The sequence below is a fragment of the Populus alba genome, chromosome 14 (assembly GCF_005239225.2).
Source record: "Populus alba chromosome 14, ASM523922v2, whole genome shotgun sequence".
Classification (NCBI taxonomy): domain Eukaryota; kingdom Viridiplantae; phylum Streptophyta; class Magnoliopsida; order Malpighiales; family Salicaceae; genus Populus; species Populus alba.
Genome location: NC_133297.1, coordinates 3,721,856 through 3,863,869, shown reverse-complemented (window position 1 = coordinate 3,863,869; position 142,014 = coordinate 3,721,856). Strand labels below are relative to the sequence as shown.

The window sequence follows — 142,014 nt, the reverse complement described above, 5'->3', positions numbered from 1 at the left end:
GTTGATTATCTGTGCTACAGTGTTGATTCGTTACTTGTAGAAAATACATTTTTGGAATATGGAATGTTAGGTCGGATGCGTTGATTGGATTTCCAGGATCTATATATGATTATTCATTATCCAAGTAATATTTATTGTTTAACATAAAATAAAATAATATATAAAATTTACATTTCAGCTGCAAGACCCTACTTTACTAGTAATATATCATTCGCTTTGACCTACAGGTCTCATAGATTTATTTTTAGTAGCCACGCATGACCCTAAAACATGTCTTATTAGTTAAGATAAGCATCCTCGTATTAGACTTTTTTTCAAGTCCTCACCTGCCGATGTAGATATTATATTAACTCTCTAATTATCAAAGTCTTAATTTAGCCCCTTGCATGTGTGACATCCAATAAGAAATTAGAAACTTCATTTCACTGTACAAAACCTAAACTAGGAATACCACAATTATTTATTATATAATAAAAAAAGAGTTAAGCATGGTCATTGATAGTGAAGTTCATATATTATGGTGTAAGATGTTTTTATTAAAAAAAAATTAATTTTTTTTTTTTTTAATATTATCACATTAAAAATGATGATCCAAGATTTATTGATATAATTTTTTAATATTTAATAGAAAGATGTTCATTTTTAACACAAGTTCATAATAGTCATAGACCCAATTATTGAACTTATATCCAGCACCTTGTGGGCTCAAGTTGTGTACTCGAGCTCAACCCTAAAGGGCATGCCTGGTACTCTTAGGCCCTATCCTCTTTTTAAAGTCTAATTTTTTATTATTATTAATGCATGTGAAAAAGATATTTTTTTTTCTCGTTAATTAATGTATGTGTAGTGGATATCTTTCCCTCATTAATGCATGTGTAAAAGAGTTTTATCACTTAAGAAAATGACTTCTAAACACCTTTATTTGAGAAAAAAAAATAAGATTCATGCGTTTTAAATATCCTTTGAACTACTCAGGTAAAAAGTTTAAAAATTTTACATTACAAAGCATTTTTATATTCAATATAAGAATAACCTTGTTCTTATAATTTAATGTTTTTAATATATATTTTTTTTTTATAAAATTACCGACTTTATAATTTAGAGATCTTCATATCCTCCAAAAATAATATTTTTTATGGGTAGCTAGAGGTATTAATCAAAAATTATTTTTATTTATTTTAGAAAAGAGAGTTATTTAAATGAATATTTAATTAACTCTCAATTCAATCATCAATTTTTTTTATTTCTGAATATATCAAATTTTGAAACACACAACTATAAAAAAGAATTTAAAAAACAATCAATTTAATACTTGCATCCTAAAATAAAAGTTGCACTCAGCAGCCGTAAAAACAGTACTCTTTTCACAGCACAAATCCAAGGCAAGCAAAAGCAGGACTGGTACTGTGAAGTTTGAGTGTTGAACGGAGCGGTTACGCGGCCTGTGAAAAGCACGTGCCTGCACGCCTCCTTTTGTTGGTCGGAAAGACAGAACCCATTGTCTTTTTCTTCGTTGGGTCCAAATCAAGATCTCCAATTCTTCAATTCAACCCCTTTTTCAATATCCAATCATCATCAATAAATTAAAATTAGAGGTTGACCTCATGCTCGTGACTAAATTCAGTATCATGCTAGGAAAGAATAAATCTTCTTGAATCTCTTAATGATTTAATATAAACAATCTATTTTTATCCATTATTAAAAGGACTGTACAGCTTCAGTGTATTGAAGTTGATATACTCGATTTATTCTCTTTCTTCTAGTTTTATTTTTATTAACCTTTTTAACTCTTCAAAAGTCAATATAATTGGTTTTTTCACTATCTTTCTCCTTGGTGAGAATATATATATATATATATATATATATATATAAACTTTAAATTCTTTAAGATGTGAATATTATATTTAATTTATGAATACAGAGACATTAATATAGTAATATTTAACAAAACTTGAATAATCTACGTGCAACCACTCATATCTAAAAACTAGTTCAATAAAAGTATTTAAAAAATTGATAAAGATTAATTTCTATTTTGTTTTTGAAAAGGTTTGAAGCCACTATATGAGACCGCATGAGCATTAGTTAAAAATCTAAAATTACTGGCAGGACCCACAGCCGTTTTTCAGGTTATGATCCAATTAATCGTCCCCACAACTATATAGTACTACTCTACTACATCTTTCTCAAATCTGTATCATCAAAGCTAAGCTACCACCACCTCCCCTCCCCCTCCTCTTCTTTTTTTTCACTAATACATGCACCGCCGTCCACCCTCTCTCTCTCTCTCCATGGTTTCCTATAAATGTCCACTTTTGTAGTCTTCCCAAACCAACAGAAGCTAAGCACGACCGTCCTTCTTCCATCTAGAACAACAACAACCTTCCAAAACTAACCAGTACTAACAATGAGGCTTGCTGTTGTATCAACAAGGCCATCATCCAACACTTTAGCTTCTGCTTCAAAACACCTCAACCTCACCCACCTCAACATTACTCACTCATATAACTCCCAAGCATCATTACCTTCTCTTAAGCACAAATTATCAGTGCATTGCAGGGATTTCATTTCCAGATCAAGAGCAAAGCTTGGCAAGAAATGGATGGAGTATCAGGGGGTCAATAATTGGGATGGATTGCTCGACCCTCTTGATGATCGTTTAAGAAGTGAGATTTTACGATATGGGTTATTTGTTGAAGCTGCATATCGCTCTTTTAACTTTGATCCTTCTTCATCAACTTACGCCACCTCCAAATTCTCAAGAAACTCACTCCTGGCTCGGTCTGGAATTGCAGAGACCGGTTATCGAACGACAAAGCATTTGCGGGCCACTTGCGGGCTCCAGTTGCCACTTTGGATCAACAGGGCTCCGAGTTGGGTGTCCACCCAGTCCAGCTGGATTGGTTATGTGGCGGTTTGTCAAGATAAAGAGGAGATTGCCCGGTTAGGCCGCCGGGACGTGGTGATTGCTTACAGAGGCACTGCTACTTGCTTGGAGTGGGTTGAAAATCTACGCGCCACCTTAACTTGCTTACCTGGGAAACATTGCGATTATGTGGATCCTGATGGTGGTGGGCCCATGGTGGAGAGTGGATTTTTGAGCCTGTATACTTCTCAGACTGCCACGTGTCCGAGTTTGCAGGACATGGTGAGGGAGGAAATTGCCCGGGTCATGGGAATGTACGGTGATGAGCCACTCAGCTTCACAATTACGGGTCACAGCCTCGGTGCCGCTCTCGCTACCTTGACTGCATACGATATAAACTCTACCTTTAAAAATGCACCAATTGTGACAGTAATGTCCTTTGGTGGGCCACGTGTAGGGAATAGAAGCTTTAGGTGCCAGCTGGAGAAAAGTGGGACCAGGATATTACGTATAGTGAACTCTGATGATCTCATCACAAAAGTGCCTGGATTTGTGATTGACAACAATGACATGGCAAGGAACCGGGCAGTCCACGTGGCAGGACTTCCGTGCTGGTTGCGGCAGCGCGTGGAGGACACACAATGGGTATATGCCGAGGTGGGGCGGGAGCTAAGACTGAGCAGCAAGGAATCACCATACCTCAGTAAAAGGGATGTTGCCACGTGTCATGATCTGAGCACTTATTTACACTTGATCAACCGGTTTGTGAGCTCGGCATGTCCTTTTAGAGCAACGGCAAAGAAGGTTCTAAATCGGCATCATATGGAGAACTTTGAATGCAGACGAGATCAGAAACTTGGTAGCTAAGAAAATGTAAATGGAGAAATTGTAAATTGTAAATAGCGTTCTCCGAAATCAAAGTGTGGGTTGCTATTTTTGTAGAGATATAGATTTGAAACCATTTTTTGTATCCCAAGGTAATTAAAAGAAAATCAACACCCAATTGCACATGAGTGGCAACATAGAGTATATATATACCATTACAATCTTTTTATACATGTAGAATGATTTCTTAATTAAACGAAGAAATGCAATTATTGATCTGCTTCCATCCATTCAAGTTGATCAAACATAAATGATCACCATGTTTTTTCCCGATATTGCTCATCAACCAAACACTCGGTGCATGATTCGGGTATTTTGATTCTTCGATCTGTACGCATGGTCGATGTTGTAACATTAGAGACAAGCCACCCCTCTGACCATCAAGGATCGATGCTTGGTATTTGACAAAAACTATAACGTGGAAAACACTATCTGGTACAGCAACAAAAGGCCCAACGGGGTCTCTCGTGTCATGAACATGATACATATTCCGAGCTTTGATGGGACAGTGGAAGTCGCACTATTCCACACGTACCTCTGTGGCCAGCTCTCTCCATCATTGCAACGGCAAGAAAAGCACTTTCCGCCCTCTCTTGCCGAATCTACTGCTCGATTTTGATCCGAGTGATAGGGGTACCATGCAGCTCTCGAGCTCTCGGCGGCTTATAGTCCAAACAGAACAGAGACCATGCAAAATTAGCAGTCAGTCGGTGGTCTTCCTCGAAAACGACTGGCACTCGCTGTATCGAATCGGATCACCCTTAATTGTCTACATTTAGCTCACTAATATCGTTTCGGATTCGCCAGTCATGCTCTGGGGCCCAGGCCTTGTAATTGTTTCGTTTTATTGCCATCTATACATAAATTTTAATAATACTGAATATCCTGATAAATATTTTCTCTGTTTAAATAAAACAAATAAATCCTAAAAAAATCTTCTTAATTAAACAAATATTATAATAAAATAATCTAGCTTACAATAATAAGATTTGTATCCCAGGTCATCACCAAATTAAGAAAATATTGCAAAGGACGTCGCTCGCGCTTGCGGAATTTCAAGGATTCGATCCACCGCTCTACAGATTTCGAGCTCGAAGATCCTCTGCTTTAAAGAAGAAAAAGACTGGAATAACCTTTCAGGTTTATAGTTACGGCTAATTTGGTTTCTATCGTAGTTATACGACTTTTCAATCCGCTAACTATCAAATATTAATAAATATTTTTCCATAAGCTACCTAACTGCTGGCGTAAGCCTCCGAAGAAATTGTTTAAATTCCTAATGGGTTTTGACTTTTCTCAACTCTAAAATGGACTAAGGTATTCGGCTTTCGTGGTTGAGAAAAATAAGGATTAATTTCTCAAGCAAATATTTTTAAGGAGACTCTCTGATATTTAAATTAATATAATTAAATTAAATAATAAATCAAGAAGAAATAGATTTAGAATAAAAGTAATGTACGTATGCGTGTTTTTAAATGTTGATTGTATGAGTTGTTCTAGGACATTTATGTGATAGTAAAACCACGATCTCGTAAAAAAAATCACGATAGGAAGTTTGTTCATTGTTGGAAACTATTTTCTTGGTCATTGAAAATAATAATTAACTACGTGGATGAACCAATAACAAGATTTGCTTGCTTAGAGTATAATAGAAATCTAGTAGAATATTTCTCTAAATGTTATGAAAACCAATAAAGGGAGATAAAACTTTATAAACTGTGATATTTTCTAAAATGAGCAATGGGGTGGCATACACTAACATGGTTGTACAACGACATCGTTCTGTACACCAGCATGAGCTCCCTGAAAATTTGCGTGGGATTGGGATGTGGTCCCAAATACGATTTGTTGGGGGGGTCTAAAGGATAGATGAGGCCCAAAACGACAGGCTGTAGTGACCAACAACAATCTATCCGATGATTTTTTTTTTTTGGGCCACTGTCAATATATATATCAAAAAAATTATGAAATATAACAAAAGTAACCATTTACTCCATGTGATGACGAATAAAGGTACATCATGCATCATTTTCACACGAAAAATCTGACACGACGATATTCTTCATTGAAAAACAAGATACAAAGTGTGTTAATGTTACCTATCCATTTTCCTAAGACAAGTGTAAGTATTTAAACTGGGTCACATTCATCCCTAGCTTCCGATTAAAGGAACTTTCAGAGCCCTAAATCGAATTGCATCATAATAAATGAGCAAATCAGATGAAGTGACTACAATCACCTTTGATTTGGAGAGATTTGAGCCAAGTACAAAAATCGCAGGGAACGTGTTTGACTTTTAGCCTGTCCACAGCAGTACCGGCCAGCGGTTTGGCCGGTAAGTGGTAGAGCGCACGGACCTCAAGAAACGGCCCGCGTCCTGTCGAAAAGAGCAAAGCAAAAATGAGAAAATGGTCATCACTTCTGACCTTGCATTTTTCTTGTACCATTTTATTTTTCAGGCGTTTGAAACTCAATTGCTAGCAGCAACAAAAAATAATATAATCCATGTGGAACATGCCTCGACGAGGGTTTAGTTCATGGCCATAAGGATCGAGAGAGGGAGCGTACAGACTTTTCTTTTACCCATTGTCCCACTATTTTTTTTCCCTCTTCACAATCATTGTCAAGAATCTTCAGAGTATAATGCAGATAATGGAGTAAATCTAAGGAAAAAAAGGTCATATAGCACTCACTGATATACCTAGTTTTCTCGAGGATCGAGTGGTTCGACGAAGGAAAGTAGTCGGTGGTTCATTTTAGTATTTTTGGTGCTAATTAAAATTGTAAGAACTATAATACATTTTAGGCTTTAAAACGTTTATATACACACACTAGTTGTTGACTGTTTACTGGGAAAAAAACAGAAGAAGATAAAGTCAACTCTAGCTGTAGAACAGATTGTCTTCTTATGCGTTGACCTCCACATGATAGCAACAACTCATAGAAATGACTAGCTAGCTTCCAACTGAATTAAGCCGCAATGTGTACACCAAACTAAAATAGCAATTTCAAACTGATCATGGTAGGCACTTAATCACACCATGACCACAAGCCGCTAAAGCACATATTACGTACCGGCCTAGCTCTCTACCGTATTTATTAACCTCACGTGACTCAATATTTGGGATATCAATCAAGTTGGTTTATCTATATTTTTTTTATAAAATAAAACTAAAATAATATTGTTTTAAAAAATTATATTAAAAAAGTCAACATTTTTTTTTATTAAATCAATCAGGTTACACGTCACATCAAATTAACTTTTCTGATTTTTTTTTTTTTGTGTAACCTTGTCTAGGTAAAGTTAACAACTTGGACAAAATAGCTAAAAACTATGGATCCAATCAATTCAAGACTTGATATGTTGATCAAGTTTAATAAGAACGTTTTCATTCTTAAACTTGGATGCAAGAGCTGCTCCAAGATTGTGTAATTAGATTGAGATTATTAATTCGGGGTTAGGATGAAACTCGTACTTGCAATCTTATTGGCGCAATCAAAATCTAATTTAACTTTTTAAAAAATAATAAATAAAATTACTTTAAATTGACTTAGATTAACTCACTACTTGCCAAGTCAAATTTAATAACTTTGCTTAAAGTCAAGTTTAATAACTTTGACTCGAGGGAAAGAGGAATTGAATAGTTCATTCAAGGCATGGGATTCAGGTTCTTTCTTCAAATTGTAGATCCAAGCATTTATATGAAATGAGATTCCTATCCCCTGTATTTCCTCCAACCAGACAATGGCTGTAGAATAGATAAAAAGACATAAAATCTAAGTATCATTGCTTCTCCGAGGCATCATATAAATTGCTGTTAATTAGCAGCAACACAACAGCTATCAAAAGGTCTTCGGCCCAGAAACTTAAGTCCTGGGGTCCATCAACTAGTTTTCTTGCCATATATTTAAAAGAAAAGAGCAGAGCGTGGGAAAAAAATTACTTTATTTTTCAATATAAAATTTTAGGTTATTTATGTTTTTCAAGATTATCAAGGTTTTTCAACTGTGATTTCAACCATGAGTGCTCCTGCTGCAACCTCTCTAGCTTAGCCTCAACCATAAACATCTCATCTTTAAGGTGGTGCGTCCGCCTCTCCAACCAAGCCACAGCTTCAGCTGAATTTTCACCAGCCCCAGCTCGCAGGCCACCCATGTTGTATTCTGGAGAAGCCACGTGAACAGTTTGTGGTCTGTTCAATAGCACGAGGATGCTCACCTGCAGTTAAAAGGGGTCAAAAAGGCAGTGAGAGTGTAGGAAGCTTATGTCCATGTGGTACCTACCGATCCGGATGACAATGGTACTGCATAAATGAAAGGCTAATGTTATGCTCTAGCCACTACAAAAACCCATGAGACCGGGGATATAGGACAAAGTGGATAAAAAAAAAAAAAAAAAACAAGCAGCGATACAAGGAGCCTAGGCACATAAGCATATGTAGTAAAAAAAGTGTTACAGAAGGATGCTGCCGAGCAATGCTAAATTTTGTGGGGCACCTTGCAACTAACCCTAATGTTTTGAGGTGGCAACACAGTTAACCCAAAATCATTAAAAAAAAACTTATTTTTCAGCCATTTTGTGAATACTAAACTTCAACTGAGATATGTTTTCAGTTCCTTAGGTTTTATTTTTACTTATTTTTGGGTTCTTTCCAACAAACCAAGGTCATTTATTCTTAACCCAATGCAAGGATCCCAATGACTTAGGAAAATGGAGACTGAAAAAAGGAATAGAAAACACAAATAGATTTAAATTACTTATCAGTAGTTATTCCATGGCATCATTTACCACCAAAAACAGCAACGGTGGTTACAAAAACACGGTGATAACAATCTAGCATGCACAAGATGCATGAAAAATTGAAGACTAAATATTAAAGCCACAAAATTAAAACATCATGCCAATGTTGGAGTTAATTGAGCAAAATAACTAGATTGAATTATGCATGTCACCAGAAGAAATTCGGGGAATTTGCATACCTGCATCAGGATGATCACAATAAATGCAATAACTAAGACTAGGGAAATTTGACTCTGGCTTTTAGAAAACGAAAAGAGTTTTGTCGCATATTCTCCTAGCGAAGATGTAATGGATGTAGCATTTGTAAAATTTCCCTGCACAAGATCATCGGCCTGTTGACTAACAGCCACAGAACTAGATGTCTGCTGCATCCTCACATGCCCTCTTGGCTTGTAAGAGTTTTCTGAAGCTTCTCCAGGCTCCACTTCTCTTTCAGAATGAATTTCTTCCTCATGAATCATGCTGAGAGTCGGCCCTGCCTCTGCTTTAAGAAAATAGGAAATGATAGAATGAAGTTAGTAATTCAATTTCCTGGCAATATCATGCAGAGGAGGAGCTGGCGTGAAGTCTTATGATATGATATGATGATTAACCTTGTTTTTCAAGGTTCTTCTGCTTCAACAATTCATGTGCCTGAAAAATTAGTGAACATGCAGTCAATTAACCCTCCATCCAATACACACCATTGATTTGATAACTCATGTCTAAAAAGAATGAATATATTACCATGTTTATCCATATGGCGTAAGCTTCTCGACATTCTTCCACAGTAGACTGCACTATCTTACCTGTAATATTGCAAGTCATTAGGCATGAAAAATCTAGTACACATTATTATGAAAACATGTATTGCAAAGCTGTTTTCGCAATAATAAAAGCATCCATGAAATGTAAATTACAGAAATGAATAAAAATACAAGTCATAAAAGCTTGTGGGGCACATCCTGACTCCTGAGTCTTGATTTCAAGCAATTATTGAACCATAACCCCTGTTCTAAGGAGTATTTATAGCGATAGCATGAGGGAAAGCATATCAGGACTTGTAGCTCATTTTATTCCTATATCACATATAAAAGAAGAAAGATCATTTTATATTCTTTAACAAAATCCCTGTTCATTCAGTTTAGTCTTTCTTGATTACCAGGGAACCTTCCCAGTTCATACTCCAATATCCATAAGTATTATTTTATGCAAAGTAATTGCATATAAAATAATCTCAAAGGTAGTGCATCAAGAGAATCCCGTTCGATAAAGATCATTATTAGTGAATCCTGTTCGAGAAGAGTTGGGTAGTCAGGATTTTCCACAGGTTCAGAGATGCAATCCATCTGCAAATTGATCCGAGGGTATTTCACACAGCCAAAGGAAAGTGCATTTCAATGATCCTCCCTCTGGTTTATGCCATGTCTGCAAGCTGTTTCTTATGGTATTATGCTAGCAGAGTTGGTAGAAGCTAGTTAGTTTTTCTTTCAGGTTTTGGTGCCAAAGGTTACAAAAAATTAAAAACATGATGATGAAATCAAGATAGATTATGGAAAAAAAATAATGCAACATGAAGCATGTAATAAACGTACACAATGGCAAACACAAACCTTTAAAAATAACTTTCTTGCTGAATACAACATCCACATATATCCGCAAAATGCAGCCTTCATTTGATCCATCGCCATCTCTAGTCACATCCCATAGTCCCTGACATTGTGTACCCATGAAGAGAAGAGGGGCATCAGGTAGGTTTAAATAGTAGGGATGGGCTTAAGCCAGATTGAAGCTCATGCCATGAACTATTTTGAATACTTGCTACCACTGGTATTTAAAAGTATCCATTCTGTTATCGACTTGTTTTTTCTTTACACATGTTGACAAATCATTAACATAACCATTACACTGATCTCTATGCACACATTTCATTTTTTATTTCATGAATTACCCTTTTTTGTTTATTATCTCTTCTACATTAATCTGTCGTGTGAAATTGTTAATTGAATCCTGAGGATCATTACCATTTAATTAGTTTTTTTTTCTCCCTTTCCACTCTCTCCCCAAATTTCTTCCTTTTTACTCCTGCAATGTCCCCCCAATAACTTTTCTTACTTAGTAGGTACTTTCCTAGACATTCTAGTTGACTTACTGGTAAAAGTGCCGTACAAGGGTACCCATGAAGTCAAAGAACTGAAGAATTCCCAATAGGAGAGGAAGGAATAAATTTAATAAGAGAGGACAACCTTGTAGGAGGCTGGAGATTGAAAAAACTCTCATATCTCTGTTTTAATTCACCATGATGTGCCCCAAAATACATAGAGTTTATGCTTCAGAAGACAGTAAGAAAATCCTCGTAACTTAATCCAAAGAAGACAATCAAAACGAAATATTGTTAAACCCAGAAATTTCTTAGATGATAGTTAATTTCTAACAGATTATTTAAATTATAAACAAATAAATAAAATTCCATTTTCCTGTTCAGTGTCAAAAGGTTTTTAATGGGCAAAAGATCATCCAACTTATTATCTCTCCTTCAATTAATAAGAATTCCCTACATCATTCCATCTTCTTTTCTAAAGTCAATTCCAAACCTAGGGGTAGAATGGCTGTATCCTCTCTTATTGTTAGTTTCCAACATCTTAATGATGTATTAGGAGTAAGCTGCTGACCCAAGCCTGACAATCACAGTTGCTTATGGGATACATGCCCTCTATGTCTAACACACCCTATACAATTCACTCCTAGTCTGGAGGAAAAGGAAACATGTGACAGAGAATGGTGAGAGAGAATGTTAAAGTCCAGGAGGGTGAAAACATAAGGAGGATCACCTAATATCAGATGAATCTATCCAAGAGCAACCATAACCACTTGATTCATGCATTTTAAAGATGCAGCCATGATAGCATATGCTTGAAAGGAAATAACGTGACAATTCCTAAGCTCCTGAAATGGTTTAATAACTTCATGTAATCCAAGAAAAGAATCAGACCACAAAAGTTGCACCTGCTATATAAGGGCACCAGTTTCTGACTTCATGGTAGTTGATTAACATTCAATATAAAATGCCATTATACAATCTATTTCTTAAAAACTGAGTGCACACCCTACTAAATATATGAAAAGGAATAAATTTAAAACATTTTATCCATCATATCAGTAATGGCTCAGAAACAGCATGTACCTCAACACAAAAACAATCTCCAAAAGGGACGTCACTGATCTGTTGTGATGTCTCGATAACCAGATTGCTGGTAAAAGCAAAAGTAAAATCACGAGGAAGAACAAATAATTGGTCAAATCAATTACACACTCCACAACCAAAAAAGGAGAGGAATTATATGGCAAATAAACAGCTAAATAAATTTAATCTGTGCATAGTCTCCATTAAGAACATTATTGATCAAGAGCTTTATATGTAATTTCCACAATGATTTTGCAACAAATTTATTTTACATCCCAAGAAAAACTAAAATGATTTGAGCAAAGACAGGATAAGAAATGAGTCCACTTGCAAGAAAGTTTTACCATTTGAGTGTCAATAGAAAGCTAAAATCAAGCAGGCTGTAAATATTAGATAGGAAATCTTTCTTACCATAGATAGCTCCCTAGATCTAGCTTAATATATATAGCTTCTTAGAATTACTCTTTGCAATTACTGTGTACAAGACAATTTTCCCTATATAAATAAAAGACTAATCTCAATGAGAGGCAATTCAAACCAATCTGTTATGGAATCAGAGCCTCTCATAGAATTCTTAAATCTTAGTTTTTCTTAGTCATAGCTTCATGGAAAAGTCAGATAATGTTTGTGTCAGATTTACTGGCAAAAATTATGTTGCTTGGGCATTTCAGTTGGAGATCTTTCTCAAGGAAAAGGAGTTATGGGGCCATATAGATGACAGCGATAAAAGAGACTTGGTTGTTGAGGGATCTGTTGTTGCTAAGGCAACATGGGCAAGCAAAGATGCACAAATCATGTCCTGGATTCTCAGTTCTATGGAGCCACATCTGATACTATCTTTGTGTCCTTATAGATCAGCAAAGGCTATATGTGACTACCTCACACAAGTCTATAACCAAGATAACAATGCTAGGCGTTTTCAGCTTGAGTTGGCCATTGCCAACTATACCTAAGGAGATCTCTCTATTCAAGATTACTATTCTGGATTTTTAACTATGTGAAATGACTATTCTGATCTTGTTACAGCTAAGATTTCTATCGAAGGAGTGTTGGCAGTGCAGCAAGTCCATAAGATCAGCCAACGAGACCAATTTCTGATGAAATTGCGACCTGAATATGAACCAGTCCGTGCCTCTCTAGTCAATCGTGATCCTGTTCCGTCCTTGGATGCTTGTTTTGGAGAACTCTTGCGTGAAGAACGACGTCTCCATAATCGGACCATTATAGAACAGACAAGAGTTGCCCCAGTTGCTTATGTTGCTTACAGCAAAGGGAAGGGCCATGATATGAGCAAGACACAATGTTATAGTTGTAAGAAGTATGGTCATATTGCACCTTAGTGTCCAAATAAGTTTTGCAACTACTGCAAACAGCCAGGACACATTATTAAGGAATGTTCTATTCGTCCTCCACACCCCAACAAAGCTTATCACAATGTTGTTACCACTGCTGGTCCTTCTGCTCCACAGACTTTTGTTGGCTCACCTATCTCACAGCCTCCAACAAATTTATTAACCACAGAGATGGTGCAAGATATGATTGTGAGTGCTTTCTCCACACTTGGTCTTCAAGGTACTGGTTCTTCAACTCTTTCTTGGATCTTAGATTCAGGTGCTTCCAATCACATGACAAACTCCTTTGGTGGCTTAAGTAATATCCGAAAATAGTGTGGATCTTCACATATTCAAACAGCTAATGGCAAGGCTTTTCCCATTGTAGCTATTGGTGATACACCTCCTTTAAAAGATATTTTTGTCTCACCTAAGCTTGCTGTAAATCTAGCTTCTGTAGGTTAGTTTTTGGACAATAATTGTGATGTATACTTTTCTAAACATGGTTGTATTGTACAGGACCAGATGTTAGGACAGCTGATAGCAAAGGGGCTTAAGCACGGACGTCTATTTTTCATCCAATTTCATGTTCCACACACCTTAGTTCCTTCCTCAGTTTTATCTCTCTTTTGTACTACATCTAAAGTGTCTAATGAAGTATGGCATAAGCATCTTGGTCATCCAAATCCTAGAATTCTCTCCCATCTGTTGAAATCTAGATTAATAAACAATAAATTGCATTCCTCTTCCAGTATGTTCCTTGATTGTGTCACATGTAAGCTTGGCAAAAGTAAAGCGTTACCCTTTCCTCTAAAGGCAGCAGAACCACAAATCTGTTTGAGATAGTTCATAGTGATGTCTGGGGAATTAGTCCTATCCTTTCTCATGCAGGATACAAATATTTTGTAACCTTTATTGATGACTACAGCCGTTATACATGGGTCTATTTCTTGCGGAACAAATCAGAAGTTTTCTCCATGTTCAAACTATTCCTAGGACTTGTATACACTTAATTTTCTGCCACTGTTAAAATTCTTAGATCAGATTCGGGTGGGGAGTATATGTCTAATGATTTCCAATCTTTCTTGCAAACTAAAGGCATTATTTCTCAACGATCATGTTCCTATACTCCTCAACAAAATAGAGTAGCGGAACGTAAGAATTGAAATCTTTTGGATGTAGTTCGGACCTTGCTCATTGAAACCTCAATTCCTCCTAAGTTTTGGGTAGAAGCTCTCACTACCACAACTTATCTAATCAATCGTCTTCACAAATCTTAGGTCTAGAATCTCCATACTTTCAGCTTCATCACTGCCATCCTACATATACAAATCTTCACACATTTGGGTGTGTATGCTTTATGCATCTTCCTCCACCTGATAGAAATAAACTTTCTGCTCAGTCCATTCATTGTGCCTTTCTTGGGTATAGTGTCAATCAAAAAGGTTATCTTTGTTTTGATCTACACACCAATCGAGTTCACATTTCCAAAAATGTTATCTTCTTTGAAAATCAATGTTTCTTTCCTTTGTCTTCATCCTCGGCCACATCTCTTGCCTCTTTGCCTTCCTTTAATGACACTTCTCATATACCCAGTGTTCAAGTTGATAGAATCAAGCCACATTTGGTGCACAGGCGTAGACTACCAGTGCTGCCCCCTTCAACTAATGTCCTGCCATCTGCTCCTTTGCCTCCTTCGGTGGATTCTAAGGTAACTAATTTGCCTCCCTTACTGCCTCCTTTAAGGCGCTCCTCTAGAGTATCTATACCCCCTGATAGGTTTGGGTTTAACCCATCCATGGCACATACCTCTAATACTACTCTCTCTACCACTTTAAACTCTATTGATATTCCTACTAGTTATTCACATGCAACTAAAGAGTCATGCTAGCAGAAGGCCATACAGGAAGAATTAAGTGCCCTTAATGCTAATCATACTTGGGATATTGTTGATTGTCCTTCTGGTGTTATTCCTCTTGGATGTAGATGGGTCTATTCAATTAAAATCAAGGCTGATGGCAACTTGGACAGACATAAAGCCCGCTTGGTGGCTCTTGGAAACCATCAGCAATATGGAGTCAATTATGAGGAGACCTTTGCTCTAGTAGCCAAAATGACTACGATTCGGGCAATTTTGGCCATTGCAGCTTCACAACATTGGTGCTTACACCAACTGAACGTGAAGAATGCCTTCCTTCACGGTGATCTCAATGAAGATATCTATATGCGTCCACCAGCTGGCTTATTTTCCACTCCTACTTCTACTGCGTGTAGGTTGCGTCGCTCCTTGTATGGTCTCAAACAAGCTCCTCGGGCATGGTATGATAATTTTGCCTCTACCCTTCTTGACTTTGATTTTCTCAAGAGCAAATATGATGCCTCTTTGTTTCCGCATACAACTGCAAATGGAGTTGTGTTTTTATTGGTATATGTTGATGATATAGTCATCACGGGTACTGATTTAATTCTGATTGATCAACTAAAACAGCATTTGCAGAACTCCTTCCACATGAAAGATCTCGGTAATCTAACATATTTTCTTGGTCTAGAGATTCATGCTAGTTCACATGGCATTTTTCTATCACAGCACAAGTATGCTATGGACTTGGTGGCTGATGCTGGTCTCCAGGATTTGCCACCTCTTGATACTCCAATGGAAATTAATATCAAGCTACGCAGAGATGAGAAAGATTTATTACCAAACCCAACAACATATCATACACTTGTGGGCAACTTGATCTATCTTACTAACACTAGACCTAACATCTCTTATGTTGTACATCATGTTAGTCAGTTCATGGCCTCTCCCAGGCACCTTCATATGGCTGATGTTAGAAGAATCATCCGCTATGTTCATGGCACTATTCGGAAAGGGCTTTGCTATCCTACTAGTACTTCTCTTAATTTAATTGCCTATAGTGATGTTGATTATGCTGGGTGTTCTGATACTAGACGTTCAACTACTGGTTGGTGTATGTTTCTTGGCCCTGCACTTATTTCATGGAAGAGCAAGAAACAAGATCGTGTCTCCAAGTCTTCTACCGAGTCTGAGTACAGGGCAATGTCCCAAGCTTGTTCAGAAATATTTTGGCTACATGGGCTCCTTACTAAGCTTGGTTTTCAACAATGTACACCCTACTCCTCTTTATGTTGATAATACAAGTGCTATTCCCATTACCGCTAATCCTATCTTCCATGAGCGCACCAAGCATATTGAGGCGGATTGCCACTTCATTCGTGATGCGTTTGAGGCTTGGATTATATCTCTTCCTCATGTGTCCAGCAATCTTCAGATGGCTAACATCTTCACCAAAACTCTCACACGCCAGCATCATCATTTTCTTGCGAACAAATTGATGCTTATGGATAAGCCCGCATCAATTTGAGGGGGGATGTCAATAGAAAGCTAAAATCAAGCAGGCCGTAAATACTAGATAGGAAATCTCTCTTACCATAGATAGCTCCCTAGATCTAGCTTAACATATATAGCTTCCTAGAATTACTCTTTGCAATTACTGTGTACAAGACAATTTTCCCTATATAAATAAAAGGTTAATCTCAATGAGAGGCAATTCAAACCAATCTGTTATTGAGGATATGTGAGTGTGACTTGTCTGAAATAGTCTAGCCTTGTAGAAAACAAACATATGGACATCATATAGAAGATAAAATGGATTGAAGTGGTAGGAACAAAGAAGAGAGGGAGTGAGAGACCAAAAAGATTATGGATTCAGATAATGAAAGGTGGTTTAGCATCAAAACAGCGTGCAAAGTTTTCACTCTAAACATAGCAGGACAGTAATGGACCCAAACTAGTGAAGTAGAAAGTTTAAATGAGTTGTATATGGTCCCAATTTAAGCATATACTTGAATGTGTGCACCAATGCCTCTAATCACTTTATTAATAAAGAAAAGATGAACAAAAAGGATAGGTTCAAAGATCAAACTCCTTGAACATAGTCGGGCAGAGTGTGAAATTGTGCTGATCCATCAAAACCTAAGTCTTACTTACCTTTAAAACAAACCTAATCATAACAAAAATGTCCAGATATAGTGCTCCAGCATACCACCAGCAGCACTATGCTACAAAAATGTCCACCGTGTACTGCTTTAAAAATCCTCAAAAACCTTCCTTTCATTTCCAAAAAGGCTTTACTTACTTTTTTATTTATTTTTTGATGCTATAAAATAGAGGATGATGGATAGTGAATTATTATTCCATCTTACTGAACTCATCACCAAGTCATCTTCAAAACAGTAACAGTGCATCTAAAGTGTCTCACAAATTACAGACTACAAGAACCTGTTTCTGTAGACTCGAAATTTCTGGACCTCCTGGCAGCTGCCAAATTTGGCACCTGTATAAAAGCATAAAAATTTAAAACTAATATTAATGGGTAGAAAGAGTGACAAATTTGCTGAAATCACCACACAAACCAAACATAGATCCATAGTAAAGAAATAGATAAACAAATAATGCACCTCCATACCAAAATATATTTTTATAGGATGCTGAAAAGACACGTCACGGGCATGCCCAAATTCCTCATTTGGGTACCATAAAGAGCACCTGAATTCTGAAAAGCACAAGAGTTAACCAACCAACGACAAAGGTAAGAATTATATCATCCAACATATTCATCAAACTTAATCACATCGAAAAACTAGGGATGTTTTACTTGAGTATGGTTCCATGGGAATTCAAAGCAAATTACCTTTATCTCCACATCTACTATGGAAAGATTCAACAAAGCTAGCAGCATCATCTGAAAAGAACAAATGAAAGAACTCCTCTACCTTTATCTGCATTCCTTAAAATAAAAGAAGATCAGCGAAAAACTCTTTAATGTGGCAATATTTATTGAATTATACATGTAGCATGACAATGAAGGAGCAAATTCAAAAGAAAATACAAATCAATAAAAGATAGAACACTACCAGAAACTTCGTCTCTCCAACTTCTTTAAAAGATTCACGTCCTGCATATCAGAAATACTGTTCAATTAATAGAGAGCAACAAATAAAATAGTAAATCCACACCAAACATCATCCCAAAATTTTGCCGATGGAAAATAACCACAATCACAACATTATTTTTTGAGTAGAAAAAAGCTCCATGACCCACATCCAAAGGATTCAATCCTCTTCATGCCAAATCTTTGCCGAGAATTACCAAATAATTACTCTGATAGATTTAATATCAAATTCCCAATTGCTTGATTTAGAGATGACCAAATCTTTTCAGTCTCTAAATAAAAGACTCTAGATTTAACTAGAAGGTGGAGAAGAACCACATGCCTTACAATCTTAATTATTAGGAAGATATTGTAGCTAACTGGAAAATGAGCTCATTCATTGCATGTTATATACAAAACAAAACCACAATTAAAATAAATTCACAAGATATAACTAACTCTGAGGTGCTTCAAAATTTTCCACATTCCATGCCAAAGTTGTTGAAGAGAAGGAGTCGGTATTTATAACTAGGTCAACATCCTGTTCCACTTCATCAGCTACTAGTATCTGTGTTATTGAGACGGTGCCATTTTCAATGGATGCTGAAATCTTAGAATCAGGTGAGGGGGCAGCAGCCATTTGCCTGTATTAACATACATACAGGCAATTTCTGATCAATCCTCCAAAACATGAACCAGAGACAAACTCATATAAACTCTATATGGCTTGTGAAAATACCTGTCAGGGGGATCTAATTCACTGACTTGCTTGAAGTTATTCACCTTTTCAGTTACAACAAGTCCATTATCTGGGTTACTGGTTACAGAAATCGAATCCTGAGGTCAAATCAGCACATAAGAAGGCGACAACGAAACAAACAGGCCAACGGAGTTTTTTACCATTTTATAATTCACAATGAAGTAATAAAAATTCATTCAACGAGTTTCCAATGCTTTAAAATACCTGTTGTTCTGTGATCAAATTGGAACCATTACCGTGTTGTAACCATCCATCAATGATGAGCTTCAAAGCTTCATCGCGAGAAAGGAATGATGCAAAGAAGTACTGCCACACTAATAATTGGATTTAGATGTCGCAGTTGTTACTAAAAATTGGAGGTAAAAGAGCACTGTCAGAGCAACAATTTCAAGAAATGCCAAGCACTACCTTCTTTCCTCCGGCACAAATTTCTATAGCATTAGGGAAGATCCCAGCTGTCTTTGCTCTTTTTACATCCGTAATTTCATTGAAAGGGATTATTTTCTGGATAAAAACACATCAAACATGTCAGGAAACAGTCAAGAATGAGAAAAGGAACCATGAAAGACAGAGACCACAGTAACAAAAATAAAGCTGATGTTCAAACATTACCTTTGTCTCAAATCCAAATATGTTGGAATAAAAGCAAATGTGATGTACAAAAAGGTACATATGCCCCTGCAACATGTAAACAGTAAACAATGCGTGAATAATTTAGGAAAACATAATCTTACCCCCAGATAAGTTTAAAAAAAAAGAACTTGTATAAACAAAAATTATCACGTAACTCATCTGTGATATCATTTACCTAATGAAATTCCAAGTCAAAAAGATGAGATGCAGCATGCTATAGCAATTAATGTTTAATGCATGCATCTCCAAGAAAATAATAAAAGTCAGCATCAAGATTACCTGAAGAAGAATACTCTCCTGGTATGCACAATTAAAGTCTTGTATGAGCACCTATTGGGAGGGGACAAAAGATGAAAATTTTAGATGAATCTTCGAATAAAACAGAGGTCCTTTAGAACTGTTAAGATATCCTCTGCTGTGTGTGAGCGAGGGGGACAATATCATAAGTTTTAACAATAAGAACCATTCCAGAAAATCTCAAACCATATACGATAAGTTCAAGGTACAAACATGCGTGCGCGCATGCTTAACTGGCAGACAATTACAAGTGCAAGAAAAACTAAGCATTTTGAACTGTCCCATACCTACAATATGTTTGACAGTTTGAAAATGACACTCAACAGATTACTTTTCGTCAGCTTCTTGGCACATTCCACAGCACTTACATCAATTTTCACCTCATTAGATTTGAAATTTGTGTTCTAACTTCCATTTGATATATTGGTAAGCTTTAGAATCCTATTAACTTAAAGCTACGATTAATCACCCTAGACTGGGTCCAGCTGTCACCACAAAAGAATAAAAATACAATGACATGTTGTGAACCTCCAAACCTTCTTAGATCCCCACTCGAAGAGAATTTCTGAAATGTTACAAGTTATAGGATCCCAACTCCCATAGAATTAACAGGTTTTCGTCTTGTTAAAAATTCTCGATGATATTAAACCTCAAATTTAGCAGTGATATAATTTAACGAAACCAAAACAACTACGAATAACGAAGAGCAAATGAAGATTTAGCATAAAAAACTCCTAAGAGATAGCAAATGAGTACTTAATTCTCTTTTTTTTCAGCTTAGGAATCCTTCGAACGAAAGAAAAAGAAATTTAAAAGACATGATCATCCATAGTATAGAGGGACTTACTTCCTCCGTTGGAAGACGAAACAGTTGCCTATACTCTTCACTCCTCGCTGAAGCCTGTGACTGTAAAAAAGAAAAATACAGTAAACAGTAAAATCCAAAAAAAAAAAGAGCCGCTTGATCAAGTACAGGTGTGAAATTGAAGGAGAAATACGTGAGGATCGACTTCACGGCTAGGGCTAGGAGAAATATTTGAGTGATCATTGAGATCAGGCGTCTCGGTAGCGAAAGAAGAGGAAGAAGAGTCAGACGCGGCGTCTGTTGCTGATTTTGAAGAGAGAACATCCATCGCTGGCGACGTGTCAGGCCTCTCTCCTCCGCTTGCGGATGCAACTGCTGCCATTGCAGAGAACGAGAGGGAAGCAGGGAGAGATCGATCTAGGGTTTTTGTATTCGAAAGGAAATGGTGAAATTGGACTGGAAAGCGATCGTTGATTGACTACTGGCGAGGTGGTTAAGTGTTTTTTAGGATAACGGACAGAAATTGGTAGACGTTGCCGTCCGTTTAAGTCGGTACTCTGTGTCTGTTGCTAATCGATGTCGGTCCTAGTTTGGGAAGTTTACGCGTTAAGACGTGGTGGTTGGTTTTGTGAACGACACGTCATTATGTGATCCGGTACCGTTTCGGTGGATTGAGGGAGACGGGTCACGTGGTAGGAGAAAAATCTAATAGATTTTTTTGAGTTTTTTCAGTATAGTAGTAATGGTTGTTTTTAAAATATATTTTACTTAAAAATATATATTAAAATTATATTTTTTTTATATTTTTTAAAATTTATTTTTGATATCAATATATTAAAATAATTTTAAAATATAATAAAAAATAAATTTATAAAATAGATTTAAATTTTTGTAAAAATATTTTCTAAAAGTAATAGAAGCTTTGTGTGTTGATATCAAAATTTCTGATTTGTAGATTTTTTGACAAAAACATTTATAGGGAATTAAAAAAATACTTGTTTGGTATTTTTTTATATAATTTTTTATTATTTTAATGTGTTAATTTTAAAAATATATAAAAAAATATTATTTTAATATATTTTACATTAAAAATATTTAAAAAAAATCATTTATTAAATATATACTTTATGTGAAGAATGATTTTTTAATTGAACAATAATAAGAGCTATCAATGATCATAGTTAATAGAACCAGCTCGGTCTAGTGGTTTAACCTATGAATCAAGTTACCAGGGGCTGGCCAGGTCCAAAGAAGTTCAAAGTCGGCCTTGCAATTGATCTAGTGAATTTCCTTTGATTTTTTAGGTCAATCCATGACTTAAATGCCCTACAAAACATGATAAAAACTTTTTTTCTGTCAGTATTTTTGCAACAGGCTAAAAAATTTAATATTTGATTCATCTGACATTTTTTTAGGTTTTTTATAGCATATTTATTGAACTGCTAGTACTAGAAGAAGAAATGAAGCTGGAGTGGTTGGTAGAGGGTGATGAAGTGGTTGGAGATATTAGAATCATACCCATTATCTTCATTTAGCATCGCTAGAAAAAAAAAAAAAAAAAAAAAGGCTTTGGAACCTCGTCGGTTGTTTTCTTCCTTTTCTTTGTGTCAGAATTTTTGTTGACCAGAACAACAGATACACTTTGCAACAAATATGAAATTAGGTGAAGCAGGAGCGTCTCTCTCTCACACAAGGAAAGCAGATGGATTTCCATGGCAAAGGAGATGTTGGGACTTCTAAAACGCTGGCGTTTTGAAGAATAAGAAACATCAAATTTACAGCCAGTACAATCAAGTCCAGATTTGCTTTCGATTTTTAAATTGCATCCCTTTACAATATTTTTTAAAAATGTTTCTGAGTTAATCTGGATAACCATGTGAAGGATGGTATTTAATGTTCCTTTAGAAACACGGACTAGTTTATATTTCTAAAATATTTTAAATTTTTTTTGCTAAAAAGTTAATTTTTTTTATGCTTTAAATTGTTTTGATATACTGATCTCAAATAATTTTTAAAAAGTAAAAAAATATATTATTTTAATATATTTTAAAATAAAAAATACTTTAAAAAACAATCATAATATACTTCCCAATAAATTTTAAAAATACATGTCAGCACATGAATGGTATATTAGTGGTTAATTTAGCACGTGAATGCTAACTATCACTGCTAACTTTTGATCGACTGATTATTGATTGTGAGTAATGAGATATATAGGTTTAATCTAAAATGGTATACAAGACAAAAGAAATATGAAACGAGATTGTTTGAAATAAGATTGATATGTATTTGGTACATGGACAAAGAACAAATCTTGTTCCTGTATTATTTGCATGGTGTGAGGAATGAAACAAAACTGAATGTGAAAGTATATATTTTTGTATTTCTTGGTTGTATTAAATATTTTCAAGGGAGTGTTTGTTTTATAAAATATATTTTTATATGAATTATTTTTCAAAATTTCTTATATTTATTTAATTTTAAGAAAATTGATCAATGAAAGGTGATTATAGTCAAAGGAAAAAATCAACCCTAATTTTTGGATCTACAATAAAAAGGAAAATAATTAAATTAATTTTAAAATTAATATTTGCTAAACTGGGTTCAGGGGCCTTTTCATTTTTTTTATATTGGTTTTTTGGTAAAAAAAAATGTTTTTTTATCTAGTAAAAAGAAAAAAATACAGTTTGAAGTAATACAAGTATACCGTCGTTCTTGCATTCTCTTATCTTCATTAAATTTAAAATCACAGGGAAAATAATTTATTTGTAAATCATGCATATTTTATTATTTCAGTAGAAATATTTCATTCTCTTCAAACTAATATAAATTTTTAAACTAAAAACAGCATAATAAGTTTCATGCAAGTGAAGTCATATAAAAATAAATTGGCTGGAAATACAAATATTCATAGTCCAGTTTATAAGGCATATAAGAGTAATAAAATTATAAATGAGGGATTCAATGGAGGAATTTCTGTAAAGCAATTTTTTTTTAAGAAATAACAGGTAGATAAAGATGTCATTAAAAAGGGAAAAATAATATGGGCCTGGAGTTGAGCCCATGCACGTTTGGGCTTTCTCTAGGCCTGATCGTTTTTTTTCCCCTCCACGTCCCTCTCAGGAATAAGATACAAAAATTTAACCCATTCATGTCTCGGAGAGAAACAATAATAATTTTTGTCTTTAATTTCGTGAGTCAAACACGATGTTTTTTCCGAACATGTTTCTTCCATGCTTATGTCATCATGTCATTCCAAACCCAATCACGAGGATGAATTGGATAACAAAATAAACTTAGGGTTACTTTACATCTTAGGCTCGCTAGCTAGCATGTCCAGTCAAGAACCCAAACGTTCTGTTGCTCTAGTTTCCGAACTCAAATACAGGACTCGGCTTCTGGAAATGGGCCTGGACAGTTGAGAAGGAAACTTGGAATTAACAGAGTGTCACAGTATTTTTTTTAAAATGTATTAAAATAATATATTTTTTTAAAAATTATTTTTTACATAGTAATAATTTTTTTTTAATATTATTAATTTAAAATAAATAAATAAATTTAAAGTTTTTTAAAAGCAAAACTGAGAAGTCTTGTGTGGGGTAGTTGAGGCTCACTTTTTTATAACGGGCCACGGTGTTGTCGACTGCATTTGTCTGGGCTGTCAAGGATTGAAAATAGTCCATTCATGTCTACCGACTTTCTGTCAATTAACTTCACGTAAAAAAATATGAAAATGAAATTAATATAAAATAATTTTTTGACCTAATTTCTCATTTAAATAAAATTGAAAATTAAGTGATATATGAGCTACATCAATGTAATTCAATTAATTTGACCAGTTAAAAAATAATCTGCGTAATTATTAAAAAAATAAAAAGATTAACTTTTAAAAAAAATCAGAGAAACTAAAATAAAAGAATAGAAGCTTAGTTGAAAAAAATAAAGAATTTAACTACCAATATAAACAAACTTCTTGATTCCCATTGTTTTGTAAAAGAAGTAATAAGTTATCTTCATGATCCTAAAACAAATCTCTTTAAAGTTCATGTGAATCATCTATCTAAATTGAAAATCTTATGATACTATACATTGTACATGAAACTAAAATATATAGCGTTTTTACTGTTCTCAGATAACACCATTCACTTCCACATATTTTAATGTGAATTGCAATAGTATAGTTTTTGAAAATATTGTATTGGTTGATTTTTTTTTTCAAATAAATATTGAGTTTATATTTTAATTAATTTGTAATGTTTTTTTTATGACATCGAGTGTGTTTAGTTCTTTAGGTATGATTCATCTATGATTATTTTTTTTAATTTCATATAGATTTTTTTTTTTAATATTGTTTTCTTGTAAGATTTTTTATATGTGCAGTCTTGTATTTTTTTTTATTCAGTAAATTTTATGTGTGTGTTAGTTTCTATTATAAATTTATTTTGATAGGTGAATTCATTAAAAACAACAGAGTAAATCACACAAGTTGCAATGTTAAATATTTTGATCTTCATTTGTTGCTTAATTTCTTACAACATCCAATATTGGAATAGTGCTTGTTTTTTTTTTTTTTGCAATTTTATATATATATATATATATATATTGTCATGTAGTTAAATAAAAAATAGTCATGGAAAGAAAAAAAAAATTACAGTTTCACTAGAGTCCATAACTCGGTTCACAGGTTTAGCATGCTAGCCCGAGTTACCCGATTTATAAGTTTGATAAGTTCACCAACTAGCTCGACATGCTATTGTGGTTTTTGGTTTGTTAATTATTTTTCTTGATTTTATCTTTTAATATAGAATTGGCTTGGGAATAAATCACATGATTTTTCTTCTTCTTATTTTTAGGTTGGTGTTCAATTTTGTGACTATATATTTTTATCATATAGTTAAAGAAATATTTTATAAAAACCAAACTATTAAAATCAATTTGAAAATATTGTATTGGTTGATTTTTTTTTTCAAATAAATATTGAGTTTATATTTTAATTAATTTGTAATTTTTTTTTATGACATCGAGTGTGTTTAGTTCTTTAGGTATGATTCATCTATGATTATTTTTTTTAATTTCATATAGATTTTTTTTTTAATATTGTTTTCTTGTAAGATTTTTTATATGTACAGTCTTGTATTTTTTTTATTCAGTAAATTTTATGTGTGTGTTAGTTTCTATTATAAATTTATTTTGATAGGTGAATTCATTAAAAACAACAGAGTAAATCACACAAGTTGCAATGTTAAATATTTTGATCTTCATTTGTTGCTTAATTTCTTACAACATCCAATATTGGAATAGTGCTTTTTTTTTTTTTTGCAATTATATATATATATATATATATATATATATATTATAGTCATGTAGTTAAATAAAAAATAGTCATGGAAAGAAAAATAAAATTACAGTTTCACTAGAATCCATAACTCGATTCACAGGTTTAGCATGCTAGCCCGAGTTACCCGATTTATAAGTTTGATAAGTTCACCAACTAGCTCGACATGCTATTGTGGTTTTTGGTTTGTTAATTATTTTTAATTGTTTTTTCTTGATTTTATCTTTTAATATAGAATTGGCTTGGGAATAAATCACATGATTTTTCTTCTTCTTATTTTTAGGTTGGTGTTCAATTTTTTGACTATATATTTTTATCATATAGTTAAAGAAATATTTTATAAAAACCAAACTATTAAAATCAATTTGAAAATATTGTATTGGTTGATTTTTTTTTTTCAAATAAATATTGAGTTTATATTTTAATTAATTTGTAATTTTTTTTTATGACATCAAGTGTGTTTAGTTCTTTAGGTATGATTCATCTATGATTATTTTTTTTAATTTCATATAGATTTTTTTTTTAATATTGTTTTCTTGTAAGATTTTTTATATGTGCAGTCTTGTATTTTTTTTTTTATTCAGTAAATTTTATGTGTGTGTTAGTTTCTATTATAAATTTATTTTGATAGGTGAATTCATTAAAAACAACAGAGTAAATCACACAAGTTGCAATGTTAAATATTTTGATCTTCATTTGTTGCTTAATTTCTTACAACATCCAATATTGGAATAGTGCTTGTTTTTTTTTTTTTTGCAATTTTATATATATATATATATAATATATATATATATATATATTGTCATGTAGTTAAATAAAAAATAGTCATGGAAAGAAAAAAAAAATTACAGTTTCACTAGAGTCCATAACTCGGTTCACAGGTTTAGCATGCTAGCCCGAGTTACCCGATTTATAAGTTTGATAAGTTCACCAACTAGCTCGACATGCTATTGTGGTTTTTGGTTTGTTAATTATTTTTCTTGATTTTATCTTTTAATAAATCACATGATTTTTCTTCTTCTTATTTTTAGGTTGGTGTTCAATTTTGTGACTATATATTTTTATCATATAGTTAAAGAAATATTTTATAAAAACCAAACTATTAAAATCAATGGAGTCCACGATATTATTTATTTGGGGATCAAGATCGGTCTAATATGTCATTGTATTAATAGTTTTTGTGAAAAAAAAGTTATTATTTTAAAGTTTTGTTGGAAGTGAAGCCATGTTTTTACCTATAATTAAGATTGTATTTTGATTTTTAAAATTAATCAATTTAATTCAAGCCAATTCTTATATAATTTGTTTAAAACTTGAGATAGATAAAGAAATATGTTGCAAGATTGTTAATAAAATAATTAAAATAATTATATTTTTAATAATTTTTTATAATTTAAAAAAGTTTTCTAACCTTCGGTGGAGCACAGTGAAACTAACTAGTAAAACCGAAAACTTGTAAACAGTTATGCACACATCGTTAACAGCAAGTATTGAGTTTTTTTTGTGGGAAATTGAATTGATACGAATTGCAAACCTTTGGTCGCAATTCTAGAAAAAAAGCAAAATCAAAACTGTCATTTCCAAGAAATTGAAATCGAGACCTCAACGCTCGACAGGTATAGTAGATTTAACTCACCACCTACTACCTTGGGTGGCTCAAGGCTTGGAATCGGCTAATCTTTTAGAGATGTTAGTGTACTTGAAAATTATTAGAACAAGTCATCTCTCCCCCTCCAAGAAACACAAAAAAAAGTACACTCAGGCTCCTTATTTAGTGCATGATTCAAAGGTAAATCCCACCAACTAAGAACACACACCCACTGAAAAAAGTCATTTGTGGACCAAGAAATTCTCAAGTGAGAGATAAATCATGAAAGAGCCCACTTTCAATGCTTCTTTTTCCAATTCCAATACTCTAATCTCCTACTTTCATAAAGCAAGGGCTGCAACATGCAAGACCCACAAGATAAAGATGGCTACAAAATGCTTGTTTCTTGGTTTCTGGATACTTGGTTTTACAGTAGAATTCACGTTTCATGATTCTTTAATTTTAAGTTAATTTTTTAACATTTTTAAAATATATTTTACAACACTGAATTAGCAAATGAGCAGCAGCATTGGCAGGAGGTATACATTGAGCTAATCATTTTACTCGCTAAGCAGAGCTTTCACGGGACTGGAGACGCACTCACCCACATGACAACTTGTCCAGTATTGATCGTGACCATCAAAGAAATAAAGTTTTCCAATCATGATCCTCATCATCCACTTTTTCTTTTTTCTTTTTTCTTTTTTTAATTTAATTTCCCCACTTAACCAGTTTTATGGTTCTCCTTAGCTTTATCTACATACTGTGTTGGGATAATGTCAGGCAAGTGAGCCAGATTTAGTCACATTCAATATTCTTCCTTTCTTGACTAGGTGAACGTGAAGGGAGTTGAATTTGGTCTATGAAATCAGGCTTTGTTGGATTCCAATTTGAAACAGTTGCTTTGACCAGTTTTCTCCAGTCGCAAGCATTCGAATATATTTTAGAAAATCTTGGTCAAAAAGCTGTAAACTGATGCGAGAAAAAAGAAAATTACTCGTTACCAGAACCGTAGGCTCCAAATGAAAACCTCCTGGAGAGAAGAACAAGAGTACGTGAGGGAATTTTTTTTATATATATTTTAAGAAATTTAATCCAAATAATATATGTTGGATTGAAACTCGATATTCATATTATGATTTTAAATTTGAGAAATAATTTTTCCATCGATGCACAAGTTTGAGCATGTGTACCTTATCTAGGGTGTCTCCATTTTACTCCAAATAATCTCTGTGTCGTTTTTATCCCTTAAGTTTTTTTTTGAGAATTTCATTTAAATTTTTTCACAGGTATTTGGTTATCGATTCCATCCAAACTGTATCTCTTTGGTTTTGGAAACGACATGGTTTTATGGGAACCTAATATTTCTTATCAAGAAATTCTAACAAAATCCCTTGATTGGGAAATCAAGAATGTTTGAAAATAAAATCAACACAGAATTGTTTGGTTATCTGTCATTGATAAAATAACCTTGAAAATCCATGATTTTAAATTTATATTAAAAAAAATATAATTAGAATAAATAAAATATTAATCCGATAAAACTCAATTAAATTTTTAATAATTCAGCTCTCAATTAATCCTAACTAGTTTAATATCAAATATTGTTTTTTAAAAATAAACATTACTATTTTAATGAGTATGCGTTGTGTATTGAAGTCCTTTTTTAAAAATATTTTTTTTTTGTTTTAAAAATAATAAAATATTATTTTTAATTTTCAACATTAATATATTAAAATAATAATAAAAATAATAATTTAATATATTTTTTTAAAACAAACTTATTTTTTAAAAAACAAAATCCATCCCACTCCAAAACCGGGGCTGTAATAATTCAAGCTCTTTACCGTTCTGGATCGGAATTTCCAGAGGCAGAAAATAATTGTCTGAAGAGACAACATTCTGGACCAGCAAGGCACAGTGTAAGAAGCTGACGACTCCCACCCTTTTTATTTCTTCTGATTATAATATTTGCCCCTATCTGATCGCGGTCCAGACATCTACCGTTCTTTGCTTACACTTTTTGTTAATTATTGACTGCCACGTTAGGGATTGACCATGCACGCGTGACCAGTGCCTTTACAAGTGTCTTGATATTGATATTGGATAAATAGTTGTTTTTTTAAATAGTTTTTTTTTTTAAAATTATACTAAAATAATATTTTTTTTTTTTATAAATTTATTTTTAACGAACATGTATATAAACAGTATAAAAATATATAAAAAATTTTGTTTAACCTGTACTCTCTGAAACAGGGCATAATATCCAAATTGACCTATGTTTTATCCTTATCTTGGCCGTCATCATGTCTCTTGTACACAGATCCTTTGGACAATGTCAGTAAAGTATTTTTAAATAGTAATTTTTTTTTAAAAATAATTTTTGTTTACAAATATATTAAAATAATATATTTTTTATTTTTTAAATTTTATTTAATATCAAAATAATATATATATATATAAAATTAATCCTAAAACAAAAAAAAATAAAAAAATTTAAAAGCAATTTTCGAAAAAAAAAAAAAATATACTTCAATAATTCTCATTGTCAAATACAAACTTGCTCTTGTAGCTCTTTCCCATGCATTCCAATAATGTACTGAATTGTTATAGTCAGACTCGTAGTTTCATTGTTGAGAATTTTTTTTTTTTTACATTGCGTAAAATAAATATATATATCATATTAAACATATTGAAAAAGATTTGATGAAAAGATCTTAGTAAAAATGTGAGAAACATTTAAGACTTAACTATTAAATTTTACAAGTTTGCAATGTAATTGAGAATGAGTACACTAGTTAGGATCTAAATTGATTTTCCCTTTTCTTCCTTTTATTTTGGCCTTAACTAAATTTACGTGTTGAAACCAATTTCCGTTTCGATTAATTATTAGATTGTTGACATCAAAACCAACACATTTAAGAAAATTATTTTCTAATAATCTCTCATTTGATCCAAGATGAGGTTATATGTATATATGATAATGTGATTCATGATATTTTTTGTGTTTTTCAATAAAAATATATTAAAAAATTTGTTTATTTAATTTTTATATTAATATATTAAAATTATCAAATAATATTAAAAAGTTTCAATTTAATATATTTTTAAAAATAGATTAAATCACATTACCAAATAAATACAATATAAAAAGTATACTTCACCATCGGATCCAACACCCCAGAGATTGCTGGAATAGTTTTTGGTGCAAAAAAAAATAAAAAAGAGAGGTTATTTTATTATATCTCGGTCCATGAACTCCTCGAACCAGGAACATTAACAGAAGGTAAATAGGAAAAATGTCTTGAAACCTTTTGATAGTCTAATTTCAACGTTTGAAAGGGACGAGTAGTTGTCGATGAATTCTTGCTGAGCGATTACCAGGCAAGGTTTTGGTAAAGGGTGATGCTTTGAGTTGCAAATACGCCACTTACCTTACGCACCCAGTCGCCTAGCTTTCTCAGTATCAATGCGTACATATTTGACATTTTGTCTGTGATTTGATCGAGCAACCCTTGCTGCTTTCTCTCTCTCTCTCTCTTTGTTTCTCTTTCATTTTTTTTTAATTGTGAAAATTCAAGCGAGTTTATATCTATCTTAAATAATTCTTTAAAATTTTAAAATTAAAAATCAAATAAATCTTTATTAATTTTAAAATTTATGATATGTAAACTAGTAACATTTAAAAAGCAAATAATAGATAATCAATAAATGATTTTTTAATTTCACGAATGGATATTTTTCATAGAAACAAAAATTATATATTTATTGATTGATACAATTTCAGAATCATATACTTGGAATTCTTTCAACCATCCTTCAAAAAACCGATATCAGTAAATATGTAGATAAAAGGTGAATCGAACGACTCCTAGCTTTTCAGAGTAGAAGATTTGAAATTTAACTATAATGGTTTTTAAAAAGTGAAAAAAATATTTAAAAAAAAAAAATTAGATAACATCTTTTTTTCCAAAGGTTAAAATTATCCATAAATAAAGAGTGTATCATGGTTGAATCAACACTAAAATTATGATAACTATACATACGGAGTGAAATATCAAAAACAAAAAGATATCTAACACGCGCTAAAAACGGGAGTGAGAAATAAAACGAAAATGGAGAATCCAAACCCGATCCTGCAAAACCAAGAGAGGGAGATTTGTGTAGCTTAAAGCACAAACACAGTGGATCCCACACCCAATACACACTGGTCCCCCCCATCCTCCCATCTTCTCTCCATCAGCAGCAACTGAAAAGAAAAAAAAAAAGGGAGGAAAAGCCAGCACTTCAACAACACTAGCACCACAGTACTTCCCCGCTGCCCATCCATACAAAGTAGCGAGAGAAAAGCAAAAGCAAACACTACTCCCTGCAACCATCAACCAAAGCTTTTCTTGCAGCCGAGCTACCCTGTCGGAGCATTCCAGGGAGAGAGCTAGCAAAATTTTGAGAGATTTAGAGAGAGAAAGTGTGTGTTTTAGAGATAGGGTGCGAGAATAAGCAGGACTCTTATTAATTTAGTTTCATTTCTAAGCTTTTAGAAAGAGAGAAACAAGAAGAGGAAAAAAATTCCAGCTGTCTTCTGTCTCTCAGCATAATTCTGCCGTACAAGATTCTTTTTCATTTTCGTTTATTTGTTTAACAGGTGCCTTTTTATATAATTTTTAATTATTTATTTTGTTATGTTCTCTTTGTTTCTGGTTAAATGCTGTTCGGTTGTTCCTTCCTCATGCTTTGTTTAATTTCTATCTAGGGTTTCGAGATCTCTCTCTGCTTCAGAATTTTGGATTTTTGTTTTGACTTTTTATGTTATTGCGTGGAATTAAAGGGTTTTTTAAGGTAAGGAATGGTGGTAAGGGGAATAATCGCAAAGCAAGTTCATCGAATTCCACATTTCTTGCCTTTGTTACTTTATTGCAGTTGATTGTGAATGAAGTTAAGAATTTTTTTTTCGTTTATTGAATTTTTAGATGCTTGATGCAGTCAGATTTGGAGGTTAGGTTTTTTTTTGCTCAACTGCCTTGTGCAAAACGGTTGGTGATTATATCTAATTTGTTTAATGACATTTCCAAGTATTTTTTTTAGTTTTAGCATAAATGTGTTGTTCAAAAATCTAAACATCTAGGAAATCAATGGAATAAAAGAGATTTAGTGACCCCCGAATCGAAAATTAGGTAGTAGATTGGGTAGTGGGTGAATTGCTTTGAGATTCTTTTGTGTTTTTCTTTGAAGAAAATGTTGATTGATGATATCTATATTTCTGCCTGTCTTGATTGTGATTGAACAAGAGGTAATCATATTATGTTTTTCCTAAGACTAACATGACACTGCGGATGTTGTTTGGATAAATAAATACGGGCTGTTCAAAGTGCCTAATGATTAGTGGACTCTTTGATCTCCATTTGCAGGTTTATCAGCAGAAGGATCAATCCATGTAATATTGTTAATTTCATAATATGGAAAGGGTTGCAGAATCGAAGGCTCTTCCTGTGAAACTGCCTGTTGTGAGTCAGGTATCGTTAAATGCTTATGTAGTGTCTGGGAGAGAAGCGAGCCAGGCAACCAAGCTGCAGACAGGTCTGGTAAGAGATGTGGTGGGGCGATTTAACGGAAAACAATCTCAAATTACAGACTTTCCTGTGCCTGTTAGACCGTGGAAAGGAAAAGTCTCTGCAATTATTGAAGAAGAGTTGATGCCTGATGTTGTTGTTAGTTCTAAGGGCAGTGGTGATTACTTTGATGAGGGTTGCCCTGGTTCTTTCTCCGGGGCAAGTCATCCACCTGAACCTATTGATACAGATCTAATAATGAAAACAGTGTATGTACCAGTTGGTCAAAAGAAAGCTGAGCCTCGATGCCTTGTGAAGAGTATGTCTGTGAAGGGGCCCTTTCTAGAAGATCTTTCAATCAGGGTTCCACCGAAAAAACCAAGCCTGGTGGTTCTTTCTCCAGCAGAAAGTTTGGTTGAAGAACCTAATGACTTAGTTGCATTGCCTATTCCATTTTCAGTTCCTCGTGCATCACAAAATACAGAAAACTCTCTCCTTCCACCTGATTCAGAAGAGAACGAATGTGTGTGGGACACCTCTTTGCCTCCTAGTGGTGATGTGAGTCCACATAGTAGCATTGACAGTATTGGTGTTGTCACAGCTATGAGCATTGTCAATAGCTGCGCCAGTACATATCGGAGCGATGCTATTACAAGTGATGGCATGCTTAGTATAGATAGAAACTGTGAGAGCACAAAAGGGAGTGTAAGAGGGGATTCACTTGAAAGTGCAAAGACTAGTGTTAGTCGAGCAAGTGACAGCAGTGGCCTTAGTGATGACAGTAATTGGAGCAATATTACTGGGAGTGCAAATAAGCCTCACAAAGGAAATGATCCTAGGTGGAAGGCTATTCTTGCCATCCGAACACGGGATGGATTTTTGGGTATGAATCACTTTAGATTATTCAAACGGCTTGGGTGTGGTGACATTGGCAGTGTTTATCTCTCAGAGCTGAGCGGGACTCGGTGTTTTTTTGCAATGAAAGTAATGGACAAGGCTTCCCTTGCAAGCAGGAAAAAGTTGACAAGGGCTCAGACAGAAAGGGAGATTTTGCAGTTGTTGGATCATCCATTTCTGCCGACTTTGTATACTCATTTTGAGACAGACAGATTCTCATGTTTGGTAATGGAATACTGTCCAGGAGGTGATCTGCACACTCTGAGGCAACGACAACCTGGGAAACATTTTTCTGAGTATGCTGCAAGGTATGTTTTTTAGTCTAGCAGCATTCTCTCCATTACCTGCAGCATTTATTTATTTGATCATTTTGAACAAAGAGTGGTGTCTTTAGTTCTTTTCCTTTATGCCATTTCCTACGATGCCTTGTTTTGCAGCATGTGATTAAACATCAGGTTAGAAGTTGTGTGCTGCTAAGTTTTTCTGTTTTGTTGGAGGTGCATAGTTTTCAAATTTTTTCATAGTTTAAAGTTAATGGGACCATCATGTTATTGTTATGAGAATAAACTAATTGATTGTTCAGAACCCTTTTCCTTTTTAACAAAGCGAGATCACTTCAACACCTAAAACAATAATTTTCGTAGCTGTGTCTAGTCAACATCACAAGAAAATTTTCCACTCCATGCTATCATCTCAGACTGCTTAGGAAAACCATCTCCATGATTTATTTTTTTCACTCATCATTGATGCTTAAACTGTGTGCAAAATGAAAGGCAGAAAGGCACATGTAAATGGGTTTTTACCACAGTTCAAACTTGATTGCTTGTAAACAGCGCCTGTTACTGTAGTGAATTGCAAAGATGGAAACATAGCATCATAATTTCTTTTAGTGGACAATTCCATGATTTTTTATTCACTCATTGTTAATGCTTAAACTGTGTACAAAATGAAAGGCAGAAAGGCACATGTAGATGGGTTTTTACCACAGTTCAAATTTGATTGCTTGTATATAGTGCCTGTTACTGTAGTGAATTGCAAAGATGGAAACATAGCATCATAGTTTCTTTTAGTGGATAGTTCATTATATTTCCTCATGGAAGTATAAAATTAAAATCTCCATGTATGAGTTTCTGTGTCCTTCAAGTTATCAGGGATGAAAACCAGTGAAATATTAAACGAACGTGGAAAAAGGTAAGCATAGAAGAGATGATTAAGCTTATAGAAAATTGGATCAAATTCTAAAATGTTAAACGCAGTGGACTTATGTAGCTTCCGTATTATTTGTTTTCAATATATTAAATGCAGATGTCTTCCATTGATTAACGCTGTCATATTTTAGTCCACATACCAATGCAGGGATGGGAAATGAACGAGTTTTGTTGTCACTAGCTGTTGTTTCCTTTCATATTTCTTTCTCACTTTGGGATGACAATAGCATTCAGATCTAGTCTAGCAAGGGCATGCACTTAAAGGAGATCAGTGGAACAGAAATGTACTGTGTCATATTGGGCTGCCTTAATTGAAACCAATTTCAGAGTTCAGACTTTGACTCTCCCTGATATTGTCTAATTTCAATTCCCAATTCTTGGCCCTGCTGAAATTTTACATTCAAGTTTCCTTCCTATAGAATGGCAGCATCACCAATCTCCTCTTTCACAAACTAAAGTACTCTCAGGACTGAGAGTGTTGTGTTTGTCTTCTATCTAACATATTCTTGAGAATGCTGCCTCATTTATATGGTAAAATGCTCCAGTCACTGTTGTAAGATCTCACGTGCAACAAGTGATGCTAGTTCACTAGAGTGCCTATTCTGAATGCTTTGGAAACAAAAATATGGCTCAGTTCAATATTCCAACCCCTATGAAACGATTGAAATCTATCTCTACCTCTTTGTAGCCCCCAATGTGTAGTAAACATTCCTGTACTGGCATTTGGAAACTTGATGGAGCACATGAAGCTTCATACTTTTGGACTGCACAAGTTACTTATCAACTACGTTCAAATAATGTCCCAAACTAGATCTTGATGTTAGGTTTTTGCTGATAACTATGAAATGGGGGGGTCCCTCTGGAGTCAGATGGATTTCCTTCCATGATATTTTAGGAACAAAATAGATTGTCCCTCGTCAAGGATACATACTATTTCTGCTGCAAAATGTTCTCTCCTACCCTCCAGCTCTCCCTTTTTTGATTTGATCACCGTCTAATTTTTGCCAACATTAGTAATTTTTAGCCAAGAAACTATTTAATAATTGCTTTCTTAATGTGTGCAGATTTTATGCGGCAGAGGTTTTATTGGCACTTGAATATCTTCACATGCTTGGAGTTGTCTACAGAGACTTGAAACCTGAAAATGTCCTTGTCCGTGATGATGGCCACATAATGCTTTCAGACTTTGACCTTTCCCTTAGATGTGCAGTTTCACCAACCCTGATAAGAACCTCATTTGATTCTGACCCTTCAAAACGAGCTGTTGGTGGTGCATTCTGTGTTCAGCCTGCCTGTATTGAGCCTTCGTCGGCTTGCATCCTACCTTCATGTTTTGTGCCTCGTATCTTCCCTCAGAAAAGTAAGAAAAAAAACAGAAAACCTGGAAAAGATCTCGGGCTGCAAACTAGTTCACTTCCAGAACTCGTGGCAGAACCGACAGCTGCTCGGTCCATGTCCTTTGTTGGTACCCATGAATACCTGGCCCCTGAAATCATCAAGGGAGAAGGGCATGGCAGTGCAGTTGATTGGTGGACATTTGGCATTTTCTTGCATGAGCTATTGTATGGTAAAACCCCATTCAAGGGTTCAGGAAACCGAGCTACCCTGTTCAATGTGGTCGGGCAGCAGCTTAGATTCCCAGACTCACCAGCAACTAGTTATGCTAGTCGAGATTTGATCCGAGGCTTACTGGTGAAGGAACCTCAACACAGGTTAGGGGTGAAGAGGGGTGCAACTGAGATCAAGCAGCACCCTTTCTTTGAAGGTGTGAATTGGGCTCTCATTAGGTGTAGCACGCCACCTGAAGTGCCAAGACCAGTGGAAACTGAGCCGCCTCCTCCTGTCAAGTCTGGGGCGGTCGACAAAATTGGGGTCGGCATTGTTGGCAGCAGCAGCAAAAGGAGGATGGCTGGGACAGAAGTGAAGCCTGGGGGTAATTATCTGGACTTTGAGTTCTTTTAGTACAGGCTTGTTTAGCTGTATTGAGCCTGTATAGTAAATGTGTCATTTGTTAATCTTACAAGAACATGTCTGCATTACCCTGTTCTGATAATCACCTTCCTCATAAGAGGATAAAGCATCAGTTGGAAATCAGTAGCTTTAATTTACAGAGTAGTTTAGGTTTCGCCCATTGGGTTTTAGTGGTTGGGCATCACAATCCATTTGAACCATTACAAACTTAGTGTTCTTAGTCGAGTGGCATTTTTAAGAACTAAATGATATCAATGGCCAGCTTTTCCCAGTTTCATTACTGAGTAATGCTAAAAGAATTATTCATTGAATGAGGGGAATTTCCGTTGGCGGATCTCAAAAAACCATTGGTTAAAATATTCCGGTTGGTGATAGTGATGACAATCATGAAAACCTGGTTTCACGGAGTTATGTTCCGTTTACCCAGATGAAGCTGGGTGTGGAGGAACTTTAGTTTCCATGGAGACGGGCATGGAGGTGGTAGAAATACTCGGAAATATTTCAATATGGAGACGGGGGAGGATATCTTGCGATCCAATGGACTTTTTTATATATTTCACTGAATTTATATATTTAAGTAGTTTTAATATGTCTTATACTTTTTCAATATATTTTTAAAATAATCTATGTAGCTCTTTCTCCGAATTACTACCGAATACATCTAAAAAGGCTGAGATATTCTATCGTTTACATGAACAGTGGATTATATCCTTTTCTTTTTATTTTTTTTAAATTTTATTTTTCAATATTTACTGGATTTTAAATTTGTTTTCATAAATTATTTTAATTTGCTTGCAATAAACAAACATTTTAATATTTGATTTGTTTTTAATTTTACAAATATTAATTTTTTTTATTGTATAATAAAATAAAAATAGTTCTAAATAAAAAAAAATAAAGTTATTAAATCTACTTAAAATTAAATTTCATCACTAAATTATGAATTTGATAGACAAAGTCATTAAATATATCAATTCAATATGTTGATGTTTCAACATTAAAAAAAAAAATCATCTTGATTTTTTTAAAAGTTAAATTATGTTTTCTTAACCATTATTTATATTATTTTTAGAGTAACGAAATCCAATTAAATTATATTGAGGTAAAATTAACTCAAGTTTAATAATAATACTAAATAATCTTTTTTTTTTTTTTTTTCTCTCGAGCCGCAACACAGCGCTGCGCTGTATGAATATATAGATGATTGAAAGTTGCCTTTGACAGAAATGGAAGCACGTATGGGGGTTAGGAAACTTCCGTGAAAACTACATCGGCTTTGCTATTCCTGATTAGTGGTTTAGGGAAGAATCCGTCCGTTTTCCTCTGCACAAGCCTGCAGGGTTCCGTTTACCATTAACCAAGAGGAAATATCAGATTCCCCTGTAGTAGCTGTCGTGGCATGCATGAGATGAAATTGACAAAAACCTGTGTGTTACTCTTTCAAGGCAAAAAGATATCGTATTAGAAATTTAAGGCCCACCCATTTAAACCTTTCTTCTGCCTTTTCTTTTCGTCAATTAGTTTGGTCCCCTGCCTGCTCCACTATCCCACCATTGTTACATGCATTTGAACGCTACAGCTTCACTTCTTGCGGAGTCCTTTTTACCTCTTCTGGTGTCTAAATATCAGCAATTCTGTCATGGTGGTTTTTGAAAGTGACCGCCCGTTTGGTGCTTATCTGACACGCCCTGTATCATACCTGAACTCGGGAAAGTTGACTGGATTGCTTTGAAAACGCTAGTAGTAGGAACAGCAATTATGCGAGGATGAAGAAATCATACACACTAGCTAGTAACTGGTTTATGTAACATTTGCTAGTTATTGGCTTGTTGCCTTTATTTATCAAACAAAAAAGCATAGTTATAGATGCCTGCCCTACTACTTTTGCTTTTAAACTGTTTGAGAAGTCGACATGGTAAAATACAGATCATTAAACGACTCAACTCGTGATCCAAGTAAAACTCGGCTGGATAATTCCGAGAATTTTTGAAGATTTTGTCCAGAATAATATCATTTTTAAATAAATTTGGGTTGATTTACTAGCGCGCAAGTTAACTCGGCTAATTTTCAACCCAGGCCTTGAACCAACCCTCGTAATTATTATATAAAGTAAAGAAAAAGAAAAGAAAAACCTTGAGCCTTGAGGTATATTGGCTTTTAAGATCACCCGAAGATCTTAATCATCTCCTCAGCTGTTTCCGGCTAATATGTTCTTGTCACTGCTGCCAGGCATCGGATAACGAGTCAGAATTGGTAAAGTAACATGACTTGGATTAAAGACGGCCATTTTCTCCAATCTTTCCATATTTTTAACCCACCCCATCATCTTCTAGTTCAGTAACAGGATTATTTAACTCAAGCAAGTTGGCAAGCATTCAGACATCAAGTGCTTGTTCGGATCTGATTCTTGCTGTTATACAAAGAAGACATGCAGAGGGCTTCAGATCCAAGGTAAGAAAATACATAAAGTAACTGGATTTTTTTTCCCAGAAGGGAAATAATCTAATAATTGTAGTTTGAGAAGATGACTGAGGTTTGCTTTTCAACAAGCAACATCGTCAGTGCAGAATGCTATTTATAAAATATTTGTTGCGGACTGAACTGTTCAGTGATTGAGTGAGGACCTGACCACTAAACTGGCTGTTCAATTATATTATTATTCGTTAGGTTTATTGCTTGCCGGTGAAATGTAAGATCATTGGCTTTAAAAAGATAAAATTATAAGTTAATTTAATTAGATTTCTGCAATGAAGCTGTATAACGTGCATGGGATTCTCAAATCTAAACCACTTTGTTTTCCTTTTTTTTTTTTACACTTTATTTTTTAATTGCCTTGCATCGCTGGATTTGAATGGAAAAGGGATTCTTTCGAGAAGCAATTTCAAATTACTGTATATTTTTATTTCTCAGTTCAATGATTAGATGACAAAGCTATTTGATTGTTTCATCGTGTTTAGTTTTGCCAGACTTAATTTTATAAGAGGGTGGTTTGCTGTAACCAGCTAGGTCCGAAAGATCTTCAAATTAGATCTAGAAAATATTGTTTTTTTTAATTATTTGTCCTATTTAATTTTGAATTTTAATTACTCTTTTTATTTGACATTATATTTTTTTCGTTAGGTCGGGTGTGTTATTTTTTTTGCTAGATTATTGAATCATAAACTTTTCAGAAAATAAAGAGTTTTCTCTTTATTTACTTACAATTCCAGGTTTGAGAATTCTAATACTTTAAATATTTTAACCAATTTTTATACATTATTATCATAAAGTCTATTTTCAACTGATTTTAAGCATGTCCTCCATTAAAAAGTGTGCTCATGAGCTGGTAGAGGTCAGTATTGGATAAAAAGTAACTATTTCAGATAGTTTTTTGAATTATCCGAATTTTATTTTTTTTATGTAAATTCTCTGACTTAAAATAATTTTTAATTTTTTGAATTACATTTTATCTTATCTATATTTTGGATAATTTGGATAACCTGAATTACCCGAATTTTGAACCCACTAATTGTTTAGCCAAAATTCCTCTAAAATTCTTAATTAACTGGACATATAAAATTAGATCCTAGAAAAGTTGACTCTCCAAAATTAGATTTAAGGAAGATCACAAGCACATTAATTTCAAAAATTTATAAATAAATTAAAATATAATTCAAGTAATTTGAGATACCCGATTTTTTTTCTCCTGTTTACATGTAATTCTCCAAATTACTCCTCTAAAATTTTTAAAAATTCACTATCCAAATTGTTAAGATAATTGGTAATTCAGGTTGTTTTCGTAGAAGGTTAGTGGTCAAGCTATAATAGATGAAAGTAACGAAAGCAAGGAGCTAAAACAGTGAAAGCAAAAATCATGAGGAAAAAGAAGTATTAATTTATTAATCATGCTGAGATTGTGAAACCCTGATACTACAATCCAAGCAAATTCCTGTACAGAGAGACATTTCACTCTCTTTAAACTTAGAAGGATGATCAAACCGCAAAAAAGTTCCATATATTTACATGTCAAAAATCCCCCCAAGAAAATAATGACAATAATCATAAGAGCTCACAGCCAAAAAATTCCCAGCCCTTGTGAAATTCCAGCTTAACGCGAAGATCCAAGTAGAAAAATTATGTATGCTATTTGATGGCGTAGGAACGGTCGCATACCAATTGAAGTGCCTCCATAAACAAGGAAGAAAAACTGGTCAATGCCTGAAAAACTCCAGGGAGGCCTGTCTGAAGATTATTTAGTGTCATTGCTCTTGTCACCTCTACTGCCTTAGCATGCCTCAGCATTTCATCTTCCACACGCCTCTGGCAGGCTACAAGCTCTGATTTCTTTTCAGCCAGTGGATCACGAGCATCCAAAAACTGTCCATTATCAGATCCACCAGTATCAGGAAGTCCAATGCCAACCATGGAGTATGAGTGGTAGAACTTTCTTTCTAGGCTGCGAAGAGAGGAAGCCTTCTTTTCCAGCTCCTTTGATGCAGTATCGGTTCGCTTTTTAATCTTGAGCTCTTCAGTTTGTTTTGTAGATATCACATGAACAACATTGATAAAGCTCTTGATGGCTTCAGAAGCTACTGTGTCAGGGACACGGTCAAGGGCAAGCTTCCACTCATCACAGAAGGCATATACATCAGAGGGTTCCATGTTGGCATTCATGTTGTCATTGCTTACAGGAATAAGGGTGAGCTTGAACCAGCCATGGATGGATTGAATAAAGTCCCGTTGGAACTTTATCAGGTGGCAGAAACTGGAGTGCCAAGCAGAAACAGCTGATTCAAGGTCACGTGTAGCCTGCTTGTGCAATTCAGAAGTTGAATCACCCTTGGCTGATTGGTTCACAAGGCCACGGACTTGCTGCACAATGTGGTTCTGAACTTCATGGTATTGATGCATTGACCTCCACATGTACATGAACCTGCATTCAAATCAGATCCATAAATATACCAGTCTAGATGGATGTCATTTTAGCAGCCCAAAATTTCATCATTCAAATCACAAAGACACCAGGGTGCCACAGAGGCATGGTGCAGATGATGTTTCTCAAATATTTCTGATCAGATTATGATTGTCAAGTCACATCTGGGTTCTAAAGTGCCTACATACATGGCATAAGCACGTTCAGTCTTTTAATGGACAATATTGGTGCCTGCTAGTTCATTAATCCGATTTCACTTCCCGATTTTTCTCTACATACCACAGCAGCCCCCAAGCTTGCATCGCCGAGTTACCATCAATCATAAGGCCTTGTAAGGTAGCTGGAAGCTACAAACGTGTAAAATGAACCCTCAGATGTTGTAAAATGGATGTCATAATCTACAGTAGCCTAATCTAGGACTGTTAATCAAATGGTCAAATATTCCAAAACATAATAAACAATTAAACATGATCGAGCAACCAAAGCACTGATAATGCCGTGACATGTGTACACCCAACACTAGAGTAGCGCTCTTACTTAATAAAGTTGATGGATAAATGATGACATAAGAATTACAAGCCGAGCAATAAAATGGTTGTTGAGTTTACCACATCAAGAAACGAGGCTAACAATCCAGCAGGGTGGGTCATATCATACTTAAGTCCCTTCCACCAAACTTTCCACCCATACTTTAACCTCAAAAGGCCCCACCAATCAGATGAAACAAAATCACTGGGAGGTCTAGGGTTGGGGCCCCTGCCTGATTTTGAGAGGTAGTTTAGCAATGGGCAGTCAAGGACGGCAATGCACATGTGGATACAGACTGGATGAAGCAACAGGCATAGCAGTGCTATCCCATATAATGCTTCACCTACCAAGGCAAGCTGCAAAGGTCTTATCTCATGCGAGGATATAAGATCATGAAAGTCAGGATTTAATTCAGTAGTATGAAACCAGATCAACTAGTGAGAGGCACATTCTTCAAATCGAACTATACAGGTAGAAAATGCCTCTTTTGAGAATGCACTAGCGGCTTTGCTTAGAAATGGTTCTTGATTATAGCCATAGTTTAAAGATTTTGACCTGGGCAGGAAACTGGACAGTATTACGATTAAAGCTATGTGGCCTCACAACCACCACAAATTGTTGATGCAGATTGATCTCATATTTGTGCATAAACATAATTTACTCATAAAAGCTGAAAAATGAAATGGCATACCCATGACAGAGTTCAACTAGCTGAGGAACAAGATCACTGTCTCTAAGTCCAATAATGGCCGTTGAGGTGGTAGAAACAGCCTGAGATGTAACTATAATCAGAGATTGCAGTTTTGTTATTGCAGCTTTGGTCTTGTCTAGCTTCGCTTCATCCCCCTTGTATTCCTGACTTTGTAGAGTCGACAGCTTCTTCTCATGCTCAATTTTAACACCTTCTCTAGTCTACAAAAGCACGTTAACAAATTGTTCTATGCATTATCACTCATCAACACATAATCCTAACACAACTGGACACTAAAATTCAGATGCAATAATGCACAATAAATGCATCAACTTGATGGGAAAAAAGCGCCTTCTTAGGTGGACCGACCACTAACATGTTCCTAGAGAAAACAACACTAGTCCTTGTCCTTCTGACAGGTTGTCAAGGGCATTCTAGCCATTAACAAAACAATGAAAGCAATAGACAGGTAATTCAAGGAAAATGACAAACCATCCAAAAACTGTTAACAGCTGGGATAATCCTGATATGACACCTTTTTAGACGGTTCATGCCCTCTTTCCTACATTTAAACTTCAACATGCAGGCTCTGGCCCGTGTGTTTTCACAGGTATAATCCGGATACATCAATCGCATCAACCGTCGCTAGTGCTAGAAATTTTCTAGCTATTTTTGGTTTTTGGCAATTTTTTTTAAAAAATTGATAAAACAGTACAATTAAAAAAATTAATGAAATAACACAATTTATACATATACATAAAAAATAACACAATGTATACATAATTGTAAAACATGATTTTTTAACTATGCTATTTTGTTATTATTTTTAATTAATTGTGCTAATTTAAAAAAAAATATCAATTTTCTAACTACCATGAATGATGCTATCCATCACATAATTAAGATTGGTTAAGGATATTTTTGCAGAAAAAACCACTTGCATGTATTCTGCACTGTAATAGTTTTTAACCAATATTTTTTTGTTAATTATGTAAAAACTGTAATATATATTAATTATCAGGATATTTTCAAATCTTTAATTAAAACAAAACACTCAACACTTTCAAATATATAATTAAAACAAAACACGGACAGCAATCAAGAAAATCAAACAGAGACTGACGAGAAAGGTCCAAGTTGGGTCATCGTAGTCAAAAACTGCGGTGGACTAACGCTGACCTCACAAGCGCATTTCCTACTCAATCCAACGCTCTTTTTAACCCCAAAAACATCAATCTGGTAAGGTAATTAAGAGATAGAGAGATGAAAAAATGATAAAAAAAAAAATTGTAAAAGAGTAATTCTAATTTTTCAGACAAAAACCACAACCATTCGATTTGTGGTGCAAAACTTACCTTAACTTCTTCGTAGAGTTTCTTCTCCCAGGCCAACAACCGTTCTACGGTTGAACAAAGACTTCTTGGACCACCAGGTTCAATCAGTGAACCGGTATCGAGTCGATACTTCACGGCCAACGGTGGCTTTGAAGTCCAACTCGAGCTCAAGTTGCTCAAAACACTACTCGAATGATACACAGTCTCTGCAGCAATTAAACAAAAACCCAATAATATATTATAATCAAGATCAACTCTAAAATACTAAACAATTCAACAAAATGTAAAGAAGAAAAGAAGCCCTTGAGAAAAATTTGAAATTTACTCTTCAACTGCCGGAAACTTCTATCAAGCTGAGCTCTACCGATCTCAAGCATCTCCGAAACCTGAGCTCCAGCAGCAGCCGCCTTGTCAAAATTCTCCTTGATAGCCCCAACAATCTCATTCAAATCCTTATGTCTGACAACCATTTTCATATTAGAAACCTCTCCAGTCCTGTAACTGGTCGTCGAGGATCCCGCCTCAGACTTGTTATCCAGCTTACCAAAAGAATGATCAGATTGTTGTGGATGTGGTTGCTGCTGCGAAGGGTGCTTGACTGGCCCGAAATTGGACCGGGTTCCGATCTCGGATCTGGACTCGGTATCATTATCCTCATCCGATGATGTTGTTGAGTTGCTGAGACGATCATGATCTCCCCATTCACTGCATTGAACTTCCTCTTGCTCCGTCTCGCTATAATTTTGTTGTTGCTGCTGCTGCTTCTTATGCTGTGTGTATTGCTTTTCGTTAAAGAAGTCATACTCTGAGAGTCTCTCTGTTGCAACATCGTCATCTGCATCTGATGACGACCCATCATCAGTATCTAAATGGGGATGCTGTTGCTGTTGGTTGTGGTTGTGGTTGGCTTTTCGAGCGAAGAATTCTGAGTCTGGAGGGGATGGAGGGTAAAAATTTTCCCAGTTCCATACAGAAGAAGCTTGAGAAGGCGTTGTAGAATAAGTTGAATGATTTTGAAAAGCAGTTGGATAATCATAATTCGATTTCGGAGAGACTGAAGGGCTTGATTCTGAAAGAATATGAGGAAGCTTCTGAGGCTTGACGCGGCGGTGGCGGTTAGACTTAGAGTGAATATTTGAAGAAGAAAGAATATGTGGAGGTTTCGAGCTAGCTATAGAAGGAGAAAATGGAGGAGGAGGTGGTGGAGGGTGGAGGGAGGGGGAAGGGGAAGGTGGTACACGTGGAGGGATAGGATTGCTAGGAGGAGTTGGGCTGGTTGCTGGAGGAGGGTGGATGATAACAACAGGGGTTTGGTCAGAAACAGAGAGGGATTCACCAGCTGCGAAATTGGATAGAGCTGAGCCAGTGACTCGGAGTGAACGGCAGTAGTCTGCGTGTGCAGCAGCTAAGTGGTGGCGGGCGTAGACTGCTTCTTTCATTAGGCGGCGGCGCTCCTTGCACCGCCGTACTGTGTCCTCGTTGTCTAGCTTCGACGCCGTGCAGCCCATGTTCAGAAACAAGAGGAAGTGTTATATAAAGAATACTAATGGTGAAGTTTGTATAGCTAAGTAGAGAATACTAGCGGTGACGCGTATGTAGGTGGGTGGCGCGTATCAGGTGGTGGCGCCTGAATTCTTTGTAAGGGAGTGAGAGCGGAGAGCGGAGAGCAGGAGAGTGAGGTGTTATAGTAGGTGTTCATTTGACTGTTTGCTGTTTCTGTCCTCATCTCCTATATTTTCCTTGTTTTTTTATTTGTTTATTCATCGTAATTAACTTATTATAATATATATAAAAATATTGTTGAATTAGTTTTTGTAAAGTAAAAATAAATTTTATTCAAAATATTTAAAAATTAATATTTTTTTATTTGATATCAAAGATTTTTCTTATTTTTTTCTTTGATAATAAAAAATATATTTATATCTATTTCAAACGAAATTATTTTTTTATCAGCATAATGTATTTAAGATTTGTTGTTGGGAACTTGACATGATAATTTGAATAACAAATTCATTAATCATTAAATCCAATGCTAGAAAGGAGAAGTAATTAGTGATATAATAAATTAATAATGCTAGATTAGTGGTAAGTGATTGTTTATTAATCTTGGTAATATAATAAGGAATAGTGTAGGAAAAGCCGAAAAGGGGAGGGGTGTTTTTTGTTTTGTTTTTTTGTTTTTTGTTTTTTGCTAGCTAAGGCAGAGGGCATGGGGGTTTGGGGGTGGGGATCTTTTGTCAAATTGTAAGGCCTTTTTAATTTATTATTAAGCAATTATTATAGTTATTGATTTTTTTTCTTTTTTATTTATATTTAGATGGTTAATTTATGTGATGAAAAGAAAATTATAACAAGTAATAATACAAGTCAAGATTATAAAAATTAAATGAGTTTGTTACAAATTAAAATTTTTAAAAATCAACAAGGTTTATTATGGATTAAAATCTTTAAAAAAAATAAGATCATCATAATTAAAAAGACACTTGAAATATTAGATTTTTATTTATCTCCATTCTGTATAAAAAAAAACTAAAAAATTATTATAATATTGAATAAGAAAATAAAATAAAATAAAAAATATTACCTATTCATCTTGGAAATCATATCCTTTTTTTTATTTCTTGGATCTTTCTTGGATTATTAATTTGATTTTTTTTCTAACGTGTCATTGTTTTACATAATATTTTGATAAATTTCCATGATTGGTCAATTAAGTATGAACTCTATCAAAGGGGAGGGAATTATTAGGTATTTAGTAGAATGGGCCAGCCATTAATGAGAAAGTTTCTCACAAAATCATGATTATGTTCTTTCTTTTATTGGTAATTTTGATTATTACAACCATCTCCAACGGAGAAAAAGATTTTGAAAAGCTTGAAATATAATCCAAACAATACAAAATTTCTTACAAGCAACGTCTCAAGCACACTCTCATTTTCTTCACAAGCAATCGATATAGCCAGAATATTAATTGTTACGGCAAGAAAAATGAATATAGTATCAACTAGATAGCCTACCTGGGGGTCGGCTTGATTTTTTTTAAGTATAAAAAACAATGATAAAGCGCTATATCTGTAATTTAAAAAGTAAAAAAACGAAAAAAAAAAACCGATTATCAATCCATAAGAATCCAAATATAGATTTATTAAATTACCCCCGATTAATTGACAAATAATATTTTGATCCCTTGAAAAAGACAACTCTAACACTGGAACCAAGTTAATTTTTCAATGCATTGAAGGACAAAATTATCAATACACTACTTGAATTCACAATGTTTCTCCTCTCATGCTGTAAGAAAAGGTTGACTTTTTAGTTTTTTTTTTTTTTTTTTTTGTAATTTCCTTTTCATTATGAATTTATTGTTACTTTGAATGAATACATACGGTGTTAGTTACTATTTAAATAATGTACACAAGTTTTTTCGACCTTACCATTTTAATTTTGGATTCAAAACAATATGCTAAAAAAGTAATTTCTCCCTAAAACAAATCCTTTATAATGTCCAACTAAAAAAATCTTTTTTGTAATGGACATCTCGATGAAATATTTAGATGATATTTGGTTATTGTCCCAAAATAAAAAAGATAAAAATAATAGAGACAAGATAAAAAAGAGGATATTAACATAATTGTGTTTAGTAATGAATTATAAAATAAGATGATTGTTTTTGTATTTTGTTTGGTTATGGTAGGGAAAAGATAAAATAAAATAAAATAAAAGTCTATTTTACATTTAATATACATTGATATCAAACTTAAATATTTAAGAAAGTAATTAGAAATTATTGTTTTTTTACTTTAGTTTATATTGAGTATTTGAGATTAATAATATTATTGTAACCTTAGTTATAAAAATCAGAAGTGACTTAATGGGTTGACCCATAGCCTGGACTGATCCGGGTTTAAAAAAAAATAGAGGAATAATTGACTTGACTTGACCCAATAAAAAATCCAAGTCAACCTGGGATAAAATACATGTCAAAAACTCATTAATTTTTTTGAAAAAGAAATGGTCAGGAAAAGGTTGCTTTGATTTTTTTTTAAAAAAATTGGATTTACTGGGTCGGCCCTCCTAACTCGTGACCCGAACCTTGTCTCAAATGGACTCCCGAGTTGGATTTTAAAATTATGATAAAAATCATTTTTATCCACTTGCTAACCCTCCCGACCCTTGACCTGGGTCTTGCCTTGATCAAACCCAAAACCATGTCTTAAAACTGTGATAATAACAACTTTTATTCTTACATTAACCCAAATCAACTCTCCTAGTTCGTGACCCAGCCCTTGCTTTTGATTGACCTCCAAATCAAGTTTTAAAAATATAATAATAATTACTTTTATTTTATATCAACCCAAGTTGATCCTCTTGATACTTGACCCAAGCCTTATCCTAGTCGATCACCGAGTCAGCTTTTAAAACTATGATAATAATTATTTTTGTTATTATATTGGTCGAGATCAACGGTCAACCCACTCGTGACCCACACCTTGTCTCGGTTTGACCCTCAAATTGGGTTTTAAAACTATAATAAATAATCACTTGTATTATTATGCTGACTTAAGTCAGCCCGATCCATGACTCGAACCTCGACCGGTAATAAAGGCTTTGCCATGAATTGATTATTGAGTTTGATTTTAAAATTTTGATGATAATTATTTTTATTCTTGTATGGTATAGTTGGATAATTAATAATGAAATATAAAAACTCAAAACTGGCTCAAAGCAATAAAATCACTACTTACGGTGTTATACAATGTAGTTAAATGACTGCTTTGAATAGAGAACTAACTAGGGTTGATTGTTATAAAATGATTGTTTAAAAGCAAATGCAAAGCATGGAAAGGTAGAGAGAGTCGGGGTGAAAAGGATACCTGTTGTGTGAGGGAAAGGCAGAGATTGAAAACGGTGAAAGGATTGTGTTTTTTCTATCGCCATGGTCTTAGCAGCCTTGCTGGACCCAACCATCTTTTCCCTTCTTTTTATTATTTATCTTCTTTCGAAGGAAAGTTTTTGCTTTCGATTTGTCATCCTTGGACCTCATCTTTACACAGTGTCCTGCGCACTTGCCTAGGGTTTGCATAGAAGAATTGACGGTTTGAAAGGTGCTCTCTTAGGGTTTGTATTCTGGGCTTTTCCCAATCCTTTTCAGACCCCAATTCTATTTAGGTCAGCATCTGATTCTTCATGAGCTTAAATGTTTCTTTCAAGATATTCCCTTTTTATTCTTTTCCTCAGGCAGCTTCTCACCCAAGGTTTTTCCACTTTTTCGCTCTGCTGATTTGGTGTGGGCTGCGATAATCAAGGCTAGAGACCGAATTGCCCAAACCCTTTCTCTGTCTCCTAGATTTGTTATTGAATCCAAACCAAGATGCCATGACTGAGCTTTGTCGAGGTAGGAAGTTCGCAGTGCACGTATTTCAAAGCAGAAGATGAGCACAGTTCTTCCCTTGAAAGTAATACCCTGTAGGACGGCTACTTTTCTTATTTTTTTTTTAACGGTAAAAACAGCCCACATTTGCTGCTCCAAATTGCAAACAGAGAAGTGTAAAAGCTGCAGCAAGTAAATAATTTTCCCGGCGGTGTAATTAACAGCGTCCAGGACGACTACAAAAAGTCGAAAACAAACAGATTTAGGGTTGGCAGCAATCCAAAGAAAATGATAGTACTGTTTTCATTCAAAAAGCAAACCAACGTGGAACATTTTCTCAGACCCAGCTCGAGAAGGTTATATAGTATTTTACTAGAGGCCTTTACATCCATCTATCTATACAGTCTGTGCATTGGGCAACCCTTTTATTTCAGTATGTGCATTTAAATACAAGTACTAGGTAGTTTACGAGTTTCAAACAACGTTTTTTTTAAAAATAAATTTATTTTTTATATATTTTTATATCTCTTTAATATGCTAATATAAAAAATAACTTTTAAAAAATTAAAAAATTATTATTTTAATATACTTTAAATAAAAAATATTTTTAAAAATATCAGCTAACACACTGTTAAATACACTCTCTATTCCATTTCCTATTCCTATTCCGTAAAAGTTGAGAATATAAATTTGATTTTACAGAAGTGCAGAAAGGCTTTACCTTCGTGCTCCTTACGCCAAAAAGGATACTCGTGATTAAAAAAATACAAGGACTAGATCTGCAAAAAAAGAGAAAAACAGGGGGCTTTAATAAGTAATCAGGAAATAAAATTTTAAGATACAAACTTCCCACCTAAGTTTCCCGTCCTTGGGAGGGATAAGGGTGAGCTTGGATTTGTCTATTAGTCAAAAGGCAATCTATATAATAAATCCTACAGTCTTTTTTAGTTAATCTTCTTTTCCATCAACTAGCAAAATCGAGTTTGTTAACCAAATAAATGAGAGAGGCTATATAGAGTTTTTGAAGTGTTTCTCATGGGGAGGCTCAAATAAGTATTAAGCTATGTCTCCAGGGCAGCTAGCCCTCCCCATTTCTACAAATGCTTGATCCCCATAACTCGTGAAAATTCCAAGTTTTGGAACCCCTAATCTTTCATAAATTCACGGTTAAAAAACCTAAGTTAACCTGTAAAGCTAAATAAATTCTTATAACCAGGTGTTCAATGTGTTTAGATGCAACATTTTGTATAAAATCAGATTTGATATAATATATCCTTCTATCACCATGTTTGATTTTATCACGAGGCATCTTTTGTTCCCTAGTACAAGAAAACTAACGTCACCATTCATTCGAAGTGATGGAACTCCAAACCAAGAAGGGAAGCAAATTCCCATAAATAAAAGTGCTATAACTTTAATTATTATCTCCACCTCAAACCTACTCAGCCCTATGCTTCTCGCTACCAATCTATAAGTCGTCCATTCTTTTTCTCAAAAGATGATGCACCCACTAGTATCTTGATCATCCACCAAAGAAACATAAAACACATAAAGGCAAGTGGATAAGGAGAAGGGAAAAGAAAAGGGGAAGTCGAGGAAAAATACATTAAAAAGCAACCATCCATACACAACTGGGCATAAATTTTTCCACATGATACAGGCCCCACAAGAGATTGATATGACACATTTTAGTGCTGTAAGGTGAGGTCCCACCACAATTTCTTTTTGCCAAACAGCTAGCACAAAAAAAACAAAAGGATCTGTCTTGTGGAATCCAAACAAATAATATGCAAAGGCATATTCTCAATGGGTCATCAAATACCTTATGAGACTTTTTATCCAGATTCCAGACACTAATTACCGGCTTGTGGCCTCGTGTGTTCATGGCAATGCTACTGTTGAGGGAGAGTTGATCACGTGCGGCTGGGTCTTAGTAAAACCAAAGTCCCCAAACAACCCCTGCATCATCAAATGCAAGCCATCATGTGAATATCAAGACTTATCCTTCCCAGGGCATCAAATACTAAGCATATGCATCACCAGAAAAAGCGAATTGAGTTTTAATATCCTAATCCAGGCATATTCAAATGAGAAAAGGAAGAGATTACTGTGTGAATATACTTTTCCACTTAATTGTTTGTTCTTATACTGAACCTTTTCATGTCCAAAATCACTTAAGTTTTGAGCAGCAGCGCGTGTTCCAAATTCAAAAAAAGAAAAGAAAAGAAAAGCCTTAACTACACATGAAAAAGAAACATGGTTCAAATTTACTCGGATTTACCAATACCACGCATTTGGAATGCCAGGGAATAGTGAATGTATTGTTAAATTTTACTACTAAAATACACTAGCATTTCACGTTCAAATTTTAAAACATGAAAAAACGAAATCTGGAGTTATGAGGGAAAATGACATTGCAAGGGATAGAAGAACAGATTGGGGAAAAGAGGGTTTGGGAATAGTTTCATGTATAGACATACCATGGCATCGTTGATTGCATAAGCCACACAGTAGTGCTCCTGAGAAAAAGGAGTTAGGGAGAAAAATTAGGACAGAGAAAATCAACAATGATGACAGAGAACCAGACCAGAATTTATGACTAACAGAACATAAATCACAACTCCCCAGATACTCTCAAGCAGGCACAGCTTAGTTCTAATTAGGTTGAACTCCATGCACATAGAGTACCACGTATTGTCATTAATTAACAATCTGTGGCACTTTCCACTTTCTTTTTCAACAGGAATGATTTGACTTGCCTGCATCATGTACCACTCTTCAAACTCATCGAACAATTCCAATCGTTCAATCCTGATCACCAGAATATAGTGGATTAGAAACTTCTCAGGAGCATGCCAGGGTAAAAAAGGGAAAGAAAACAAAGGTTGTACAGTTAAGCAAATCAGAAAACAAACTAGTTAAAAAAAAAAAGGAGACGTGAAGGATGAAAAGCCAAACAGGAAAAGAGATTCCCTTTGTATCATCCTAAAAGCATCATTTACAAGACAATGAAAGAATTTAATCGGCTAGTTTTTTTCACAACTGCAACCAAACCAAAATCTTCACAAAAAAGACAACAGTATTCATTCTTTTGCAAAGGAAAAAATCTGAAAGACTCACGTACAACCAGGTACCCGTGGTCTCTTTAACCACTCCTGATATATTTCCTTTTCTCTATTTTTATTTTTTGTTGGCTAATATGCGAACAACATTTTGAGGTTTCTACTCCCAGACATGCTCTCAAACAGCCAGAAAGATATCATTTTGCCACCGTTCAAAATTGCATATTCCAAGGAGAGTTACAAGAATGACGCTGCCCTTTTTCCAAATTTCTTAAATTGCAAAAGCAGGCAACTAACCACAAATAGTTTCACAACCAATGGGTCTGCTGACCTCTCCCAAAATGCATTCTGCAAATGTGCCCTCGTGTCCTTATATGTTTGCATGTTTTTAATCATGGTAATCAGATGATGACTGATCCTGTTTCCAAAACCATGAGCTCTAGAAAAGCATAATTACCCACTAACTTACTATGTCATCCCAAAGTATGTACACATATTACACTCAGCCAAAAAATACACAGAAGTAGAGCATAGCACATTTACAGAACCCATTACTCCTATATAATTAGAAATTGATTAGAAAGTTCTGATAAAGTATAAGAAATAATTCCCAGCACCTATCTAGTATATCAATAATAGGCCACTGGGCACATCGGCAATATAACAGACAAGATGAAAGCAATGAAGTATTTGTGAAATGTCCAAGGATTATAAAGCAAATACCTGCGCCTTTCTTTAGCTTCAATAAAATCAGTATAAACTTTCAGCATGTCCCAGGCAACAGCTATCTGATACCTCACATATTTTGTAACAAGAAAATATTTTAAAATATGAGAAAAGAAACAACAGAAAATGAAGGTGATAAAGGCTTGTCAGACACATTCTAAACCAACTTCAAGAGAAAACCCCCAACTATCAACTTCAATGCCAATGCCTAAAACCATACAAATTTGAAGTTTTTGGTTCCAGCACTAAATAGAACTGATATTTAATTGACCACGTAAGATGCTCTTCCAGAAAAAAATCCATGCACCAAAAGTCAATTAATTGGAGCGCCTGAGAAAATAATTGGTAACTGCACTGCCTATGCTTCAAAATGTACTATGATTAGTTATTGAACTATTCTCATAAATTGGATCCACTTATCAAGTGACTGCCACGTCTAGGAAATCCATTGCCCTCAGATAACACATTGTTGAACAAGATTGATTGAATCAACACTGTATTTTCTTTATTTGTAAGAATCTCAAGTTTGATTCTAAAGAGTAACTCATCAGAAGACATACCTGCCATCCTTGATCAAGAAAAAGTTTTTCCTTTGCAAGTAAAGTTGGTGTGTCATAGATACCCAATAGTGCACAACCTCGACTCTGAAAGCAAACATAACAAAAGGACACTTTAGTTTAACAAATACATTTACAACACAAACAGATAGGTCTGGTATTGTTCATTGTGTAGCCAAGACATTTAGGGAATTATTTATGTAACTGGTGCCCTGTGCACAACCTGGTTTAGCCAGTATTAGAGCAATAGATTTTTAATTGCTTAAGGGACCAGAGAATTCTGTGGTTCATGTATTGCTCATTCAGCATTAAGAACTCTAAATTGCCTGGTGCCTGGAAAGGAGGACACATTACCTAGCATATAACAAAGTGTTCTCGGACTTAAAATCCGAACTTCTTTAGGGATTCAATAAGTTAACTCATGAAACTCCTACCTTTCCCTTGCACCTAGGTTAGGGATGGTCAATAAGAAATAAAAGATGTGTATTTCAGTTGGTAGTGATGGAAGTCAATTTCCTGGAATTGAAGGTAGGACTTTTGACTAAAGGACAATTTACTTGGTTCTATTTGTGCACTTCAACCATTAAAAGATGTCAAGGATAAAATGAATTAAGCCAATTCATCAATATATACATTAAAAAGGAAAACTCAACCTCCAAGTTTCTGATCATTTGCTGTCCAAAAGCATCATCCGGGTGTATCTATTGAACAACCACCATAAAATGTAAATATAACAAATTGTAAGCAAACAGACCAGACAAGCCAGGACATGAATATGAATAAAGAAAAAGAGACTAACATGTAGGGGAAAAAATAAGTCAATTAGCCTTGAGAAAGTTTAAAACCTGCTCATATAAGAAAAATGCTGCTGTTGAAAACGTTTTTGAAGCCCAACCGACTATACCACGAGTTGACTCAGGATCCAAGTATATTAAAACGCATTCTGCAATTATAAACGTTGGCAAGCTGATGCCAGTATAAGAATGAAGACAAAGAACAAAAATCCATAAGAAAAATGATAGGAAAAAACTGAATATGAGGAGAAATTTTTTTTCTCAAGAAGCTATTTGATGATGTAAAATTGCCAAGTTTCCAGAACATCATGCGTGCAACAAAATACATAATTGGAAAAAATCCAAAGCAAAATGCTTTGAGAAAAGCAGAAGGAACCTCAAAAGCCACATGCCTAGAGATATGAACATAATGCCCTTAAAAAGTTCAGGTGCATAAAATAGCTAAAACCATCGTAATGACTACTTAGAATAATAGGGTTCTAAACAAACTTTGAAGCAGACAAGACCCAATTACAAGTTCCAAACCAGGTAAGTTAATGAAATTTGATTTGGTTAAAGAAAAAGAGGATCAGGACTGCACGTATACCTGGGATTCATACCGGCCAATGCTATGATATCATCTAGTTTTTGTATATCACGCAAATCAACCGAGAGCAGCTTGTAATGATCACTGAGCACTTCTCCCTTCTCTGCAAGGTCAAGGTAGCCAAATAGTGCAAACCAGAAATGAAGCCAAGCTTTTGAAATCATATCAATATTGCAATTTAATGCACACCCATAAAAGAATCTGTCAGGAATGGAAACGGGATGCTACTCGTTTTTTTTTTTTTTTTTGTAAGAAAACCTCTGGATTTATGGCTTGCAACCAAAGTCACTTACCTGGTGAGATTGAAGCCGTAGCACCAAGCTTTTCCCTCAACTGACTGCTGGTTTCAATAATTGCTGCCTTTTTTCTAGTTACCTAAAATTTAAAAGCATTAATTTCATCTAAGTTGGAAATCAATAGTCGATCATTGGTCCAGCAAGCATGTATAGATGAATAATTAACCTAGCTCGGCGTAAAGAAAGCCGAAATCTAAGTGAAACAGAAAATAATTTAGTACATTGGTAACTTCTATCATCATTACTTTTTTATCATAAGCGCATTGATAACTAAACTAAACTTCTATAGCAACACTCAACTTCAAACTCTCACCTCCTTAAAATCCAGCTCTACATATAAAAATGGCGCTTTTCCTTCATCCTGCCATCAAAAACACAAATATTGCAATCAAACCTATAGTGGTATCAGGTTCTTATTAACACAATTAATGAATGAACTGCCGCGGCAAAAAGTTCATAAATTGATAGTAAAAAACACAAAAATTGCTTCATTTTAAGCATATATTAAAAAACCTATTGAAACAAAGGATGTGCCTCTACGCAAATTATGTCAGATCATAAGGTTAAATGGTTATATGGTTACATTGAAACAGAACATGCCAAAAAAATTTAATCATAACACCCAAACAAACTATCAGGCACCTGTAGTTGAAAATACATGGTATCAAATCCTGCTCCGAATGATAATATCTGCTTTTTTGTATCGCATTTTCCATCAATATTCGATTCACAGTCAAGAAACTGGAAGAGAAGCTTTCGAAGAGCAGCCCAGCGCGCAAAATAGCCTTAACAGAAACAACACACAGAAATTAATTAAATACAATTACTATTAAAAGAAAAAATAAATTTAGAAAAGTTTTAGCAATTACCGCGCGGTTGATTATGGAGATCGCCTCACAGGTCTTCTAGCAAATAAATGGATATAATCGTCTTTCCATGTATCCCTTCTTAAACACAAAGACCGTGATGGAAAAAAGTGGATGATAAAGTGATGACGAGTAATGTTTTGCCGTGATTTTGAAGTTTTTTTCGTTTTTCTCTGGCAACCAAAACAGCGAGAAATATAACTAAGATAGAAGAGTAAGATTGATGCGTACAGTTTACTGGCGGAAGCGTCATCGTTTGTGGCTTGAACTGCTGCTCTGTTGCTATGCGAATCGGCTACTGGCCTTGTTGCCAATCGTTTGTTTTTAGGCGAGAGGACGGAGGAGGAGCTTCAAAAATCGCTGTGTGTAATTTTTATAAGTAGGATGAGGCGGCTTGGGAAAATCGATTTTAAATCCGGGTTGGAAAATGAACGTATTTCTCCGTTACGAAGAGGGGGCTTTTTCCGCAGTGACGCTCCGTCTCTGGATGGACCATAAAAAATATGTACGCCAGCCGCGGGGCCCTTGGGACTCTTGAAGTAAATTAGACCTTCCCTTTTTCAGAAAATATAATTAATTCTTGAGTTTAAAAAATTCATGTTTAGTGATCAAACACATTTAACATTGAGTAAACTGTTTTTTATTAAAATTTAATTTTTTATTTTTAAATTAATTATTTTTAAAAAATTATTTTTTAATATGCTGGTACAAATATTTTTTTTAAAAAATATATATATTTAATACATATCCAAGTAAAAAATACTTTAAAAAACACTATCTATACACTTTTCAAATATCCTCTAAAATTAATACTTTTAATCAAAGGTGCTTTATATTTAAGTAATGTTTAACTTTATAGTAACATTATTTTTTATAAAATGTTATTAAAATAATATTTTTTTTATTTTTAATAATTATTTATGATATTAGTTATATCAAAACAAATAAACATTAAAAAAATAGTTTAAAATAAAGAATATATATATAATATATATATTATAATATTTTGAAATACAAAAATAAATGTTTGAAGTATAGAAAAAAATTTAAATATAAATATTGAAAAAATATATAACAGATGAAAAGACTCAAGCTTGTTAGTTTTTTAAAATAGTAGATACTAAATTTAATTCACTCGAAGCTTTGTTTTGTTTGGAATAGATGATTAGAACACCAATGACATGAAAACAAATTTCTGTGCATTTAATTTCACTAAAATACATAGCATAAGCTTTTTAGTTTATCTCTAAGTAGCAAAGAGCGAAGGCATTTGGGATGATTCTAGTTTTTTTTTTTTGTAAAAAAAAAAAGCAGTTCAGGCAGCTAAAAAAAACTTGAAATATGTAGGTTAAACTTATATGAAAAATTCCAAAAACTTCTGAAACTTATTTAAGATGAATATTTAATATGTTTTGTCAATGTTTTTTTAACAGGCCACAAGTCATGGTTACATTAATTACATGTTTTGATATTGTTAATGTATAATATTTTTAATAAATTATTAGAAATATATATAACATATTTTTTTATTTTTTACCTTTAACAAAAAATTATTAAAAAATATTTAAAAAATTATCATTTATATTTTCTAAAAGTTAAAAATACTTATAAAACTAACCTTAAATTGGTAAAGCATACACATGTGCCCACAAGCTTACTAGGTTAACGAAGTTTGATTTGGTTCACTCCCCAGCAGTATGAATTGTTGTTTTGTATTAAATTTCGTGCTAAAATACATGATAATAATTTTTTTTTTTATTATTTTTAAAATTATTTTGACATCAGCACATTAAATTATATGAAAAACAAAAAAACTATTTATTAAAGTAAAATAAAAAAATAAAAAATTTAATTATTTTTCAAAAATGCTTTTGAAACGCAAAAAACAAACAGGGTATAAATGAAAATTGAAAGAATGGCATGGAAATTTTTTCATGTTTCATATGTATCAATCACCGAAGTAGCTTTTTATAGGTTGAGTCCCGGAGTTACTAGGTTCCGGATTGATTCATTTAGTCAGATTTTAAAAAGTAATATTGTTTAAGTATTATTGGTATTGTTGTGTTTTGGCGTTTTAAAAGTGTTTTTAAAAAAAAAATAAAATTTTTTAATTTTTTCTTTACTTCAAATAAATATTTTTTTGATGTTTTTAAAATTATTTTTAATGTCTGATTTTAAAAATAATTTTTAAAACAAAAGGTGTTATTTTAAAGATATTTCTAATGAAAATTATTGTAATTAAAATTATTTTAAAAAAAAAATCATTTTAATATATTTTTAAATAAAATATTTTAAAACAGCCCGTTTTGACTGTTTTTTGTAAACACGTAACAATAAGCAAATAATGCTGGTAATAGTTAATTTTTAATTTTATTATTATTATTATTCTCTACGTGCGCTTTTTTTATCTCATCATACCCGATGCGGATTTTGCAGGTATGAAGTGATTTTGGTAGCGAGGATACAAAACCTGGATGGTGGATTCATGCCTCCGGAAGCCATATCTCAAAGCTTCGTCTCCTTTCCTTCTTTCTTCTTCTTTTTTTTTACTTTACGTGTTGTTATTTTTACTCGACAAAAAAAAAAGAAATCAATTCATCGTCCCTTTTACCAGAGTTCCAGACAAGCTTTGATCTCCCTTAGTACCTTCATTATTATTCAGTGATCTCGAAACTTTTTTTTTATTCGATTTGTAAAGTAATTCTTTACCAATGAATAAATTTAATTAAATATTAAATTTGAATTTAATTAATAAATAAATTTAATTATATATTTTAAAATAATATATTTTTTTTCCCAATTTCATTTTTTTTTTTCTTATTCATAAATTATTATTATCATTTTCGTTATTTTTCCTAGAATGATTCTAGAATTAAATAAGTACATGGATACCCCTTTAAAATTAATTTTAACATTAATTTCTCATATTTAATGTAGTAAATCAGAGTAGTTGATTATCTTATTTAATTTCTTATAGAGTTTAAATTTACAAAAATACAAGTTTTTATTTAAAACTTCTTAATTAAAATTCGATTTAAATGATTCAACTATTAGCCATTTCATGTTAGCTAAATTAACCTTTAATGACTAATTCCATCTTCCCTCGTTATAACGGTCTTGTTAAATGCAATTAGTAAATCAATCCCTTGTAAAATAAACCTTTAAATTAATTGTATTTTGATTGATCTTAAAACCTCTAATGTAGTATTGCGATCATTGTACTATGTTTATGCGAGAGCTATATTGTTTTAATATAGTATATTAAATATATATATATAATAGAGAGAGAGAGAGGAGAGAGAGAGAGAGGGTGTATTTTTAATGTGTTTTTTAGCATAAAATATATATTAATGGGAATCGACCTCATGTTACCGGTTGATTTTAAGGTTTTAAAAAATGCTCAGAATCGATTAAAAATATAATTTGATTTAAAAAATTACAACAACACATTAAAAAACATTTGAAACGATAAACATGTTATTTTACTCAAATTAACCTTAGGATTAACCCTACCAAATCGTTATTTTTTCAGGTTACAAGTCTTAATAACCAAGCAACTCTTAATTAACCTGATGTTGAAAAATAAAATTCAACTAAAAAATTAAGTTAAGTCAACTCGGGTTAAAACTGACAAACCAAGAAATGAGTATGAGATTATCCCTGTAGAAAAGCCAAACTGATACAGATCATGGAAACTCAATTTCCAATTAACCCATAATGCCTGAATAAATTTTTTTAAAAAATCAATTAAAAAAAAATAAAAAAAACATTAAATTCAACCGACAAGACTCATAACCATAAGTCAAATGAGACTATTGATAACCTTACAAAAACACAAACTAAAACAATTTACGAAGCCTAATTCTCAATCAATTTAATATCAAAAGTTAACGAGATTTAAACAAAATTAACTAAAAAAATAGTAATAAAAAGCCCTGGTAAGCAATCTAACTTGCACCCAATTCACAATACTATGATAATTTCATATTAAAGAAAAAAAAATCATGAAATGCATAACCTTCCAATCCAACTTAATGTTCAAGGATTAAATTGAAAAGAAAAAAAATGATCTAAGTGGCCTAAGTCAACCAGTTAACCTGCAAACCCGGGGTAGGAGAATGGTGGACTCCATGCTAAAGCAAATTGAGAAAAATACAAAGTCCAGTTTCAAAATGATCAACACAATGTTGGATTGAGATTTGAAAAAAAAATTAACTCAATTAAAAAAAGGAGTAAGGAAAACAAGTCAATTGACTAATCCTTTAAAACACGTGGCTGGATTGATAAAACTGTAATAATCATTATAAAAAGCAAATAAAAAATCCAATTATAAAATTTAATTTAAAATAACAAAACCAAATAAAGCAAAATGAAGTCGGAGAAAAAAAATAATTAAAAAATACTAAAAAAGTACATGACTTCAACATGGTCAACTTGCAAAAATTTGCTCTTTAAGTCACAAAATTGTAATAAACTTTCTAAAAAGCAAATTAAATAAAACACACATAGCCTAGCTGCCCCAATAAAATTAAATGTTGGAAGATAAAATAAAAAAATAAATAGATTTAGATAAAAAAGAAAGAAATCATTTGAAAGATTTTGAGTGGCAAGGTGAAAAAAAATGTTGGCATTTAACTATTTCATTTGTTACTATGAAACCAAAATCTTTTAGGTGTATTAATTTAAATTGAATTAACCTTTAATGGTTAATTTATTCTCTCCTACTAAGTAATTCCCTTGTGTTATGCTGCAACGAACCAATGTTTTTTTTACATGTTAAATAACTAATATTGAAAAAATTACTTCCTAGTGTTATTAAAACTTAATCAACCAGTTAAAATTGAAATCTCTCAATTATATTCTTTATCTAACTCAAACTTTAAATTAAAATGTATATGAGCTATCTCGATTCAATTAACGGGTTAAAAGAAACGGCATGTGACAAGTAAAAATGAGGTTTAACTTTAAAAATTTTCTAGATAACATATTTTCTTAATTTTTTTTAAATAGTAATATATTGGTAAACCATGTCCACTCAGATTAACTCGCTTCCCTCATGACTTAAGTTAATGAACTTTGTTGAAGTCAATAACTTTTTTCAATTTTTTTTAAATAAATTTAGACTATGTGATAAAAATATAAATCCCTGCCAAAACATATGACTAACTTAATACCCAAATTGTTTTTTTGTAATGATTAATTCCAATTAAAAATAAAATAAAATAAAATAAATTATAAAATTTAATAATTAATAATTAATGTTTTTCTTAGAATAATATTTTATTCTGATAAAACACAAAAAAAATAGATGCTCGATTATACGGTCGGACTAGAAATTATCTCATTTTTCTAGCCTTATCCAACATGTTCCACCTTAGGATTTAGAAGAAGAAAGATAATTGGAACACTTGAGGTCTAGCCCATGGTCAACAACAAAGCCTTGTCTTTGCGAAGATCCTGGGTTCGATCCTCAAGATACCAGCCTGTCACCCCCCGGGTGCCTTACCGCCTACGGGCTTGCGGATGTTCAGTGGGGCCCGGGGAATAGTCGGGTGCGCGTAAGTGGCCCGACACCCCGTAGTTATCAAAAAAAAAAAAAAGCGATAATTGGAATATGAACCAAATATTATTCCATGCATTCTTTCATTGCAGGACAAAAAACATAAAGATTAATAATTTCCCCCCTCTCTGCTTGTAACGGGTGCGAAATATCATATGACATATAATAAATTGTGAAGATTCTCCTAATATAAATATATTTAAAGAATACATCTCTATTTTACTATAAGAAAAGAAGAAAGTTGTTAAAGTTTTGATTTTGATTAACGAGAGAGATTTTTAAAGTATTTTTATTAAAAATATATTTTTAATAATAACCTATTAAAAAAATATTGAAAGCTAAAAAATTAATGTAAAACAAATTATTTTTTAATTTTTTTTTTTTAAAAATACAGTCACCCCACCTAATATGTGTCGTTTAAAATTGTATTTTGAAATATTTTAAAAAATTAAAATTTTTTTATTTTTTTTCTTAAATTATTGATATGTGGTATTAAAAATAATTTTTTTAAAAAAAAAATTATATTTTAAATAATAAAAATACTTTAACAACCGATCAACTCGCAAATACAAAAATGATTTAAAGTTACCAGCAATTTTTACTCTCTGCGACGACAATCGGTTCTCCTTTCGTAAAAATCCATCTCGTTAAAATCATCGAGTTCTGCTCCGTCCTCATGTTCGTTTGTACAGGGAAAAGAAGAAAAAAAGAAAATTCCTAAAAACACCTTTCATCACGTCACATACAGCAAAAAAATAAAAATAAAGGCAGAGGCCTTTTCTTCTTCGATTTTTCACATTCAGTACTCTCAAATTCCCCCACTGCCTTCTCCTTCTTCTTCTTCATCTCACAATGCCCTAACCCTTCCAATCCCCCAAAAATCATACCCAGAACTTCTCCCCCCCTTTCTCCAATGTCCTGATTCCCATCAACGTCTCATACCAACTCGTTGATTAATTTTTATTGGAGCTTTGGGAGCTAGTACTCCGTCATCGTCAATTTTTAAATTATGGACATCGAACAGAAACAAGCAGAGCTCATCGATCACTTCGTAAATCAAGCATCCACTCTAAAAAGCCTCCGCTCTCTGCCCTCTTATTACGAAGGCCAACTTCTCATCCCTCTCTCTTCGCCTTCTCCGAGATTCTCTCTTCGCCCACCGTCTCCGAGGTATTTTTAATTTTTTACTTACCCTTTTTTCTACTTTATTTTCCCATGTCGTTGGAGGGTATTATAGGTATTTAATTTGGTTTGAATTTTGTTGACAGCTTGAAGGAACTGAGAATTCCTTTTGCCTTGATGTTCTTCGGTTGTTTGCCCATGGAACCTGGAGTGATTACAAAAGTAAGCATTCAAGCCCCCTTTCCCTCTCCCCTCTTTCTTAAGTTTCGCGCTTGACTTGGTTTTAGTTTTTATTTTTTTGAATTATGTATGTGAATCATTTGGGTTTCAATCACAGCAGAAATAAATTTGGTATTTTCCCCTTATCAGAACTTGATGATTGGATGTTGAGAGTTTGAGTTTAAGTTGCTTAAGAATTGGAGTATTATTGTATGGAAAAAGCATGTTGAATGATTTGAGCCACTTAATTTTTTCTTTTCATCACTGATATATGAGCCAATGGGCTTTACTGGAAGATGGATTTTGAATTTTGCTGGCTCGGACGAACCAAAAGCAATGTGACACTGCAGTTCTGTTTCCAGACTCGTGGGTTGACTGATACCGAATGATAGTTATTTTCTTTTTTTAATAAATTTATGAGTTTTCACTATTGGAATTAGCTGGGAACTTGTTATACTAATGATAAATGGCTATTCACAGTCTTCCTTGGAGCAACTGGAAACCAAATATTTTATACTCTTCTAACTTGTTTTTGCCCTGAATTTACTGAATTAGTGTTGTACCTGGGATAATTTTATTTATTACGCTTCTCCTCCTTTTGCTAGTTCTTGCTTTTGTTATGCCTTGTGATAGGCATCCCCATGGACATTTACATGAGAAATCTGGTTCTTAACTCTAATTAGGCACCTTGAAATTTTTCTTGAAGAACCCTGACCTCACTCAGCTGCCGTGGAGTTTTTCTAATAGAGTGCATGTATGGAATATAAATTCTGTGGTCATTACTACTATATATGATGACACTGTTAGGGACTGTGCTTTTCTTGTATTCTGGCTGTATTGTGTTAATAACACAGTTGTTTGTCCTTGATTTTACTTTTTCCCCTCTTAGTTTTGAGACTATTTTGAAATGGGAAAAATTGTTTATTTACAGGTAATGCTGGTCGTCTTCCACAATTGGTTCCTGATCAAGTCCTCAAGTTAAAGCAACTTACTGTGCTGACACTGGCTGAAATGAACAAGGTATCTTTCCTTGTATTATTAAGCCTTTCTACAGAAATGAATTTACTTATCTGAGTAGCTAATTCACCTTCCTGATTGTCTCATGGATTCTCTGCAAAATTTTGATGATCACGAATCTTGCCATAAAGTCAATGACATAACTCACAAGATGTTTCAACAGTTATCATGAGGGGAAAAAAAAAGAAGAAATATGCAGTTAATTTTCACCTAAGTTAGAGAAGTTACTGATTGTAGTTGGGGCTAAAATCTAATCTCTGTTTTGATGAATCTGGTTAAGTTACGGTAATTTTGTATCAAGTAAAATTGAAACTGTTTTCAAGCTTGGAATGTGAGTGAGTGTTGGAAAGTTCATACTATGGTAGTGATTGATATAAATATATTGTATAAGCAGATTTCATATGTTGAAAATTACTATTTTTTTTATTATCATTTGCATATGCTGTACCACTAGTTTAAAAGTTGAATATTGCATGTTACATCTTTTTTCTTCTACATTTTAGATACAGAATATTTTGCTGATCTCTTGACCCTCACCATTTAGATTGTTTTGATGCCCATCCTTTTTAGGTACTTCCCTATGATCAGCTAATGCAGGAGCTAGATGTTACAAATGTCCGTGAACTTGAAGATTTTCTTATCAATGAGTGCATGTATGCGGTATGTTTTATGCCAGCTGCATTCTATTCTTTCTACAACCATTATTGGTTTTTTCTTTTCTCATCTGTAGGAAAATGGAGTTGACTGGGCAAACAAAATTTATAAATTTGATGTTGCTGTAGTTCTTTCTTTCTGTATTTCTTTCCTGACAATTGCACGTGTTATTTGCATTTTCTTTTCTTTCTTCTTTCTTCTTTCTTCTTTTTTGTTGCCTTAACTCTGGTTCTTTCAGGGAATAGTACGAGGAAAGCTTGATCAGTTGCGAAGGTGCTTTGAGGTCTGTCAGTGAATGTGTCATCAACTTGCCTTAAAGTTTGTATTCTATTGGTATCTTTTACCCTTTACAAACATTTTAAAGCTTATATGATGCTTTCTTTTTTCTATAGGTCCAATTTGCTGCTGGGAGGGACCTTAGGCCTGGACAACTTGGGAATATGTTACAAACACTATCAAACTGGTATCGTCTTTAGCTGACTAGTATTTTCATATCCTCTATGATGATGCTGTGTTGTATGCTGACTGCAAAAATGCCTGAACCCATATGAAATGGGAACTGCTGCTCTATTTCTTTTAATAAAACACAAATAATCTGCTTAAAATCCAGAAGACTCCATAGTTGCATGCTAAGTTATTTGATTTTTCTTGTCCCCTGGGTAATGATGTTTTAGATGTTCCTCCAGCAATTTGTCTGTTTCTTTTGCTGAGTTTGTCAAGTTCAAGTTAATTGGTTTTCACACGTGATCTTGTACATTCTGGTGTTACGCCATAGATCCTGATACTAGCCTTTAAATAACAATGAAACTTTCTTTCTAATCCTTTAGATGGTTTGGTTTTCTTGCTCATCATGTATTTCTGAATATGATGTTCATTGTGTTTAATCTGTTAGGTGTCAGCTCTCCATCTAACTTTATTCCTGTGGATGTCTAGGTTGGATACATCAGATGATTTGCTTGTCTCGATTCAGGAGAAGATAAAATGGGCTGATTCTACAAGTGAATTGGATAAGAAGCACCAAAAGGATGTAGAATATAGGGTGGAGGAAGTAAAGAAGTCACTCTCCCTCAAGGTCAGTTGAATCCAGTTTTATATCCAAGCATGATTCATGAGGCATGATATAATTTGAAAATTAAAAATCTGAAACAAATAATTATAGATCCTCGCACATCAAATAGTGTCATGGAGCATCATATAAGTTGAAAGAAATAACTGGATATTCCAAATGTATTGTATGTAGCTAGGAAGTAGAACATTTTTTTAATTCATGTTGGCTGCCGCTTTTATTTAGTAGATTCACATGACTTGCTTATTATATTCGATAGCAATGCTGCAGCAGGATAAATGCAAATATTCTGTGTTTTGCTGGGATACGAGGAGGGTTATTGTGATTTTGTTCAGTGGGAATCTTGCAATAGCAAATTCAATTAGTGCATGGAAAAGAGTCTTTATTCAGTTACTGTGATACATTTTTCGATGCGTCTTACTTACGTTGTGGCAGAAGCTACACACTGTAAGCAGGCAGACATTGACTTCCGAGGGCATGAGGAGATCTATTCTGAACCTGGTGGAGTGATGGACTACGAGGAAGACCGAAGCCGGCCCAAGAGGTATTTAGATCCGGCTTCCATTCTGTGATTCTACATTTATGTATGCACTGTCATCTTGTTGATATCACTTAAAGGTCCTGGGAATGCCAATTATCAAATTAGTTAGGGAATATAGAGTGTTTTTTTTTTTTTGTCCAACTGGACTGGCTTTGCTCTAGTGTTTTTCACTGGTGACTTGGAAATTGCAGGAGACGACATCCAATATATTGAAGATATAGATAGATCATGAAGCTCATTGGAAAGGTGCTCTCCATGTCTTGCCTGATTTTTGTTCATGGCATACTGACGGCAATTGATTGCAGCTTTTGGAGATAGTGATATTCCCGGACAGTGAATTTTTCTTCGCCACTTTAGATTAATATTTGAAGATTGTACCTCGTTTGGAACCAATTATCATTCTTATTGAGGTATAAAGAACAAGACCAGATTTGTTGGGGCGGCTTAAGACTTTATGAAGTCAGATTATGATTCCGATCGTTTGCCTTTTGATGTCATCCTTCAATTGATGAGGAAATCTGCTTATATATTTTTGCTGCTTCTTGAATGAAACCACAATCATGTCAAGAACTATTTATGGGTGAGTTTCTTATGAATAATTACTATTTTAGATATATCTGAAATTCTTATCTCTTGGATAATATATATATGATATGGTTATTGCTAACTCAATTCGATATATGTATATGTTTGTATATATAATATATATGTATGTATGCATGTATTTCATTCAATATCATATTTCCTAACATTTCCTCTATTCCAAAAAATTTCTCATGTTTCATTTTTGAGATATATTAAGAATTTCATTAATTAATATGCCGGGTCATCTATTTTTATTTTTATTTTGTTTTAAAATAATTGTAGATTTTTTTACACATGGGCTTTGATTATAGGTATTGTAGTAAAGTATATGGATTAAATGTTTTGACTTGACAATCATTTTGAGACAAATAAAGATAAAAAGCAAGACCATCTATTTGGGACGTGGAGAGTATTATATGCATATCCCAATATTTATGTTGTGTATAATAATTATAACTTTCCCATATCTATATATATAAATTTTTATATTAAATATTAAATAATGTTTAAATAAACGACACTAGGTTGGATATAGATATTCAAGATTTTCACGCCAAGAATAATAAATAGGAATGGATATAATTAATAGTTTTGAGTATAAAGAAATGTTTGGCACAGTGATTGAATCACTATCTTGTTATTTTAAATTTTTTTCTCGTTTATTTTTTTATATTCTAAGTTGTTTTAATAAGCTGTTAAATTTTTTTTTTTTTAAAATAAAAAAAAATATTATTTTAATATATTTTCAAATAAAAATTACTTTAAAAAATAATATTTACATCATTATTTCAAACACCTAATCAGGAATGTTTGTGTTAAATGCAATAACCTGAAAGTCTGAAATCCAGAGATGCTGTTTCCTGGTGGATTGTTGAACCCTCCCATTCTTTTCTTCTTTTTTTTTAATTCGAGGTGTCCGGCCAGCTTGCGCATACATCACAACTAATCCCCGGGCTCACTGAATATTTTGCAAGTCCAGTGAGCATGTAAGGCACCGTGGGGGTGACAGACGTATACAAGTGGAGCTTGAAGCCTGATATGGAGGAAGAGAACAAGTTTCTTCAACCACTAGGCCATAACCGCATGTGATTGAACCCTCCCATTCTTCATTTCCTTCGTGGGAGTTCTTCATTTTTTGTTCATGGATCAGTAGTTATGCACTCATCATTTACTAGTCGCCAAAAGATACATCTTTGAGCTGTTGATCAGCTGTTAGAGCCTTATATTCGACGACAGGGACTTGGAGGTTAACATGGTCATATCTGATTTTTCCAAGTCAAGATCATTGATTGACTTGGATGGCGTCTCTTCTTGGAGGCCATAGCCAATTAGAGAAAATTGTGTCTATAAATTCTTCCAAGTTCTCTCTATACTTCCCCCACTCTGCTCCTTGCTTTAAATTCAGTCCTCTCAATGAGTCGAACTAATATGTTCAACTTCTCCAAGCTTGATCAAATCAACCTAATGGGCAGCAACAATGGCTGTGCTGTCTACCGAGTGAGAAACCCTTCCAGTGCCTACTTCTACGCTCTCAAAGTGATCACCATTGACCCCCGAGGAGGAATTTTCCCGCTGCGAGATCCTCCACGAGATGGAGTTATTTCGAGACCTCAGCCACCCCAGCATTGTGAAATGCCACATCATATTGGACAGCAATGGTGAAGATATTCAGGTCCTCCTTGAGTTCATGAATGGAGGATCCCTTGCTGACAGGCACATAACTAGCGAAGGCCATTCATCGAACATTGCTAGCCAAATCCTCTCGGGCATTGCTTACATCACAACATCAAACCATCCAATCTTTTGATTGATAATGCATACAATAGCGTCAAGATTGCAGATTTTGGCTTGGGAGAAATTCTTTCACAATTTCTGGACCCAAAAGATTTTGTTGGAACCATCAGGTACACGAGTCCTGAAAGGATAGATTGCTGAAAGTGTGACGAGTATGCAGGGGACATCTGGAGTTTTGGATTAGGTATCTTGGAGATTTACCCAGGGAGGTTTCCAATTGAAGTTGAGACTCGGGATTATTTGACAAGGCTGGTGTTTGCAATATGTATGTCAGCCCCGCCGTGTGCATCAACGGAGTTTCGCGATTTCATTACACGGTGTTTGCAAAAAGAGCCAGAGAGAAGATGGGAGTGCTCTGCAGTTGTTACAATACCCTTTTATACTGCAGAACCAGGTGAATCAGTGAAAATTGCAAGCAAAAACAAGAACTCTTCCAATAATGTTCTGCTCCTTTTCCATTCTGTCACTTCCATCATAAGTAATCTCTTCCATCAAATATACTCAGCGATCACCTGGTGTTAATGTGTGTAATGGTTTACTAGAATGTCAATATACCAAACTGATTGCTTTTCTTTTTCCCTTCTAGCCAAATGCGTTGATATTCAGCGTTTGATTTGCACACTAAATTCTGCATCCATCATGATATACCACAAACAAGACTTCTATATATTTGTTCATGGTTAAATACTTGGACTAAACTAGTTTAATCTATACTATATACTTATAATCTTAGACTTGAAAATATATCTATAAAACGCTGCTTGCCTCTGACAAGTCAACTTTCACCTAGTTAATCCAAGTTAATTTAAAATTAAATTGATTAAAAAAAATATTATAATGCTTGTTTAATTTTTTTTTAAAAAAGTAAAATTATGTTGATGGAGTTGTTATTGTACATATTAGGTACGTTGACCTGATTTAATCAAATTAATAATAATATAATTTAATATAAAACCTAATCCAATCTAGATTTTTAATTAGCAAGTATTCGGGTTGACCTGTAAATAATGCTGGAATTAATAACATTATTTGAAACCATAGAAAGGCTGAATACATCTTCCACCTGGACATGATCATGGATGGTCTAACTAATACTCGGACAAGAAGGAATTTAATCTAGATAAGCTAATCTTAAAACAATCGAGGATTTAAAAAATTCTACTCCATGATATCCTAAAAACACGGTTTGAGCGAATTTTCCAAGTCAAAGAAATGGACGTGGACTGATCCATCTCCGATTTCCTATCCTGACACTATTTTCTTCTTCGAGGCAACTACTTCAGAGTTTTCAGTTTAGCCTTCTCGATGTCTCAGACTATCTGGTTCAACTTTTCTCAACATGATCGAATCAGTCTAATAGACAGCGACAATGGTCGGTCCAGCTACAAAGTTAGCCACCGTCCTACTCTCTACTCTCAGCCTAGGGTGTCCAAAAAAAAAAAAAAACTTTTTTGTTTTGCTATACCAAAAATACAATGTTAATTACTAGATGATAATAAGCTAAATGAATATTTTAGGAATAATTAAAAAGATGAATGGAATGAGGTTGATTTTAATTTACATGAGATAATAAAAGAGTATTTGTTTTCGATTGATTAATATTTAGTTGTTGAAATTTTATGGACATAATTATATTGTATTGTATTTTTAAGTTACTTAAACTATCAATAAATTTTTATTTGAATCAAGGTATTTGAACTTTTATATTGTTTATATTACTTTTGTTTTAATTGTGCTATATATTATTTACTATTTACCTGTATTGTTAATATATAATTAATTAAAAAAATTTATTTATGATTTATATTGGACCTCTAGATCAATTGTTTGGCTTACCTACAAATACAAAAGATAAAATAAAAACTATGATGTTAAATGAAAAATTTAGAAATGTATTTTGGAGGCTTCCCCTTGGTAGGGTACCCAGTTGTAGTGGAGAGGCAGGGGAACTTAAAGTTTTTTTTTTTTTTTGATTAACATAGATGTCCGAATCAGCTTCCACGTATCTTGACTAATCTCATATGCTCTGAAGTTAACGATTATATAAACCTCTAGTGGTTATCATATTAACAACCACATGGCTCAAATTTGAGACCACATGGAAGCAAATCCTTTGATTATAAACTCTTACTATTAAACCACCGACTAGATAGCTAGAGAATTGAAGTTTCTTGCTATAAGGCTATCTAGCAGCTGAAAAGTAAAACCTACTACGTGTGTGGGCACTATGAGGTTTTGTTTTTTATTATTTTAAAAGTGTCATTGGAATTTGTTTAAAGTTTTTTTTTTTTAAATTGATATTTTTTTGCATGTTTTTAAATTATTTTGATGTGCTGATATTAAAAATAATTTTTTATAAAATAATTTTTTTTTATTTTAATATATTTTCAAGTAAAATATATTTTAAAAAATAATTAATATTATATTCTCAAACATCCATGCCCATTATCGTTTTTGGTGATGAGTTTTGCATGTGCTGTTTTCCACAGCCCCTGCTACACAAACTCCAGAGGATGGGAGAAATACAAATTCTCATGGTCTATTAGCCAAACTATTTGCGCAAGTGTTGGCTTCATAGGTGATTATCAATGCCCGCAACCTAATCAATTCAGTTTAATTTTTTTTTTCTTTTTTTGTCAAAACAATACTGTTTTAACTTAATCTATCTAAACATGTTTTGAATCGGATTACAGATAGAGCGGAGTTTTATAATAACTAGATTTTGCATTTATTTTTAGCTTGTTATTAATTTATTATGATTATACATGGGGAATCTCCTGATTTGTATAAAATATTATATATTTTTGGGAATGGTTGCTTTCTATCATATAACAGAATTAATTAGATCAATTCGAGTAGTTTAAGAGTATAAATTCACAACGGAATTTTATGAAAAAAGTTCATAGAAATGAATTACTATAACATCATAAACAATTTCTACATGAGTTTATGACAACATGAATTACTTTCCAGATTTTAAGGTTGTAAGTGGCACATAATTCTCATTAGATCATCATGCTTTCTTGCCTTTCTTTGTTTCTATGTTCTACCTAAGCCATCCTATAATTGTTGTGGCCTTGTAAACCCCTTTTTTTTGGTCTAACACAATTTTTATCACATTCATTTAAAAATAATAATTAAACAATTGTGACTTAATTAACTAAAACCAATTATATCTAACTTGGACGAAGCTTACGAGGATTCATATGACATCACCTTGAACTCTTGATTTCTCGAAAGACAAGAAGACCTTTTCGATTAATTAGTTAATAAGAACATAACTAGGTTTCAAATAATCCATCGCTCAAGACCTCAACAGTACTTATTCTTAAGGAAATATAGAGAATTACAAAGGGATATCTTGGCTCGCGATGACTCGTTTTCATTTTCTCCTCTTGGGGGAGCCATCGTGCACCAATTCAGGCTCAGGAGATCTTCTCTTGGAGCTCAATCTAACAGGTTCATATTCTTTAGAACCAATTAGATGAGGAAAATTAAGCTTAGCTTTGCTTCCACGAATCTTAAAAGCAGCTTGATCATAAGCAAGAGCAGCATCCTCAGGTGTCTCATAAGTTCCAAGCCACGTCCTTGCTCCATTCTTCTTCGGGTCCCTAATCTCCGCCGCATACTTCCCCCACGGCCTCCTCCTCACTCCCCTATATTGACTCCCTTTCGGGGCCAGCGCGACGTTGCTCTTACACGCCATGTCCCCTCCAGGAATGCCCTGCCCCCGAGGCTCCGATTCAACGACCGCTAACGTTGTTGAGGTCATTGAATCATCAAAGAGGAGATCATGATCATCACTGAAGCTTGAAGCAGTACCCTCAGTACTATTTTCCATTTGTGGGCAAGTACTCATCGGAGTATCAAAATCACGATCAGTATCAGTAGGGCTAACAAGATGCTGTTGAACGGACTCCAAGAAATCTAAACCTTCAGACTCTAAGCTGTTGTTCCCTCCTTGCCACATATTCCTGATAAATCTTGGTGTTTGTTTCCACCGATTAGGGTTTTGGTGTTTGTGTGGATCTTTGCTCTTTGGGTTTTGATGTTCAGTATGTCTTATACAAGTTTAAAGATGCTTTGTGGGTAACTTGTTTCATTTCATTTGATTTCAGCAACCTTGTCCTTTCTGAGAAATTTCTGCATTGCTGAGCATTCTTTTCACGTGGTGGAATTATTTGTTTTTTTAGGGTAGTTGGATTGAGGTGTTTTTTAAGGTATCCAAGCTTCCCCATTAAATAGCATGTCACTTGTGCCACCAGGTGTGATTAATTATTTTATTTAAAATAATTTTTTTTATAATTTTAGATTATTTTGGTATCCTAATATTAAAAATAATTTTTTTTATTTTAATATATTTATAAATGAAAAACATTTTAAATTATCACTATTAACATAATCCAAACACATGTCTGACTCTCTTGTCTTAAATAAGTGGATTTGTACTTTTTTTGGCCGGTGCTATAATTCCTAGAACATGGGCACCATTAAGAGAAAGAAATGAAAAAGAAAATGAAGAGTGGGCAAGAATGAACGGAAACACGTAATTATATTCCTTCTACCATTTTGCATAAAGAAAATGACAGAGAATCTTAATAATTTGATAAAATTTATGAACATATTTAGCTGCAAGATCGATGTAATCAAAGCATGCTATATATGATTATATATCAACCCATCGAATTGGATGAGATAATTGATAATAATACAGTAACTCTATAAAGGAATATTTTTTTGAAACAGAAATTTGTCTTTTAATGCTGAACTTTTATTTTGGTTTTGTGATCTTACACTTTAGGTTAAGATTTATTATTAAACAAAACATATATACCAGAAAGATCATGAACACCAGGGTTGTGGTCCAACCTTTCCAATGAGTAGACTATGTACGTAGGTAACACTTTTGAATAATTTAGACTGCCTTTAATAAAGCTATGATTCAGTTTGGTTTATAATTTTTAGCTCAAATTAATTAAGTAAAATTATAATCTTCCAGAACTACAAAATTACAGGAATTTTCATAAACATATAAATTATTGATGAATTTCCTAGTAAAAACTTGTTATTGACAAGGTTTTTGTTTCGAATTTCATATTTATAGATAATTCAGTCAGTAAATAATTTATTGGTGGAAGCACCGACATAATACTGGCGCAAGAAAAAAATGTTTTAATATTCGAGTTAGTTATAATAATATATTTATCTTTTTTCATTGTAATATTATAGATTTACATTAAAACTGTACTTAGGTAATAAACATGAAGCATTGATTTTAAATTATACAACTTGTATTACCGATAGGAGGGGCCATGACAGCCCAAATTTTCATTTTAATGCTAAATGTTTTAAGATTTTTTTTAACATACCATTGAAATTGAGGGTTATTTCATAACAAATATGCACTTTTGCACCTCCAAAGAATTAATTGTTATTCTTTAACCATTATTTGTTTATATTTTATTTTCAGTTTTGACACCTCATACCTAAAATCATAATTAGTTCTGCCCCTATTAATTGTTATCAATTGTGTATCATCCAATTTAAAGTATTTCGGTTAAAGTAACATGAATTGATTTTGAATTAGAATAATTGTTTTTATTATGAAAAAAAATATGAAATCAAATCAATAAATCAGTTATTAATTAACCCGGACTCTTAAATTAATTATTTATATTAAAAAGAACTCAACTTGTATTGTACTATGGAGTGTCTGTAAATTTTTGAAAGTGTGGTAAAAATTATTTTTTAAAATATTTTTTAAATATATTAAAATATATTATTTTATTTTTTATATTAACACATCAAAATAATATTAATTTAAAATAAAAAAATAATTTTTTTTTAAATACTCTTAACACAAAAAAACAAAAAAAATCTACGTCAGCAAGTTAGTTCAGGTATGAAAACACTTTAGAAAGTCCATGCGTGGAACACAATTTTTCTATCCGATTCATTTTTTTCAACGACGTCGAAAACCACTAATTTAATTGTCTAGAACTATATAGATATATCTTTTTCATAGCTAGGAATCAAATCATATAGATTACACAGTGTATATATACTCGGTTTTGATCATCTTTTTGACGTTAACAACATGGGAGAACATAAAATAAACAAAATTAATATGTTGGTCGGATTAATAAGCCCATATAATTGGAATATATAGTCTCCTGCTCTTTTTTTATTTGGTTAAAGTAAAGACAAGCCCTGATTCTATAAAGCAAAGGAAAGGGCACCGTGCATAATATCTTCTTTTGATTTGTGTAGATATTCCAGACAAATAATATTTCGATTTTTTCTCGAAATATTCTCCCATGAATTTGATTAATGCATGTGGTTCAAAAGAAAAATAAAGAAAGGAATTTGATTGATCGATGTGATCGTCCTTTCTTGGAAAGATTGTTGCACGTTTCAACTCATTAATATAAAGATATTAATTTATGCTGAGAAACAAAAGGGATGCTATATAGCAGGTGCAGTCAGTCAACAGCACTGTGCTCTGATCCCTTTGTACTTCCTCCGTATGATTGACCAGATGAGTGTTTCAATAGATCCAGTTAAAACGTTCGAAAGAACAACGCGTTTCTTTATTATTTTTTGTTTTATATATAAAAATCACATATGAACACACGAGAGGGAGCTATGACCAGAGACTGGTTAATTAGTTGTGTTGATATATAGATTAATAATGTTTATTTGCTGAGTTCCATGCATACGTGTTTGGGGAACTCTACATTTAAAACGTTTATATATAGTGTCTATCAATATACATAATTAACTTATTAAATTCAATCTGATTTATAATTCAGTGTAAGATTAAGTTAAAGATTGAGATGAATTAATCATGGTTGAATCAAGTTAATTTTTTTAAAATATTATTTTTATTTTTTAAAATGAATCAAACTAAATTTTAATTGGCTTAATAGGTTAATTATCATGTCAATTTCCATCTCATTTTATTTGAAACTCAATCTTAATTAATGATTGATCGGATTTATAAGTCAATAATTGACCTATATTAAAGCAAGTAAAGTTTATTAACATCGACTAAAAAATAATTTTTTATAATCATGAAATTACATCCTAGAAGTGCAGATATTTCTAACATGCATGAGAATGAATTAGAGGAGAGGTAAATTGCATGATTTCCTTCACGTTATTAAAAATTTATTATAATTACGATATTAAATTAATTTAAATACATAAAAATTGATATAAAAAATCCTACATTTCCATTCCCTTCCTATATCTGTAGACAAATCACACATGCATCTCAATGATTGCCTGTTAAAATGGGATATATTTTCAATAAAAAAAAAATAATTAAAGAAATAAATAAATGAAAGTAATTTGTAATTGAAGGCTTCCTTTGTGTTTTACTCATTATATAGTCTTTAAAAACTTTCATTTTTTAAAGTTTTCTTGTTTGAGGTGAAAATTAAATAATTAAAATAAAATAAGTTAACTGAAAAAATAGCTTAATTAAAAGAACTTAATTGATTAAAGAATATTAATTTTCATGTGCTTGTTTTTCATTTTTTTCATTTCTTTAATTACGTAATTTTTACTCTAACAGAAATTAAATGTGTCAGGTAGACATACACTCACTACGCTATGATAGAAGGATTTTTATAGAACAAAAATAAAAAAAATAAAGAGACTTAATCAATAAAAAAAGAACATGAGACCCAAGTAAAGAAATGGAAGACTATAGGGACCAAATAAACGCAGTGAAATATTTTAGGATTTCCATAATCTCTTTGCGTAAAAGCAATGTTACATCGAAGATCAATACATTTAATTTTTTTTTTTTGGATCATGATGGAATTAATTAAAACTGCAATTGATCGTGAAATTCAATATGTGCACATGCGATAATTGGCTATCAAATTGGCAATTTGCCAAGATAACAGTACAGTCAATATTATCCATCCTGACAAGAATTAAACCTAAATCATTCTACGTTTCAGTTTCGGTGATCCATCATCCAGTTCCGATGACGAAGATGACAATGGTGACGATGAGGATAACGAGGAGGACGACAGCGGCGATGAGCGCTTATGAGTCACTCTAACGGGTCGATAGTCACTGCAGCCAATCAAATGTGGAAAATTTAACTTAGCTTTTGCTCCTCGCATCTTAAAAGCAGCATGATCATAAGCCAGAGCTGCATCCTCCGGTGTCTCATAAGTCCCTAGCCAAACTCTTGCACCATTCTTCTTAGGGTCTCTAATCTCAGCCGCGTATTTCCCCCATGGCCTTCTCCTCACTCCGGTATAATTATTCCTCCTTTCTCTTGCCGGCGTGGGCGATGCACCCGGAACATTTTTCTCAGGCTCATTCTTAATCTTAGCTGTGGCAGTGATCGTTGAATCAACAGGGTTCAGAGGAACCCAATACTGGATTTGCTTATTGAAGGGTTCTGGTTCTCGAGCGTCAAAGGCCGCGATTCGAGAGGAGTCGTCTATTTTTAAAAGAATATCACTCCAGTTCCCTGTCAAGAAGAGATTGCTAATGCTCATATTCTGGCAATATACAGATGAATTGCTAGTGTTGATCCCCAGAGACGATTCATCGTCGAGAAGGTGCTGGCGAATTGCCTCTATCTGATGGAAATCGGATCGACTGTCCATTTTTTTGTTCTTTTTTAGCTAGGCAATAGGGTTTTGGTTTGTTTGACAGTGAGGAGGGATTGCTTGGCTTTTGAAGAGGGTAAGGCTACATATACATTATAGTTTCTCGGAAGGTATTTCTTTGAAGCTTCGTTGTTGTGTGGGAGTGGGCAAATGGTCTCATCATTCACGTGTTTCTAATGTTCATTACTTTATTTCTTTGTTTTTGTCCTCATCTCTGACTCTCTGGGTATTTCCTTGGATTGTAAACTACTTATCTCCTTATTATTGGTGAATAATTTCAAAATAACTTGTATAATTTGAGCAACTTTAACACTGTTTGGGAATACAGTTTAATTTTTTTTTTAAAATTTAATGGGTTCTATATTTTGAATTGTTTTAATATACTGATGTAAAAAATAATTTTTAAAAATAAAAAAATATTATTAATATATATTTTAATAAAAAAATTATTTAAAAAAATAATTACTATCAAACTTATTAAACATAGTTTTCATAGGTAAGCTAAGCAGACAGTGGCGTGTATCTAAAAAATAGTTTAGAGCTAGACAACGTGTTCACACAGGCTCGAATTCCCAACTGATTGGATTATTAGTAAAAAAAATTATTTACATCCTTCAAAACACGTTTAATCAGCGAAATTTCACACTGGTGAGCCAGTACGCTTAAATCAGCCTTACATTTGTTTTCCCTTTTGAATTAACTAGCTTCTAGAATTTTGGTTCGTTTATCAGAAGTTATTATTGGCTTTTCAAGAGAGCAAAATAAAGTGTGTGTGTGAGTGCAAAATAAAGTGCAACTTCTTCTTCCTTTTTCTGTACTAGTTTATTTCTTAAAAAATATATTTTTTTAAGGTTATTTTTTTGAAAATTAAATTCATGTAAAATAAATTATTTTTTGATATTGGATAGTATTATAAAAAATAAATTAGAAAAAACTTTTTGATATTTAACTAGATCATGAAAAATAAGTTGAAAAATAACTTATTAATGTTTTTTTTCTTAAGTTTATTAAAAAAAATGAAGACCAAATCTTATAGATAAAAAAGTTGGATGATGAAATTAAAAAAATTAATAAATTATTTTAAATAAAATAAATAAAAATAAAAATAATAAAATATCAAATCTGATATATAAAAAAGCTGAAAGATAATGAAATTAAAAAAATATAATTTCATAAATTATTTCAGATAAAAATAAATAACATTCAAAAGAATAAAGATCAAATATGATATATATATATATAAATATTTAATTAAGAAAATAATAAGAGAAAAGAAAATAACAGTAAGTAAAAAAAATAAAAATTTATTAAAAAATGAAATTGAAAATAAAATATCTAACAATTAAAAATTGAGGATCAAATTTGATATAATCAACAAATAATAAAATATTTTTGAATTTTTCATAACTTATAAAAATATTTTCAGCTCAAAATAAAAAAAAATACTTTTCTGAAAAATAAGCCAAACTTTTCTATTACTGAAAAATATTTTCTGTTAATTAATTTTTTTAATAGTAAACAAACACAAGAAAATATAAAACAAATTGGGCATTATTCACATTTTTCTAATGTTTTAGACCTTGTATTTATTTAATTTAGTATGGTATTCGTAATTTTTTTTTTCATATGTACTTGTTATTCCTTCTTATATAATAATTCAAATTATTAAAGTACACTTGTTCCTCAAGAATAATCTCAAATAACACACGCGCACACACACTATTATATGCAGTACTGGATGGCTTCTATTTGACTCAAGTTATCCAAAAAGAAAAATAATTGTTTGTTTTTTTTTTTTCAAGAAAAAGGATGGCCTGTATCCATGGCGTGCACGCTCTGAAACACATGGAATATATAGCATGTGCTTTTCATAAGGTACGGTCGGTGATTTTTTATAATCTTCCTTCATCGAAGTTTACTCCCTAACAGGAGTCTCATGACACGATTTTTCAAAATGAAAAAAAAAAAACATGTTTTCATAATTATGTCTGAAGGATTAAAGATTTTATATCTTCTTAAGATCATTGGATTAATTCCTACGAAGATAGTTTTCAAGGATAAAAAAATAATTAAAAAAAATATGTTTGATTAAAAAAACAAAAACAAAAACAAAATAAATAAGTTTTCATGTGAATTTTTATAGAAAAACAATAAAAACAAACTCTTCATTTGCTTCGCTAATAACATGAATATTTTTAATTTCACTAGACATCACGTGTTGTATTTCTTAATAAAAAAATACTAGTGATTTATTTAAAAAAATTAAAAAGTGATTTTATTTGGAATAAATTGAACCCTATTTCTCAATTCCATTCCCTATTTTTAAATGACCCAAATTTGCCCTCAATATGATTTGAATGTTGCATCCCAATCAGAACCCAAATCCCCGACTAAAAGAACAAATAAAAACGAGCCTCTCACCTCTTCCTGATTAAAATTGGACCCCTTTTGTACAAAACCCACTCCTTCGCAACGAGACTTGCCAAGGCCAAAAAGAGTTGGCTAGGGTCTAATGAAGCACCCTTGCTGATGCATGAAATGGTCCGCATTTATTTTATTAATTTCTTCGACTGAACAAGTAATTTGTATTCATTTCCATTAAGACTATGTTGGATTGCAGGAAAGTAAATTTTTGGAATTCACTCTCTTACTTTTTCAATGTTTGGTGACAACAAGGAAAAATAGTTAAAAGAAAATGAATTCAGTCAATAAAAATACTATAACATTGCAAAAAAAAAGTGTTTTCTTTCTGTTAAAGAAAGGAAAACACTTTCCGTTTTTTTCCTTTCATAAAGAAAGTGGCCAGAGGTGGGCCCAATCCTGCATTAAAAACACAGGAAAAAGAAGCAGCCATTTCATGCTTTTTTTTAAACTGTTCATGTTAATTGAACTGTTCAATGAACAGTGCAATTAACATGAACATGTATTGCATACACTGTTCACTAAAAAAATAGTGAACAGTGCAGTTCTCTTGCACTGTTCACTTGCCTGCGGGAACCTTTTTTTTTTTTTTTTAAGTGTGCTATTTTTAAAAAAAAAAAAAAATTTTAAAAAAAAACTAGTTTAGAGTGAATTTTATACCTTAATATTTTATCCAATTTTATTACATGTTAAAAATATTATTAAAACTATAGTTTTTGTTGGATGTATTTCATACGTAATAGAATTATAAATGGTTTCATGGAATAGTAAAAAATATTTCACAAGCTTATTTTTCTATAATATGATATGCTATATATATAGTTATATTTATAAAAATAAGCTATGTATGAATATAGGATATAATAAAAAAAAAATTCATCATTATACATTTTAGATTTCATTTTTTTTTTATTGTAAGTGATTAAATATTTTATAGATATTAGATAAATTTGAAAAAAAAAATTGTGAAAACCCACTAAATTATAATATGAGTAAAATAAATAAAGTATTGAATAAATTAAATAAAAAGATTTTAAGTATTGTAATTGGATACAATATAATAAAATATAAGATGTTATGGTGTGAATTAAGTAAAAGAAGAGTTGAGTGACAAAAATAGAAATAAGAAGAAATGAGGGCTAATGTGTAAATTGGTAAAAGTTAGACTATAAATGCTTCATCTTTTCCTCTTTTAGCCGTGAGTTTGAAACAAAGAGAGGGGGAAGAATTGTGTGATTTTCTACTTAAATGCTCATTGATTTCACTAATTAAAGTGAGTAATTAGAGTGATTAACTTAATTAAACATCAAGAGGGGGTTGATTTTAAGGTGGTGAGTGTATTGAAGGAAAGATTTCAAGCTAGGGTTTGAAGAGGGAGAAGAAGAAAACTTGTTTTTTCTTGCATTCTTTCCTTAAATCCTTATCAAAGTGAGGTAAATAACATGTTCTAAATGATTAATTCCTTTGATTTTATGTTTGATGAAGGGTTATGCAAAATGATGATTATGTGAAGTTGTGGATTTATGTTATAATTTATAGGAATAATGCAAATTATGTTTGAACCATGTTAGAAAGCATGAATTATGATTGGGTAAGTGTTTAATTTTAAATAAAAGAAACAAAAATTGATTTTCCCATTTTAATTGAATATTTGGCCAAGAGAGGAATAATTTAGGGGATTTGAGGTTTAATACAATTGTTTGGAAAATATGGGAAGATGAAAGTTTATAAGTGTTGTTATATGAACGGAGTAGGAATTTTTCAAGGAGAAAAGAAAAATATTCACTTCCCTCCCTAGGTTGTTTTTGGCTAAATGGAGAAGAAAATTAGAGAATGGAGTTTAAATGATATTATTGAGGAGTTTTTGGCTAAATGGAGAAGAAAAATTAGAGAATGGAGTTTAAATAATATTATTGAGGAATCTTACTAAATTTAAGACAATTGACGTTGATAGGTTAAATTGAATAGAGACTTTTGTGGAATAATAATAATAATAATAATAATAATAATAATAATAATAAGAAAATGTTTCAAAAAGGGGGGGGTTTATCCCCCTTGAATTAAAAGTCAATTAAACTTAATTAAGGGTATTGGATTTAATCAAAGAATATGGCATTGGTATTAGAATTTTACCGGTTCAAATGAATGAACAAATGACAAAGTAATTTTGTTGGTGCAGAGGAGGCAGCAGGACCTGATCAGCAACAAGGGACCTCTTCACGCGCACATACACCAGGTAGGTGTTCAACACCTTTGAGTAATTAATCAGTTTATATTTTTTATTGTACAAGGAATTTTATAGATTATAAATATTAGTGCTGGTTACTAGAAATAATGCCCTGGTGAATGGGCAAGCCTTGAAAAATTATTTCCTGGTTTCTGGAAATAATGCCCTGTGAATGGGCAAACCTTGAAAAAAATTATTTTCCTAGTTACTAGGAAATAATGCCTTGGTGAATGGGCAGACCTTGAAAAATTATTTCCTGGTTACTGGAAATAATACCCTGGTGAATGGGTAGTTACTAGAAATAATGCCCTGGTGAATGGGCAAGCCTTGAAAAAATTATTTCCTGGTTACTGGAAATAATGCCCTGGTGAATGGGCGAGCCTTGAAAATCATTTCCTGATTATCGAAATTTATGCCTAGCAGAATGACCATGTTAAGAAAATTAAATTTTCAAATTAATGGGATAATCACTCGATGTAAAATAAATCATAAAACTTTGAAGTTAAATATGCTGGGTTATGAGAGACACTCTTGATATTTTTATTTTAGTAGATTTATCCCTGTCTAGAAGATAATTTATGAAATTAGAAATTTCAAAAAGAAAAAAAGACAATTAATTCTATGATATGAAAATCACCTTAATGTATATAAATAATTAGTCCTTAATCAGTTACTTATTGAAATGTGCAATTGTTTTAATCATGTTTAATGCAATTATGTTTTTAGGTACATCGCACCCTCGATCTGGAAAGTAGATGCTCGGATAAATAATTTTGTTATGTGATTAATGTACTTGGAAGAACTAATATTTTGTTGTAATATGCTTCCATATCTAAAATTGTAATGTTTAACTTATTATCTTGTGTATGATGTAATTTGTAAGGTTATTATTATTAAGTTGAATTATGGTTGGTTAAATATATATATATATATATATATATATATATATATATATATATATATATATAATATAAAGAGACGATGCATGTTAATAATTTATTAGTTTTATTGTAGTGTTTTATAGAAAATAGAATCAAGATATTAAAATATGCTTGAATTTTTTTGATGTCCAAATGATGGGACAAATATTGTGATTGATGTTACAGGTTGAGAAATGATTGAGTCGATAACTTGGTATCTAAAGAATACAAAGGAAACTCTGCCGAAATTTTGAGAAAAAATATATATATATATATAAAAAATTGGTAACTACGAATATATATAATATATATTTTTGAGTTTACAAGTTGAGACTGTTACAAAAATAATTCATTAATAAATTATTTTTCCAGTTCATTTTTCATAATACAACCAAACACTGGAAAGTATTTTCCAGTTCATTTTTCATAACACTATCAAATATCGAAAAATACTTTCCCGGAATTCACTTTCCTGCAAACAAATGGAGCTAAGTGTTTTCTCAGATTAAAATGAAAAAAAACGATGGTGATGATGACCAAATGTTGAAATGAACTAAAGGATAGGAAGAAAAAATTTAAAAAAATATTATACACAATTCATTGATAAGAAAATATTGGAAGCCAAAAAGGTGTTTCTTGGCAGGAGTCAGATCCAATTCATTCTTTCTGTTTTGGAGATCCATCACCTAATTCTGAAGAGAAGGATGCCAAGGACGACTACGACGGCTCCGGTGACGAGAGCTTATCAGTCACTCTAACCGGTCGATTTGCAATAATGGAGCCAATCAAATGTGGAAAATCTACCTTAGCTTTTGCTCCCCGCATCTTAAAAGCAGCTTGGTCATAAGCCAAAGCTGCATCCTCAGGTGTCTCACATGTCCCTGGCCATATTCTTGCACCATTCTTCGTAGGGTTCCTGATCTCTGCCGCATCCTTCTTCCATGGCCTTCTCCTCGCCCCCTTATAATCATTCCTCTCCTTCGGTGCTGTGGTGGATGCACCCTCAACATCTCTCTCAGCCTTATAGCTAACCGTGTTAGTGGTTACTGAATCAATATTAGCATCCGAAGGAACCCGTTGCCTTTGCATATCGAAGGATTCTTGTTCTAGAGCGTCGTTGACCACGGTTTGACCCAAGCTATCTATTTCTAATAGGATATCACTCCAGCTTGATCGCTAGACAAGAAGCTAAATCCCAAGGCCCCGCGGCAATATATTGGTGCATTAATCTCGGGCACTGGTTCGGCTTCGAGAAGGTGCTGGCCGGTTGATTATAGCAGTGAGAAATATCGGATGGTGAGGCAGTTTGACCGTATATTTTTTTCGTATTAACTCCTAGTTTTTTTTTTTTCTTTTTCTTTTTCAACTGTGCAATGAGAAGAGATAGCTGGCTTTTGAAGAAGGCAATGTATACTCGTTCACATGCATTCTAATTATTTTAATACCTCGAATAATTAAGAGGCACACAAACGGAACAGAGGCCTTTGTTTTGGAACTTGTTTCATGTGCGATTGTCGGGAATCTTCGAAGGATTTAAATTCGAAACAGTAATCTATCCTTTCTTTATTATTTTAGACTGTCCATTTTGTTTACGTTCAAAACTGTACCCAGCTTAATTATAATGGGATTTCACTTGCTTTATGATATGTAGAAAAGCTTAATTTATTAATTTCCAGTTTAAGGCTTCCTTAGGATTTCCATCTAAACCCAGCTTAACAGTGATAGTAATTTTTTTATAACATGGATTGAGCCTTACAAATTCATAATTAATAGTCAGACATCATCCGTTACGTTAGTGTTAGTAGTAAACAGAATAAAAAAGTCGTATATTTACCACTAATTAAGATTGCTTGATCAATCACCGCTATAAAATAAAATTAAAGGATTATTCTAGCCTTCTTTCGCATTCAATGGAGCATCATAACCTCCTCAACTTCAATGAGGCAACTAAGAACTCGCTGTATAATAGACTGGAGATTAGATGGTCTAAGAAAACTCGTAATTCGATTCAAAATCTCACAAGAGAATCTAAAGAAACAAAACTTGGAATTAAAATAATAACGTGTATAAATAATTCAACTATAATTTTTGGCCAGCCTAGAACATCTGTTCATCCGATGGCTCTAGTTGCACATCAAGAGTGATCAAATCTATATGTTCTCCGCTTGGACTTCGGAGATTCATCATCCACTTCCGACGACGATGAAACCGGCGATGACAAGGAAGATGGTTCAGGCGAGTAACGCTTGTTAGTCACTCTAACAGGTTCGTAATTGCTCGAGCCAATCAAATGTGGAAAGTTAAGCTTAGCTTTTGCACTGCGCAATTTAAAAGCGGCCCGGTCATAAGCCATAGCCGCATCCTCCGGTGTCTCATAAGTCCCCAGCCATTGTCGTGCACCGTTTTTCTTGGGATCCCTAATCTCGGCTGCATATTTTCCCCATGGCCTTCTCCTCACTCCCTTATAATTCCTCCCTTTTGGTGGTGGCAAGCAATTGGATGCAGCCTCCACACTTACTTCAAACTCAAAGTTAGATGTAGTGGTCATTGAATCAACTTGATTCCACAGAGACCATTGCATATCAAGGGACTCTGGTACCTGAGTGCCACAGGCCATGGTTTGACTGGAGTTATCTATTTGTAATAGGATATCACTCCAATTCTCCATTGAGAAAAGCCTATTAAAGCTCAAGCTCTCGCAATAAACCGGCCGAGCTTGGATGCCATTGTTAACCTCTGGAACTGGTTCATCTTCGAGAAGGTGATGGCGAATTGATTCTAATAGAGCAAAATCGGAACGTGAGGCAGCTTGACTGTACATTTTTTTTCTTGGAGTATTAGCTTCGATCAAGAGAATAGGTTGTATGTAAGTCCTGTAGGAGAGAGTGAGAATGACTTTTTTCAGGAGTTTAAGTTTATGTATTTATATATGACAACATTTCAACGTCGTTTGATGTTTCTATGAAGTTTCATTTTTCTATAGTATAGTGGGATGTTGGTATTCAATCACACGTTTTTAATGTTTTGGATCTTATATTATATATATTTCTATACTTGCCTATTTCTTTAAAATATGTAAATTATTCTTCTTGTTTTTTATGAATGATTGCGAAGGACATATATACTATCAACAGGTGCGTGGGTTTTTTTTTAATTAGGTTTTTATGTTAATTTGTATATAAACTAAGACTAAGTTTATCTTTGAATGATTTTAATGGTGCATTTTCTATATTAATACAAAGCATAATTTATTTAGATGTTAAAGGATTAAACCAAGATTTTTTTTAACCATCACACCAACTCCTTAAGATGGTGTAAAATCTTTATCGCAAATCATAGATGACAAAAACTTAGTGTTTTAGAACAAAACGAGGCCGGTTAAATTTTTTTTTTTTGATGTAAAAAATTTCTAAGAAAAAAAATTCTAAGACTTGAGTTATTGGTTTAATTAATAATTTAAATAATATAAATAAAAAATACATCAACAATAAATAGAATGACAAAATAAAATAATAACAAAATAAATAAATAAAAAGAACATAACCTGACGGTTAATGGAGGAAATAGGAGGACGTACACCTGACGGTTACATTAGGGCCATGTTTGTTTTTCGGAAAGTAGTTTTCGGGAAATCATTTTCCAAAATTTCTTGTGTTTGTTTGCCATTAGAAAAGTTGGTCAATGGAAAACACTTTTTGGTCAACGGAAAATACTTTCCGGTCAACAAAAAACACTTTTCAGTCAAAGAAAAATTTGGCTTGGTTTTCAGGAAAGTGTTTTCCCTTTACTGTGTTTGTTTTCCGGAAAGTGGTTTCTGGGAAATCACTTTCTAAACTTTCTTGTGTTTGTTTGCCATTAGAAAAGTTGGTCAATGGAAAACACTTTTCAGTAAAAGGAAAAATTGGCTTGGTTCTTAGAAAAGTGTTTTCCTGAAAAATTTAGGGGGAAAACACTTTCTGAAAGTTATGAAAAATTTAGAAATGTCATTATTTGCTGATTATATCAAATTTGATCCTCAAACTTTTGATTGCTATTTATATTTTGTTTTGAATATTTATTTTTCAATTTCATCTCTTAAAATTTTATTTTTATATTAACTTTGGTCCTTATTTTTATAATTGCTATTTGCTTTTTTCTTATTATTTTTTTATTGAAATTTTTTATCTATCAAATTTGGTTCTCATTCTTTTGATTGTTACTTATTTTATTTGAAATAATTTATGAAATGTTGATTATTATTATTTTAATTTTTTCATCTTTCATTTTTTTTAATTTTTTAGATTTGATCTCTATTATTTTGATTATTATTTATTTTATTTGAGATCATTTATGAAATTATATATTTTTTTAATTTCATTCTCATTCAACTTTTTAATTTGTAAGATTTGTTTCTCATTATTTTAATAAACTTGAGAAAAATAAAATATTAATAAGTTATTTTTTCAACTCATTTTCCATAACATAACCAAACACTAAAAAGTGTTTTTCAACTTATTTTTCATTACATTACCAAATATCGGAAAACACTTTCTCAAAATTCACTTTCCCCGAAATTCACTTTCTAAAAAGAAACTACTTTCCAGCAAACAAACGGAGCCAAGTTCATCATTAGTTTTGTGCTCACGACTCTAACATTATTTTTACATAAAAAAATGAGAAGTTTTATCATGTTAAAGAAATAACCACTCAACAAATTAAATATTAATTACAATTTGATTATATTTTTAAAAGTCACGTGTTTTTTAATCTTATTATATTTTTATTTGTTACTCTACTCATGTGGGTGCATATATATTAGTTAATTAGTAATTTTCCTGTACTTATCGCTAATAACACAATATCGTGATTAATGAGAGATACACTATTGTTATGGATAGTAATTGATATTTTTTTAAAGTATTTTTTATATATTAAAAATAATTTAAAGGGAAGAGAAAAATTAAAAAAATTATTATTTATTAAAATATTTCTAAAATAATAAAAAAAACAACTCTGAAAATAAAGTGATAAGAGTACAACAATGATGTATACTCTATTCTAACTACTTTCTCATTAATTAATTGACGCGCTTTAAAAATAAACAAAGCTAAAAGAGGTAAGGAAAGATAATAAAATTTAATGTAAGATTAATTAACTAATGACAGGTCATTTTGGTTTTGTATAGTATTTAATTCATGAATTGAAACATTAAAAGAGAGAGAGAGAGAGAGAGAGAGAGAGAGAGAGAGAGAGAAGAGAGAGAGAGAGAATTAAAAAGTAGTGAGAAGCATCCAATGCATTTCCTCAACGAATGAAGGAAAATTTTGCAGTTATATTAAGTACAATCATACTCATGTGGGAGAGCCATTGCATATTATATAGTATTATTTATATATTTCTTGATCATCACGTGCGCAATGACTTAGTTCTTTCTTCTTTATTATACCACCATTATTAAATTCAGCTGAATTCGTCAGTTTTTTAGAAAAAAATAAAAAAAATCAATTTAAAATTGATATAAATTAATTCGATTCATCTGAGTAAAACCTAATCTAACTTAATTATTTTTAAAATAATAATAATATAGGATTTAATAAACTTGAAGGGAGATAGCAGGTACACAAACATCAAGAGGTCTCAGCTGTCTCAATCGGACTTCACCATATATATCTGCAGATGCAAAGTGCAAAATTCCATGGATGATGCTTGAAAAGAGAAATTATTACATGAACATGGTTCATTGGACGAAATGAATCGCATTGTCTTAATTCACTCCATCAACTGGCTATAATTTATAACAGCAGAACAGGCTCAACTGATCATCTGTACAGTATTGCTCCGACCAATCTGTGTTTCGTCCAATGGATCAGGTTCTGTAAGAATTTCTCTTGCGAACAGGTGCATAAATTCGAACAATAGGCACTAGAACTGCTCATGAAACCTGGAAAAACTCATGCCATAACTAAGAAATCAAACCAAGCAATTCAACCTGCTGCACCACACTCGGACAGATGATACCGTTTTAATTCTATATCAGAACAAGACAGCAATCACGAAACACTGATTTGACACAACTTTTGGGTGCTGATAATAAACGATTGTGATCAGTCCGTTCCATTTATAGATTGCAAGAAAAGTGATAAACCGAAGATTAATTCTTATGATTAAGACTAATTAAAGATAGTTAAAAGGATAATAATTAATTTTATTGATTTTTGTCTAAATAGTTGTCATGATGGCCATTACAAATAACTCATTAAATATTTATAGCAGTAAATCTCTACGGTGGTCATATATAATTACGAGTTTTAGGACTAAAACCACTCATAAAATCAAGTATAAATTTATATCTCGATTGATGCAATGATATGATGATTTAGCCATACATAGTAGATCCAACTCCCTTGAGAAAACTCAAATTTATTGAAACTTTAACATGTCTCTTGTTTAATGAACTAAAATAACTGGCTACTAATGATGACTCGTCCGAAGTGTCAGTGGAAACAAGACCCAGAACTGATCTTGCTTTGCTTCGTCCAACGTGGTGAGTCATAATCTGAAATAGATATAGAAGATGAAGGCTCAGGTGAACTCCGCTTCTTAGAAGTCACCCTAGCTGGTTCCCAGTTATTGTTGGATCCGATCAGATGAGGGAAATTAAGCTTAGCCTTCGAGCCACGCATTTTAAAAGCAGCTCGATCGTAAGCTAGTGCAGCATCCTCAGGCGTCTCATAAGTCCCGAGCCACATCCTCGCTCCATTCTTCTTAGGATCCCTAATCTCTGCTGCATATTTTCCCCATGGCCTCCTTCTCACACCCTTATACTGCAATCCCTTTTCCCTCAGCGGTGGTGCTCCAGACTCGCACGGTGCCACTTCCAATGGAACAGCTGTTTGTGGAAACTCTTCTGTCGTCGTGGTCATATTAGATTGCAACGACATTGATGGAAGCCATCCGAAGTTAACAGCATCTCGGAGAGCATTGTAAACGATCATATCCTCTGAATCATCTTGCTTTAATGGCAAATCACCCCAGCTTTCTGTTGAATAAATATTACTAAAGCTGAGGCTCTTGTAAAATGCTGGTGCGTTAACATTACTGGTACTGGCAACAGTATTAATATTGCATTCAAGAACATCAAAACCTGATTCCAAGCTCTTCTCTCCAAACATTTTGACCTGTAGTTTTGTAGGATGTGGTTTCCCTCCTTTTCTTTTTGGGTTTTCTACATGAGCAAGTTCGAAGATTTGTTACTGCCATTTATATCGGAACTAGCCGGAGAAGTTGAGGATGGCGCCTGCCTATGATTCATCACAATTTACAATTGAAACTTTGTGGGGTTTCTATGAATTTTCGTACCATTGAGTGGAATACATTTCTTTTTATTTTTTTATTTTTTCTGTCACATGTTACAATTGATTTTCTTTGGATAAATGCATAGTTTTTGGTTTCTCCATTTTTCTAATATATTTTCAGCCCCGTCATGGAGATTTGGAGTTATTAGCAGCCTAATAGTGCCAAACGATGCAAATCCTCTATTATATCAAATTATTAACAATGCGCAAGTAATATTTGGTATTTTTAGTGGATAATCAAAATATTTATTTATTTTAACATTAACATATTAAAGCTATTTTAAAATATCTAAAGATATCAATTTAATATTTTTTGATAAAAAATAAATTTAAAAATCAAAAAATTCTAATACAAAAACAAACTCCCACTTAGTGTAATCAATGAAAGTCTAAGTGGGTTTAAAATGAAAAAAAATAATTAAATTTCATGTTATTTGTTTTGTATACTTGTTTGTTAAGGAGATCTGTATTTATAAATTTAAAATAAATTCATTAAATAAATATTGGTAATTACTTATTAAATATTTTGTTTCTATAGAAAAATCAATGCAATTAAGATGAAATCAAATAAAAAAAATATGGATTTACTATTACCATAAGAAAGAAAAACGAATACAATTAAAATGCAATTTGTTCTTAAATTAATATATAGTGTTGCAAGTACAGGATGGATTGCAATCGCATTAGGTTCTATAACAAAATTTGCAATGTTTGCCTTGTGTTCAGTCCCCACTCTCCACATTCTTTTCCTTTGTTAAAGAAAACTTTAGACAAAGGTTATACCTGGTTCAGTATTTTATGCAAGCATATGACTAATTTATAATTGTTTCTCCATGACATGTGGATATCGTGGTGCTAATTTTTTTAATCCTATATAAAACATAGGATTAAAAAAAAATTGTTTATCGACATGTGTGGATATCTCAAACATTGTCTTTTTGGTTTCAATAATTGATATAGTTTTTAACAGCTCAATAAAAGCTATGTTTGTGATTTAACTTCACTCTATTAAATTAGATTTTAATATCATATTAAAAATTCAAATTGAATAAAAAAATACAAAAATAAAAGAGAGATAAGTTAGGTTTCATTGACATTAAATGATTACTTTATTCTAAAAAAAACTTTATTAATAAAAATACAAAAAAAAATTATATATAAACTAAAATAAAAATACTATTATACATTATTTTTTGTGTTTTTTTTATTCACAACTCAAGTTGTCCTACAGATACATTATATAACTAAACGAGTTCTAAATAACTTTTTTTCTTTCTTATCATTTGAATCAAACTCTTTGAGCATCTATTAGTTATTATATTTATATGTAATTTTACATGCCTTAAATGCATAAGCTTCTATGTTTTAATCAACTTAAATTAATTATGGATTCACATTCAAATTTAATTTTCTATTTAATAGGTTAAAACACCAATAACAAATTAAAATTTGATCATTCGTCAAGGAATCTCTAATTATAAACTATTCGATATAAGGTTGTGAAACTTTGGTCATAAAAAATTCACCCAAATCATATATCATAATAAAAAAAGAGAGTTTCAACTTTCAACTGCAATACTATTTGTGGGACATAAAAATCTTAAAACTTAATTAGCCAAATCTTGACCTGCAAACTTTAATTACATGTAAAACAATTTAATGTAGACCGTTTTGATTTTGAAATGAAAATAATTGAAAAGTAATAAAATTAAAAGCAACAAAAAATTACTCAATTATTTTTCTTCTAAACACTAAAAGTCTAGATATGATCTTACGCAGAACATTCGACTAGTTGAGAGGAGACCCAGAAAATTAAAATCCTATTCCAAGAAATTAATTTAATTAAAGCCGATTTCATTATCCCTTGGGCCCAATAGGGCCTAGACCTTAATTTTAAACGCCAAATTTTGTGGTCTGGGTTTGTCCAAAATGATTGAAGTAGCTCTAATTAAAAAGTCATGTAATGTAGATACAAATTAACTCATTTAATTTAAAAAAAATTAAATGAAATAATTTATTTTAAAAAAATGAAACTTAATTTTAATCGATTCAATTTGCATCCTATTCATTTTAACATTTTAAAAACTTAGGCTATAATGAATTTAATAATAGTGAAGTGCTATATAAAAATCATCAACACTTGTTTGGAAAATTATACAAATATATATGGAGTTAATTATTCTATTTTTAAAGCTTTGTGATTTTATTTTTTAAATAATTAATTCAATTCAAAAGTTTAATTCATTAAGTGATATTATTTTATGTTTGATTTTTATTAATTAAATAAATAAGAGTGGTGAGATTCAAACTCGTGATCATTTTGTCATTAAGATTCTAATACTATGTAAAGAATCAATTTAACCCAAAAATTTAAATATTATATGAGATTTCAAGATATAATTTATATCATTCTCTAACATATTTTAATTAAAATTAATTAAAACTTACACTCTCTGTTTTGAATGATACAAATTAATCATATTTAGAATAATATATAGAAATATACATTTCACCTGTGTTTCGAAAACTTTACAGTTTCTACTCTTTATATTTCTTATGATTATGCTTTTTAGTTTTTACCTTCAGTTAAAAATCTATAACTCATTAGAAATTGAGTTCATTTTTATTAAGGATGCCATAAAATAATCAAATAATCCTTGAGAAGATAATATTTATCATGCAAGGTGCAGCTTCATCACAACTCCAACATCCTGGCCAGTAACCCACATTGAATCATTTTCACATAGAGGGTTATCTAATACTAACGGGCCTATACGAACCATATAAGCCCCTTCATCTATTTTCTCAAAGATCTTGATTTTATATCTATAATTTAACAATTTAAATTATTAAGTGTAATTTTAACATATAATTTATATTATCTATAATATAACGGGCCTCTCTCTCTCTCTCAATATATATATATATATATATATATATATATATATATATGAGTTTCGCAGTAATATAGATGTGGTGAGGATATATACACAGATGAGATGTTATGGTGTAATTATATGTTTGGAGTTTGAGATAATCTATCTTCCATCTGCCAAAAATCAATTAAAAGACTAAGAAAAGGAGATGAATTTTGGAGCCTTTGTCCATATGGATGGTTTTGAGCAAACAGCAACAAATGGCAACATATATGGTTAGACATAGAAATGAGTGCTACAATCGATCCAAAGCTTCTGCAGGATGAAAATTGTGATCCAAATGCTTACCTCTCTTGAATGCTCTTCAAAATTAGTAAGCAGTTAAAGCTGCATTCAAGCCAAAGAAAGAAGCCAAAATAGCTTAACAGAAAGTGCCATGCCACAAGGAGTTCGTGACCTGACCATCAAATTCTAACTTGTTGTAGTCACGAAGAGGTTATATAAACCCCATTTCGGTCTCCTGTTTGATTCATCAATCACGGAAGCCCACGCAGAATATATACAATCCCCCAAAAGATTCTCAGGTCACCAAGCACTTCACTCTTACAGTAGCAAGAAAATGAAGGGATCAGGAATCATTTCCATGTTGGTTGTTGTAGCCATGGTTCAATTCACGGTTAAGCCAGGAGAGGCCATCACCTGTGGGGACGTGATCTCAGACTTGGCTGCTTGCGTTTCCTATCTCACCGGAAAAGATGGTGATTTCCCTCCACCACCATGTTGTGCTGGGGTGAGCAAATTGAAGGCAAGTGCTGTCAGCATTGCAGATAAGAAAGCTGCATGTGAATGCGTCAAGGCAGCCGCTGCTCGCATCCCAGATCTCAAGGATGAGGCTGCATCTTCTCTCCCTGCCAAGTGCAAGGTTCAAGTGGACTTTCCCATCTCCAAAACCTTCAATTGTGCAGAGTAAGTTCTCTTTTCCCCCATTAAAAATCAATGTATGATAAAATATTAATTATTACAAGAACCTGATCCTTACCAATCTATGTTAACTAATGTTCATTTTCCTCCTTCTTCCATTGGTGCAGCATTCACTAAGATGAAGCTGGGAAACATGCAGGGTGCAGAAATAAAGCTTTTGGATGGTTGGGTTACTGTTGCCGATGGGCGATCTTCATATAATTTAGTGTTTACTGCTTAAATTATGCATAAATAAAAGCTGTTATGTACAAGAGTCGAAGTAAGGCACCTAGTTCTTCTGCGATTCTTGTAATGGAATTCATGAGACTTATAAGTCATATATATTGCCATGAATGTTGTTGAAACCATTGATCTATCTCTCTCTCTCTCTAGTTGCAAGCTTCCAAACACACCCAGGATCGTCCATGGTAGTACGAATTATTTTTTTATATGTATATACATCAAAGCAATTATGGTTCAAGGTCCGAACTTCAAAATGCAATATTAATTGATTTTGCCAACGAGTGCTCAAAAGCATTTGACGTCAATCATAGATTATCATTGGAATTTCATCGAATATATATCACCAATCCACTCGCATGGCCAATCTCAAGATTTTATAATGCTTATTTTAAATTTCAATAAATACTAAATTTGGTTTTTCCTACTTCGATGTACAATAAATAAATCTTAACATTATTTATGGAAGATCAACTTCTCTCCTTCAAATACACTTCCAGATAGCTATTTATGGAACTTTCAGAAATGTTTAAACATTTAAATATCTCCAAGTAAATTTAGTCGCAACTAAACTAATTTTTGTTTCTTATGGCATCTGATGAGAGTAGAAAACCTACTACGAAGAGATAAACAGGTGGAAGATGGTGGAAAACAATTATTGAGATCCACTTGTAAAATAAGTCTCTTTGATGAGTGCGAGACCGTGAATGTTGGGTATAATTTAAAATTATAAAACAAAAAAGACAGTGAATGTTGGCTGAGAAAATAATGATGCAAGTGAAAAATAAAATGAACAGAAGGAGTTTTCGACCAGTGATTGTGAATCTCCAAGCCTAAAACTCATGTTTGTTTTTATAGCGGTAAGATCTATAAAGATGCATGAAAAGAAGCCTTGAACAGAAGAACCCAGGCCCGATTAACAACTAGGCCCTGTCAAGAACAGGTAGAATAAAATCACCATCTTTTTTGTTTTCCCTAATGTAGTTGTAATCAACGGACCCATCTCGTGTTTGTTAAAATTCCCAGCTGAAGCTTTAGTGTATGTGAATTCGTGTTTTCTCTTAAACAGTTGAATTATCAATGGACTATTGGACTGGTGTTTTGAAGATCCCATTGACACCGACTAGCACAAGTGACTGCAAAGTTGCAGTACCTCTCTGCCTCTCAACCGCTTCCAAAACCCTTGCTGTAAGTCCTTTTTTGCTTCAACTTCGAAGAATATATATATATATATATATATATATATATATATATATATATATATATAAAAGTTTGAATTGTTTACATTTATTTTGACACCCAGTTGCCTGCTGCAAATGCAATTTTTTTTCAACGGAGATCTTATTATAAATTATATTTTAAGATTTATTTAAAAATTTAAAAAATTGGGATGATTATTTAACATGTTATAAAGCATCAAGTATTACGAATTCAAATCTTATTATTTTTAATTTGATAAAAATTATATCCTAAAATCCCTTTTAAAAATTTTAAATTTTTAAATTCAAATCATTCTTTTGACAGAAATGACCAAGAAACCAGTGGTCGAGAGATTGTCTGGTTTGCGAAAAAAAAATAGCTGAAATTTTGGGGTCTAATTTCCGTGGTTGTGTTCATGCTGACGTCATTGAGGCACCTGTTTTCAATGGCAGTTTTTCTGTCTATAAAGACTTTATTCCACCTGTGAATGCATACGGGGAGCCAAAATCGTATAGCCCAGCTGTATAATTTATTCCGTCTGTGCTGATATTTTGGTAAATTATAGGGTTGTTCCGGCAAATATCATTTTGTCACCTCTTTTGTTTGCTGCTCTATGAATCCATAATTGTTTGGGTCTTGCACTGTGTTCTTGCATTAGAGTAATAATAATTATTGATGTCAATCATTATCCTATTTTGTTGTTATTGCATGCCATGATGTAACTATATCACAATCTCTCTTCTCAATAGTCTTTTCAGAAACAAAATTATATAATAAAAAAAATCATTTCAATTTAAAAATTTAAATGATTAGAATTAGGTTTTGATTTATATTATTCTATAACACATTCTTTCAAGTAAAAGTTATTTGAACTTAAAATTTACACAAGCCTATATTATTTATGCTTAATTTTTATTAAATAAACAGGGATGGTGAGATTCAAACTCGTAATTATTCGGTTATCAAGGCTTTGATATCATGTCAAAGAACCATCTTAACCTCAATAACTTAAGCTATTAAATGAGGTCCTAATATATTATATATATATTATCCTTTAATACACCCCCTCAAGTGAAATTCTTTGAATTTGAAATTTTCATATGCTTATATTATCTTATATTTAATTTTTATCAAATAAATAAGGATAATAAGATTTGAACTTAAAACTACTTTGTCATCAAGACTCTAATATCATATTAAAAAATTATTTCAATTTAAAAATTTAAATTATTAAATGATATTTAATATATAATTGATATTATCTTCTGACAAAACACATGTCATCACCGGCCATGATGTGATTGAAAGAATATCCACACCTATTATGCAAGGTGCTCCGTGAATTTTATTTCCTCCACGGAACTCCTACGCAATGGTGTGATAGCAACCGAGTTTTGGTACGTAACGAAAATGACAAAATGGTTCATCTGAAGCTCGAAGAACTGGAGGGAAATTACGGGAGTGTGAGAGATATTACTTATGTGAAGGGGCAATCTGAAAATACACTTGAAATAATTGAAGACATGGATGTTTGTTGAATGTTCCATAAGCTCCATGCCGACAAAGATGACGACGTCGGCGGCGGCGGCGGAGACTTCCGTACATCTACAGTGCTTGATCCCAAGGAAAAAGGGGGTGTCTTTACGAATACAAACAAAGAAATGGCCTAAAAAATTGCCTAGGCATAGGTCATTTCAAGATTAGTATTTAACTATCTTGTTTCGGAGGATTGGCATAAGCAATTTCTGTCATTTAAAAAATGGGGCATGCCGTACTATGTCATCCTCAGGACGTTGAAAGGGATGAAAGAAGCTAAAGTATTTTTTGTTTTTATATTTTAAAAGTATAATTTTTTAAAAATTAATTTTTTCTTATTTTAAATAAATATATTTTTTATGTATTTAGATTATTTTAATTCGCTGATATTAAAAATAATTTTTAAAAAATAAAAAAAATATCATTTTAATATATTTTTAAATAATAAATACTTTAAAAATAAACTGAAATGTATTTTTAAACAAGTTTAAAAACAAGTGATGGCCAACTGGGTCTTGGAAACGAAGTTGCTTCCTCCCTTTTGTAATTGCAGCACGTAGTTTTGCTTAAAAATCAATGATGTTTATGGAGAGAATGTGAAGAGTCCTTGGTTTTCCAGATGCGGAAGAGCTGCTGTGCAACTTTGTGCGCCAGCACTAAGAAAGAAAATATATTTCATTTGAGTCATTGTTGCCATTAGGCTTACGAACAGCTGCCTGATTATAAATCTCTGATTACTATTTATTTTTCAATAATTATTGGAAAAAAAAAAACAAGCTGTGGTTCAAATAAAACAAAGTAATATTTCATTTTATAAAAGATTGGAGAAAGAGAAGAAGAAAAAACCTATTTTTTAAAAAAATAAATGTAATATATTTCTTCATCCAGGAAACTAAAAAAATAGGTTTTTTAAATTCATATAGAGTTTATAAAAGAGGTTTTAATTTCACAGTTTGTCTTTACAAGTTTTCTAATGTTTTTCAAATACATAAAATACACAAACAATACAATTTCTTTTCTTTTACATATAAGAATTCTTTAGTAATATCAAAGATTAATTATTATTTTTACATTTTCATATTTAGTTAGTATGAAAAATTTATTTTTTATTAGATTTATAAGGATATTATCTCTTAAGTTAACAATTTAACCTTTTGATGATAATTTTTAATTTGAATGAAATAAAACTAATATTTTACAATTATATTATTACAAATACAAAATATTAATTGAGATGATTATTATGGTTTTGATTTTTTATAAAAAAAAATGGTTGTAATCTTGATGTATTTTCTTATGAAAAATATCATTATTATTTTTAATAGATAAACACTTTTTTTTTAATTGAAAAAAAAATAGAAAATATTTTTTTTATTACTAAACATACCCTTAATTTGATAAATAAAGAACCCATGTATTCTCGATTTATGATCCAGTTGGCTTGAGGATTTTTATTTTTATATGCCTAAAGGCTAGAAAATATAAAAAAGGCATTTAGCCTAAATTAATGCATACACCAGTGCGAGGTAAGGAGTGGGAATATAATTCATGTTTAACCTTGTCAATATCGTATCCTTTCAGAAAAACATTAGTCAGAAATGTGGACGAAAACCGTGATTGTTGGTGCAGTTGGTCCTCGTATTATTACTTGTTGCTGCAATGGTCCCTGTCATGATCCGGGTGACCAAAAAGAAAGAGTGCATGAAGAAGAAATTAAATAAACAGCTTCTCAGATTCACAATGGGCAAAATAACTTTATGTTAATGCAACAAAAACATAACTTGGAAAATAACTAAGCATTAATTCCCAAGCAATGATCTCGTTTTCTTCCTAACAGTGCTTATGGAAAGTACAATATTTTAATTCAAAGAAATTCCCTTTTGCTGCCTTCTTATGTTCCTGTAAGAGTCGAAACTCCAAGCTGTAATCAGAAACAATACACAAAAACTATTTCCCTGACCAGAAATATGCTTCATTTTGGAAGGTGGCATCGTCTGTATATGCAAAGCAGAAATTTTGTGCACCATCTGTTCTTTTGGCGGCAAGGCTAACTGTCATTCGAAATTTCTTGGACAGAAGTTGGTGGTGGTGGCCGGCGGATCTTCACAGGCAAATGGAATCGTCTTATAGCAAACGGAGCTTTCATAATCATTCGAACCATTCCCTTATCTCCCCCCTCCATTTCTACGCCATCTGGATGTTCACATTTTATATTACTAATTCTTTATTCTTCTATCTTATTTTGTCCATTTCAAACTGATTTTGATAGGGTCAATATATTCTTGTTGGATTATAGTATATATATAATTATACCTTTAAGGTCATGCAGGCAACATATTTGCACCATTTTAGACCTGAAGAATCTTGGGTTTAAGTCAAGGTTCAAAGGGTCCTTAAAGAATATTTGATTGTTTGTATTGCAAAGGTATGAATCTGTTATTTCTCCTTTTGGCATGGGGCTTTTTGGTGTGATTATATGCTAGTAGGAATTACTTGGTAGTTAATGCACATCAATGTGTTTGAATTTTCTTGTTTAATTGCATATTAATTTTCTTGAGGCTGCAGTTTCATTTTTGTTTAATGTCTCTCCTTCTTTCCCCATATTGGCTCTGATTAAGCTGTGTTTGTTCCAAAATTATAGCCGTTTTCTTTGTTTTTCCTTTCTATTTGTTTTGATTTTTTATGGGATCATAATTTAGAAAACTGAAGGAATTTGCTCTATGAAATCATAAAGTTAAGCAAGTCAAGTGGGATTTTTAGCTTCAGTAGGGAGAGAATGCCATTGCGATCTGATGTGAAGTGTTTGGCAGTGCAGAATCTCTTTCAAGGACCATCATCTTACAGGGTGGGGAGTAAAAGCTGAAGGATATAAAAGATGGCTGAGAATTCGATTGCCCATGATGCCATTAACAAGGAAGCTGTAGATCTGGTATGTTCTTTGTTGTAAAATGATACGTGTTTAGTTATACTTCTTAAGAGAAGGAAAGGGAGAAGAGAAAATAGGAATAGGGTTGTTCTTTGATGCTTACGTTGAATGTCTTGTACCAAGCCACCTATTTCGTAAAAAAGAAAATGGCTTCATGCAGGAAAATATACCCCTTGAAGAAGTTTTCGACAATCTCAAGTGTACAAGAGAAGGTTTGACCGCTAATGATGTTCGAGAGAGGTTGGATTTGTTTGGGTACAATAAACTTGAAGAGAAAAAGGTTGGAAACGACATACTCATCATTGCATCATTTTTAATCCGTGTTTTATGTGATTTTTGATGATTTATTTGTTCCTTATTCTGCAGGAAAGCAAGATACTGAAGTTTTTGGGATTTATGTGGAATCCACTGTCATGGGTCATGGAAGCTGCAGCAATCATGGCCATTGGTCTTGCACATGGAGGGGTAATTAAATCTATTTCTTAATCCATTTATCATGCATTTGCAGTGTCATTTGATGATCGGTATAGCAACTTGAATCAAGAGATGGTTGATTTGTATCAGAGGTGGCGTAGATTTTGATAAAGCCTTCTTTTGCAGAACAAGAGTGCAGACTATCATGATTTTGTTGGCATCATCACCTTGCTTATAATCAATTCAACCATCAGTTTTATAGAGGAAAACAATGCTGGCAATGCAGCTGCTGCTCTTATGGCTCGGTTGGCCCCGAAAGCTAAGGTCTACAAACACCAGTTCCCTTTTATTTGTATTTTCCATTATCATATCGCCGCTTGGATTGACTTCTATCTCCACTTACCAGGTTCTACGTGATGGAAGATGGAGTGAAGAAGAAGCTTCGGTGCTGGTTCCTGGGGATATTGTTAGCATAAAACTTGGTGATATTATTCCTGCCGATGCACGTCTTTTGGAAGGGGATCCATTAAAGATTGACCAGGTAGTTATTGACCACAGTATGAGCATACAAGTTCATAATTTTAGCGGGTAAAAATTGAGTTGTAGGATCTCTGTTCATGCCTCTTCGAGTATGTGATGAGAGAGCAAACTGTTTTCAGTGAAACTTCAAACGTTTACCTTTGGTTTTCAAATATTGTAATTGCAGTCTGCTCTTACCGGAGAATCACTTCCAGTAACCAAGGGTCCTGGTGACGGAGTTTATTCAGGTTCAACATGCAAGCAGGGTGAAATTGAAGCAGTTGTCATTGCTACTGGAGTTCATACTTTCTTTGGCAAGGCAGCTCATCTTGTTGAGAACACTACACATGTTGGACATTTCCAAAAGGTTCGTTAAGAGCTTTATGACTCTCTGCATAATAGCAAAAAACGAGGCTAAATGAGAAGAAGTTTCTTAATCTCATGCCTGAGTTCTGAAACATTTCCAAGAACAGATATTGTCATTATCAATCTTAACCTTTTTTTAAAGTGAAAACCATGGTAGTACTGTTTCCACACAAGTAGGTAACCAGTTAAATTTGTGTGATGGCTCCAGGTTTTAACAGCAATTGGAAACTTCTGCATTTGCTCAATTGCAGCTGGGATGGTTATTGAGATCATCGTGATATATGGGATTCAAGAGAGGGGATACCGAGTTGGCATTGATAATCTACTTGTCCTGTTAATTGGTGGGATCCCAATTGCAATGCCCACTGTTCTGTCAGTTACAATGGCTATTGGTTCGCATCGCCTGTCTCAGCAGGTTTGTGGAATCATATCCAAAGAACTTTTTTATTAGCTACAAAACCATTCATTTAATTTAAAGAGTCCTGATTGATGATGAGACAGCTGAAAGAGTACTCGAATAACAGCCATCTATGTCTTCCACAGGGTGCTATAACAAGAGAATGACTGCCATTGAAGAAATGGCTGGAATGGATGTCCTTTGCAGTGATAAAACAGGCACATTGACTCTCAACAAGCTTTCAGTGGACAAAAATATGATTGAGGTTCTACTCTTGATTTCTCTATGCTCAACTTATGATAGCTTGGATTAAAAAATAGTAGACAGACTCACAGGAAAAAGAAAAGAAAAAAAAAAAGTAATCTTTCCTATTCTAAAAATCATACATGGTACAGAAATTACTTTTATCTAAAACATTATCCATTCTCTTGCAGGTTTTTGCCAAAGATGTTGACAAGGATATGGTTGTGCTTATGGCTGCAAGAGCGTCTAGATTAGAGAACCAAGATGCTATTGATTGTGCAATTGTTTCAATGTTGGCAGACCCTAAGGAGGTATTTCATTATATTTTTTTTAATGTTGGGCTTCTCATTTCATTGATTCTAGAATTTCTTCAAGAGTCAAAATGTTAATGTTACGAAGTTAGTTTGTGGATTTCAATACTTTGATGACCTATCTACTAACAATTTCTTGGGGTTTAGTGTCTGAAGATAGTTTTTGACTTGCACATGAAAACCCCATACGAGCATTTTCTGCAGGACTTACATTTACAGTTTGTGTAACTGATCCCGGCTTTCCCTATGAATTTTGACAAACCCTTGTTATGTATTCTGTAATTGTTTGTAAGGCACGAGCTGGGATTCAAGAAGTTCACTTCCTTCCATTTAATCCAACTGACAAAAGGACTGCTCTTACATACATAGATGCTGCTGGGAAAATGCAGAGAGTCAGCAAAGGTGCACCAGAACAGGTAGAACATAAAATATCAAGAACACAAGAATAACCAGTTAACCATAATATGCAACATCTGACATCTTTAGTATTTATGCTGCGTAGATTCTTCATCTGGCACACAACAAAACAGAAATCGAGCGAAGGGTACATTCAATAATTGACAAATTTGCAGAACGCGGACTTAGATCCCTTGCAGTTGCTCGCCAGGTGATTGCTGAAATCTTGATGCTCTAATACATGCATGTTATATGTTCTTCTCTGTGCACCTTTTGAAACAATGAAGTACCTTTCTTCTCTAGGGAGTGCCTGCTGGTACAAAGGACAGTCCAGGTGGACCCTGGGAATTTGTTGGGCTTCTCCCACTCTTTGACCCTCCACGCCACGACAGTGCTGAAACAATTAGACGAGCACTGGATCTTGGTGTCAGTGTTAAAATGATTACAGGTAGAGGCTCTAATATTACCAACATTTAAGTGTGATTCTTGTCCTTTATTTCACCTATCATTCCGGTTTAATGATTTTGTTTTCTTTTATCTTTTGATTATCAAAGTTTGAGGAAACAAAATAAGAAAATTGCATGTCAGGCTTTAGATGTATCTCAGTTAAACTTTGTTATTAAATTTACAGTATACACTTAAACTGTGATTTCATCTAATGAAAATCTCTCTTTAGGTGACCAACTCGCAATTGCCAAGGAAACAGGAAGGAGGCTTGGAATGGGCACAAATATGTACCCATCTTCATCCCTGCTCGGTGAAGGCAAAGATGATGCAGTTGGAGGACTTCCAATTGATGAGCTCATTGAGAAAGCTGATGGTTTTGCTGGTGTCTTCCCCGGTATGTCACTAGTCATATTTTAAAGACAATAACTGTATAACAGTGCTTGTTTTTATGATTCCTATTCCATTTTTCTCTTTTGCAGAACATAAATATGAGATTGTGAGGAGACTACAAGCTAGAAAGCATATATGTGGAATGACTGGTGATGGAGTGAACGATGCCCCTGCCTTAAAGAAAGCTGACATTGGAATTGCTGTAGCAGATTCAACAGACGCTGCCCGTAGTGCTTCTGATATAGTTCTGACTGAACCTGGGCTGAGTGTAATCATTAGTGCTGTCTTAACAAGCCGTGCAATCTTCCAGAGAATGAAAAATTATACAGTAAGCTTACGCTCTTTCAACACCAAATATATTCACGGTTTGATCAAACTAGGAGTGAAAACTTGATGTTCTGATTATGAATCCATATTTTTTTTATTTGACAGATATATGCTGTGTCTATCACTATTCGTATAGTGGTAAGCTTCCCTTGAAAACTACAATGTTACAAATGAAAATGTGTAAAATGTATTCTACCTCTGGCTTGTCTCATATGGCTTTTGCGCAACAGCTAGGGTTTATGTTGCTGACTGTCTTCTGGAAATTTGACTTCCCTCCTTTCATGGTTCTTGTCATTGCCATTCTCAATGATGGTTAGCATTATTAGCTTCTCTGCCTCTATTTATTTATCTAAAGTGTTATAAATTCCTTTTTATTTGTCATTATTATCTCTCTTGCTTGTTGTTTGATTTAAGTTTTTGCTTCCAGGTACTATCATGACCATATCCAAGGACAGAGTCAAGCCTTCTCCCCTCCCTGACAGTTGGAAGCTCAGTGAAATTTTTGCTACTGGTGTTGTTCTTGGTAGTTACCTGGCTCTAATGTCTGTCGTATTCTTCTGGTTAGCTTATGAAACTAACTTCTTCCCGGTAATTCCCCTCTTTCGTTAGCTAGCATTCATCTCTTTTACTGTAGAATTCTGCTGGTCTCTGAAGTTTTCCTCTCGGTATAAAGAGCACATACATGCCATATTGAGATTGAGAAAGGACAGTAATTACTTCGTGAGAAAGCTATGAATTATTTTACCAGTTCAACCTCTTGATCTCTTTTATTTCCTGATTATTTTTTTTCTCTTGGCAGGAACATTTTAATGTGAGGGACTTCAACCAGCACCATTTTAACATGACGGATGAAAAAATTGCCAATCCACTTAAAGAACAATTGGCATCTGCTGTGTATCTTCAAGTCAGCACCATTAGTCAGGCCTTGATATTCGTGACTCGCTCCCGGAGCTGGTCATTCCTGGAACGTCCAGGCCTTCTGCTTGTTTCTGCCTTCATTATTGCCCAACTGGTATGGGATATGTCATTTCATAGTTTTATAATCTGATATATGTTATGAATTTAACTTGAAGGAACAATGATTAGAACTTGCTGGATTCCCCATCAACTGTTCTCGGGGGAAACCATCTCTCTTACCAATGCCCACAAAAACATTTCTTGCATTAGGTTATAGCCATCAGAGTATTTAACAAAACATTTCATTTTTTATGAGTAAGAATCCTAGCATGGGGAAGGGGGCACTGAAAAAACGATAAGCATCCTTCTAAACTTCTTTAACTTCCATGTTTTTGTTAGAAAAATGGGTAGCCTCTGCTGCTATATATGCCTCATAGCATGTCCACTAGCATTTACTCTACACCTACTCTTTTACTCGAAGGAGCCTCTAGTCTCGTCATTGGTAGTTATGACTGCTTTAATCTTTGCAGGTTGCAACAGTCATCTCTGCTACTGCAACCTGGAAATTTGCTGGAATCAGAAGTATTGGTTGGGGCTGGACAGCCGTCATTTGGGTGTACAATATATTGACTTACTTTCTGCTGGATCCTATCAAATTCGCTGTCCGATACGCTCTAAGTGGAAGAGCCTGGAATAATATTATAGACCAAAGGGTGAGTAAATTCTGACACTAATGCTAAATATCCTTAATTATATCAACAATATTGTATAATATTAGCCAGTCACTTCCGAATTTGTTCACTGTTGTGAACAACTTGTGAGTGGTTACTTCTACAGGTCTTTGCAAACTTCGAAATGCATTTCTTGATTCGTTTTTCTTTTCAATTGTTGTAGACTGCTTTTACCAACAAAAAGGACTTTGGGAAGGAAGCTCGTTCGGCGGCGTGGGCGGCTGAGCAGCGAACACTACATGGCCTTCAGTCCGCCGAGACAAAAATGTTTTCCGAGAGAAATACCTTCGGAGACATCAATCTCATGGCAGAAGAAGCGAAAAGGCGAGCAGAAATTGCAAGGTTAGTTTGTCTTCTACTGGAACACACCACCATGCACATCTGTGTCAAAAGAATATCCATGTCTGTGACTTGCTTAAAGGATAGAGAACTTTTGATGGCCACCACAAGTCCTTAAGATGGCAAGAGTTTCATCACGGCTGGATAATCTATGCTGTCTGGGTCTTGATTCCGTGTTTTGATTGTGCAGGATGAGAGAGCTTCATACACTGAAAGGCAAGGTTGAGTCATTTGCCAAGCTAAGGGGCTTGGATATTGATTCCATGAATCAGCATTACACTGTGTAAAATTATGTTGATGGAGATCATATCGCTCTTCAGTGGATCTTTTCCCCTTTTCCTTTATCCACTCTTCTTTTATTATGGATACGGTGACTTATATGATATGGTTTTGTATTTTTTTTTTATTCAGGTATTTTATATATATTTTTTTTTTTAAATAAGACTAGTCTTTTAAACATTCGTGATTGTTAATTTTAATAAGTATATTTTTTTGAAGATCAAACTTATACTTCACTTTATTGATATAATATGATTTTGTATGCTTAACATGATTTGTTCATTTATGAAAATAATTTGATTAAATTATGCGTTTATTTTACCATGCCATGGCATTTCCTGGTTTCTCTTATTCGCCTTATATATATATATATTTTATATCCTTATCAATCCCTTCCGTAATACAAATAGTAGGTCTGGTCTTATCAAGACTCGTAATTATTAAACTAATATATAATAGCCTTGAAAGAGTGAGTTCTTTAGATAAATCCGTATGATATTAACTCCATTAAATTTAGATTATTCAACATCAAGAAAAACTTAAAATATTGCTATTTTAATAAAAATAATTAATTCAGTAATTTACAGGTCCAATTATTTTTCTAAACCACTTTTTAAATTAATTTAACAGCTATAATACGACTCAAATGAGATATATTTTTATAATAAGATCAACTTTCAACTTATATATGATATTTGAGTTATTTAAATATACACGATATGCACTTTAACTATATAGTTTGAAACGTTTTTCCAATTCAGATCCCTAATGTGTTGTTGCCATTTTGATATCTTCAAGAAAATTATTCTTTTATTTTTAAGATTAAAAATAGATTGATAAAATTCGTATTATATCTCGTGCTACTCGCTTCGCGAGGACAACTGGTATGCAAGTTCATTAATAAGAAAATCACTCTTCCCTACAAACAAATGAAAATGAAAAAACCAGTTTTTCTTTTTTGTTTCAGCTTGTGATTTTTTTAAGTGTTTTTTATTTTAAAATAATATTTTTTATTTTTTAAAATTTAATTTTTATATTATTATATCAAATAAAAAAAAATATGTTGAAAAAATTAATTTTAAAAAAATAAAAATAAAAATAATTGTTTTCCCAAAAACATTAAAAATAAAAAAATAAACAAGTTCTTAGTACACCTTAATTACCTGGCCGAAGCAAAGGAGGCCTCAATAGACTACGGGCTTTCTTGAAAAAGAAAAATATACTATGGACTGGGCCTGGGAGTCTATAAAGGGACAACAGGTCCAGTTTGTCTTAAAAAATCAAAATGCAGACGGCTATCATTCATTTGCACAACCTCTCGATTCAAAAGCAAAGAAGCAGAAACAATAATTTGGATGATAAGGTGGAGAGAAGAGAAAAGTTAAAGACATATTTTCTTTTTGTGCTAAAGCTAAATTGGTTATATTTATTGATTCAAATTATGCAATGCTAGACCAGAAGCAGCAACAAGGTATTCTTTGGAGTCCAATGGAAAGAGAGTGCCTGTTTCTTCTTCAACGATGCAGGACAAGAAAAACCCTCTTGCAAATCCACGCTCTCATTCTTCGGAACGCCATTGATGCTAATGTTAACATTCTTACTAAATTCATAAGCACTTGTGGGCAGCTCTCTAGTATCCGTCATGCTCGCCACTTGTTCGATAATAGGTCTCACAGAGGTGACACCTTCCTTTGCAATTCTATGATAAAATCTCATGTGGTTATGCGCCAATTAGCTGATGCTTTCACTCTTTATAAAGATCTTAGGCGAGAAACATGTTTTGTGCCTGATAATTTCACTTTTACTGTGTTGGCGAAGTGTTGTGCTTTGAGGATGGCTGTTTGGGAAGGTTCAGAGACGCATGGTCATGTTGTGAAAATTGGGTTTTGCTTTGACATGTATGTGTCAACGGCATTGGTGGATATGTACGCAAAGTTTGGGAAATTGGGTTTGGCAAGGAAGGTGTTTAATGATATGCCTGATAGAAGTTTAGTGTCGTGGACTGCGCTAATTGGTGGGTATGTGAGGCGCGGGGATATGGGCAATGCGTGGTTTCTATTTAAGCTGATGCCTGGGAGAGATTCTGCGGCATTTAATCTTCTGATTGATGGATATGTTAAAGTGGGAGATATGGAATCTGCGAGGAGTTTGTTTGATGAGATGCCGGAAAGGAATGTGATTTCTTGGACCAGTATGATTTATGGGTACTGTAATAATGGTGATGTTTTATCTGCTAGGTTTTTGTTTGATGCTATGCCGGAGAAGAACCTTATCTCTTGGAATGCGATGATTGGTGGATACTGTCAGAATAAGCAACCCCATGAAGCCTTAAAATTGTTTCGCGAGTTGCAGTCAAGCACGGTGTTTGAACCAAATGAAGTAACAGTTGTAAGCATTCTTCCAGCTATCGCCACTTTGGGTGCTCTGGAATTGGGTGAATGGGTACATCGATTTGTTCAGAGGAAGAAATTTGATGCAGCAGTCAATGTATGTACTTCACTTGTCGATATGTATGCAAAATGCGGAGAAATATCAAAAGCAAGAAAAGTTTTTAGCGAGATCCCTAAAAAGGAAACGGCTACCTGGAATGCTTTGATAAATGGATTTGCAATGAATGGGCTTGCTAGTGAAGCACTGGAGGCATTTTCAGAGATGCAACAGGAAGGAATTAAGCCAAATGACATAACCATGACTGGTGTTTTATCTGCTTGCAGCCATGGTGGTTTGGTAGAGGAAGGGAAAGGACAGTTTAAAGCCATGATCGAATCTGGGCTTAGCCCAAAAATTGAGCATTATGGATGCTTAGTTGATTTATTAGGGAGGGCAGGGTGCTTAGACGAAGCTGAGAATTTGATTAAAAGTATGCCTTTTGAGGCTAATGGAATAATTCTGAGCTCCTTTTCATTTGCCTGTGGATTCTCCAACGATGTTACTAGAGCGCAGAGAGTACTAAATCAGGCTGTCAATATGGAGCCAGGTAACAATGGAATCTATGTCATGATGAGGAACTTATATGCCATGGAGGAGCGGTGGAAAGATGTGAAAGAAATCAATGGATTGATGAGGAGAAGGGGGGCAAAGAAGGAGGTTGGCAGTAGTGCTATAGAAGTTGATAGTAGGGTTTCAGAGTTCATATCTGGGGGGATAGCTCACCCGCAATTGGATTTTATAGAGTCTGTCATAGGTCAATTGTGGATACACATGAGGGATAGTGTGGGTGCTCAAACTCCATAACTGAAATACCAGGAGTGTTAATTCACTCACGAATTTAACTTGTGAACTCCCACGAGGAGGGGCTGAGAACCTGCATATATCTACCATAGCTGAAGAACTAGACTCACTGTTGGGATTTTGAAAAATCACTGGGAGCCAAGTGTTCATGCAATTTCATCAGAGATAAGAAGTCAACATGTATTGAATGCTTAAACAGAGAATTTCTGGATGGGGGAAAATGAAATGATTTATCCTTCACAATAACTATCAGGCGACGAATCGCACCTAGGGAAGTGATTTTGCCAATGGACATGACTCTAAAGTATTTTATTCCTGAACGAGGACCACTAGCTTAAAAGCTCAGTGAACTGTTTTACTCCCTTGTTTCTGCTTTTGTTACTAACACCTACCACAAAATAAATGCAACAAGTCATCATCCTACAATAAAAGTCAGATGCAAATAGCCACGGCTCTACATCCATTTCATTCGAAAAAAATAATAAGAAGAAGAAGAGGAAACCAGACCCTTCTACTGAATTGCCAAAAAGAGAAACTAATACGACTAATTTATATCAAATTGTCAAAACTCCTTTCACATATGCTTTGAATGTGTTTTAAGTTTATTTGAGCTCATTGAAAGTAATTTTATAAGTTTGGCATGTCTAAAAAACTTGGTGAATTAATTGCTAAAAAATAAGAAATTTTGCATTTTATATTTTGGACTTCTGATAGGGTTTTCATCAAGTTGGAGTTACAAGATGGGAATGTGGATTAATCATAGTTAAACTACACGTATTCAGCTTTCTAGGAAGGTATTATAAAAAGAAATCCGATTTTATTTGGACCTCTAATTAGACCTGTAAAATAAGATCAGAATCTTACTCGTAGCAGAATTCTCTGCTTTCACATTAAATATTTAAACAAACATATTTTGAGCTTCAAATATCAAAATCAAGTGATTTAAAATCCTAAATTCATCTACATGTCGAGAGATACAATTTTTTAAAGGCTCCGGGTCAAATAAAATCATTTCCAAGATGAAAATCATGATGCATGTTGGACGATAGGTTTTGTCTCCTGATATGATGATAAACTAATAAGATCGGAGCCTTATTGTTTAAAGAAAATATAATGGTATCAGATAGATACTCTCTAGAGCTTATAACCTTATAGTCTTTAGCCTTGATATCTTATCATGAAAGCTACCTCTTAGAATTAAAAAAAATGAAGGAGATTAATGTGACAAAAAAAGAAAAAAAAAATATTTGCCACTAAAATTTTTAAAGAGTTTATTTTTGCTCCTAGAATTTTCAGAAATCATGAGTAATGAATTCTTAATTTTGGTTAAAGGAGAATATACACCATCTCTATTATTAAGTTATGAGAAGTAATGTTATTATTGTAATTCTTTTAGATTCAAATACTTTTTTTTCCAGAATTATGATATTGATTTCTATTCAAGATAACTGAATTGTTTTGAGATGGCATATATATTTTTTAGTTTTTTTTTTAATCTGGTATTGTTGTTAGGGACCGAGTTGGAAGCAAAAGAATTATTTTAATTGTTATAACTCTAAATTAAGAAAGAATAAGTTAAGTTAAATTGTATAGCTTTTGAACGACTATTTAGTATAAATTTGTCAAACTTTGCACTAGAAGCTACTACAAAATGAATGAGAATTTATTTTCAATATTAAATTCATTTGATGATAAGGAATTAATTAGAAAAGTTTGTCTAATTAATTTACTAATAGTTTTCTCGATTCCTCTTAGCTTTAGGAGATATCGAATTTATTTACTTGACTTCAAAGAACATTTATTTTTACTTTGATGATCAATACAAATTTATAGGAATGAATGTATGAACCCTGAGTTAGCAACATATCAATTTATCAATTTTATTTTTAGAATTTCATTTCTTTAATTGTTCAATTCCCTTTGTTTTATTTATTTTAGTTTCTCCTAGGAAGATTAAGCAAAATTTTTCTTGAATTCAATCCAATTTTTATGATTATATTATAATTTTTTTTTTATTTATGATAGTAAAGTTGAAATTATATTTTGGAGGTTCGAAGATTGACCAATTTGCTCTGCCTTTCCTGAAATGCTAGAACATCTTTACAATAAGACTAGGATTTCCTTTTATAATCAAAATGATTACACAAATGACAAGTAATATCATTGAAACAGATGACTTAAAGTAGGAAGGAATTCCCCGTTTGACACAAACTATAAATCCTTGGTCTTCATAATCAGTCATAACCGGTCATTCTGAACAGTCATGCCATATCAAGATACATCCTCTTGATCTTCTAATTCCAACCTCTGTACACCTTCCATGCATCCCCCAACAGTGCACTGCTACTTTCCCCCAAAACATGAAAGAAATCACTAATAAAGAAATTTGAAGCATTATGAAAAGAAAATGCGTAGTTATATTGGATTAAGAAGTAGCAAGTCATCCATTAATTCCTCTTATTTGCCTTAAATGAATCGTCATAGCAACATAAATTTGTTTCTTACAGGAGTTTCTTGCATATTTAACAGGATGTCGATTCCTCCCCAAGCTTAACAACGAGATCAACAATGCAAGAAATTCAGCATACAAGGAATGGTTAGCTGGTTTAGAGAACTTGGTTTTAATCGTGGTGAGTTACTTCTGTCAAACACATTTCTATCTGAGTCGATCGTATTTTATCTCGAATCTTTTATGGTAACTGTCTTCGTCTTTTCTATCCAAAGACACTAACCAAAGGCTACCATATTGGGTTTCCTTTACATCTTTCGATTCACGCTAATCATCTTAACTTACTGAACCCTATGATCTGTTTGAGCAAAGACAGTTTCAGTACCGAGGAAAATCTCCAGGTTTGGATGCAATTCTGATGAATCCTTCGATAATGTTCTTTCTAGTACAAGAGGTAATATTTACAATCTTACTCTAATTTAAGTTACACATCTTCGACTCTCTGAACTTTGTTGCATGTCTTAAGTTAATTTTGATCTTCTTTTAATTCTAATCAGTGTTAGCTTTTAATTCTGTAACTTGTTCTTCGCCTTATAGACTCGGCTCTACATTGAAGACTGGATCGGTTAATTTGAAAACATTGGATGAAGCTGGAAAAGTTAAACTCATCAACGTGTCCGGGGGATTTCTTGACATTTATCAAAACTGATATGAAGAAATACATATTACCTTACTTGGAGGAACATGCACCACCCTCTACTCAGTAGAAGTATATGTTCATTCTTCATAATGAATATCTATCCATTTATTTTATTTCTTGTTCATTTTTCTTTTCCTAAAACTCTCTTGGATATCATTCTATTTAACTTTTATTTTCTATATATATAAAAAAAATCTTTATTATTTCGAGTAGAAGGGATTAATTATAATGTTTCTTTCCAAATATGAGTTGATGATACAAATTGAAAGAAACAAAATGTTCTTCTTGCACATCTCGTTCACAAAACTCTTCCTAATCAAAAGAAATATTATATTAACTGTTATATTATTTTTTTTGCACAAATTTCTTGCTTACAGTTCATTAAACCACCAATCCAGTGATTATAAAGCACTTTCCTCCAAAAAAAAAAAAAAATCAAGTCCCGGACCTGAAATTCACTCTCCCAAAGCTATTGTTTTTTTTAAAAAAAAAAACTATTTTCCATAAACCAGGAAGAAAAGAATTGGTCAGAGCCTCGTCAACTCTCAAACAGTTCAAATATCATTATATGGAAAATGTCGCAATGAATACAGATTATTTAAAAAAAAATGTTTATGTACCTTGTTTCTAGATCAAACCCCAACCAAAAGTACTTACAGTATAACTACAAGGAATTGTTACATAAGAGGACAAAAATAACCCAAACTCAACTAAACCACCTCTAAATACCTTAAAAAAAAAAGGCAGGGAAAGAGGAGAAAGAATTAAGTTAAGCAGACTTGCTTCAGGAAGTTGTCTGGCTCCTTTATATAGAGATTACAAAGCAAAATACATTCTATTCCACCGGGTAAGAAGGGAAGCTTGGAACTCGATGTCTATTAGCTTCCATCAGCTAGGCTAAGATCATTTTCATATCGAAGATTCTATATGGTGGTACTCAAGATTGCGCAGTACAATTCTTGCAAAGATTTTGGCTTCAAGTGGTGCAGTTGCTGCAGCAGCTGCAGCTCGCAGGACACGTGCAGCTCCAGCACTCTGCATGAGACTCGCATGGTGCAAAGCATGCCGTCCACCAGGAACGGTAAACTGCAATTGAAGGATTAAATTCACACAGAAGAGAATTAAACTTACCCAATCAAATATTCAGTGGAAAAATAGAACTGGTAATGAACTCAACCAACTTGGAGCTTTCATTTATAAGAGTCTCTATGAGCAAAATTACCTGGAGAAGAGCGAACGCAGCACAAGCCTTTAGTATAGAAGAAGGATTCCGTAGCATGGCAACAAATCTTCCAATTTCAGCTCCACTGAGGCCATACGAAGAAGAAAGCAAGAAAAAAAAATTTTGCTCAGGTTTATCGCAAAAAATGGTGTAAAAACCACACTCGTAAATAGGAGTATTATGGTAAATCAAAGAACCATTCAGCACTATAAAATTGAAGTCATTCATGAAATGGGTGAACAATTATGGTAAACACGAGATGGGTGGCCTAGTCAATTGACACTATCTGTGCAGCCCAAACTTTAAGAAAAGAGGAGTGTGATAAAGAGTGTCGATTTATGTATGATGGCCTTTGTGCTGAAGAGAGAAGACCTCCAGGAAATTAGATGCAAGTTTGAGCATAGAAGTCAAACAAAATCAGCATCATCTACATGTATTCAACAAATTCAACCACAATCATAACTGATTTTCACTAACAAGCAAGCATAATTGCAAAGCAGCTAACTGCAAATTCAAACATCAGCATATACTGTTCTTAATTCATGTAACTTAAGCTGCAAAATAAAGCAAATAATTGTATTGGAATGGTAATAAATGTATGTAAGCCCGACATGCAAGTGTGCATGTATGTGTATAAGAGAGAGGCACCTGCATCGCAGATGTCCTGCTTCTTGAATACGAGCTCTCTCAGTTACTTGTGCTAATGCTGCTGGAGCTGATGATGCAGCAGCAGTGGCAAATGATTGTGGATCAGAAAATGTAAGGACAAAAGCTTCTATGTGCTTCAAAGCCATCCTTCTAGCTCCATCTAAATTCGCACTCTTTGAAGTGCTTTCTGTTGAAGTTCCTATTAGTGCAAATTCATCCATTCTGCATAAGAAAAAAAAATCAATATAAAATTTTAACCAAAATGCTGGAATATTTTATACATTGTCCATGCACCTGCAAGGAAGATTGGATAAGTACCTCCCATCAAACATATAGGCCAATGCTAATGCTGCCATGAAGCGAGCCATCTTCGATACAGATGAAGAACATAGATCAACAAGTGCAGGTACCCCTCCTTCCTCCACTATACGAAGAGCATTTCCTGGATTAAAAGCAAGATTCCAGAGAGCTCCTGCAGCGGTTTCATGAACATCCTAGAAGAGATAACATACATTAAGGTTGACCAGGGTTTTATTGACAGCAAGAAACATATGGGAATTTTTCAAGTTTCAAGCAGTTGCAAACTTGTTGAGGGCTCTGATTATAGATGCCAACATATGTTGAAGTTACATTAAAAAATGATGATGATTTTCCTAAAGTCAGAGAAATGTTTGATAATGACTAGAAAATTCAGACATTGGCTAGTGGAAGAATGAAAGACTGACCTCAGTCTCAGAGCGTGCCAGAGCAATCAGAGGCACAACACCTCCTTCTCGTCCAATAGCAATGCTAATATAGACCAAAAAATAAATGGTTAGCACTAATGTAAAACCTAAGATTAAGAATAGAAAACCTTCATTTCATAGAGAATACATAGGTTTATTTTCTTACATAGAACAAGTTCAAGAAAAAATAACATAAAATTGCAAGATAAAAATGATGACAACAGACATTTGTATGGTCAAAGTGCATAAAGTACAAAAATATTTTATTCAGCTATAAAAGTACATGTTCAACTTTTTGATGATTCAGAGATGCCACGCTTATGTATCTTTATAATGACTAAATACTGTTAGTATGGAGAGATACTTTTCAACGTTCTTACTTTGGCTATTTGCGCCTGACATTCTATGCTAAAAAATAATCATCATGCGTCATGTGGGAAATTACAAATGCATTTTCTCAAACAATATGCAGCATACCACCAGCTGGCTGCGGCCAATATCCCTCTACCTTTCACAACTCACAAGGGAGAGAATTCTCTGGTTTGAAGAATTCCCGATACAAGTGCGAGGAAACTACCGTGTGGCTGGGCTTCAGTTGATGGTTGCAAACAAAAACATGTACATATTTCCTTGGTACATTAAGTCATATCTTGCAATCTGTAATACAAGATAAAATGAGATCCAAAAAAATGAACCAATGGATTTACCTGTTGGCTTCTGACACTGACAATCCCCAGAGAGCTCCAGCAGCCCTCTCTTGAAGACCTGGAGAGGCATTTGCACAAGATTGTGCAAGGGCTACCTGAATACACCACATAAAATGAAACCTTCAATACATGTATGGTGGAATTTCCTACCACAGAAGACACGATTGGTCATCAAAAGAAATCAGGAAAAATCATAAAACCAAGAAACAAAAGTATAATTGTTGCTGCTAAAGTCATTGGTCATTAGCCCACAGAACAAAGCAAAAACATAAATAGTTGAAGGCTTTTCCACCTCTGAAAGTAAAACTTTAGCGATGAATAAATGTTTCCCATAAATCTTGGACCAAGCACGAGTCAGTAGAAAGGATGCCATGAATGAAAGTTAACGCATAATAAATGTAGACAATGAGCATCAAAAACATAAAATACACCTGGCTCGATCAGCTAAACCATTCATGTCTACTGACTCTCATGTATATTGGTTTAATTAAACTATAATAATTACCAAATCAGTTCAAACTAGACTGAGAGAGACAGGCAAAGGTGGTAATGTGATAATAAGAAGGGTTTTTTTTTTCCTGAACAAGTATAAAAAGTATGAAATGCAGTTCCTTGCTCAAGAAAAAATCAATAAAGTGATCATGTGTGACTCTCAGGGATTCTGGGAAAGAGAAAAAGGTAAAGGACTGAAAGAGGACCCTGAATACAAGATGCTGAATTACAATTTTTAAGCAAGCAAATTTATTATACTTATTTTTGCAATGTGAGCTTGGCTTCAAAAAGACAGTCTACCCTTTTGGAAGTGTTTTTTAGTTTAACTGGGTGTCTCACGCACCCGACTAATCCCACAGGACCTGCGACCATGTAAGCCTCCAGTGGCCATCAATATGAGACTCCAATTTGGAAGTGTTTTTGCTCTCACAGGTGGATAATTTTACTACATAGTCGTAGTTTTCAGTTTCCAAACACTTCATCTCAGAATGATGAACAACATCTTGCCTTGCAAATCAAACTTTATATTGTGCAAAGCTCCAATAGTGAATATTCAATTAATGTAAGCAAGTGAGAGAAAACAAAATAAAGAGAACCTATCTCTAAAAAGTAAATTTATTTGATCGATCAACTAGCTAGGATGCCTTATATAGGCAGCAACGATATTCCACATGGGGAAACTTAATCTTAATAAGAGCAGAAAAAACAAGCCATGGAAAGCCCTAATAAATATGAAATCGACAAAACTCGTAATCCAAATAGGAAACTAAATCAAACAAGGACAGAAGAAACTCTTTAATAAAGCTACTTAGTACTAGCTATAAAATAAATAATTTCTAAACACTACTAAAACATTGAATGGTTAAATATTAACCCTACAAGATTTGCGTCATTCTCCATCACTTCCATATTTATAATGTGTTGTCTTCAACAAAGAAAAAGCCATGGGTCATGCACAAGTCATTAATGTTGTGTCTTTAAATTGATATTTGATTGATGAGGAACCCATCATCTAGCTAGTCATTGAAATGCTAACTAAGAGGGCACCTTGTTCTCTCAAACAAGCACATTATAAAAAGTACTTTCAATGAAGAACTTTCCTCTTGTGTGCCAATACTACCATGAATCTAGCAGACTAACAACACTTGAAGGTAGCAAGTAAATATATTACCAAGGCCTCAACACCACCAGCTGCTGCAATTGCTTCTCGGTTTCTGTCATCAAATGATAAGTTCCATAATGCACCAGCAGCTTCCTGCCTGTTTAACAAGCAATTAAAATACCACATTTCAGATAAAATATTGAATGCGTGTGCATACAAAGAGTCATGGCTTATGGATTTCTAAACTACAGTTGGCCCAAAGAATACAGCTCTTTTACCACAGGCATTAGAAACAATGATTCCAAACACTAAAGTCCAATAAATTTAAGGTGATTAAGCTGCAAAAATAGAATGTTACAGGGTTGAACTAAATATAATTTTCAAATATGTTGAGCAGACACAAATTTTTTACCTAAAAAATAATTCAAACAACTAAAGTTTCAAACACAAAAAATCACACCCAATAAAAGGATGGAAACAATTACAGTCCAGGTACTTCCTTTTACCTTTCTTTCCCAATAACGAAAACAAACTAAAAGGTAAGCTACATCATCCAAAAAGAAAGGGCAACCATCTAGGTTTAAGTTAGCAAGCAGTTGGATGAAATAAGAAATTCGAACAGCATTGAAAAAAAAAAAAGTTGCCATCAAGATGAGTTTTCATTGACTCCTTAATCCTTGATGATGACTGGGAAAAAAAAAAGATCGTGGAAACTGCAGTCCAAGACAAAATATCCATAAAGGAAAAAATAATTAAGATTATGCAATAATTAAGGAAGAACTAAACTCATATCTGGAACTTTTTATTATCTTTTGTTCTTATCAGAGGTAACAGACAGGTAGAGGGAAATTGTTACCTTCTGGTGCTTAAGAAATTGCAATTAGAATGGGATAAGGTTATTATCAATAGGTTGTATCCAGATAAAAGATTTCAATAGCAGGAAGAAAACAGCAAAGAATAATTAGATAATGAAAAGTATTTGACTTGCAAAAAAAAAAAAAGAAAAAAAAAAAAAGAGCTTAGATAAGGGATACATAATACAGATTTGTAAAGGAATTACCTGACACCTTCATGGAGTGAACGTGTGAGTTGAACAAGGGCTTCAAGAGCACCTGCTTCTTGTCCAACAGCAGCATTGTTAGTATTACTATCTCCATGAGCAGCCAAGTTAGCCAAGGCACGAGCAGCCTAGCATTACGAAGATACATTAATAATTCACAACAGATCAATTTCTCACTGAAAAAATCTTTCAAAGAAATAATTAGTGGAAAATAAATAGGACAATTAAAAGTACAAATTTCAAATTAGAAACCTCCTTATTGAAGTCATTCAGTCATAGCACAGCAGACCATAAAGAAATAGCAAAGGCATTTCAATATGGAGTACATGTGAGCCTTAGTTTCAAGAAGGTTTTCAAGCACCATGATTAATGGTGGACATGTTTTTAAATATGGGGGATATACAAGTCACCAGAACCTGAACCTTATGAGGTTATTTTCAAAGCCAAAAACACCATGATCATGAACATTTTATGGCTCTTTGCCACATTCTTTTCTGAAAAGTTCAAAAATTTTGATAATTATATGTAGCTGAGATTATAACTTTGTTGAGCTGTCATGTTGAATAAAACAACAGGGCAAGAAGAAAATTAAAAAGTTTATATTAAGAGCAAACAAATTCTAATTCAAACATGTAGCCTCCAAGATACAGTAAAATGATAAGTGTCTCCTGTACAGATCTTAGTATGCACCTTCTTTTCACATAACATATCTCCTAATAATAGAAAATAGCACACCTGCTCTTGTACTCCATCAAACTTGCAATTACGAGCAAGCATCACCAAAGCATGCACACCACCTGCCAGTGCAACCTCCATGCTGCACTTGTCATCAGCTGCCAAATTTGCCAAAGCACCAGCTGCACGTTCCTGGACACAGAAAAATTGGAAACAAATTCAAAATATTGTCATACTATATTTACTTGAATCTAACACAAGTAATGCACATGCAGGGAAAAACTTTTATATGCTAAGAACATAGAACGGGGTATTAAAGACTGCACCAGAACTCCATCGCCACCAGAGAACCATTTGAATATAAGGTCAACCAGAGCTTTGACTCCACCAGCCTCAGCAATGGCACCCTGTCAATAATTTTAAAATTACCAAAATTAGAAGTTTAGGACATATGTCTTCTGATAATAAAATAAAGAAAAGAAAAATATTAAACCTTGTGCTCTTCTCCGACTGAAAGATTCCAAAGCCCTCCAGCAGCCTCTTCAGCAACCAGCCTGTTCATGGAACTTGCCAACCCAGCAAGGATTTGGATTCCTCCTTCTTCTGCAACAGCTTTTGCAACATTTGCATTTACGGACAAGTTTGCTATTGCCTGTATCATTAACAACTTAGAATATTCATCCAGATCCATGTTTTCAAGTGAAAATCAAGATCAAACTGAGACATGAAATCAATAGTCTTCACAGAAGAGAGAAAATATAAGAAGAATAAGAAAGCGGGATATAGTATATCAAATTAAACTATTTGGGAGACTAGATTATGGTAAAATATCATAAAAATCTTTTGGGTGAACAGTAATCGAGCTATAATCAGCGCTGCTGCGCATCCATTGAAGAAATTCACCTTAGCAGCCTCTGACTGAAGACCTTCCCTCCAAGATTTTGCAAGGTTTAGAAGAAGACGTATGCCGCCATCTCGCATAACGGCTTCAGCCCTTCCACAATCTATGCTAGCATTTTCATCATCAATGACCACAAAAGTCGCAAGTCCTGTGGCCGCCCTTTCTTGAACTTCCTCCTGTGAGCTCTGCATTAAACTAAGTAATATTGTTGCACCTTGCTTGAGCCAGAAAGCATCCAAACCTTGTGGATTACTCTCAGCAGTACGCAAAAGGGTATGGGATAGGATCCATTCTAGCCAAGTCATGATTTCATCTAAGTTCTTGTCCTTGGTCTTAAAATTCCTCCAATCCAAGAGGACATTTTCCCCCGTCTTTGTAGTATCGGCAAATAAAAGAAGCTAGTCCTTTAAAAATGTCAGTGAAAAGGGCTAGTAACAATTTACCTTTGTATTTATTCACACTGAAGGTATTGTCTTCTTCAAGAACCGGGCAATTCATTGCACACAAAACCTTCAAGCTAGGTGATAATGACAACAATCTAGAAACTGCACTTGGACCAATATCTGTTCTTGAAACATCCAAACCGATCAGTTTGGGCAGCTTGTGCCAAAGATGTGAGACCACACCCCATTTCATATTTGATGTCCCTGCAACTGAGAGGAAAAGAACAGATACTACATTCCCCAATGCTACTTCATCAACCTTTAGACAGTCCAATAACCCAATATCAATCAAATTCAGACAATGCTTAGCTAAAGCATTGATGACTTCAGCAGAAACATCCCTTAATCCAGACAGCCGAAGTTTCTTTAGTTTCGGACAGCAAAAGGCTGTTGCTTTAATAGCATCGCTACTTATCCTCTCACAGAAGTCTGGCCCAAGTTGGAGGGTTTCAAGTGCCTCATGCCGAGCAACAATCATAGAAAGAGTTGCATCCGTTATTTTCCTACAGTAATCACCACTTATTTCACGCAAATTCCTTGCTTGAAGATGTATTATTGCATCAGCACACTCTGCTCCACGAAACCGAAGCTTCTGAAGATTGACACACCTATAAGCGAGGGAAACTGCCATTGCAGGATCACATTTGTGGGCACGAAGATCCAATGAAGTCCACAAGCACGAAGAGAGACCTAAAACCCTCCATATCTTACACGTTGATGACAAGCTTGCACGGTCACGATAATTCAGACAAGAAAATAACTGAATCACAGTATCATCTGGCAAGCTAGTCCAATCAACGTCCTCATTACTATCCGGACACAAATCCGCATCTCCAATTTCAGGGTTACCAGGTACTCCCACCTTCTCCTTACTCTTCTTTGCCACTTTTCGCCGCACCCTACGATTCATATCCCAATCAAGCCACCAATCCCCAGTACCTTGCACGCACCTCAAAACACCTCGACCCTATAGCCAATGAAAAGACAGGCGAAAACCCATTAACATAAACCCTTTAAACTTGAAACCCAAAGCACAAACACACCAATTTCTCACCTCTAAAACCCTAGTCCACAAACAAGTACACACAGAATGCTGAATTGCTTATACAAATCTTAAAAGATTGAAAATTTGTAATCTATAACCCAACCATCAAAACCAAGAATAATAAAGCATTGTATACAATAAAATCAATGGTTTAACCGAACCTGGGTAGCTTGGACTTTTGATTTTTTAAGACTGAACCCCGAAAGATTGAAGCTTTCTTGTGGATTAAATCAGTTAGCTTCTCTTAAGGTAACTGCATTCAATAAAGGGTCTATGAAGATTCAATGATTATAAAAGAGATACAGAATTGAGGAAAAGAAGCAGAAAATTCAGGTGGAAAAATAAGGGAGAAGAGAAAGGAAGCCCTCAAGAAGGCTTGTATGTCTCTACTCTTTTCTTCTTCTTTTTTTTTATTTATTAGGCAATTTGAGAGAGAAAGAGAAGGTCTTTGTGGTTTGTGGGGGGATAAAAATGGGATTGGGATTGAATTACCTCACTGTAATGAGGTTGTGATGGGTCAGGAAACGGAGGATGGCATGGATGTTACAGCTCATATGCACCTCCATTGCATCATATAGTTTTTTCTGTTTTTCTTTTTTTTTCCCTCTGATTAAGTATTTTATTAGAAAAAATATATATAATCATCATATCAGGTTTTCAAGTTTTTTTTTTTTTTTGGTAAAATAAGATATCCACAATTGATTTGTTTCCTTTTATAGAGGAGAGCAAGTATCATAGTTAAAAGTATGTTTTTTACTCTATTAAAATAAGTAAACAAGATGAATTTTTTATAGATTATCGAAGTTAATTGATATAAAAAAACACATGAGACATGTTTACGTGTAATTTGTATTTTGAACACAAAGAATTCAATTTAAAATTATTCTAAAACATATTTATTTTATGTTTTTGATTTTTTACTAAATATGTTTATATTATTTTTATTTGGAACGCTATTAAAACACAATCAAAATAAAGATCTTATATCTCAAGTTTTAGTGTTGTTGTTCTATATGGTCTTGGATAACTTCTTTTTTTTTTTTACCATTTGTGGTAGGAATAATGAAATTCAAATTCTCTCCTACTCAAACCTTTTTCCTAGTCAAATTCTCATTTCAAATCACTGTTGCAATACCTAACCTAAAAAAACAGCAAGTTTTTAGTCATGCATGGTGGTCAACAACAACAAAAGTTCTCTCTGGGTGAACATCTAGACCAAGAAAGAGAATGGAAGTTGAAGAGTCGTGCAATCCACAAGCATGGGAACAAAATATGTGACGGGCATGCATGCAGTAACTTGGAATAAAGGAAATTCCATGGCGAAGAACAAAACGAGCACGCAAAACATTACTTCTTGTCCTTCTTGCTTAGTTTACTTGGGAGATTGGAGGACTGTTTACAATCTGGCAACGATGGAGTTATTGCAAGGGGGGAAAATGGGATGTCAGAATTCGAAGACAGGATTTCTCTTTGGTGGGGATATTAATTTTTATTAAAACGTTTTCATAATTTGCATTGAATAATTAATTTGTGAATCCTCATTAATGGCTAGAAAAGTGTATATATGTTTTAAATGGCATCGTTATCCTTCATAAGCTTAACTAGGCTTGACCCTTGTGAATTTGCTTTCTATGTTTCGAATTTGAATTCAAGAGAAAAATAACTCCATAGATGCCAAAATTCAAATATGTATGGCATGGTCAAGACTTATTCGAGAAATTATTTGATCACTAATAATATTTCTTCGACAGGAAGAGTAACTATTGATAATACCCAAAAAAAATTTTAAAAATATACATATAAATATTTTTTCAGCCGTTTAGATCAACCTCGCAAACTTTCCATAAACAAGAATCTTTTCTATGTCACACAAACTTTTTTATGCAAAAAGTTTTTCTATGCAAGGTATCTTCGTGTTTTTACACCAATTGCTCCACCTTACTCTCCATGGCCACAATCTCCAGCCAATGGTGCATGGTACAACAACCCAGAAAGAGCATGACACTTCAACCCAAACGAGCATGACGCATGATTCAATTTTCCATATGTATATTTTCTATAAATGTATTTTTCTTAACTACAAAGAAAGGTATTGGGTATATGAATACATTCAATTGCCAGGCAAGAAATAATCTCTATTTTAACATATGATTAGCTTTCCGGGAACAATTTCGTTCATCACCTCACCAGCCTGATACGTGACTGTAAAAGATCCAATTTTTATTTGAAGTTTTTTCACAACGTAGTAAACCAGGACCCCCAATGACTCTTCAAAATCACAACCTGAAAAAAATCTGTAATTTTTCAATATCATTGTTAGTCATGTGAAAGCTAATTTATAAATATTGTGATGGTTAGAATTAAAGAATGTTAATGATAATTGAGTGAGTATCGTATACGTACTCTATTCATGTCGAACCTAGGATGTTAAGGTTCTGCATCATTGCTAGGGGGATATAGGTTTTACATAGATTATTATCACATCCAGCTTTCAATGAGCTCACTGCTTTTCTTGTTTTTGGGCAGTTGGTGATTGATTATCACATCGAGGCGGCTAGTATAGCAAGAAGCTTAACAAGTATGTTGTTACGATTTTAGAGATGTTCCCAGTTCTTAAAGATAATCTTCCAAATTGGATTGGACATGGTGGCGAAGTGTTCTTTGGAGGAACTCTTTCGATAAATTTGCTTTCGAGGTTGATGTTCCAAACCAGTCACCACTGTAGTGTTCTTTGCATATGTTGGGTTTGATGCGGTTGCAAATTCAGCTGAAGAATCTAGGAGACCACAGGCATGTTTTGTTGATTTGGTGCTAAATATGCAAAATTCTAATCATGATTTTAAGCATCATGAACATAATCTGATTGTATAAATTTTGTTTTCCTGATTTGTTTGATTTTTAGTGGGACTTGCCATCAGGCATCATCCGAAGCCTTTTCAAATGCATTGCTCTTTGTATTTGGAGTCTGTTTGGTGATCAATGGGATGGTACGTTACTATCTTCTTCTTCTGGGAAGGCGCTCCTTTGGTTGAGGCTTTTATTTCCAGGGGCTTCAAATATGTTTCTGTTTTCATCAGCGTAGGTGCTGTCGCTGGACTTACGACAGCCCTTTTACGACGCTCCTTAATACTGCTACCTGCACTCACCAATCACAGCTCAGAGTGCCTGCCAGTTCCTGTAGTATGGATGGAAGCGCAAACGGCACCGCATTCTATGATGTGTTTGTGTGATAGACAGGAATTGAGTTCTTAAAGCTTCACTCTTGCTGTCACCAGCAGTCCTTCAGCATTTTGATTATCAAGGTTCCATGCTTGTTGTCATCGGTAGTGCTTGAGTGCTTTGATTTTTATTAGTGGGTTATACGCACCTGAAATTGTATTAGACTGGTTGCAGACATGTTATTCTGTTGTTTCAACATGCATCGTAACCCTTCTCTGGAAGGATAAGATGACGAGTCAAGTTTCTTCAAGATGGACTTCATCGTGGAGGGAAGGTGTTCTTTTCCTTGTCACAGTTGCCTGCTGCAGTTTTGCTGCTGGACTCTTCCTTCCACCGTTTCAGTGCTTCATTTATTTTTCTGGCTGCTCATTGTTGTGTCATATGTGGAATATTTCTCCTTACTGGTTTCATACTGCATGGTAATGATGTCAAGCATCTCTGAATAGGGTAAAATCTGACACTATTATCCTGATGTTATGGAGATTAAATTTGTGATTCCTCTGTTCTACATTGACGAAATGCCATTAAATAGAGCATGCTATCATACAGTCTAGATTGCTTTGATGAGAACTTTGTTTTTTTCTTTTCACACATGAAACACTGATTCTTAGTTGCAGTTGAAGAGCATGGGAGGTGGTTGTCGAAATGAATCAAAAAAGGCTTGAGAACACTGCTGGCTTTGGAATGCAGGTCTCTGTTTCGGGCATGACGAATCATTGCACCTTTGTTTAACCTAGACTGTGCACAAGTACATTTTGGAAGTAGAATTTCTTGGTGCCTGATAAAATTCCTGGGGCACTAGTGGCATCATCATCAAACAAATACTCGCCTTTTGATTTCCCAGTTGAATTTTCTTTTTTTGAGAGGGGTTTTCTTCTTGTATCTATTTAATTTTCAGTTGGCCATTATTCTAAACAAAGACAGGCTAATTATTAAGTTATAAAATGGCATTTTGCCTGGTATTTTTCAAAGGGCTAGCAAGGCCTCTCCTGCTTAAGGTAGACTACATAGTTACCAGTTATTTGAGGCTGGCTTTCTTCTTCTTCATGATTGTCTCCACTTCTGTTGTGACTTCCGTTTATTTTTCTCTTAGACATACAAAGACCCTCCAGGGTTTTCATGTCCGAGGGTTCCCATTGTGCCATCTGCTTGCATCTTCTTCAGCATATCCATGTTTGCTCAGGTGTACTTTTAAAGAATCATTCTTACAAACAATGCCTCCTTACAGATTGCAATCTCTGAAATCGAAATGATTCTTTTAGAAAAACTAGCGAATGATGATTGTTGACTTTCCTTCATGCAGTTGCACGATGAAGCATGGGTGGGGTTTGTTGATTGGAATATATGCATTTTATCATGCCAAACCAAGTTCAGATGAGTCGATGTTTCATCAGAGGGCTCCTACAGAAGCAACTAGATAGTACGGTCTAGTTTAACATATTTGACAAAGTTTGTTTATTAATTTTGACCCATGAAATATCATATTTCCAAACTTTATTTGACCTGAAAATTTATCAAAATATATTTTCATGTGTAATATTTCTATGTAAACATTCAACTTTATCCAATGTATAGTTTAAAAAATATGTATGATCTTGCAAAACTAATTAACAAATATTTTAAGGTTAAATTTGAACCTGACTTGGTTTATTTCATAAATTTAATAAACTTGTAAAATCAGACCACGTTTATTGATTTTGCATGAGTTAAGTCTGTTTTACTGATTTTCGAGTTTTTAATCAGATTTTGCATGTTAGACACATATTGACTCATAAAATCATATGATTTTACAAATTAACTTATGATTTTAAGAAAATGATACTAATCAAATACAACTTGGTATTTACCCATGCATAAAATAAGCTATGGCTATTAGCACGGTGACATTTATTTATCAAACCCATCATTAGAAACCAATAGTAATAGCATCCTTTTTATACATGGCAATAGAGAAGCGTAGAATTTTCACTTGCATCTTGTTGGTTTGTTTCATCAATTCAGTGAGACTACTGACCTTCAGCATGGCTCCCTTTTTCTTCTCTGAAGAGTTCAATGGCTGGTGAAATGGCGGCATCAATTCTGTTTCTCTTGTTAACTTCTATCTGCTCTCCGGATATTTTTGCAAAATTCACAGTTCCTTTTAACAGGTCTTACGAGGCCAGAACAAAGCTGCGGATAACTATGCAACTGATCATCATGTTAGACCAAAAAGAAGAAGAAAGGCTGTTTTGATCTATTATAGCTAGATAGAGTCTTCAAGGTCATGGCCATACTGAAATCACGATAATGCAGGGCTGATCAATGAACGACAACCATCCAAAAGCAAGAGAGCAAACTCTAAAAAGAAAAACCAATTATCCAATAATCACAACATCATTTTTATTGGAAGAAGGCTGAATATTAGCCGATTAGTTAGCAACAGTTATCTGATACGTAAAGGATTAATTATACCAATGCTTTTAGGAAAAAGATAAACAGTCCTTATAAGATAAATATTGACAGTTAGATTGTTAGTTTCCTTTGTAATCATAGACTTCTATTCCACTTCTACTCACGCCTCTGCTGCTGCGTTGTATATATATATGACACATTACATAATAAAGATTACACTGCAAATTCCACAGCAGCAACTCTGTTATCATATTCTCTGTTCCTTCTTTTCTACATGGTATCAGAGCAGGTTTCGATTGACCTGCATTTCACTTAAAGTTTTCTATGGAAGACTCTTCTAAATATATTGGTGCTGATGACATCAACATATATTCTAACACATCAGAAGGAGAACAAAGTAATACAAACCAACGTCTTGGTTCAGTTTTGTTGAATGAACTCAACTATCTTCCTTGGTCAAGAGCTGTAACAATTGCTCTTGGTGGAAGGTCCAAACTTGGCTATGTTAATGGCCATATCAAGACCCCTGACCCTTCCTCGCAGAACTATGAAGCATGGCAATGCAAGGATCAACTTGTCATGTCTTGGTTACTTAATTCTATGGAGAATAACATTGCTGAAATTTTTAGTTATTCAGAATCTTCAATGGACCTATGGGAGGCTGTGAAGGAGATGTATGGAAATCAAAACAATGCAGCTCGTGTTTTTCAAATCAAAAGAGATCTTGCTAATCTGCAGCAAGATGGCAAGACTTATGTGCAACTACTTGGAATTCTAAAAGGTATGTGGAGTGAACTTGCATTATATCGACCTCTTACTGTTGATATTGCAGTATTGAAAAAACGAGATGAGGAAGACAAGATATTCCAATTACTATCCAGTCTTGGTCCAGATTATGAAGACCTTCGAAGTCGAATTCTAATGAACTCTGATCTTCCATCCCTTGCAAATGTATGTGCTACAATACAGCGAGAGGAAGCTCGCAGAAAAATCATGAATCCAGAGCCAAGAATCACCTTGCCAGAAACCCGTGCATACGCAGTTACCAGACAGATGAAAAGTAATAAATCTTACAAAGGAAAACGACCAGATTTGAAGTGCACTCATTGTCATAATCTTGGACACACAATCGGGCGGTGTTGGATTCTTCATCCAGAATTAAAACCTGACTTTGAAAAGGAAAAGGGGCTTCAAAAGGGTTATGGATATAAAGCTCACATTGCTGCTCGCTCTACTGATGATTCTTCTCCAAGTAATGTAGTGAACTTTTCTACCAACCCGTCTGCTCTTCTTAATGATTTTGCCAATTATCTTAAGGAAAAGGGTGATGCTAGCTTGACAGCCTCAAGCAATTCTGATTCTACAGCTATTCTTGGTAAGTTTGCTGGTTTCCTGGCAAACTCTGATCATCTATCCCAAGAGAATTTAGAAGGTATTTTGACTGCTTTTAAAACTGCTTTAGTTGCTAGTACTGTACATAATTTTTTGGGTCATTGATTCGGGTGCCTCTGATCACATAACAAATAAAATGACTAGCTTACACCATTTCGAAAAAAATCACTACTCCAACGCATATTTCTGTTGCAAATGGAAAACATGTCCCTGTCGAAGGTAAAGGGAAAATTAAGTTGCTCTCTGAAAATATTGAGTCTTTGGTTTTATATGTTCCATCTTTTCCATTCCAATTGCTTTCCATTGGCAAGGTCACCAAAACACTAAATTGTCGTGTTATATTTGATTCTCACCGAGTTCTTTTTCAGGACCGCGCCACCGAGAGGATGATTGGTGAAGGTTTCTTTTTTTCAAGGGCTTTATTATTTTTCAAATGATTCTAAACGTCCTCAAATTTCTGCTCTTTCTTCCCTTAGTCAGGATCAAGTTTTATGGCATCAACGTTTAGCCCATCCTTCCGAGAATGTTCTTACAAATTAATGCCCAGTCTAGATGCTAGAAACATCACTTGTGATACATGTCATCTATCAAAATCCACCAGACTGCCCTTTTCACCCTCTATGTCTAGAGCAAATGAGATGTTTGAACTTGTACACTCTGATGTTTGGGGACCAACTATTGAATCCTTTGATGGCTACAAGTATTTTGTTACTTTCGTTGATGATTTTTCTCGTGTAACATGGATATATCTTTTAAAATTCAAAAGTGAGGTTATTGATGTTTTTAAGGATTTTCATATGCTAGTCATAACTCAATTTTCTAAGAAACTTAAAATTCTTAGATCTGATAATGGCACCGAATACATGTCTCAAAAAAAATGACACAGTATCTAGCTTCTCATGGCATTTTACATCAGTCTAGCTGTGTTGGTACACCCCAACAAAATGGGGTAGCTGAACGCAAAAATAGAGATCTGCTAGAAAAAACTCGAGCCTTGATGATACAAATGCATGTTCCCAAAACTTTTTTGTCTCAAGGAGTATTATCTGCTGCATATATTATTAATCGGCTACCTAGCCGAGTGTTGTTTTTTAAATCACCACTTGAAGTTTTGCAGAAACAATCACCTGATATATCACATTTAAAGGTGTTCGGTTGCACATGTTTTGTGCATATTCAGGCTTCAAATCGTGATAAACTTGACGCAAGGGCCGCTAAGTGTATTTTCCTGGGATATTCTTCAACCAAGAAGGGATATAAATGTTATCACCCTCATTCCCGGAAACTATTCATATCAAGAGATGTTCAATTTGAAGAAACTATTCCATACTATGATGAGAAAAATCAGGAGACATCTTCAAAAGATATTTTTCCTCTTCCATATCCAGCTCCTGCAGACACGGTATCTCCCTCAATCTTACTCCCGCGACTAGCAACACCCCATCATCAACCATTGATGAGCCCTCAGGTACAGAGAGCTTCGGTCAAATTATTTCAGAATCTGAAAAAGATCATGAAGACTCTGAACCCAATGCAAATCCCGATAGCAGTATCCCTGTGTCTACTACAGGACCTTCTTCTAGCACAAGGGTTGCTAATCCTATTATGGCTAATCTTGAGGGTGATTCCCTAAATAAGCAATCTGAATTGGAGACTCATGTTATTCCTTTGCCACAGACTCGTAAAAATCCAGTTCGTAATCGTGCTCCGCCAATTAAAATGCAAGATTTTGTCACATTTGCAGCAAGACATCCTATTTCAAATTCCCTTACATATGAACAACTCTCCCCTGATCATACTGCATATCTTTCTGCTATATCTAATGTTCAAGAGCCACAAAATTTTCAGGAAGCTAATACTCAAGATGAATGGAAACATGCCATGAATGATGAACTCCTAGCTCTTGCTCAGAATCAAACCTGGAGTATTGTCAAACTTCCCAAAGGAAAACATGTTGTTGGCAGCCGATGGGTGTATAAAACAAAGTTTAAATCTGATGGCACCATTGACAGACATAAGGCACGTCTTGTAGCTCAGGGATTTACTCAAACCTTTGGAGTGGATTACAAGGAAACCTTTGCTCCTGTTGCAAAGATGAACACTGTTCGTGTTTTATTATCAGTTGCCGTAAACAAAGGATGGTTAATGTGTCAGATGGACGTAAAAAATGCCTTCTTGCATGGGAACCTTGAGGAAGAAGTCTACATGAAATTGCCTCCTGGCCACCCTCAAGCTTCAGATCCTACCTTAGCGTGCCGACTTCACAAATCACTTTATGGTTTGAAGCAGTCTTCACGTGCTTGGCATGCTCAATTAAGTGTTGTTCTTGAAGAGCTTAATTTCAAAAGAAGTAATGCGGATTCATCCTTATTTGTTCATCTTGGACCTAAGGAAACATTGGTGGTTCTTATCTACGTTGATGATCTTATTATTTCAGGAAATAACAGTGAGGCTATATCACGCCTCAAAGCCACCTTACAACATCACTTTTCAATTACAGATCTTGGCAGATTGAAGTATTTTCTTGGAATAGAAATGGCAGCTTCTCATAAAGGATTATTTCTTAATCAACGCAAGTATGTTCTTGATTTACTCAAAGATGCTGAGATGATGGATGCCAAGCCTGCCCCTACTCCATTGGACAGTAAATTGCAGCTTGCCAAAATAGTGAACCCCTTCAATCCATTAATCACTACCAGCATCTTGTGGGTAAGCTCATTTACCTTACCATTACGCGACCTGATATAGCCTACGCAGTTAGCCTTGTTAGCCAATTCATGCATGCACCTACTACTTTCCATCTGAGTATTGTCAAGCGCATCCTACGCTATCTGAAGGGTTCTATTGGACGTGGAATTGTCATGGCCAAAAACGATCACACTCAGATAACCGGATACAGTGATTCAGATTGGGCTGGCAATGCTATTGATCGCAAGTCAACCACTGGCTATTGTATGTTTGTTGGTGGTAATCTTGTCTCTTGGCGTAGCAAGAAACAACATGTCATTGCACGTTCTAGTGCCGAAGCTGAATACCGTGCCATGGCATCAGCTGCTTGTGAGTTAATTTGGCTTAAAGGTCTCCTATCTGAACTGGGTTTTTCCAAGTAGCATCCCTATGACCTTGTTTTGTGACAACCAAGCTGCCATGCATATTGCAGCCAATCCTGTGTTTCACGAAAGAACAAAACACATTGAAGTTGATTGCCATTTTATTCGTCAACAAGTTCAGTCTCAGATTATCCAAAACTCATTACGTCCGCAGCCATGATCAACTTGCTGATGTGTTCACAAAATCCTTGACCTCTGCTCATTTTCACCGACTGTTGTCCAAGCTTGGATCAATTAATCCCCTTGATCCAGCTTGAGGGGGAGTATTGGAAGAAGGCTGAATATTAGCCGATTAGTTAGCAACAGTTATCTGATACGTAAAGGATTAATTATACCAATGCTTTTAGGAAAAAGATAAACAGTCCTTATAAGATAAATATTGACAGTTAGATTGTTAGTTTCCTTTGTAATCATAGACTTCTATTCCACTTCTACTCACGCCTCTGCTGCTGCGTTGTATATATATATGACACATTACATAATAAAGATTACACTGCAAATTCCACAGCAGCAACTCTGTTATCATATTCTCTGTTCCTTCTTTTCTACAATTTTCCTTCAAGTCTAGCGTGATATTACCAGAACAGAGAGTGGCCCTGACAGTCTGAGCCAAATCTTAATATTAGTAGGAAAACTAAAACATAGAAAACCTACTTGTTTTCTTTTCTTTCTTTCTTTTCCTTATTCTTCATGTAGAGGAATTCCATGCAAAAAAACATCTTGCGAGTCTCTGATTCCTAAGGATAACAATAACAGAATCCCCACGGAGGAATATCTTGCTGATGAACCTTTCTCTGTTAATTGTTCGAGCTTTCTCCTCGCCTTTCCCAGTTTTTTCCACCGTCAACGTCTCCGACATTTTCCAAAAACATGTTTCGGTGTCAAACTCAGAAGCAACCCACGATAACAATGTCGTCACCTAATAAAGCATAGGCGTGAAACCGGCAACTTGGATAAAGCCGCTCCGCTGCCAACCACACCACCATATGATGTGAATGTGCAAGAAGCTTCTTGTTATTGCAGTTAATCAGCACTTGGGTGTTCCTTTTTATACTTATCATTAGAAAAGAGAGTGACCCAGTGACGAAGTCCTCCTCCTCCTTCCTGCCTGTGGTATCTTTCTCCATTGCCCTACTCAAGCTGAAGGTGCTAGTAGAAACAGGAAAACCAACTCCAAGCTGTAGTCTGAAACCTATAATATAGAAGAATTCGAAGAATATAGGAAAACCTACCGAATAAAACTTTATTTTCAAGAGCTAGGATATTCCCGAGCCTAATTTTTTCACGTTGAAACCACATTCAAGCTGGAGTGTTAACGAGAAAATTCTCTCACATCTTCTTTTTGGTTTCAAATCAGAGATGACAGCATGAGAACCAAACCCATTTATCATCCAAGACAATATCCTTAAGGTTTACAAAACTTCAATTATTAAATAGTAAATAATGATTTTCCTGAAAATTGTTGAAACTCTACAGTCATCATATGAAAACAAATTCCTACATGCTCGAATGCTAAATTCTAATTTAGTCTTTCTTAGACAAGGTAAAAATCCACACAGCATGACATGCTTTTAGTGTGATAATGTTCCAACAAAATTGTCTTTTTAAGGCTTCACAAAGCCTGTCAGTTGCACACAACATCAGAGTAAAATCCTATAGTCCTCCTTTGACAGTCCTTAACGTTGAGAAGTTCCACATCAAAAACTTCGAACTGTTTTGAGCTGAAAAAAGTGGAAGGTCCAACCTGTACAAAGGATGAGGGAATCAACAAATTCTTTTAATAAAGAATCAGAGCATGAAGATTTAGAACTTGAGAAGGAAATGACTGTAAAATTTATATTATCCAGGGAAGCACCCATGGTCTGGATAGTTGGCAACAAGTTTGGATGTGAATAACTGAATAGCATCCAATGTCAAGAGCGAATTCAGTTTCCCCCCCAATAATCTTGAAATATCTTCATTTCTTCTTCCTTTCTTTTTTGAATGAAGGAATGATAATAATGGTACTCAATTCTTTTATTTGTTTTACTGAGAAATGTTCTAAAAAATCCAGGAAAATAATAGTTTGTGGAGTTTTCGACACAACTGTTATTGACCATACTACATAGGCAGTTCACATGCACGTGAAGCAATCATGAAAAGAGTAAAAGGGGATATGGCATTTTATGGGAGTATTTAGCCTCATCTTCAAAGGAAGGAATGAGAATAGAAGCGTCTTGAGTGTCGCATTTAGGTTTTCTTTTCTTACCTTTTCTTTTACTATTTTATCCTTAAACTGCTATTTCCACAGGACACAGACACATATGATCAATTAAAAAGGAAGAAATAATGATCAAGGAAAGGGGGGAGGGTGGGATGGTGTTGGATGAAGAGGTGCTGAATTATGCAAATAGAGAGGCAGGCAATTTAAGAAACTAACCGGTGGCCCAAGTTCTGGAGGAACGATTATCCTCCTCTTCCCCCCAGGTCTCATGTCTCGAATTCCTTCCTCAAATCCTGCATAAATTCCCATGTTAACTGCCTTTATTGTGTACAATTTTTAGTTCGAAGTGATAAGAAGACAAGCAGGTGCTGTGGGGACTATGAGGAAGCTTTATTGACAGTCGAGATAGAAGGCACAAGAGATTGTAGTAAATTCTGGATGTTGTCTTTTCACCTGGTATCAATGCATTAGTGCCCATGCGGATTTTCGCAGGAGAACCCTGTAAGTAGGTGCTGTCAATGCGACGACCTGACTCATTATAGCCAACATAGTGGAAAGTCACCTGCAAAGTTTCAAGAGTGACTTGCAGCTCAACAATGAACAAAATTTTTATAGATATATCATTCATGAAGTGTTGATATCTTGAGATTATTAATCAATTTCAGCTGTAATGGTAGGACATTCATCAGAAACTATTCTAGCTTGTCTCATAAATGGTTGACATATCTCAAATCCACATAAAAAATCAGGAAAGAGTGACTTTCAAAGTAAATGAAAGAAAACCTGTTGGCCATCCTTTGGGCAATCACCTTCACCAACTTCAAAATCCCGGTATATAAGCCCTGAGTCACGCTTTATATAATTCTCTGGTGCTACTACCTTAACCTCAAAACCTGAATAACATTCCCCAAACATTAGAAATCGATTCCACGTGTAGTACATAAACCTAATGAAAAATAAAATTGTCGCATTTTCACAAGCACGGACCTTCTCTGATAAAACTTGGGAAGTCTTCAGGTACATTGTTCTCTTTCTGGATCCGCTTGTTTTGTTCCAGCAAGCGTCTTTCGTCATATGGGTTCTTGCTCTTTGTCTTTCCATAAGAAGGAAAAGTTGAAAGCAAGCCTGATGAGAAAGAAAAGAAAAGGAGGAACCTACGCCTCAATTTCTCTTCATGACATAATACTACATGTCCATCCTGCATTCTGGCATATATATACTGTTGATTATAGGAAACAAACAAACATTAAAAATAAGAACAGTCAAGGAAATATTATTATCCACTCACCCATCATCATTCAAGTTGTGACAACACCGTACCATTCGCTTCTTCAAAGAAAAGAGATCTCCCAAAGCAGGACATGGTATAAGGTTTATGTCTGCCACAAAGCTCACATAAGCAAAAACTATATCGATACAGGAATACGGAAAAAATCAAATCAATTCCGGACTTGTATGGTTGCCAAGGGGCAAAAGGAAACTATAAATTATTAAATATTCCAACGTTGTAGCCTCAGATTATTGTAAATGAAACTTCTTGGTTTCCACATATGTTATTACTATTAGAAAAAGTAATATAAAAACATTCTTAAGAGTTCATCTAAAAATTTTAATTTTTAAATTAAAATGGTTTTTTAATATAATTTTAGATCCTTAATGATCAAAAATTACAAATTCAAACCTTATTGTTCCATTCTAATTAATTAAATCAATAAGCACAAGTAAATGGTGAGGTTTTTCAAGTTTTAAACTCAAAAAACTTTTATTTTAAAGAGTATTTTAGAGATTAATATAAAATTATATTATTGAGATCTCATTTAATAACATAAAAATAACATAAAAAGCTTTTAGATTGATATCATATCTCACATCCAATTATTTCCAAATTAAGACGTATAAATCACTTCACATTAGCACCAATTACAAGTTTCACTTCCACGTTTGAGGAATAAGCATTCCCCACCACAATAATTCACATTAGCACCCACCACAATAATTACAATAATTCACATTAGCACCCACTATAATAATTCACATTAGCACCCACCACAAGTCTCACTTCCTCCCCACCTACTTACTGCTAGTATACTAACACAAGAAGACTAGGAAGCTAAGACCAACATGGTAAAATTAGTATCGCAAGGAAATTTAATCATCAGTTTGCATGGGATTCATCAAAAAAGAAGAAAGAGCTAGCAAAGTTCATCCGTATATGTTATAAGCACAAACAAAATTATATCATTCGACTTTGTTCTACTAAGAGAAGGACAATAACCATGCTTGAGAGAGGGGGGAATTGAGAGATACCCAGAAAACATAAACACGAAGCACTTGCAGGAGCAGAGAGAGAGAGAGAGAAGCAGACTTACGAGGAGAAGATGGCTTAGACAGGAGAGGATAGAACGATGAGGTTGCTGTCAGCATGGCTTTTGTGAAGCACAGGATGGGCCTTTTTCTGTTAAAACCTCTTCGTGGTGTTATCTCATGTTTTGTTCCATCTTTCTTTCTTTTTTCCTTTTTTTTTTTTAAGGAAACTCTCACATCTTTTTTTGAAAAATGGTTTTCATAGCAAAAATATTTATTAGGCATTGTCATATCAAATTATTTATATTTTAATCTTTCTTTCCTTTTGTGGTTGCTGAATCTTTTAAAATAAATTTGCATGAGTATTAATTTTAAAATTCAATCTTAGAAAATCACAAGTAAAAGACACACTCCCCACCTATTGATAGAGTCTATTTGTGTTTATATTTTAAAAATATTATTAAAAAATTAAAAAAAAATTATTTTTTATTTTAAATTAATATTTTTTATGTTTTCATATCATTTTGATATATTAATATTAAAAATAATCATAAATATATCCAGACTTAACTCAAATAGAGTAAATAAAAAATCCAGTTTATTTTTAAAACATGGTATTTTTGAAAAAAAATAAAAAGTTCAGATTTACAAGGATTAATCCGTGACCCTAGCCTTCAACCGGATTCAACCTAGTTTATTTTAGTATCTGTCTAAGATTACTCCTTTACAATACAGACTCCAAAGATGCTTATCTTCTTATTCAACAAACACTTTCTTCAAAGCATTCCCAAATCCCAACTCTTCACCGCCAGATCTCTTAGAATGGTTTGAGTTTGGATCTGATCTTATACATAGACAAAGACTGGATCATCGGAATAATTTTATTAGAATTCACACTAATTCGATAACAAAACTTTTCACTACCCCTTTTCGTCACAGGCCCAATTCATGGATGGTGAGCGGAGCCTCAAGAAGCATCGTACAATCCATACCAGCTGTGCATTTCAAGGCTAGAAGTATCAAGTTCACAGATTTTAAAATGTGAACAAAAGTTGTGAGACAGATCAAATTTGCTCGAAGAAAAAGCATGTTTGATCATGTACGTTTACAATCTTGAACCAGCATTCAGACTCCATACAAGAAACGGTACCTGTGACCACAAAGGGATGCTGTACTCTTCTTCGTGTCCTCCGCTTTGCACAAGACTCTCAAACTAGGAAAAATCAAAACAGGGAGGAAAACAGAGGAGGAAACTCTGTCTGTCATTTATTCACTTATGTTGTGTTCTAGGATAAAAAGATACAAAAAATGAAAACTCTTAAATTAACACTCCCGCTGAAACTCTTAATTTAACACTCCCGCCGAAACTCTTAAAATTAACTCTTGGTAGGTATTGATATCTCAACAGACCCGAATGTCCACAGTAATGCTACTCAACTGACTAGCCCTGATGGAGCTTCTGAGTTTCTTTGTTGAGGATTTCTGGCCGGGTTGGTACCCAAGCCACAAGCATGAAAGCCTGGAGATAGCAGCCTGACTAGCAAACTGAACCTTGCAAGCCAGGCTTGGCTCTCTCAACATGTCATTACCCACAACACCGAAGGCACAAGTAGCATCATATCCATCAAGGTCAGATTCTGTTACCAGCACAGCAGATCCATCATCAAAAGCTGCGGTGTCCTGTTTTCCATCCTCTTTGGTTGGAAGATCTAATGCTTTTTGAATCATCATACAGCCAGGGATACTAATTTTTTTTACCTTGAGAAGATAGTAGTCTTGAACAGCCTGTATACAGGAGTTAACGTGGAATGATTTTAGCAGAAGCCCAAGCATTATAGAATGAAGATAAAAGGTATCTTCGATCCAATAAAATTATGATTGTACTTATAAATAATGAAAAGAAAATGACAGATCAACAGTTAATACAGTTAGTTCCATGATCAAAATAGGCACAAAGTGAAGGTATAAGTTAGTAACAGAGTTCAGTTCATTGATCATAAATTCTTGCCTTCCGCTCAATCCAAGTCATTTGAACTGGAGTGAAGCTTTTAAAAACATGCTCTTCTTAGTCCAGATTCATGTTCATTAATCATAAATTCTTGTCTTCCGCTCAATCCAAGTCATTTGAGCTGGAGTGAAGCTTGTAAGAGCATGCTCTTCTTAGTCCAGATTCCTCAGTGTGTGTGTGCGTGTGTAGCGTGTGTTTTTCTTTGTTTGTTGCAAATCCATAGAAGGGTTCAATTGAATTTAAATGATGGATGCACCCATGAAACTTATATCAGCAATACCTGCCATTGAGAAGAGGCCAAAAGTACCCTAGGCCTAATAGATCTCACATGCTCGTACGCAGATTTGGGCGTCATGTGCCTGTGTTCCACCTGTCAAGAAACAGAAAATCTCAAGCAGGTAAAAATAAGGCGTAATAAAATTAAGACATTCAATAAGTCAAGTTTGAATTTATACATACCAGGTAACAGAGAACAATGGTTGTACTGCGCCCCCTACCAGCCTTGCAATGAACATATGTTGTCTTCCCAAGAGAGGCATTTTCTTCATAAAGCACAACAAAAATAAAGAAATGGAACGTTAATATCAAATAAACACAGTTATTTATGACTCTCTCAGGTAAGGGGAAGCAAAACAAAAACACAACAGCAATACCATGTTGACTGCAAGAGATAAACTGCGTGAAAGGAACAATAAAAGGCAAGCAAATGAACTTTAAGAACATACTTACCATGTATGAAATCCACAGCTTGGCATATATCACTAAACAAAGGAGCAAACAGATAGTCTCTTGTCGGAATGACCAAATGATCAATATCATGAGCCTAAAAAACAAATCAACAGCGAACATAAGTGCTATTTCAACACTCAGGCATAGCCAAGAGAAAAGAACAAAGACAAACTCTTTTCCCCTCTTTTTTCAACAATTAAAACACAATAATTTGCGAAATAGGTTGGCTTTTAGCGGAAGCACTGTCCATTTAAGCAAATAATTTCTCAGAGAACGATAATAATTGCATAAACAAGAGTAGCTTCAAATAATTTGCTAAACATTCATCGACACCTGTGTATAACAACATCCAGAAACCGAACATAGAAACTCACATGATATAGTGATGTAGGAACCAAAGTCTCGTATGATTCATTCAATGTAACCACTCCAGACACACCTAATGTCTTCAATCGTGGAACATCTGTCGGAAATGGAACCGCTCCTAACAATATAAACTGGAAATAATCAAAAACAATTTAGTCCGTCAGTCAGTATTCATCAACTAAGGCTGAATAAAATAAATAAAATAATTTATTTCATACCTGATCGACTCTATCCCACCAACGAAACTCGGACTGAATCTTATTTCTCAAAACATTGTACAACAGTGTAGGGTAAAAGAGAGCACGAGCTCCAGCACCTACCAAGACTCTCTTCGCGTCCAAAACGACAACGTTTCTGCATGAATTGTCATCTTGATCTCCTCCCTTTATTTCTTCGATATACATCTTCACAAAACCCTAAAAGAAAAAAGAAAAGAAACAAGTAGAAATAACCTCCTACGGATTACAAGAAGAAGAGATTGAGAATCTAATGGTTGATTTCATGGTTGATTTGAGGAGGAAGGAGAGGATCTCCTTGAAGAAATTTCTAATTTTTTTTTTTTTTTTTTTTTTTTTGGGTTTGTGGATTGGATTGCCTTTTTTCTCAGCAAAAACTGGAAAGCGATAGGCACGCTGCCCTTGCCTTGTTTATTTTTGTCTCTTCCTCTCTCTCTCCGTTTTCTACAAGGATTTGGAATTTTCCTGTTTCAAAAGGAACGGTTGTGTAATGACGACTGCGTTTCCTTTCTTGACCCGTCATTAAAACGTCGTCGTCTCTTTAGCCTCTCTTTTATTTCAAATGATTAGTCAAAGGATTTACCATATTTTATTCTTAGAAGAGTTTTTATTTCCTATTTTATTTCCAGACACTCTTAATGTATGCGATTATTTTTATTGGCATACTAAAGTTCTTGTTGTGAAGGTGTGTTATTGGTTGTTTCTAATTTTTACTTTTACTATAATTTTTTATTCCACTTGTTATGAATATCATCAAATCAGTTTTATATATATCATTTTTTTGAATGTTTTTAAATAGTAATGTATTTTTTATATTTTTATAGCATATTTGATCACGAGATTCAAATTTAAAAAATCAATAAATTGAGCAAACCTTGAACTAATATTTTTTAAGATTTTAGGATATTATTTATATTGTGGTATATAATATTTTTTAAAAGTATTTTTATTTTTTAAAATAATATTTTTTTTCAGATTTTTTAATGTTAGCAAATGAAAATCATTAGAAAATATTTATAAAAAAAAATCAAGTTCATAATTTTTTTAAATTAAATATAGTTTAAAGCGCAAATCAAAATATGCCTGGTGTTTACTCATTCATGTATTTGCATTTTCAATATCGATATCTTATTTTACCATATCATATTCTCCGTACGTATCTTATTTTACCATGGAAAAATATTGTGTTTTGCTTATAGTATATATAACTAGATAATTCTTAAAAAAAAGGTTATATTGTCTCTTTTAAGCCTGTTTTACAAACAAAGGTTTTTGCCTTTTTTTATACAAAAAAAAAAGCTTTGGAGGTTTTTTCTCCAAAAGTTAAATATATATTATAGCATAAAAATATCTTAACATCATCAAACACTGGTTTACAGCCATCATATCCACATAGCCACAACTTATAAGCGCTTGATGGACGTTCTGGGTATGCATCTCTGCAAGACTGCAACCTTTCCATTGTCTTCTTCCTCCCCAACGCTTCATAAAATTGGATCCAAGCATACTTCCAAGAACCAGTGCTCCTGCGAGCTCCTATTCTGTCCCCCACCCACCGGGCACGATCGGGTCCGGCTTTAAAACATGGTTCGTAAGTCACAATCAGACTCGAGGAAATAGTTGGGGGCCGGACAGAATCATATGCATACGAATATGCTTCCCATGAGGCTATAAAATCCACTTACACTATGCACCAACTACCAAGAATTTGAAGGGAGAGATTCAACGACGACTGGATCGAATTTAGTTGAGTTGGTTGACAAGATGTGGGGGCTTTGTAGAACGAGTGCAACAAAAGTTATGAGTGTGGTTGTGCTTGTGATCATGTCCTACGCAAGGTTCAAGTCTTGATGAACACAGCCATGGCTTTTTTAAGTTTTAAGCCTCGCATGCTAGCTGCCCATACAGTACAGGTAGAAATAGCGCAAGCTGTTGGCTTTAATGCAAGATATGAGCTTCGTATATGGAGATCATGATAATTGACTATTTAATGACT

The 142,014-nt window shown here is 33.7% G+C and overlaps 16 protein-coding genes and 2 pseudogenes across 20 annotated transcripts; 7 read left to right on the top strand and 11 right to left on the bottom strand.

Annotated features, from left to right (window-relative positions):
- Nucleotides 1-2,247: 2,247 nt before the first annotated feature.
- LOC118034081 (phospholipase A(1) DAD1, chloroplastic) lies at nt 2,248-3,879 on the top strand. The gene has a single exon (XM_035039268.2). It carries the CDS (start codon nt 2,408-2,410, stop codon nt 3,731-3,733), a length of 1,326 nt encoding a protein of 441 aa, XP_034895159.1. The 5' UTR covers nt 2,248-2,407; the 3' UTR covers nt 3,734-3,879.
- A 3,801-nt stretch (nt 3,880-7,680) lies between these two features.
- Nucleotides 7,681-21,088, bottom strand: LOC118034082 (protein VASCULAR ASSOCIATED DEATH 1, chloroplastic). Of its 2 annotated transcripts, none has more exons than XM_035039269.2 (18): nt 20,690-21,088; nt 20,539-20,598; nt 19,674-19,724; nt 19,374-19,439; nt 19,170-19,265; nt 18,966-19,067; nt 18,741-18,838; nt 18,461-18,645; nt 17,985-18,025; nt 17,762-17,849; nt 17,537-17,623; nt 17,350-17,404; nt 11,716-11,782; nt 10,145-10,244; nt 9,279-9,340; nt 9,146-9,185; nt 8,732-9,036; nt 7,681-7,970 (listed from the first exon to the last, which is right to left on the bottom strand). In XM_035039269.2, the coding sequence occupies exons 1-18, from the start codon at nt 20,876-20,878 to the stop codon at nt 7,722-7,724; spliced, it is 1,941 nt and encodes a 646-aa protein (XP_034895160.1). In that variant the 5' UTR covers nt 20,879-21,088; the 3' UTR covers nt 7,681-7,721. The 2 variants fall into 2 exon arrangements, with proteins under 2 accessions (XP_034895160.1, XP_034895162.1); XM_035039271.2 differs by having other exon boundaries at nt 8,732-9,033; nt 20,690-21,087.
- Nucleotides 21,089-31,619: 10,531 nt separating this feature from the next.
- On the top strand, nt 31,620-37,321 carry LOC118034083 (serine/threonine-protein kinase D6PKL1). 2 transcript variants are annotated; one of them, XM_035039273.2, is made up of 4 exons: nt 31,620-32,064; nt 32,173-32,258; nt 32,828-34,173; nt 36,138-37,321. In XM_035039273.2, the coding sequence occupies exons 3-4, from the start codon at nt 32,876-32,878 to the stop codon at nt 37,033-37,035; spliced, it is 2,196 nt and encodes a 731-aa protein (XP_034895164.1). In that variant the 5' UTR covers nt 31,620-32,064; nt 32,173-32,258; nt 32,828-32,875; the 3' UTR covers nt 37,036-37,321. The 2 variants fall into 2 exon arrangements, with proteins under 2 accessions (XP_034895164.1, XP_034895163.1); XM_035039272.2 differs by lacking the exon at nt 32,173-32,258.
- Nucleotides 37,322-40,898: 3,577 nt separating this feature from the next.
- On the bottom strand, nt 40,899-46,185 carry LOC118034084 (nitrate regulatory gene2 protein). The gene is made up of 4 exons (XM_035039275.2): nt 44,835-46,185; nt 44,531-44,715; nt 43,176-43,396; nt 40,899-41,956 (listed from the first exon to the last, which is right to left on the bottom strand). Exons 1-4 carry the CDS (start codon nt 46,015-46,017, stop codon nt 41,167-41,169), a joined length of 2,379 nt encoding a protein of 792 aa, XP_034895166.1. The 5' UTR covers nt 46,018-46,185; the 3' UTR covers nt 40,899-41,166.
- Nucleotides 46,186-50,601: 4,416 nt separating this feature from the next.
- Nucleotides 50,602-56,853, bottom strand: LOC118034173 (leucine carboxyl methyltransferase 1 homolog). 2 transcript variants are annotated; one of them, XR_012167950.1, is made up of 13 exons: nt 56,774-56,853; nt 56,544-56,687; nt 56,215-56,262; nt 55,899-55,980; nt 55,606-55,708; nt 55,071-55,191; nt 54,879-54,926; nt 54,229-54,312; nt 53,666-53,730; nt 52,640-52,691; nt 52,361-52,399; nt 51,703-51,839; nt 50,602-50,659 (listed from the first exon to the last, which is right to left on the bottom strand). XR_012167950.1 is itself a non-coding variant. In XM_073404652.1 (12 exons), the coding sequence occupies exons 2-12, from the start codon at nt 56,559-56,561 to the stop codon at nt 51,762-51,764; spliced, it is 738 nt and encodes a 245-aa protein (XP_073260753.1). In that variant the 5' UTR covers nt 56,562-56,687; nt 56,774-56,853; the 3' UTR covers nt 51,460-51,761. The 2 variants fall into 2 exon arrangements, 1 of the variants encoding a protein (XP_073260753.1); XM_073404652.1 differs by lacking the exon at nt 50,602-50,659 and having other exon boundaries at nt 51,460-51,839.
- Nucleotides 56,854-63,232: 6,379 nt separating this feature from the next.
- LOC118034085 (COP9 signalosome complex subunit 7-like) lies at nt 63,233-67,560 on the top strand (annotated as a pseudogene).
- A 993-nt stretch (nt 67,561-68,553) lies between these two features.
- LOC118034086 (mitogen-activated protein kinase kinase 4-like) lies at nt 68,554-69,905 on the top strand (annotated as a pseudogene).
- A 2,569-nt stretch (nt 69,906-72,474) lies between these two features.
- Nucleotides 72,475-73,483, bottom strand: LOC118034087 (ethylene-responsive transcription factor 2-like). Its single transcript, XM_035039276.2, has one exon. The coding sequence runs from the start codon at nt 73,293-73,295 to the stop codon at nt 72,708-72,710; it is 588 nt and encodes a 195-aa protein (XP_034895167.1). The 5' UTR covers nt 73,296-73,483; the 3' UTR covers nt 72,475-72,707.
- A 3,570-nt stretch (nt 73,484-77,053) lies between these two features.
- On the bottom strand, nt 77,054-78,035 carry LOC118034089 (ethylene-responsive transcription factor 13-like). Its single transcript, XM_035039277.2, has one exon. The coding sequence runs from the start codon at nt 77,959-77,961 to the stop codon at nt 77,278-77,280; it is 684 nt and encodes a 227-aa protein (XP_034895168.1). The 5' UTR covers nt 77,962-78,035; the 3' UTR covers nt 77,054-77,277.
- A 6,214-nt stretch (nt 78,036-84,249) lies between these two features.
- On the bottom strand, nt 84,250-84,667 carry LOC118034090 (ethylene-responsive transcription factor 13-like). The gene has a single exon (XM_035039278.2). It carries the CDS (start codon nt 84,619-84,621, stop codon nt 84,250-84,252), a length of 372 nt encoding a protein of 123 aa, XP_034895169.1. The 5' UTR covers nt 84,622-84,667.
- Nucleotides 84,668-85,629: 962 nt separating this feature from the next.
- Nucleotides 85,630-86,353, bottom strand: LOC118034174 (ethylene-responsive transcription factor 13-like). Its single transcript, XM_035039405.2, has one exon. It carries the CDS (start codon nt 86,351-86,353, stop codon nt 85,667-85,669), a length of 687 nt encoding a protein of 228 aa, XP_034895296.1. The 3' UTR covers nt 85,630-85,666.
- Nucleotides 86,354-89,972: 3,619 nt separating this feature from the next.
- Nucleotides 89,973-90,700, bottom strand: LOC118034091 (ethylene-responsive transcription factor 13). Its single transcript, XM_035039279.2, has one exon. It carries the CDS (start codon nt 90,681-90,683, stop codon nt 90,006-90,008), a length of 678 nt encoding a protein of 225 aa, XP_034895170.1. The 5' UTR covers nt 90,684-90,700; the 3' UTR covers nt 89,973-90,005.
- Nucleotides 90,701-93,917: 3,217 nt separating this feature from the next.
- On the top strand, nt 93,918-94,972 carry LOC118034092 (non-specific lipid-transfer protein A). Its single transcript, XM_035039281.2, has 2 exons — nt 93,918-94,708; nt 94,831-94,972. Exons 1-2 carry the CDS (start codon nt 94,362-94,364, stop codon nt 94,838-94,840), a joined length of 357 nt encoding a protein of 118 aa, XP_034895172.1. The 5' UTR covers nt 93,918-94,361; the 3' UTR covers nt 94,841-94,972.
- A 4,339-nt stretch (nt 94,973-99,311) lies between these two features.
- Nucleotides 99,312-106,929, top strand: LOC118034093 (plasma membrane ATPase 1). Its single transcript, XM_035039282.2, has 21 exons — nt 99,312-100,607; nt 100,765-100,884; nt 100,971-101,069; nt 101,205-101,342; nt 101,425-101,559; nt 101,725-101,904; nt 102,112-102,318; nt 102,428-102,565; nt 102,735-102,854; nt 103,148-103,270; nt 103,357-103,461; nt 103,554-103,698; nt 103,927-104,091; nt 104,177-104,415; nt 104,520-104,552; nt 104,645-104,726; nt 104,842-105,002; nt 105,214-105,426; nt 105,842-106,024; nt 106,206-106,384; nt 106,572-106,929. The coding sequence occupies exons 1-21, from the start codon at nt 100,554-100,556 to the stop codon at nt 106,666-106,668; spliced, it is 2,916 nt and encodes a 971-aa protein (XP_034895173.1). The 5' UTR covers nt 99,312-100,553; the 3' UTR covers nt 106,669-106,929.
- Nucleotides 106,930-107,954: 1,025 nt separating this feature from the next.
- On the top strand, nt 107,955-110,137 carry LOC118034094 (pentatricopeptide repeat-containing protein At2g44880). Its single transcript, XM_035039283.2, has one exon. It carries the CDS (start codon nt 108,107-108,109, stop codon nt 109,892-109,894), a length of 1,788 nt encoding a protein of 595 aa, XP_034895174.1. The 5' UTR covers nt 107,955-108,106; the 3' UTR covers nt 109,895-110,137.
- A 3,443-nt stretch (nt 110,138-113,580) lies between these two features.
- LOC118034095 (protein ARABIDILLO 1) lies at nt 113,581-122,678 on the bottom strand. The gene is given in 14 exon segments (XM_035039284.2): nt 113,581-114,126; nt 114,263-114,347; nt 114,911-115,132; nt 115,229-115,404; nt 115,636-115,699; nt 116,343-116,437; nt 118,006-118,093; nt 118,997-119,124; nt 119,732-119,863; nt 119,998-120,078; nt 120,165-120,323; nt 120,575-120,964; nt 120,966-121,982; nt 122,222-122,678. Coding segments are annotated over 13 exon segments (2,757 nt in total). The 5' UTR covers nt 121,926-121,982; nt 122,222-122,678; the 3' UTR covers nt 113,581-113,949.
- Nucleotides 122,679-133,572: 10,894 nt separating this feature from the next.
- LOC118034096 (peptidyl-prolyl cis-trans isomerase FKBP20-2, chloroplastic) lies at nt 133,573-136,982 on the bottom strand. Of its 2 annotated transcripts, none has more exons than XM_073404289.1 (7): nt 136,745-136,982; nt 135,664-135,781; nt 135,363-135,580; nt 135,159-135,268; nt 134,829-134,937; nt 134,592-134,668; nt 133,573-133,916 (listed from the first exon to the last, which is right to left on the bottom strand). In XM_073404289.1, exons 1-7 carry the CDS (start codon nt 136,968-136,970, stop codon nt 133,797-133,799), a joined length of 978 nt encoding a protein of 325 aa, XP_073260390.1. In that variant the 5' UTR covers nt 136,971-136,982; the 3' UTR covers nt 133,573-133,796. The 2 variants fall into 2 exon arrangements, with proteins under 2 accessions (XP_073260390.1, XP_034895176.2); XM_035039285.2 differs by having other exon boundaries at nt 135,664-135,754; nt 136,745-136,971.
- A 712-nt stretch (nt 136,983-137,694) lies between these two features.
- Nucleotides 137,695-140,445, bottom strand: LOC118034097 (phosphatidylglycerophosphate phosphatase PTPMT2). Its single transcript, XM_035039286.2, has 6 exons — nt 140,001-140,445; nt 139,791-139,913; nt 139,417-139,510; nt 139,147-139,229; nt 138,968-139,057; nt 137,695-138,464 (listed from the first exon to the last, which is right to left on the bottom strand). The coding sequence occupies exons 1-6, from the start codon at nt 140,184-140,186 to the stop codon at nt 138,081-138,083; spliced, it is 960 nt and encodes a 319-aa protein (XP_034895177.1). The 5' UTR covers nt 140,187-140,445; the 3' UTR covers nt 137,695-138,080.
- Between the last annotated feature and the right edge of the window lie 1,569 nt (nt 140,446-142,014).

Bases quoted from the DNA above. Each gene is read 5' to 3' on its own strand.
- LOC118034081 (XM_035039268.2), top strand. From the start codon at position 2,408: ATGAGGCTTGCTGTTGTATCAACAAGGCCATCATCCAACACTTTAGCT.
- LOC118034082 (XM_035039269.2), bottom strand. From the start codon at position 20,878: ATGGCAGCAGTTGCATCCGCAAGCGGAGGAGAGAGGCCTGACACGTCG. The intron at 9,341-10,144 runs GTTTGTGTTTGC...GCAATATTACAG, and splicing joins CAAGAAAGTTATTTTTAAAG to GTAAGATAGTGCAGTCTACT. The intron at 7,971-8,731 runs GTATGCAAATTC...TTTTAACTGCAG, and splicing joins TTGTGATCATCCTGATGCAG to GTGAGCATCCTCGTGCTATT.
- LOC118034083 (XM_035039272.2), top strand. From the start codon at position 32,876: ATGGAAAGGGTTGCAGAATCGAAGGCTCTTCCTGTGAAACTGCCTGTT. The intron at 34,174-36,137 runs GTATGTTTTTTA...TAATGTGTGCAG, and splicing joins TTTTCTGAGTATGCTGCAAG to ATTTTATGCGGCAGAGGTTT.
- LOC118034084 (XM_035039275.2), bottom strand. From the start codon at position 46,017: ATGGGCTGCACGGCGTCGAAGCTAGACAACGAGGACACAGTACGGCGG. The intron at 44,716-44,834 runs GTAAATTTCAAA...TAATTGCTGCAG, and splicing joins AAGTTTCCGGCAGTTGAAGA to AGACTGTGTATCATTCGAGT. The intron at 41,957-43,175 runs GTATGCCATTTC...ATTTGAATGCAG, and splicing joins CTAGTTGAACTCTGTCATGG to GTTCATGTACATGTGGAGGT.
- LOC118034173 (XM_073404652.1), bottom strand. The intron at 53,731-54,228 runs GTATGTCTTCTG...GTGAGGTATCAG, and splicing joins TTCTTGATCAAGGATGGCAG to ATAGCTGTTGCCTGGGACAT. The intron at 51,840-52,360 runs GTATGTCTATAC...TTGATGATGCAG, and splicing joins ATGCAATCAACGATGCCATG to GGGTTGTTTGGGGACTTTGG.
- LOC118034087 (XM_035039276.2), bottom strand. From the start codon at position 73,295: ATGTGGCAAGGAGGGAACAACAGCTTAGAGTCTGAAGGTTTAGATTTC.
- LOC118034089 (XM_035039277.2), bottom strand. From the start codon at position 77,961: ATGGACAGTCGATCCGATTTCCATCAGATAGAGGCAATTCGCCAGCAC.
- LOC118034090 (XM_035039278.2), bottom strand. From the start codon at position 84,621: ATGCAAAGGCAACGGGTTCCTTCGGATGCTAATATTGATTCAGTAACC.
- LOC118034174 (XM_035039405.2), bottom strand. From the start codon at position 86,353: ATGTACAGTCAAGCTGCCTCACGTTCCGATTTTGCTCTATTAGAATCA.
- LOC118034091 (XM_035039279.2), bottom strand. From the start codon at position 90,683: ATGTTTGGAGAGAAGAGCTTGGAATCAGGTTTTGATGTTCTTGAATGC.
- LOC118034092 (XM_035039281.2), top strand. From the start codon at position 94,362: ATGAAGGGATCAGGAATCATTTCCATGTTGGTTGTTGTAGCCATGGTT.
- LOC118034093 (XM_035039282.2), top strand. From the start codon at position 100,554: ATGGCTGAGAATTCGATTGCCCATGATGCCATTAACAAGGAAGCTGTA. The intron at 102,566-102,734 runs GTTCTACTCTTG...ATTCTCTTGCAG, and splicing joins TGGACAAAAATATGATTGAG to GTTTTTGCCAAAGATGTTGA. The intron at 105,003-105,213 runs GTAATTCCCCTC...TTCTCTTGGCAG, and splicing joins ATGAAACTAACTTCTTCCCG to GAACATTTTAATGTGAGGGA.
- LOC118034094 (XM_035039283.2), top strand. From the start codon at position 108,107: ATGCTAGACCAGAAGCAGCAACAAGGTATTCTTTGGAGTCCAATGGAA.
- LOC118034096 (XM_073404289.1), bottom strand. From the start codon at position 136,970: ATGACAATGCCTAATAAATATTTTTGCTATGAAAACCATTTTTCAAAA. The intron at 134,938-135,158 runs GTTTTCTTTCAT...GAAACTTTGCAG, and splicing joins GCCCAAAGGATGGCCAACAG to GTGACTTTCCACTATGTTGG. The intron at 133,917-134,591 runs GTTAGTTTCTTA...TCCTTTGTACAG, and splicing joins CTCCAGAACTTGGGCCACCG to GTTGGACCTTCCACTTTTTT.
- LOC118034097 (XM_035039286.2), bottom strand. From the start codon at position 140,186: ATGTATATCGAAGAAATAAAGGGAGGAGATCAAGATGACAATTCATGC. The intron at 139,914-140,000 runs GTATGAAATAAA...GATTATTTCCAG, and splicing joins GGTGGGATAGAGTCGATCAG to TTTATATTGTTAGGAGCGGT. The intron at 138,465-138,967 runs GTATTGCTGATA...TCCTGTATACAG, and splicing joins TGGCCTCTTCTCAATGGCAG to GCTGTTCAAGACTACTATCT.